Raw genomic sequence first — 123,795 nt, forward strand, 5'->3', positions numbered from 1 at the left:
ACAATAAAAATGGGTTGATAATTCTTAGTCTGACACTGAATAATTAGCAATCCATTGAAAGGATGAAAAGCAGAAAATTGGTTAATCTCTACAGATCGTAAGAAAATTCTGCGATATATGTGGAATGGATAAGTACATTTTTATCTTGAATTCACAGTACATCTTAGACTGCAATACAGAATGTTTACTAAGAAGCAAAATAGAATTTATTACCAGTTGTGGAGCATTGCTTTGACCTAATTAACTAAGACCTTTCCATGTATTTATTTTTAGGAATCCTTTTTTTAAGCCTACTATGGACAGCTGGGTCCAAACAGATACACATTACCATGTTGCCATTCGTCCTCTTGTTTTTAATAGGCATAAATGGCACCCAGTGTTTATAATCTCCATGTACAGTTCCAAGTTTGGTTAGAAACCCTGCATATAGGTAATGAAGATAATTTCACGGAAAAGCAGCAATATTTGGAGCTGGCTTGGCACTAAAAAGGAGAAAAAAAAATACCTTTAGAATTCTGTTGAGACATAATTAACCATGTATAGACCAAAAAGCAAATACACACAAGTTTTGTGCTCCTATTTCCCTTAGTCGTAGAAAGTTTTGAAGGTTTCAGTTAGCTTCCTTCCAGATGAGGGAGCATTGGTGATTATGCCTTTAGTAATACAGTACCGTACGTATTTTTCGCTCTATAAGACGCACTTTCCCCCTCCTAAAAAGTAAGGGGAAATGTGTGCGCGTCTTATGGAGCGAATGCAGGCTGTGCAGCTTTCGCTGAAGCCAGGAGAGCAAGAGGGATTGATCCCTCTTGCTCTCCTGGCTTCGCTTTGCTGGAGAGCCGCTGCACAGCACCCCTTCAGCGAAGTGGGAGGAGCAATAAAAGCATCAGAGAACAGCTTTGGTTCCTTACATCTAGTTGGTTACGCCCTATTTAAGTCAGTGGAGCTCCACTTCTGCAAATATATTCACAGTGTTCGTCTAGTGGTCTAACTTAACAATATAAGCACGACCACTGTATTTTGATTAGGTTGTTCTACTTACGATCAAATTGATGACAGCCAAAATAAACAGGAGGACTATCACACAAATGGCCAAGTTGCCTTTCCTGCCTCGCAAGCCAGTTTTGTGCAGACGATCTTCATCAATTGGAATATATCCAGCCTTGAAGTTACTGTTGTGTTCTTTGTTAATATTCCTCCGCTCCACAGCTTTCTCACGCATCGATTTCTTCACGGGACCATTAGAACTTTGCTAAAAATAATTTAAAAATAAGTTCCCCAAACAATATATTAAGTCCAACGTATCCTATTCATAACAAAATGATATGAATTTTCATTTCCGCCACAATAGTATTTTCACAGTAGGAACTGTTTAAAAGAGCCCAACTTGTAAAGAAAATATTATTTGCAAAGTCATGAGAATGTAGCTATACAGTACCGTGTTTGAATTTGCTGCAAAAGCAGTTACATTTAGCTGCAGCAGAGGCCTGCTTCAGCAATAATAATAATAATAATAATAATAATAATAATAATAATAATAGTTTATTTATATCCCGCCCTCCCCAGCAGAAGCTGGGCTCAGAGCGGCTAACAACATTAAAATGATACAACATTCTATAGTGACGTTCCTATGTTGGATGCTACTCCTATGGGGGGGGGGGAGAGAATATGAGTACACTTTTTTTGTTGCGTGTACCTGTATATGCAGTGTAGCTCTTCACCCAGTAATTTCTCTGTAATGTAGCCAGGTTGTTCATATAAAATGACTAGATAAACAGCTAAGCATAACTCCTAGCTACTACGAACATCTGCTGTGTACATAACGGCAATTCAGTTCCAAACATTCAAGCAAGTGTAAGAGGGAGTTTGAGATAGTAGCTGAGAACTGGAAGGGGCTGAGAGCCCAATTGTATGATGCCAGGAGCCTCCAGGCTGCCACTATTTTGCCAGAGGGATTCAGTCGCACACCAGAAATTTAGGTTTCTGAAATAAAAGTGGACCAAAGGGCTATGTTGCAACAAATCCACTTTCTTTTAAAAACAGCCTTTTTGCCGTTAGTAAAGTGATGCACTCACTAAAAATGTGATAACAATTTGATTGATTGATTGATTGATTGATTGGAAAGCAAATAACCTCCCTGTGAACAAATCAGGACGAATGATCAATAAAGAGCAGATACCATGCAAGCTTTGTGCAAGAAAATTGGATGAGTGCTCTATAAAGAGGTCAGCTGAAGGAGCCCTCGGTCAAACTTTTTTTTTTTTGGCAGGGAGAGGGATACACAAACCAAAAGCACAAGCAAGATTTGCACAATACTGAATTGCTCCTGGACCAGAGAGCAAAGTCTTTAAAGCAAAAAGTTGTGCGCTTTACTATGCAGTGGTACCTTGGTTTACAACCATAATCTGTTCCGGAGATCCAGTTTGTAAACCAAAACAGGTTGTAACCCAAGGCGAGCTTTTGCCAATGGGGCCTCCCCCCAAAAAATTGTTCGTAATAAAAAAAGAAAAAAGGTTGTAATCCAAAAAAAGGTTGCAAACTGGGACACGAACTTCCGGGTTTGATGTCCTTGTATGCAAACTAAGACGTATGCGAACCAAGGTACCACTGTACTTGGCTCTGTGCCATCAAAACGTTTTCAGAGAAGATTATTATTATTATTTCATTATCTATTTTATTTATATATTCCACTTTGAAAGTCTCTGATCGTATTCCCCGGACGTCTTCCTTAAATCCCTATATATGCGTTGCCCCCCTCCTAGTCCTCCAAGGCTAAGGAACTCGTGGTCCTGTCGTGGACTACAACTCCCATAATCCCTGACCTATTGCCGTGCAGGCTGGGGCAGATGGGAGGTGTAGTCCAACAGCTTCTAGGCACGCCATTGGTCGCCCGCCCTCAAGCCTCCTCCGCGTTTGCTCGAGGGTGAAGCGAGACTTCGTCGGATCCTCTGCGCGCAGACGCAAGACGCTCCCGATCTCTTTCTCCGCCCTCAGGCGGCTATTTTTGCTACGGCGCCCATTGACTTGGGAAGCAGCAGCCGCCGCCCTCCCGAGTCTGTCAAACGGGCCTCGCGAGTCGCCTCACGCGCTCTAGGGGGCTGGTTCTAATTTCAGAAAGCCGGGCGAAAGGCAGACGTGATACGTGTCCAGGCGACAAATGCCACGAATAATGAGCTATTAATAAAAATAATAAAATAAGAAAGAGCAACGAATGTCCTGAGGGGAAAAGGGAAGGGGCTGCGTAGGTTGGCGCGCCCGACTCCGCCGCTTCCCTGAGGCGGCTCGGCTACGGCAGAAGCCCGGGCGCCGCGTTCGGGTTGCCATATTTCATAATAAATATTATTATTATTATTATTATTATTATTATTATTATTATTATTATTATTATTAATAATAATAATAATAATAATAATTTTAAAAAAACAGGATAGCCCGGTTAGCAAACGCTCCGATAATTTCGGAGCTTTTACAAGGCACGGTTTAACCCCCGTCGCCGGTTTCATTGGCCCGGTTTCCGAAAAAAATAACCCGGGAGGACGCTCATTTTCGGAGGCGAATTCCGCGACGCGCCCTGAGGCGAAGGGGCCGGTTCGGCGCCGGCCTCCTCAAGCCGAAGTCGCCTCTTTCTTCCCCGCCCCGTTGATATTTGGGGACGATAAAATGAAGGAGCGCGCGCCTTTCCCTCCTTTTCCCGCCCGAAGCCGGAGCCAGGCAACGGCGCCGGGAAACTGACCTGTTCGGAGGTGATCGCTGCCGCTGAGGCGACCGCCATCTTGGGCTCTTCTCGTTCCTTCCGCGGAAGGGAGAGCGAGGCTTGGCGGGGCGCCTTTGGCGGAGGAGGAAAGGGGCGCGGGAGCCGCACCCGCCATGCCCGCTCCTTAAAAGGGACGAGGCGGCCGAGGGAGGGCAGGAGAAAGGCAGAGCCTCCGACATTTCTCTGAGGAAAAGAGGGACGTCCCGCTCCCTAAGGATAATCATATCCCACACATCTTATGGGGTTGCCTCAGCCACTCAGGGCGGCCTCCCACATGTATAAAAACATAAAACATTTAAAAAATTAAATAAACTTTGCTATACAATATTGCCTTCAGAGGGCTCGGGAGTCGCATAACTCCCAACATTTCTCCTAGGAAAATAGAGACGTCCAATTCCATAATGATAATTTTATTATTTACACCCAGAAAAGTCTCCCTGCAACTTTTGGCAGTGAAAGCACTACATTGCTCAGCACCCCAGAAAACGAGCCCTCAGCGCCGTAACCACCGGGGGTCAGGATTTCACCAAAAATCTGACTTCGTCCGATTCAGTTTAAAACCGAGCCAAACACCCAGAAAAGGCACCCTGCAATGTTTGGTGGTGAAAACATTACGTTTTACCGTTTCTCACAATTTTAGCCTCGCAGCCCTTATCTGTGGGGTCAAGATTTCGCTGAAAAGCCAACATTTCCAATTAACTCGAAAGCGGCGCTAAACACTGGCTTAAGGGCCCCTGCATAGGCGCCGACTCCATGGGGCTTGAGGGGGCCCGAGCCCCCTCAAAAATTCGTTTGGGGGGGCTCCGCCCCCCCAATAATCTCCGGCGCCCCTCCAGCAGAGCGCCATCGCCGCCCCTCCCCCAGCCCAAAATGCACAGGGAGGGGCGGGCTGCATGCCTCCTGCCCTCCCTCCCGAGCAAAAGCTCCACCCAATTTCCTTTGGAGCTGATTAATAGGCGCAGCACGCTCTCCCCTATTCGCTCACGAGGAGGCGGCGCCTCTTTATTTGCATATTCATGAGCTTATTTATTATTCATGAGCTTTCCCGGGCCCCCCCAATATTTTTTATAAGTCCGCGTCCCTGGGCCCCTGGATTGTTTAGCAGTTTAAACTCTATATTTCATGTCGCTCCACAATATTAGCCCTCTGCGCCCTAACAATAGCTGCCAACTTTCCCCGCTTTTTAAGGGAAATTCCCTTATTCCGAATAGGATTCCTCGCAAGAAAAGGGAAAAGTTGACAGCTATGGCCCTAACCTGCTGAGTCTTGGTTTCGCCAAAAATCCTTAGTCATCCAATTGCAGCACCATATGCTGCCAGCGTTTTCAGCTGCAGTCAGTTATTTCCCATATATTCAATAAACGTTTCCCAATCTTCTTTAAAGAAAACTAAAGAAAACACCTTTTTCTTTTAACCGGGCATGGGAACCTATGGCCAGCCAGAGGTTACTCTTGGTCTCTGACTCCCATCATCCCCAGTCTGCATGGGCAATGGTCAGGGATGCTGGGAATTGTAGATTGGCAAACAACACTCAAGAAAATGAAGCAGAGCTTGCTCCAGAACAGCAACAAAGGTATGCATTTGTTCATGGTAGAAAGAGCAGAAGCAATGGAAAAGGACTAATGGCTTCAGTAAAGAAGGTTGTATTATATACTTGTGTCCTTGAAATCATGTTTTAGCTTCCTAGCCAGTCGAAATTTGGTTCTCATCCAGACATATGCAACACTGGCATGAAGAAACATCATCCATCTCTCCCTTTCTGTACTTTTGACAATGGCCCTTTGTGAAATGTTGACTTTTAGGGAAGCTATTCAGTGGGGATTTTTTTGTGGGGAGGAACTTTGCGATGAAGGACAATTTAGATCATGCTGTTCTCCCTTCGTTGGGTCATATCAGGAAACATAGGTGGCGGGAGCTTATTGGAACCGTACTTTCTCTGTTTGGATCAGGCCATGTTCCTCAGAGAATCAAACTTCCATAAGTTTTTGTGCCCATTCCTCCTTTGCTGGTACATCTGCTTCTTTCCATTTTAGGGCCAGTAGCATTCTTGCTGCTGTAGTAAATAAAAGTTTCTATACAGTTTAGGTAGTTCTGTTCCTATAATTCCCAAAAGAAAAGCTTCTGGTTTTTTAAAAGGGTTATTTTGAACATGGGTTTTAGAATCTTTCAAATTCTGTGCAGAACATTTCCTGATACTCGTATTTACATGACCACCGCATACTGATCAGGGTTCCCTCCGCCTTGTGGTGCTTCCTGGAATGCCAGTTTAAAAGGCATGTTTTTCCAGCCTACAGAACTGACAAATTGGTGCAGCTGAGAGATCGGAGCTCCTTGTGGCCCGCTGCCAAGATGTCTTAACTGGAAAGTCTGACTGTAGGCCTTCTTGGCCTAAAGGAGTGGTGAAAATAAAAACAAAGCCCTGCATGGCAAATGCCTATTCTGCCTCCGAGCAAAAGCCAGAAGTGGCATTTCTGGTTTCGCTTAGAGCCTTGCTGGCGGTACTTCTTAGTAGGAAATTGATGTTGGTGGTTGCATCGTCAAATAGCAGCAACCATTGCTCACAGCCTAAATGTGGTGCACTAATGCAAGGTACGATTTATATCAGCGCATCTCCTAATGTTTGAAAAAATGTGCCAATTGTAGGGCGCTTGGCGTATTTGCTTTGCAAAGACTTCAGAGATGTGCAGGACAGACGCTTTTTGAGCACAGGGCTGGGGACATGATAGTCCCCCAGATTATGCACACCCTCCAACATTTCTCCAATGAAAAAGAGGTGCTCCAATCAATAAAAATACAGTGGTACCTCAGTTTTCGAACGTAATCCATTCCAGAAGACCATTCGTGCTCTGAAACGTTCAAAAACCAAAAACTTAACAGCTGACAGCTAGGACATTGCACTCAGTGGAAGCCATGTGGTGTGTTCAACTTCCGAGGCATGTTCGAAAACCGAAACATTTACTTCCGGGTTTATGGTGTTCGAAAACCAAAATGTTTGTCAACTGAGACATTCAAAAACCGAGATGTCACTGTAATAATAATAATATTTATAAGCCACCCATCTGATTGGGTTGCCCCAGCTATGCTGGGAAGCTTCCAACATATATAAAAATGAAATAAAACATTTTAAAACTTCCCTACATAGGGCTGCCTTCAGGTGGTACAGGGGTTGGGCAACTCCATACCTCCAACAGTTTTCTGATGAAAAGAGAGACGTCCTAAGGAGAAGCAGGAAATTCTTCGATCAAATCAGAAATGGGAACAGCTTCTGTAAATCCAGGACTGTTCCTGGAAAATCGGGAGGCTCCTTCCTCTGTTAATCTCTCCTTATTTAATGACAGGTAAAGGCAAGTTGTTGGCTCAGCGGATCCTTGGACATAAATCAAAATTGGCGTCATGTTTAGAATGTTAAGACAGCAACAGAATAAAATGCCTTCTACTGAGTTGGGCCATTGTCCAACTTCTTATTCTTTGGCGATCACTCGTAGCCAAATAAGATTGTCTTCCATAAGCACAGTTTTAAAAGTGAGTCCATAAGTGACTGTGGAGACCAATTGTGGATGCACACGTCCTTCCACAGTGGGGACATAGGCTTCCAGGCGGGAGTTGATCCTGGTGAGGGTTTGCCAAACATGCTTTCCTCTTAGCTTGTTTCTCCGTTTTGTCCTGAGATCTAGCCACCAAGCTCAGGTTAAAGAGCCTGTTTCCTTACAGCTTCTTATTTTTACAATTTACAGCTCACAAGGAGAATAATAGGGCAAGTTTTATAGGTCTTGTAATGTTTTTGTTTTATTGCATTGCATTAGAGCAACATCATAATTAGAGGCTTGTTATTGGTGTTACCAAGGTACTCTTGAATAGCTCCGCCTAATATAAGAACCGGTTTATCTCTGACATTTCTAAATGGCTCACCTGGAGCTGACATGATTACAGAGACATGCCCTCTAACTGTACCTAGAGGTTACAGTTTCATGTGGGTGGGGTAGAAAATGATGCCAAAGATTGTATTAAAACTTTGAGGACGGTCACATTCTTACAGTTTTCAAGGTGAGGCGAGGCTGCTTTACCTGTAAATATGAGGTGGCTGAGCAACCCCCTCTCTTTTATCTTTTTTTTTTACTTCCTCCTTTTAGCAAACAGTTTCCCGGAACATTCTGTCCAAGGAACTGGGCTGTTGTGAGCAGCCAACCCAGGACATGAAATGGCAGCAATGCATTTGCGCTAGCAGCCCGGAAGCGCCGTTCCAGCTATGTGATTGCACTCCAAACTTAAGCCTTAATGTTGTGCAATTTCTTTTTATGTTGCAAACTGCTGCAGGTTACGATTTTGGATTAAAGTCTCCTTTTATTCCCTGTCGTCCATTGTAAAGGCCTTGGGTGATACACAGGAAAAATCGATTGATCTGGGAAATGCTCATCTCCTTATAGGGAAGCCACAGAGAGTTGTGCTTGCCCCAAGTGCAAGGCCTGTGCCCTGTCTCATCCAAACAGGGTGACATTTAGAAAAGCAACAGCAGAGGGCTTGGGAATCTTGGACTGGTCATGTTGTTTGGATGCCTGATTATCATCTTCCAAAGCAACTACTCTATTCCGAACTTAAAAATGGAAATCATAATGCTGGTGGTCAACAAATGAAGTTTAAGGACTCCCTCAAGGCAAATCTTAAAAAATGTAACATAAGCACCGAGAACTGGGAAACGCTTGCGAGCACTCCATTTGGAGATCAGCCTTTACCAAAGGTGTCATGGGCTTTGAACACGCTAGAACTGAGGACAAAAGGGAGAAACGTGCTAAGAGGAAGACACGCTTGGCAACTCACTGTGATCAACTCCTGCCCGGAAACCTATGTCCCCACTGTGAAAGAATGGGTGGATCCAGAATTGGCCCCCACAGCCACGTACAGACTCACTCTTAAGACCGTGTTCATGGAAGACAATCTTACTCGGCTACGAGGGATCGCCAAAGAAGAAGAAGACCTGCAGCCATCATCAAGGCATAAGGTAAAGGTAAAGGTACCCCTGCCCGTACGGGCCAGTCTTGCCAGACTCTGGGGTTGTGCGCCCATCTCACTCAAGAGGCCAGGGGCCAGCGCTGTCCGGAGACACTTCCGGGTCACGTGGCCAGCGTGACAAAGCTGCATCTGGCGAGCCAGAGCCGCACACGGAAACGCCGTTTACCTTCCCGCTGGTAAGCGGTCCCTATTTATCTACTTGCACCCGGAGGTGCTTTCGAACTGCTAGGTTGGCAGGCGCTGGGACCGAGCAGCGGGAGCGCACCCCGCAGCAGGGATTCGAACCGCCGACCTTTCGATCGGCAAGTCCTAGGTGCTGAGGCTTTAACCCACAGCGCCACCTGCGTCCCATTCATCAAGGCATACCTCATAGCATTTGAATGAACAAATGGCTAAGATGAGGTCAGATGTGATCTATGATCGGAGCTTGGGAGAAGCCCAGTGTAAAAATCGGGAGGACCCAGAGCTGTAGCTAGAGAGCGGGGCTAGCTAGGATTTCTTTTGCCCCAGGCAAAGTCTCCAGAGGGGCACCACTGAGGCTCCCAGCCTACTCAGGTGTGTGCCAAACTGGGTCTTTGACCTGGGTGAAATAAAGCCTTGTTTTGCCCCTAGGAGGACCTATGCCTTGGATTCATGTTTTTGTGGCACCGTCTTTCTTCTCCACCCAAATGCTTTCTCAGAATCCCATGTGTGTTCCTCAAACTAGGACCCCTAGGCTGCCACCTAAGTCTACACTTTCCTGCTCAAATGCTTCCGTTGTACTGGGTCTCAGTTTTACTTCCCTAATGGAAGATATTACTCAGCAGGAGCTGCCAAACACAGAGGAGCACGAAATGCCCATTTCCCCTTCTGAACTGGCCAGACTTCTGAATGTGCTTCTCTGTGGATTTCATTAGCAGGCTGCTGCACACCTGAAAACGAATGCACTCAGAAGCCACCTCCTCCATAGAAGTCAATGGGTATTTCTGGCGCACAAAGATCTTCTGTATCAGTCTGAAAATGATTGCGGGAGGGACGGAGGGGTTTCCATTAGAAAAAAATTATGAACATTGCTAAAATGTAACCAGGCTGATTGCAGAATGGTTATTCCTAAATCTCAGACTGAAATGAAAACATGTTCAAAATACAATGGAGGAAACATGACTTTATATTAATTTGTACTCAAATCTGCCATCAGTTCAGAGAAACTAGATGTTAGGGAAAATCTTTGATGTCCTAGCCCAAACAATCGTTATTATTGCTAGTTGGTATTCCAACAATTTGTTATTAATCAATAAGTGGTTTCTTCAGTTTTGTACAGGAATTTTGGTTTCACTTTGGCTACCTTTCTCGTCACCGAAAATATATTAAATCCAAAGCGTTTCAATGCTATTCCAAGTCAAAAAATAGAAAAGAGTAAGGAAGGCAAGGGCTGCTTCAGACCTCTTCATTGTTGCACAAATGTGCCCTTGCTGAAAACTTAATTCTCTGATTTCTCGTCTTTCACAGAGAGAAATGTTGTAATCTGCAAACTACCAGGGGCTTATCTGCATTACAGACTTAAACTGGTTCAACAGCTATGCCTTCTTCTCAAGGAGCCGTAGCTCTGGAAAAGAGATCTCTTGAACCCCTCTTACAAACTACCAGTGGCGTAGCGTGGGTTGTCAGCACCCGGGGCAAGGCAAGTAATTTGCGCCCCCTAACCCGTGGATTTGCGCCCCCTAACCCTAACCCCCAGATGTTGCGCCCCCCCGCACCCCCCACGCTACGCCACTGCAAACTACAGTTCCCAGGATTCTTGGGGGGGGAGCCATGACAATTATCCAGGCATATGTGTATGCAAACTATAGAAATTTTGAGCACAGCACACAGGCCCCTGCGCTCATACGAACGATAAAGCAATTTTATGTAATCTCTGCTCACTCAAAAATTTGCTGCAGATTATTCCCAGGTAAATACAATCTCACAAATTTGTTGTAGGGATTACTATAGCAATATATGTGAAAGTCCTTGAATGCTCCAAAGCACCATACAGAACAATCCTATGCCACTTGGGATAGCTCACTCAGCAGAGCACAAGACCGTTATTCTCAGGGTTGTGAGTTCGAGACCCAAGTTGGGCAAAAGATTCCTGCTTTGCAGGGGGTTGGAATAGATGATCCTTACGATTCTTTCCAGCTCTACAATTCTATGATTCCTCTATATTCATGAGGAATCTGTACAGCTAACTGCGGAGTATAATAATAATAAAAGTAATAATAATTGCAGCATCATTATGGATTATGATGATATTCTTACAATTTCAGATGGGGAAAGTAGGCAGAGTGGGGGGAGACTAAGGCTCCAACTGAATGAGCTGCCTCCTCTTTCCCTTACCAGATCACATGGCAAAGTTCTCCCGAAATTTAAGGGACTTTCAAAAGCAGCTTGCTGTTCAAAGCGGGTAGGCAGAGAGTCCGAGATCCCCATAGGCACAACCAAACTTGCATGCCATGCATCTGGGTCTCCTGGACATGTCCTGGAATCAGCCAGCAAAAAACCTCAGGTGTATGGCAAGTAGGGTGAAATTTTTATTTAAAAATTCCCAAAGTCCCAAATTTTTTTTGGGGGGGGGGAAGCTGTTCCCTCAAAAAAGCTCAACAACTTTTAGACCCCCCCCAAAAAAGCATAACAATTTTGTCTGGATTTCCCCTTTGGGGAATATGGCAACCCCAGAAGACACTGAAAAGTCACCCTGTCAAGCTCCACTGATGGAACCAGCCAATGCTTTTTTTCTGAGGGTACGCAGGGGTATGCATACCCCTAAACATTTTGTGAACCTTTGTACTTTTGTCCATTTGCTGTATTTATTTCCCCCGATTTGAACTATAAAATGGTGATTTTCTTGAGTCAAAATGAGAGTAAAGGTAAAGGGACCTCTGACCATTAGGTCCAGTCGTGGCCGACTCTGGGGTTGCGGCACTCATCTCGCTTTATTGGCTGAGGGAGCCGGCGTACAGCTTCCGGGTCATGTGGCCAGCATGACTAAGCCACTTCTGGCGAACCAGAGCAGTGCACGGAAACGCCACTTACCTTCCCGCCAGAGCGGTACTTATTTATCTACTTGCACTTGGATGTGCTTTCGAACTGCTAGGTTGGCAGGACAAAATGAGAGTACTGTACCCCTAAACATTATTTTAGAAAAAAGAACCGGAACCAGTCATTCAAAAGAATGAAGTCTTAGCATTTCTCCCTCCCCCCGGCCCTGGCCTCTGTTGCGTAATAATGCAAGCAGGAATTACTGCTTTCAGAAATATTTCTGATGGTGGCCGCTTCCTCTTCTGCAGCAGCGTTGGTTTTGAGTCACGGATTCTGTTGAACAAGATGCACGGGGTGCGATGAGATTTTGTGCTTTGCAGAAACTCATCAGGTCAGATTTGCCTCGAAACAGCGGGGTGTGAGTAATGTCAGATGGATGGAGTATACCTGGATTTCTATAACCCTCGGTGTTTTGTTTGGAGGGCTCCAAGCAACTGTCAAGGGAGATCAGAAGGACTTACTTATTGTTTCTCAACTAGTTTCCCTTTTTGTTTCTTTCCCAAAAACTGGAAGTAGCTTTAGACTGAGGGGTGGGGTGCATTTTTATTTTTATTTAGCCAGATAAACGGTTGAAAGCGGACAGAAACAATCAAATTGTCACAATCTCTGCCCCAACCTCCAATGGCACCAACGACTTCAGGTGTGCTATAACACCAGGTGAGTACAACAGAATCATTCCTGCCCCCCGGGTTGGAATTCATGACATTCTAAGGGTGGGTACTCCAGATTGCATAGGTAAAAATGTGAAGGTAAAGGACCCCTGGACGGTTAAGTCCAGTCAAAGGTGACCATGGGGTTGCAGCGCTCATCTCGCTTTCAGGCTGAGGGAGCCGGCGTTTGTCCACAGACAGCTTTTCGGGTCATGTGGCCAGCATGACTAAACCAATTCTGGTGCGATGGAACACTGTGACAGAAGCCAGGGTGCATGGAAACGCCATTTACCTTCCCGCGCAGCGGTACCTATTTATCTACTTGCACTGGTATGCTTTCAAACTGCTAGGTTGGCAGGAGCTGGGAAAGAGCAACGGGAGCTCACCCTGTCATGGGGATTTGAACCATCAACCTTCTGATCAGCAAACCCAAGAGGCTTAGTGGTTTATTTAGACCACAGTGCCACTCGTGCATAAAGTGAGCTTGTCAACAATCCTAGAAACCAGGGGTGCCAACTTGAATAAAATAAAATATTCAACTCCCCTTAATAATTTTATAGGGGGAGCTGAAGACACCTCAGCCCCTAGGAGTTGGCTCCTAGGCTGGCAGCAGTTCCCATTGAACTATCTGTGGCCATATTTCAAACAGTGAAAATCTAGACGGAAAAGTTGTTGAGCTTGCTTCAGCAAAATCGCAAGGGGAAAAAATGCCGTTATGTCTGGATTTTCCCGGACATTTTTCTACACGGACTAGACTATTTAACTTTACACACATCCTCAGTGCAGACATTTAAAGCACATTCATCGCACACCCCCAATATATATATGTACACATACACACACACACACTGGGAACCATAGTGCTGGGTGCTGGGAATTATAGCTCTGGCCAGGGATCAAATGCAGTTCCCAATATTCTTCTTTGGTATAGGTGGGTGAGCTTTCAGATGACTATACAGTAACAAAAGATCTTCCTGATTGAGATTCTACACATCATTTGTTAACCCTTTCACTGCCTGCTAGAGGAGTAGAATCTCCATCCGTAACAAAGGGGTGGTAGCAGCAGCCCTTTTTTTCTGGGGTGGGGGTATGCAGGGTTACACATACCCCTAAACATTTGGTGAGTCTTTGTACTTTTGTCAATTTACTGTATTTATTTCCCCCGATTTGAATTATAAAATGGCAATTTTCTTGAGACAAAATGAGAGTACCCCTAAACATTTTTTAAGAAAAAAAGTAGTAATACTGGGATAATGATTCCTTTGCAAAACAAACAAACAAACCAGAATTGGTGGATGTTATGTGCTAGCAACTCTTTACTGTCTTGTATAGTTTTACCCTTACGTTGAATAACCTATACGCCTTTGCTACAGTCTGAGGTCAAACCTGCATTTGTGATTTTCCAGAATGTGAAAAGTGGCATGAAATTGTCGCAATCAGGGTTGCCATATTTCGAAAACCAGGACGCCCTGAAAGTTGTCAAGCTTCTTTTAGGAAGACCCCCAAAGTTGTCGAGCTTTTTTAAGGAGCAACACCTTTTGGAAATTCGCCCCTCCCCCAGATGTCAATTCCACCTTTGAAATCCCGGTAATGTCCGGACGTATGGCAGTCCTAGTAAAGACATCCTTGCCCCCTCTCTGGTGTGAAATAAAAAAAGGCAATGAGAAACAGTGAAGGGAGCAATGACCTCCCTGTGTTTTAAGCAGCTAAGGCATCAGTGGCGTAGCGTGGGTTGTCAGCACCCGGGGCAAGGCAAGTAATTTGCGCCCCCTAACCCGTGGATTTGCGCCCCCTAACCCGTGGATTTGCGCCCCCTAACCCTAACCCCCAGATGTTGCGCCCGGTGCGGCCGGCCCCCCCTGCACCCCCCACGCTACGCCACTGTAAGGCATACATAGATTTTTAACCAATTGCCGCACACCGAATTGCCCATGCAATGGTCAGGGATGATGGGAATTGTGGTCCAAAATATCTGGAGTGCACCAGGTTGGGGAAACCTCTCATGGAAGCAAAGTCATGGGGAAAAGATCCTCAGAATATGCCCTTACTATTCTGGTGTGTTCTTGTATGGTCCAAGTTTTATTTCATATATTTATTTATTTTAATTATTATTTATTTTAATTATTTAGACAACCCCCAAAGTCGTGGAGCTTTCTTTAGTACAAAGGTTTTCGAGTTACAGAGCTTTTCTTCTTCTTTTGGTCTTTTTGGCACAATTGCCGCTTTCCAAGGATGCCCGATTTGAGGGAAATTGTCCGGGATGCTGTTTTTGGGGACGTTTCCTGGAAAATAGGGATGCCCAGCAGCCCTAGTGCACAGTTATCTACCTTGCTGAAACAGCAAGGACGATAAACTGGCCTTCGGGCAGCTAGCCGAACAGGATAAAATTTCAGTTCAGATTTATGGGAAGTCGTCGTTGGGGGGGGGGGGGAATCTGGTTTGGTGAGTTTGAAGGCTGGGAGTAGACAAGAGACAACCTCGCTACTGTGAAGAAAGGGAACTGTCGGGGCAGGGAAGGCCTGAGACCGACATTTCCCACAGCTTCAGCAAAAGAGGCAGAAGACTTAAGTTCTGGAAGCGGAATAGCTTAACTTTAAGGCTTTATGCCCAGTCAGGAATTTGGTCTAACCGATTAGCGCTCCTTTTCGCCTTTCTGGAATGCGTCTTTCAGGCCCATGAGAAGGGAGGGTATTTTTTTTTCTTTTTGGGTTGGCTCATTGCAACTTTTTCGCCTTTCCAGTCTCCAGAAAATTGCCAAAGGACAAGGCGAGTGGTATCTCAACACTTCTCGTCTGAACAGGCCAACACACCTGCAAATGCAAAAAGATGCATTAACTCGCGGTCCAGATTTTCCGGATTCCTGCAAAGGCTGCTAAGCTGACTTTCCATCCAGGTAGGCAGACTTCTTGGTGCCGTTGTGTGGGCTTGGAGGCTCCTGTCTTCTCCTCAAACTACGCTTTCCATTCTTTTATTTTTAAGTTTCTAGTTTTGCATTCTTCTGCAGCTGTTCTTTGAGAGTTCCAGGACAGCCTTCCCTGATAGCTCTTTGGACATCTTGCTTAGCTGCATATACCTTAATTCCTTCCCTTTATTTCCCATGTTCCCATAAGTTTAATATTATCAGCTGCTGGTCACAAGGTATCGTCTACCTGGAATTTGTATCCGAGATCAAATTTCTGCAAGGTATTCCCTCCCCGTCAGCTTGTCAGCTTGATTTCTTATTTTTGATGCCATACTTGCAAGCTCTGCATGTTCCGTTAGTCTGCTTCATAAGCTACGTTATTGGGATGGTAAACTTCTTTTTCTTTCTTTTTTCTTGGTGTGTGTGTGTGTGTGATTGATTGAGTGAGTGAGAGAGAGAAGGTCCTGTTCTTCCTTTTGTTTTAAGAGCAGAATACACTGATCTGCTCGACTCAAGCTTTAAGAATTCCTAAGTGAATAAACCCACCTTTGTGCCCTCCTCAGGAATAAAGGGTTGCTGTAGCTCAAAAAGTAAAAACCAGGACACCCCCAAAATGGTTGAGGTTTTTATTTTTTTTGGAAACCATCAAAATTGTCAAGCTTCTTTTAGACAAACAGCAAAGTTGCTGAGATTTATTTTTTTTAACAATAATGCCCAAAGTTTGGACAAGTAGCAACCCTAAATTAGATCTGAATGACAATGTATCCATAGTATTGTATTATAAGAAGAAAAACACCCCCCCCAAATTGTTGAGATTATTATATATATTTTTAAGGAAAACTCACAATTTTCTGATTAGCTTGCCTGAGATCCAGGACAAAGCGCCGCAAAGTCACCCCGGACGTCAATTGCACCTTTGAAATCTTGGTAATGTCCGGGAAAATCCGGATGTATGGCAGCCCAAACAAACAAACAAACAAACAAACAAATCCGTTTAGATCAGTACTAAACCCTGATATTAAATCAACACTGAAAATAAAGTAATGCTTGGTATGTTAACAAGATAATGAATATCCTTTCTCAGGGTTAACAAAAGACTTAGCAGCGTGTTTCATAGAACAAAATAGCCTTGAAGCTTATCTGAGATCCTAAACCCAGCTTGGCTGCGACTATGCCCCATTGAATTCAACAGGACTGCATGTGAGTAAATGTGGTTATTAGTACTGCACTGTGATTTTAAAGGGGGGGTGGATTTTTTTTTTTTTTACCAGCAGGCTTGCTCTGACTGATCCATTTGGTTAGAAGTGACTTTGGCTGCAATCTTGCACAGCATTAGACTGTAACATTACCATATTATGCAAGCTTATTACCAAGTAAATATTCATAGGATGGTCCTATAAATTCCCAAGGACTCCAGTGTGACCAGGGTAGGAACTGGGCTATCCTTATATAGATGAATTGTATCGTTTATTTCCAGTTTCCTGAATTAAAATCCTAACAGGAGGAAGGCAAGGCAATGATAAAATCTAGATAATGAGCATTATTTCATCTCAAAACATGCCCTTAGTTCTACCCCATCTGTTAATTCAGGTCATCTAAGTGGTGTTTCTGTACAGAAATGTTGGCTCTAGGAATGTTTTGGATCTCATAGCAGAGTGAGCTTTCCTGCTTTCCCCCCTTTCTTTAAAGTTATCTTGGACAGTTGCACAGCAAGTGCCCTTTTTTTGTTTTAAGAGAAGGAGACCGACATTGAGCTTACTTGATTTCAAGGGGAAAAGAAAACTATTTGGTCTGTTGCAACAAATATGTAGCAAGTCGTTCTGCTGTTATGAGTCCTGTGATTTCCCGAGTTTTTGCAACCTTCTTTTCCCTCGGTATGCAAGTGTGGGATACAGGTGCCAGACTGCAAGGGTGGAAAGATCATGCGCAGTTTAAGCAGAAACTTAAAAACCGAATACAGCTTACACTGTGGGAGAGGAAAACAAGATAAGAGCAGAAACATGCTGTTTCTTATACTCTCCCCCCCTTTCCTGGGAGAGCTTTATGGGCAAAATGAAAACGCTGTCTAATTATAAATGGAGAAGGAAATGTTCCTGTGTCTTTGTAATTCCCCCCACACAATCGTATTTTCCATACAAGTTAACACAGAGGTAGCAGCAGCAGCCCAATCTATCATCATTCTGTGATTTCAGCCCATTGCACTTTTCACTTGTGATGAAAACATTACAAAAGTCATGCATTCGTCTCGATTTGGACAGGGTGCTGTTGACTAAGGCCGATTGGATTCTGGTTAAGTGTCAGCTTGTGAAAGCTTCTGCGTGCGATTGTTTCACCACCTCAATATGACTTTGGGACTGTCTATCTTGTGAACCAAAGAGGCTGCAGATTGAACCCATTTTGTGGAGCGTATGCTTGGCGAATTTCTTTACAAGAAGTTCTGCGGGCGTCTCCGTGACCTTCTGGTGTGAGGCTGGGTCCTTGGAAAGGAGCCCACTCACCCCAAGAGCAACGTCATGTGTTTGAAAAATGGCATGCAGAATGAGATGCCTTGATTCCTGTGTCCCATGCAAAAAGGACAGTGTGTCCTTTGGCGTTTTCTAAATTGTGTTTCACAAAGCACTGCTGTAAAAACAACTACTGCTTCTCCTCCGAAAAGTATTTTTGCTTAAAAACCCATTTTTTAGTGGCAGGACCTCTCCCCCCCCCAATACCTAATAAAGTGGTACCTTGGGTTACATATGCTTCAGGCTACAGACTCCGCTAACCCAGAAATATTACCTCGGGTTAAGAACATTGCTTCAGGATGAGAACAGAAATTGTGCTCCGGCAGCAGGAGGCCCAATAAGCTAAAGTGGTGCTTCAGGTTAAAAACAGTTTCAGGTTAAAAACGGATCGCCGGAACGAATTAAGTACTTAACCCGAGGTACCACTGTAGATAAAAATCTGATGGAATATACACTCGTTTTATGCATCTGGGCTTCTTGCAATGTTGTATTCTTGCAAATGTTTTTCCATACTCTGGCAAGCTGTAGAGACAGTACCTGTGACCCCCTCTTTCCAGGCAATGATTTCAACAGCAGATTCACCTAAGAGTTTGTTGTGCCATGACCTGAGCAATCGTAGGAAGCCACAATGTAGCTGTTAAGGTATATTCATACGAGATTATTTTATTGGCTTTGGGTTTTCCAGTATCGCATGGTCAAATGTATACCACTCTAGCAGAGTGCTGCAAACCCATTAATCATTTTCAGCTTGTCATGATAAAAGATGTGGTTTTTATCATACTATGGCTGAAATCAGTAGGCATTTCAAGTAAGACATGGTTAGGCTCACATGTTTCTGGGATAAGGCCCCAGTGAACATAGTGGAACATCTCGTGAGCATGGGCAGAATTGCACTGCATATTAAAATGAAATCAATGAGACTTAATTTGATTAAAACACGTTTTATTTGTAGGTTGTGCCTCCCCCTCTGTGCTGAAAGCTTTCATCCATTTACAGCATTATCAATATGTGATTTTTATGTATCAATAAGCCTGGAATCCTAAAGACACATATTAGGAAATAAATCCCCTATGCTCAGTGAGGCTTAAGCACCCTTCATTCAGGCTATAAGTCTGACAAGTCATTCAGGAGCTCACGAATGGCCTTTCTGACATAACTTATGCTTGCACTTTATATCATAAGGGTCTATAACTTTGTATTTAGATGCTTGCTCCGTATTTTTCCATATACAACATGGGAAGAGGGACTGTCCTTTTATTTGTTTCCAGTCAAAAGGACTCTCTTAAGAATTCCTCCCCCCCTTAGACTTTCTCCCCTCCCATAATAACATGGTTCATGGTAGACCTAGCTCTTGCCAAGATCAAACACATCTTCTCAGTATCTTTGTCAAGATAAAGTCAGCTTTGAGTAGCTGGAACCTAAAGGGGTTTGGGTGACACAACATCTTCAAACAAGCACAATAGCTTCTTATTAATTCCAAGGACATCAGACATGCTAAGTTCTGGAGGTAGTTTTTATAAGAGTACAGTACGCTCTCTCATTCAGTTTTCTTGATTATCTTAATTGATAGTGCCCTATCATGTTTATTTGTGTAACAATTCTAAGCCATTTTTCATGCTGATGGATTCCAGGGAGATATACTGCAATCATCATCATACCATATAATAAATAATCATATCACACATGCTTCATAAAAATAAAACTGAGAAGTAATAAAACTATCAGTAAGGTGGAAGCTGTTTTATCTGATAGATTGGGTTGGTTGAAAGACAGATCATTGGCCGATTCTCAGTCAATGATCAAAGATTGCTGGCATTTTTACTAACCATTTGCTAAGCAAGACCTTTCTTATTTTCTTCTGTAAGAGGGGAGACCCAGGGTCACTTAATATATGCGAGTTATGCCTTAAAACAATTTAGAGATCCTGTGGGTTTTGTTTTGGGTTTGCTTTTGTTTATGGTAAAATCAAAAAACATTGGTGGATCATGGGATACTAGAAAATAACTAGAGCCTACAAGACTGAAATCACCCCACCTGTAGTGATTAGCTATTATTCTGCAAACATTTTATCAGTCTCGTTTTGTATTTTAAACAGCTTTATTTGTATGCAATTAGTAATGGACTTGCAATGATCTATGGCTGATCTATTAAACAGAACTCCTGTTCATCCAGAATTCCAAAGAGCCAAATAATCTGTGTGTCTCCTTCTCCTGTCCATCTCCCCTTACTTCAGTCCTGTGGTCGGAAAAGGTTGTACATCTTTCATTTTACCTTTGATCTGGCTGGCTGGGTGGCATGTTCTGCTGGAATTGTTCTGCCTCTGCTGGAGGCAGGAGAAAACCGATAAATTCCTCCCGGCTGCCCTGTTCTCGAGCTACAATGCAGCCATCAGATAACAAGCCCCTTAAATCTCTCCCCTTTCAGTTGTAATTGCAAGCCGGAGGTAGGCGGGTCTAGATCCTATTTACCAAACCCGGCAGCATTCCAGCAGAAGCTCACCTTGCCAAGTCGGCTCTGAGTCCTAAGTTATAATGTAAAGAACTAACATTCCTTTAGAAACCGTAGAGGTGCATGGAGCTAAAATGGAATGTTACTGCTCTTCAACATGCACAAGCAATGCTGCTTTAAGCTTGCTTGCAAAAGGTAAAAGAAGAAGAAGAGTTTGGATTTGATATTCCACTTTATCATTACCCTAAGGAGTCTCAAAGTGGCTAACAATCTCCTTTTCCCTTCCTCCTCCACAACAAGCACTCTGTGAGGTGAGTGAGGCTGAGAGACTTCAGAGAAGTGTGACTAGCCCAAGGTCACCCAGCAGCTGCATGTGGAGGAGCAAGGAATTGAACCCAGTTCACCAGATTACAAGTCCACTACTCTTAACCACTACACCACACTGGCTAAAGGACTTGGACAGTTAAGTCCAGTCAAAGGTGACTATAGGATTGCAGCACTCATCTCGCTTTCAGGCCGAGGGAGCCGGTGTTTGTCCACAGACAGCTTTCTGGGTCATGTGGTCAGCATGACTAAACCACTTCTGGTGCAACGGGACACTGTGACGGAAGCCAGAGTGAACGGAAACACCATTTACCTTCCCGCTGCAGCGGTACCTGTTTATTTACTTGCACTGGCATGCTAAGTTGGCAGGAGCTGGGACAGAGCAACGGGAGCTCACCCCATCGTGGGAATTTCAACTGCCAACCTTCTGATCAGCAAGCCCAAGAGGCTCAGTGGTTTAGACCACAGCGCCACCCGCTTGCTTGTATTACTGTGAGCCAATAGAGGATCCTGCAAAGCAGTTGGGGAGAGCAGAGTCTGTATAAACCAGGTCTTGTTCCCTTTCACCAGGTTTTGTGTAATCTGCGCGAGCGAGACACTTTTGGCACCTTTGTAAAAAGTACGGCAAACTGACACACCGACTACAAAATATAATTTGCAATCTAATTTAAAACGACGATGATAGCACCATGGAGGAAGTGAAAACTAGGAGGGAAACTTCCATTCCCATCAGAGAAGGAGGATTGTGCAAGCAGGGTGAAAGAACGCACTTGGTTTTCAGTTTCGTGGCCTCTAAATGAACTGCCCAGGGCGCATAATGCAAAGAACAAAGCTGGAGGGCGGGGAAATGCAAAGTGAATCCCGAAGCACATGGAGATGGCACGCCTTCTTTCAGAACAGGTCTTTCTGACTCTTCTAGTGCTCCAAGCTGGGTAGGAGACACCTCCCAGTAGAGGCTAGTCTTTTGGGACAAGCAGGCCACTGCCCTCTAAGTTCAGTCTACCCTCCTACCACCTTGTCTTTTTACCTACAACCAATCCAGAACAGGGCAACCTGCCAGCTACTCCCTCCTTACGGTTGCCCTGTAGACTTCTTCTTCTCTGGCGATCACTCATAGCCCAAGAAGATTGTCTTCCATAAACACGGTCTTACCAGTGAGTTTGTAAGTGACTGTGGAGGCCAATTCTGGATCCACACATCCTTCCACAGTGGGGACATAGGTTTCTGGGTAGGAGTTGATCACGGTGAGGGTTTGCCAAAGGTGCCTTCCTCTTAGCTCATTTCTCCCTTTTGTCTTGAGTTTGAGCGTCTTCAAAGTCCATTACACCTTTGGTAAAGGCTGTTCTCCAATTGGAGCGCTCGCAGGCCAGTGTTTCTCAGTTGTCAGTGTTCATATTACATTTTTTGAGATTTGCCTTGAGAGAGTCTTTAAACCTCTTTTGTTGACCACCAACATTACGCTTTCCATTTTTAAGTTCGGAATAGAGTAGTTGCTTTGGAAGATGATCAACAGCATGACCGGTCCAACAAAGTGGATGCTGAAGAATCATTGCTTCGACACAGGTGATCTTTGCTTCTTCCAGTACACTGGCATTAGTTCACAGGTCTTCCCAAGTGATGCGTAAAATTTTCAGAGACACCGTTGATGGAAGTAGTACTCATCAGGGAAGAAGATGGGGGCAAAACTAGAATTAGCTGGCTCCTACCTATCATCAGCTCTTGGCTCCACATACCGTTGGGCTCCCTGGCTTCTGTCCCACCAGTGCCAATCGGCATCAGCCACCACTCCCATTTCTTTTCAGGTGGACATATCTGAGACTGTCCTCCATTGCAAGGGGCCCTCTTGACCCCTTCCGATTGTATGACTCTATGATTCTGTGATTCCTCACACTTTGAAATGATCTCCTTCTCCCCTCCCACAGGTCACCGGTCTGTTCTCTGGGGAGAGTAAGTAAGGTCTGAATTCAGGTTAGCACTCACTTAGAACAGCTTCTAGAGCCTTGCATGGTAGAACCCTTTGCTCTGAGTGAGTATGGAGCACGGAAATAACCCTATCAGCACATACCTGGAATTAAGACCAATTGGTCCCATAGGGTTTACTTCTTAGCAGACATGTTTGGGATTGCCCTGTAAAAGGATGCTTACTGCTGTACAATAAGATATCCCCTTCTCAAAGAACTCAGAACTGGTTGCAAGGCCAATACATACATACATACATACATACATACATACATACATACATACATACTTAATATACCGCCTAATACCCAGGGGTCTCAGGGTGGTTCACAGAATAAAATCAAGATGTAAAACCACAAAATACATAATTAAAATAAAAACAACAACCCAATAGCCCCCCCAAAAAAACACACATTTTAAAAGGGCATAGGATGTTGATCGGATCAACCAGGTTTGCCTGGTTAAAATGGAGCGTTTTGTTTCTAAAGGTGTATAATGAAGGCACCAGGCAAACTTCCCTGGGGAGAGCATTCCACAGACGGGGAGCCACTGCAGAGAAGGCCCCGTTCTCGTGTTGCCACCCTCCAGATCTCTCATGGAGGGGTACATGAAGGAGAGCCTCAGAAGACGATCTCAGGGTCTGGGTAGGTTCATATGGAAAGAGGCAGTCCTTGAGGTATTGCGGTCTTGAGCCGTTTAAGGCTTTATAGGTCAAAACCAGCACTTTGAATTGGGTCAGAAAACTAATCGGTAGCCAGTGCAGTTGGACCGGGATCGGTGTAATATGCTCAAACCATCTTGCTCCGATGAGCAGCTTGGCTGCTAAATTCTGCACTAGCTGAAGTTTCCGAACCGTCTTCAGAGGCAGCCCTACATATAACGCATTGCAGTAATCTAAACTTGAGGTTACTTTTACATGGGTTGCGGAATCTGCATTCAGAGCTGATGTAGTTTGCTTCATATCAGATGCCCATTTCTTGTGGAAGGGGCTTCTTGCCAGGTAGGGGCAGAGCCACTGTGCTAGCTCCCCAGCAAGTAGGTTGGCATAGCTTCCCAGGAGGGGGAAGATGATGAGGAAGTTGGTGTGGTGCAAACACATTGCAGAGCCAATCTGGTGCTCCCGCCGGCGCTTTTTCACCATGCTGACCTCCCTGCTCCCGGTCAGCAGCACTGACTTACCTGAAAGCTAGTGGAGCATGTACCCCTCATCCACATAAAATGCCGCTTCTGATTCTTGGGATATATTGAAATCTCTGAAGCACAACGATTTGTAGATCCTGCTCCTTCTTCTGTAGGCTTTGGTGCTTCTTCTACTTAGCTGCAATATTTTGGTACGTTCGCTATTGTAACTTGGGGACCACTTGCCACTGTAGCGTCTCACTCACAACACTTGCAGTTGGTTACCTGGTGACCCATCTACGTGTCTGCCACAAGCTGCTTTCATGGTCTACTCTGCTGTGATTGCAAAGAGCTGAGAAATTAAATGGTTCAATATGGGTAATGACATATTTTTAAGAGTTATTTTTCCAAATAATTATGGTTGTAATGGTCGGAGTGACAGCTGGTCAGAATGTGTCCCTGCTTGCCTGCTTCCCTGATTTCCAGTCTACTTTAAAAGACAGCTGAAACTTATGGCATATGTTTCTAAGGTATTTCCCCATGTAAACTCCCACCATTATTCTTTGGCAAATAAAAGGAGGTTTAAATGCTTTCAAAATGGAGAATAGGTTCCGTTTTCCTCCTGCTTAGTCAATGTGGTTGATGAGCCATTTGAGTCATGCCTGTACACATTTGAATAGTCTCTCCACAAACCCACGTTTTTATTTTTTGTTTTTAATTTCTTTTTGCTTTTAACTTATTTTCAACTTTTTATGATGTTATTGTTTGGTTTTATGTGCTTCTGCTGTTGTAAACCACTATATTTTAATGATGTTGTTGTTTAGTCGTTTAGTTGTGTCCGACTCTTTGTGACCCCAGACCAGAGCACTCCAGGCACTTCTGTCTTCCACTGCCTTCCACAGTTTGGTCAAACTCATGTTCGTAGCTTCGAGAACACTGTCCAACCATCTCGTCCTCTGTTGTCCCCTTCTCCTTGTGCCCTCCATCTTTCCCAACATCAGGGTCTTTTCCAGGGAGTCTTCTCTTCTCATGAGGTGGCCAAAGTATTGGAGCCTCAGCTTCAGGATCTTCCAGTGAGCACTCAGGGCTGATTTCCTTAAGAATGCATAAGTTTGATCTTCTTGCAGTCCATGGGACTCTCAAGAGTCTCCTCCAGCACCATAATTCAAAAGCATAAATTCTTCAGCGATCAGCCTTCTTCATGGACCAGCTCTCACCTCCATACATCACTCCCTGGAAAACCATAGTTTTAACTATACAGTAGTACCTCGGGTTACATACGCTTCAGGTTACACACTCCACTAAGCCAGAAATAGTGCTTCAGGTTAAGAACTTTGCTTCAGGATAAGAGCAGAAATCGGGCTCCAGCGGCGCGGTGGCAGCAGGAGGCCCCATTAGCTAAAGTGGTGTTTCAGATTAAGAACACTTTCAGGTTAAGTACGGACCTCCGCAACGAATTAAGTACTTAACTCGAGGTACCACTGTATGGACCTTTGTTGGCAAGGTGATGTCTCTGCTTTTTAAGATGCTGTCTAGGTTTGTCATTGCTTTTCTCCCAAGAAACAGGCGTCTTTTAATTTCGTGACTGCTGTCACCATCTGCAGTGATCATGGAGCCCAAGAAAGTAAAATCTCTCACTACCTCCAGTTCTTCCCCTTCTATTTGCCAGGAGGCGATGGGACCAGTGGCCATGATCTTCGTTTTTTTGATGTTGAGCTTCAGACCATATTTTGTGCTCTCCTCTTTCACCCTCATTAAAAGGTTATTTAATTCCTCCTCACTTTCTGCTATCAAGGTTGTGTCATCTGCATATCTGAGGTTGTTGATATTTCTTCCGGCAATCTTAATTCCGTCTTGGGATTCATCCAGCCCAGCCTTTCGCATTATGAATTCTGCATATAAGTTAAATAAACAGGGAGACAATATACAGCCTTGTTGTACTCATTTCCCAATTTTAAACCAATCAGTTGTTCCATATTCAGTTCTAACTGTAGCTTATTGTTGCACATAGAGATTTCTCAGGAGACAGATGAGGTGATCAGGCACTCCCATTTCTTTAAGAACTTGCCATAGTTTGCTGTGGTCGACACAGTCAAAGGCTTTTGCATAGTCAATGAAGCAGAAGTAGATGTTTTTCTGGAACTCTCTAGCTTTCTCCATAATCCAGTGCATGTTTGCAATTTGGTCTCTTCGAAATCCAGCTTGCATTTCCTGGAGTTCTCGGTCCATATACTGCTTAAGCCTGCCTTGTAGAATTTTAAGCATAAGCTTGCTAGCGTGTGAAATGAGTGCAATTGTGCGGTAGTTGGAGCATTCTTGAATGATACTGCAGTATATAAATATTTTTTTCTATAAATTAAAAAAAAATGGCTAAAGCTTGGAAAGCCTTTGATTTCTGCCATTGCAGAGAATCTGAAGTTTTCCTGTACAGTATTACTTAATTTGTATCTAGCTCCAACTTCCATGGGAGAGTGGATAACTTGTTTCCATAAATGTTTTGAAATGCCTGTGAAGGCTGAACAATTTGACGGAAGCAAAGCCAAACCAGCTCAAAGAGCTGAATGGTTAATGCCCATGTCCCCACTTTTCGCTTTAAGAAAGAGAAGCAAAAATTGTTTCCCACTTATATACTGGTTCCCATCCAAGAGAAGTATCAGGTCTGCAGCTGCTGAACTGTACCAATAATGTACCAATAATTCACCCAGATTGCCTACTGGCCCGAAGATAGTCTTTATTGAGCATTCGTCTTGATTGACTTTCAAGGAGATGGTTGGCTATTTAGTTCAGATTTAGATAGTGTGGCGTCAAAGCAACTGTTCTCCCACCCTTTCCAGGGCATTTCCCTATCACTCTCCTTATTGCAAAAGGTCCATTGTTTGGGGGGGGGGTTGGGGGGGTAACACATTTATTGCACAAGACTTCTAACCAACTTTATCCATGCAACCTGAATTTGTGACTGAACCCCATCTGAAAACTGAGACAGGCTAGAAGTGCCCACTTTGTCTTGCTTTGACCTCACTGCTCCGATGGCAACATAAGAGAGGAAAAATAAACAGAATCGAATGGAGTCGTTGAGCTGGGAGGGACCGCAGGGGTCATCTAGTCCAACCCCCTGCAATTCAGGAATCTTCCCCCAAATTCAGGGATCGAACTCACAGCCCTGAGATTAAGAGTCTCGTGCTCTACTGACTGAGCTATTCCCTGATGGAATGTGGAGGCATAGTTTTGCCTTTGGACTCATTTACAGTTTAAGCAACTAAAAATATTCCAACGTAATTGCCAACAAAGCAAAGGTAAGACCTTATTCTCCACAATGCTTTTGCAGTATGAAACAGAAACCCCCATAGCTTAGTCAAGAACTACTTTGAACTGAAGTACAGTATGCTTTTTCCTGAAGGGGACCTCGTTGTTTTTTCTACTGCTTGGGGTGCTGGGAATGAGACGGTGGGCCTATGCTCCAAACTGGAACAGAAGCAATTTTAAAAATAATAAGCCTTGCGCTTGATTTAGTGACTGCCTTGGCAGGGAAAGGATTGTGTCAGAACAGATAGTACTCAAAGCTGCCCTTAACTCTGTAAGATTTGCATGCTTTCTTGGTACGAATAAGACTAACAAACAGGGAAGGGGGATTGGAATTACATAAATTCAGCATAACAACCCCCCACCAGACTAAAAAAATAATTCTCCATATAATAAGAATCTTAAAAACATTCACCGAATAGGAAGCATATCATATGCACTGCCTCCTGCAGCAGCAAAATTGCAAGTTTAGACTTTGGAACCTTAGGAAACTTTGTTTTGCCTCATTAACCGTGCGACTTTGGAGTTTGCTCCTACCCTGTAGAGGAGCATATGGGTATTTGTCTGGGTCTTAACACTTGAGTACACTCGCTGCTATTTACACTAGTATTAGAGCTCACGGTGGCTTATGTCAAAGTGCAGAATAATATAGATTTTGAAAGGGCCACATTGTATTTGGACACAAGAATGGGTGGAGGGAGAAGGCAGGAGAAACCTTCCTGTATGCTGAAAATGTTGGTGTTCAAAAAGAAAGAAAGGGAAAGTTTGCCTCCTCCGAAACAGGAGTGAAATCCACAACATACATTGATGGAACATTCCGTGTGCATTCCTTCTCTTTTAAGAATCAAGGGAACTGTCGTTTGTGCTGAGCAGGATCCTAGGATTCTTTGGGGTAAACCATGACCGTAAAAGTGATATAAATGTGTTTTAAAACAGGCATCTTCAACCTTCTAAGACCCAGGACCCACTTTTAACCAAAATATATAATTGAGACCCGCTTCTTAACCTTTAACCCTACGTTTGCACAGTGGCAGAGTTCCTGCTGTCACCCAGTTTGGATCAGGCCACAACCCACTAGTAGCTTCTCCTAACCCACCAGTTTATTATAAGAAAAGCTGCTCCCTTTCCCTTATGGAGTATTCTGGAGCCCGTATAGAGTCCTTAAGTAGGTTCTCTATCAGTAGGAGAAAGTAATAGAGGCCAACCAGAGTATATTGAGAAGCAAAGCAGCTAGTAAGCCTGATCTTTATCCAAGGAACTGTGGCTACAGGGTCCCCACTCACCACGCACAGGAGGGAGGACAGAACCCTGAACAATGGTGTGCAAGCCCTTATATAGACTTTTGAAATTGCCCGCCCTGTAGCCCAAGGCTACCCCCCAAAACATCATACATACATCACAGAAGGAGGTGGCCTACAGCAGAGGAGGTGGTCTACAGCAGAAATCCTGTTTGCCAGGATGCCTGATAATGGTCACTGATTGCATTACCTAGGCAGCCTGGCCATTCTTTTGTGATGGTTATTACTTAGTTCCTGAGTCCAGGTCACAGGCTCACCCTATTCATACACAAACACGCCCTTAAGACAGGATTTGCCAGCAAAAACACAATAGGAAGGCTTTCCCCATTTGCCCCACTTACTATAGAGGAATATCTGAGGTCATTGGGAGAGTCAAAATGGCCTCAGGATTACTCTCCCATACTATTTCAGACACATGGTTCATATATTTAGCTCTATGAACATTTATTCCATATTGGAGACCTTAAAATTCTTATAACAAGTTGAAGACCAGCGCTTTAAAGGCGGTGTGCATGGGACCTTGATCCATCCATAAGCATTTTGAGGGATATGAAATGGCAGCTAAGAACAGTCCCTGCATGCAAAAAGAGCAGGGATGTGAAGCTGCGGTGAATGTGAGCATTCACTGCAGCGTCGCATGCCAGCCGCATCTCTTAAAATGCTTACAGATGGATCAAGGTAGGTTGGTAGGTCAGCAGGTTGGCTTGCAAGCAAAGGGAGTCAACTCCAGAAATCCTGACCTATGCAAATCAAGTGTTTGAGAAGCAAGCAAACAAAATGTCTTAAAGTGTGTGTGTGTGTGTGTGTGTGTGTTTAGGGGCTTAGAAAATCAGAATGCTTCGTGCCCATACTCCTGGACATGCCAAGAAGGATAAACTGAATTCGAGAGTTACAGGAATGTGGAAGGGAAGGAAAAACACGAGAAACAAAAATGCTGGAAGCAGTGTAGGAACTGGAAGTTTTTTAAAAATAAAAATATGCAAGTTGTGAAAGCTGGGGGTGCTGGTAACTATTGGGCTCAGAGCAGCTGGCATGAAGAGGAGAATTCACTATTTTCTTCCTTACTTTGATCGTGAGGAAATCCTACCCATAAAAGCTGGTTTTTGCATTGGGAAGAAATGCTGCTTTGGTTTGGCACCAAAAGAAGGGCCAAGGTTAAGGGGCAAAACACATCAGGTTCAATATTCTGATCTATATCCCCTTGAAACCTTAATGAGCCACTGCTCGGGATTGTGGGATATTCACCTAAGTCAGTCAGGGATGTGATTTGGTATAAGGCAGCTTCCTGCACTCCCGAAAGATGGAGGGAAGTGTACTAAAAAATTAGAGTGGGAATTTGAGGAGATAGAAAATTGCAACAACGTGTTCTCCACCAAGGAACAGTGCAACTCGAGAAAAATAAACACAGTAAGAATGAGTGCTGAAATACCATGGCAGTGCAACCTTGCTTATTTTGAAGTAAGTTCCACGGATAATAAACAACCAGACTTCAGCATCATTAAAATTGCAACCTGACTGTCCAGAGTTTCCATGCCATGCTGAACTGGGTGTGAGAATATTGTTAATGGCCATGTCTTTTTCTTTTTTTGGGTAAATGCATTTTATTATCTTATTATGATAGCACATACACACATGACACTTAGAAAGCAAACTACAAAAGAAAACACAAAACAAATGATAAACATATATACATAAATCTGCAAGTATCTGCACACGGACTTATGTTAATGGCAATTTCTAGGCCGCAAACTCGGTCAAAATATATCTCATTGATGCACAGGATCTCAAAAATAACCAAGCAGAATAAATCAAAGAAAGAGAAATGCTTTTTTTTTTTTAAAATGGCTCATCTAAGGAGGTTATAAAGCAATAACCTATTTCCATAAGAAGGCTTGCTGAAATAACCAAATCTTAAGTTGGTGCCTGACCTTCATTGCAGATAATGCCAATTTGGTTTCACTAAATCAAGAGATTTGGGGCCACCACACTAAATGCACAATTTCTTATTGAAGATAGTCTTAACAGTGCCAGGCTCCGTCAGACATGCCACAGTGGCGGATCACAAAGACTGGGCAGGGGTGTAAGGAGTAAGGTGATCTTTTAAGTAAATGTTAACTCTCTATGCTAACAGTAAGACCCGTGAAGACAGACCAGTAGCATACAAAGGTGCTTTGTCTTGTCAGTGGCTAATGTCTGACAACACCCACATGGAGTCCATTGCAGCCATCTGTTCTCAAGGATACTAGTAGCTGAACCCACCCTAGATGAACTACCATGATCCAAGAACCGTGCATCTGGCAAATGAGCTGCAACCGTGCTTAGCAGTGTCCGCATTATTCCGAGCATCGTCAGCAATTTTAGCAATTTTTGTGAACGTCTTTAGCCGCAGCAGATAATGTAGAATTTATGCTCTGCATCTTACATCCCAGACTCTGTCCATGTATGACTGCTTCTGTCTGTGCTTACGAAGGAAAAATTGAGCAGAACCATTTTACGGCTGTGCTTCCTTTTTTGTCTGAACTGCCTGGCCTTTTAATGAAGGCCTTCTTATAACCGTAAGCAAACCCATTGTCCCTTGCCAATTCTGAGCTGAAGGAGTTAAATGAAAACATGTCTAATCTCTTTATCCTTGTCACACCACTCTGCTATGCAGTAATACACCAAAGAATTTTTCAGAAAGCAAAGGTTGGGGACATGGAATTGCTCTCTCCGTGGCTAAGGGGAGAAAGAAAACATGGAGCAAACTCCTGTCAAATTTCAGTGTTACCCAGTGAAGTATTTTAGGCTTACAGGGTTGGGCAGGGAGGGAGGCCAGCGTCTCAAAAACATCAGCAACTGATGGCTGATTCTGTATTGTCCATTTTTAAAAGATAGAACTGCGAGACAATTTAGGAGAACTAGTAACAGCTTCTTGCAAATACTTAGCATGGTAGTAAACCTGTGCAAAAAACAAGTGAATGGCTGCAAACTTGCAGAAGGAGTTAATTGGGCAGGGCTTTTCAATTTCCTTATGCAATACCTGCAGAGACACAGTGACACGTAGCACAGAGATTTTGCTTTCAATGTATGTTTGTTCCTGCTTTCCGCAGATAAATTCTCAGGGGTGTCAATGGCACTTTGCAAATGGATGGCACTCAAATGCAGCCTGTGTTTTATTCTAGAACAAGGGTGGCTAACAGCAATTTCATGTGGGCGGCCCTGCCAAATGATAAGTCTGGGTTTGGTGGTAAAAACGCCTTATGATTTCACCTGTGGCAGAGCGCATGTGCGCGAAACCTGTGAAGCTCTTACTGCAAGGTGGAACCTGTTTGTTCTGGAGCATGATCCCTCTGGACCATGATGCGGGTGGTGCTGTGGTCTAAACCACTGAGCCTCTTGGGCTTGCTGATCAGAAGGTTGGTGGTTCGAATCCCCGCAACGGGGTGAGCTCCTGTTGCTTTGCCCCAGCTTCTGCCAACCAAGCAGTTAAAAACGCATACCAGTGCAAGTAGATAAATGGGTACCGCTGTGGCAGGAAGGTAAACAGCATTTCCGTGCGCTCTGGTTTCCGTCATGGTGTCCCGTTGCACCAGAAGCAGTTTAGTCATGCTGGCCACATGACCTGGAAAGCTGTCTGCAGACAAACGCTGGCTCCCTCGACCTGAAAAGTGAGATGAGCACTGCACCCCATGGTTACCTTTTGCTGGACTTAACCGTCCAGGCGTCCCTTTTTATCTGCTCCAAACATGTGAAACTCTTACTGCAAGGTGGCATGTTTGTTCTACAGTATGACCACTCATGCACTGATTAAAATGTGGTTTTTACTCCCTGGAGAATAGTGGTCACAGAAATTGATCACCCCTTGTCCTATAACTCAGTCCACTCTACAGCACCAATAATAGCGAAAGCAGGTAGTGAGTGTTGGCAGAAATGCAGCCAGAATGAGGCAAAGAGCATGCTCAAGACTTATCAAAGTGCAACATGTGTGGCTTACTCCACCCCAAAACTAGTCCACGCCACGCACAATAGCCACAGAATATTGAGTACCAATTACGGGGGAAATAGGGGAAGGTGCGGAAGGGTGAGTGGACAACAGAATCTCAGAGGATGGAATGGATGGCAGGAAGCCTGGACAGGACAGGATACACAGATGAATTTTGTTGCAAGCTCCATTTCCCCACTCTTAATTCAGAGTTCTAGAAACTCTGTCCCTGTAAGAGAAGTTTTTTTATTAAAGTGTGAAACAAGAGGGTGTGATGACTTATTTCCACATCTCTAGAGAGCTTCTATTTAAAGTTCCAGTTGTGGCGGATGACTAAGATTTCTCAATCTTTTCAGCTATAGCATTATTTTGCTCAAAAAGGAAACAGTTTGATTTTTCTGTGCGTTTCGGTGTCTGTCTTCGCAAGACTGCCAAAAGGCTATTGTGGCGAGCTTTCCTCTTCCCTCCTTTAGCTTAAGGAGGTATCATAGAAATTTCTGGTTGCTGAATAATACTTTTCTTTTGGATTAAATGGGAGGCAGACTTCAAGGCCCCACCCCTGAGTCACTTCGCTGGGCCCACATCTTTTGAGGGCAGGTCATCGAAGTGCATCTCTCTTTTGAGGAGTGGCCGATCCAATTGCACTTTCTGCAGGCAAGGCAGAACTATCCATTCCAGAAGATGCAGACTGGAAGGAGGCAAGATCAGAATTGTAAATCCTAGTGAGATACAGCAGGCGGCCTCCCCTGGGGTGTGTGAGTGTGCTGTGGCCACACAGAAAACAGACTTGTTAAAATCAATATATTTCGCATGGAATATTCTCTCATTGTGCACTATTGTGCCCAGAACCAAACTCCGAGAATGACTAATCTATGATTTGATGATGATGATGTTGATGACGATGATGACAATGACAACAACAACAACAACTTATTTATACCCACCCATCTGGCTGGGCTCCCAACAGAATAAAAAACACACGATAAAACATCAAACATTTAAAACTTCCCTAAACAGGGCTGCCTTCAGGTGTCTTCTAAAAGTCAGATAGTTTCTTATTTCCTTGACATCTGATGGGAGGGCGTTCCACAGGGAGGGTGCCATGACCGAAAAGGCCCTCTGCCTGGTTCCCTGTAACCTCACTTCTCGCAGTGAGGGAACACCCAAAGGCCCTCAGAACTGGACCTCAGTGTCCAGGCTGAATGATGGGGATGGAGACGCTTCTTCAAGTATACTGGGCTGAGGCTGTTTAGGGTTTTAAAGGTCAGCACCAACACTTTGAATTGTGCTTGGAAACTTACTGGGAGCCGATGTAGGTCTTTCAGGACCGGTGTTATATAGTCTCGGCGGCCACTCCCAGTCCCCAGTATAGCTGCCGCATTCTGGATTAATTGTAGTTTCCAGGTCACCTTCAAAGGTAGCCCCATGTGGAGTTCATTGCAGTAGTCCATGCGGGAGATAACTGGAGCGAGACAGTCCGTGGGCAGGGAGGGTCTCAGCCTGCGTACCAGAAGGAGCTGGTAGATAGCTGCCCTGGACACAGAATTGACCTGTGCCTCCATGGACAGCAGTGAGTCCAAAATGACTGCAAGGCTGCTCACCTGGTCCTTCAGGGGCACAGTTACCCCATCCAGGACCAGAGAGTCCCCCACAGCAGCCTTTAAAACCTTGATTGTTTCATGCTATTTCATTCAATGTGAGTGCAATTCTTATTGCAATGGCTCATGCGAACCTCTCTAAATAATTTGTCTCCAGAGTGAGACACAATCTTTCCCCCTACCTTGTACTTCTTCTGCTGTGCCACACACAAGTCCAAATTGCCAACTGGGCAATGAATGCAACCCATAGAGGTTCTCCAAGGATGCATTTCTCACTTCTGCAATCGGCAAATGCATGCCAAATATCAAGACGATGATGTTCAGTAAAGTCATAAGGATATATCTGACAATTCCCTTGCACGAGATATAAGGTAGCACACTTTTGGTTTTGTGCATCCCTCCGGTGAGATTGCATAAGGAGAAACAGGATAGTTGGCAGGCCTCCATGTTTCTTGCCTAAAGTCTTATCGAGACCCAAAACCAGTCCTGAATAAGTCTCTGCGGGGTGTGTACTACTATTTTGCCATGCTTCAGAAGTCCCAGGACGTAGCAGTGTGTACATATAATGCCGCTGATCTGCCTGGTCAAGTTGAGGAAGCTTAATTCAGTAAAAAAAATAAAATAATAATAGCACAATTTCCCAGAAACTATAGAATTCCCAGAAACAATTAGAAGAAGAGGTCCACCATCATCCATGTGGTTCATTCAGAAAAGGATTAGCTCATTTAAGAGAAGGAATGATGGGGGACATAATTCCATTTAGGTAACAGCCGCACTCCTGTTGCCTTCAAAAACTTCCTTGGATTTCTTGAGGTCTTCCCATCCCCCAGTCCTTTATCTTGCAAGGAAACAAAAGGAAGTGGAAATAACTCTGAGCAGAAATGCTGGAATGAAACATGTGGGGCATCGTGGTTTTGTTAGTCATTGCCTGTAAAAAATAATAATTAATCACCACTTCAGGTTTTATAACTGCAGAGGTACTTTTTAAATTGTCTGCTCAGCTCTTGCTCTTTGTTTGGAAGTGGGAAGGCAACCTTGTTTAGGGAAGTTTTTAATGTTTGATGTTTTATCGTGTTTTTAATATTCTGTTGCAAGCCGCCCAGAGTGACTGGGGAAACCCAGCCAGGTGGTTGGGGTATAAATAATAAATTGTTGTTGTTGTAAGGTAAAGGTAAAGGGACCCCTGACCATTAGATCCAGTCATGACCGACTCTGGGGTTGCGGCGCTCATCTCGCTTTATTGGCCGAGGGAGCCGGTGTACAGCTTCCGGGTCATGTGGCCAGCATGACTAAGCCGCTTCTGGTGAACCAGAGCAGCACACGGAAACGCCGTTTACCTTCCCACTGGAGCGGTACCTGTTTATCTACTTGCACTTCGATGTGCTTTCGAACTGCTAGGTTGGCAGGAGCAGGGACCGAACAACAGGAGCTCACCCCGTCGCAGGGATTCGAACCACCGACCTTCTGATCGGCAAGTCCTAGGCTCTGTGGTTTAACCCACAGCGCCACCTGCGTCCCTACAGTACAGTTGTTGTTGTACAGTATTATTATTATGAGATAAATTAGAAGATGATATGTCAGTTGCAGAGATGTTCATTTGCAGCACAGTCCTGTGTATGTTTACTTGGCAGCAAGTCCGACAACATTCAGTGGGACCAATTATTACCAGACAAATATGCGTAGTATCACAGCTTTCTTAGTATCTCCCAGCTGCGGTTCTTTTAAAGCACTTATTGAAAATCATCCCTCTGTGTATACAATAGTTCCTCGTGCTTTAGTGTGATCTCATAACAGAACGCAAGGCAAGGCTATGCAGATAGAAGCATCCTTGACTTTTAGGGACATCAAGGGCAGGGAGAACATTGAATTATTAGAAAAATAAAACACTGTACTTGGGGGATGTCGTTGCATTGAGAACAAACTCTCTCAGATAGTCAGTGACCCAGTAGGGAATGCAGGCCATTCCTTTCAGGGTTCCTTGCCATATACCTTCTGTAAATATATACATTTTGGGGATTGCATGCCCACAATTGGAAAACAGCCTTTACCAAAGGTGTCATGGACTTTGAAGACGCTCGAACTCAGGACAAAAGGGAGAAACGTGCTAAGAGGAAGGCATGCTTGGCAAACCCTCACCGTGATCAACTCCTGCCTGGAAGCCTATGTCCCCACTGTGGAAGGATGTGTGGATCCAGAATTGGCCTCCACAATCACATACTTACTGTTAAGACTGTGCTCACAGAAGACAATCTTACTTGGCTACGAGGGATTGACACAGAAGAAGAAGACTCCCCCCATTAACCTCCCAATTAATTTCCAAGGTGTCCCCTTTCTTCCCCATTCAACTACTAAACTCACTTTTCACCTTCCCAATCTCATTTTTAAGCCACCCCTCTCTTCTGTTTTCTCCTTCACCCCCATGTCCATCACTCTTTATCCCCCTCCTGTTGTGCAACTCCAAACTTGCAAACCCAACCCCCCTCCATGGAGACATCCTGCATCCAGTGGCGTAGCATGGGGGGTGCAGGGGGGGCCGGCCGCAACACCTGAGGGTTAGGGTTAGGGGGCGCAAATCCACGGATTAGGGGGTGCAAATTACTAGCCTTGCCCCGGGTGCTGACAACCCACGCTACGCCACTGCCTGCATCTCCTTCCTCCCGTACTGTGCAAATACTAGGCATCCTTTTCACCTTTTGACCAATGATGCCCTCCTATTCTGAAAAACCCTGGCTTTCATCTCCACTCCAATCCAGTGTTTCTTGATCCCTCCTTTTCTGAAAACCCCTTTGCACCCCCATTTTCAGCTTCACTCTGTTTTCCCCTCCCCTCACAAGCAGATCAGCCCTGTTTTCATGTCTTCATCTCTGTCCCATTCTGTGAAGACGAAGGATGCAGACCCCTCAAATATTCCATCGTACTTTACCCCAACCTTTGCCATCGTTCAAAACCTCTGTTTTCCTGCTATTGTTTTAAACCATCCCACTTTCCCCCTCTCGGTGTTTCTTTTTTCTCACTCCTACTCTCTGGTCCCTGCTATTGTGCAACCAGCCATTGCTTTTGCTTCCCTACCTTGCTCAGATTTCATGTAAATTCAGCTTTGTTGATAAGGCACTCCAGATCTTCTAATGCTGCATGGTGACGTTCTTACTTTTTTATTATATAGACAGACAGGCACCTCCCATCATCGTAACAGGAGTGCTTGTGAATTTTCAGATATTTTAGCATGTTCACAACATTCCCACCAGGGTAGAGAAATTCCTGTTTCTGGTTTGCAAAAGGGGGTGGGGAAATAAATTGGCAGGCAGCCTGCAGTCCTCTCAAACTTAAATTGCCATTAGAGTAAGTGACTAATCCAAAGTTGTTTGGACAACTCTGGAATGCTTCCCAAAGGGAACATTTTATGTTCTGCATGTAAATGTGTGATACCAGAAGTATTAAGTAAAGAGATTTGTTTTGAAAAATATACTACTTGATTTAGATATTAGCTTTGAAACAAGGGTAGCCTAGGATTCCATTGTAGGAATTCTTGCTTTGACAACTTAATTAATTTCCAGCAAAAGTATTCTCTTACCTTTCTGTTCTGGAATTGAAAACTTCCAATGCCAGCTATAACTGGTTTAATTAAACATAGAAGTCTATAATCCTGGCTACAGTTTCCCAAAGCAAGCACGGTGCTTGTATGTGTGTGTTTTGGTTTTTTTAAAGATACTGCAAGTATAGTAGACATGCATGTAAAATATTTACTTTAAAAACCTACAGAAAAACCTGTAAGACATCTTCTTCACTCATATCCATTTTATGGCACTTTCTCTTAGGATCTTCATGTCAAAGGCTGTAGAACTGGAATCATGGAGAGCTATAAACTGCTAACCCAGTTTTTCCTGAAAAGTGGGCAACAAATTGTTGCAGTGGGAGGGGGGGCGGTATTCGATGTGAACAAACCTTTAGGCATTTCTTTTTAAATTCCATTCCCCTCAGGCACCTCTCAGTAAGCAGGAATAGAGACAACTGCAGGCTAGGTTGAATCCTATTTGCTAGTACAGTGGTACTTTGGTTTGCAACTGCATTGGATTACAGCTGTTTTGGATTACAATCACGTCAAACCCGGAAGGGCGTGTCCCTTTTTTAAAAAATTACAACCAATTTTTTTGGGGGGAGGCCCCATTGGCGAAAGCGCACCTTGGGTTACAACCTGTTTTGGTTTACAACCGGACCTCTGGAACGGATTATGGTTGTAAACCAAGATACCACTGTATTGGACAAACGTGCATGCATAAATTGGTGATTTTGTGCCAGCTGCCTGTACACATCAGTTATGGGTGTTTTGTCACAGAAAAAAAAAAACCTCAACAACTTGGGAGTTTTTTTTTTTTAAAAAAAAGGTCCACAGTTTCAGTAGTTTCCTTTTTCAAATATGGGAACCCTAATAGCAGCTAATTTAACTTTTAGAAGAGCACCCCCATCACCTCACCAAAGGCAAAACAAGGAAGTGTATTATGCCCCCAGTAAATGGAAAATATTAAAATCCACCATAAAGCCTTTTAAACTTAAAATTCATTGTAGATGTGTTGACCCATAAGAAAAGTGCCAGAATCTATACCTATATAAGCCCAACATAAAGTCACAAAATAATGCTCAAGGTTTAATGTTCCCCAGAAATATGCATAAAGCTAAAGGATAAACAGAGTGGAGTGGAGACCAGGGAGAGCTAGTTTGCGGTAAAGATACACGTCTGCATCTTGCAAGAGTCTTAAGATGGTATGTGGCCAGAAGCTGCAGACATTCAAATGAGGTTTTCCCTGGTTTTTCACCTACCAAGGAATCTGCCTGTTTTGCCTGAGGGTGGAGGCAAACCAGTCTGTCTGTATATTTCCAAGGATGAGCCATTTTCTTCGCCAAAGTGTAACTCGAAACCTCAAAAGCACTTGCAGAGTTTCATTTTAATGACTGCTACCTACTCTAACGTTACATCTTAAACAACCAAGAGTTTTGTGACATCTCAGCAGATATGGGTTGCATCCAATGACTGTCCTCCTCAAAACAGATCTGTTGAAATTCATGTTAATGTCTATAAAGGTAAAGGTAAAGGACCCCTGACAGTTCAGTCCAGTCGCAGACTCTGGGGTTGCGGCACTCATCTTGCTTTACAGGCCGAGGGAGCCGGCGTTTGTCCGCAGACAGTTTTTCCGGGTCATGTGGCCAGCATGACTAAGCTGCTTCTGGCGCAACGGAACACCAAAGCCAGAACAGCGCACAGAAATGCAACTTCCCGTTGGAGTGGTACCTATTTATCTACTTGCACTGTTTGGCATGCTTTCGAACTGCTAGGTTGGCAGGAGCTGGGACCGAGCAACGCCACTAACCCTGTCACGGGAATTCGAACCACCGACCTTCTGATCAGCAAGCCCAAGAAGTTCAGTAGTTTAGACCACAGCACCACCTGCATCCCTTTGTTAATGTCTAAGTATGTCTATTAATTTCAATGGTCCATTCTGAGTATCTTAGCTGGAAAACAACCCTAAAATAAGGTTTCATGGACTACAGTCTACTTCATCTGTTTCATGGTGTATTTTAGGCAGAGTTACAGGTACATATATACAGATTTAATCAATCAATAATACAAGGGGAGGGGAGGGGAAACAGTGAGGTAAGAAGGAAATGAAAGGCAGGAAAGTTCAGCTGGTGACATAGGTAGGGATTTCAAAGACATAGGTAGGGATTTCAAAGACAGTGTGTTGTTTTTTTGGTGTTTTCCTTAAAAATGCTCAACCCTAGACATAGTTGCCAACTCTATGGGGCTGAAGACAGAGCTCAGCCCCCCAAAGTGTAAAGGGATGGGGCTGAGTTTCCTCAATCGTGAGGGGGCTGGACCTTGGTGGGCCTCCCTGTGGTGGCAGAGGACCTTGGCAGGCCTCACAGCCCCTTCCCAACACACATGACATCACACGTGTGTTGTGTCACATATATGATGTCACCTTTGCACAATGAGCCTTCCCAATGTTGGGTGGAACTCGTCGCCTCTGCCTGGTGTTAATCACCTTTATTAAACTGTGACCATTCATGCAAAGAAGTTATTGATAACACAGACATCCTGGCATGGGTAAGCCATTAACATTCACCGTTCGGATTTCAGCTCATAGCATCAAGAAGTTCAGTGCTGGACTGAATAGGCACAATGGGTTTTAATCACACTAAATGTGTTAATTGACTTACCTAAGACAAAATGCATTGTGTTACCAGGGACTTTTCTGTATTTCATTTCCTTCTCTTCACTGTTAACACCACCCATTTAGCTATCTTTCATCTGTCTGTCTGTCTGTCTGTCTGTCTATCTATCTATCTATCTATCTATCTATCGGGATGCAGGTGGCGCTGTGGTCTAAACCACTGAGTCTCTTGGGCTTGCCAAAAGGTTGGTGGTTCAAATCCCCACGATGGGGTGAGCTCCTGTTGTTCTGTCCCAGCTTCTGCCAACCTGGTAGTTTGAAAGCACACCAGTGCAAGTAGATAAATAGGTACCGCTGTGGCGGGAAGGTAAATGGCATTTCCATGCACTCTGGCACTTGTTACGGTGTCCCGTTGTACCAGAAGTGGTTTAGTCATGCTGGCCGCATGACCCAGAAAGCTGTCTGTGGACAAACACCGGCTGCCTTGGCCTGAAAGCAAGATGAGTGCTGCAACCCCATAGCTATCTTTGACTGGACTTAACCGTCCAGGGGTACTTTTATCTTTTTTTACATCTATCTATCTGTCTGTCTATATCTATCTATCATCTATCTATCTATCTATCTATCATCTATCTATCTATCTATCTATCTATCTATCTATCTATCTATCTATCTATCATCTATCTATCTATCTATCTATCTATCTATCTATCTATCTAGCTATCCATCATCATCTCACTCAGAATAACATTTCATGCATCTGATGAAGCTGTACTGTAGCCCATTATTTATACCATAATGGGTTTTCTAGCCTTGAAGGTACCTCAAGACTATTTTGTTAGTCTCCACCAGGAACAAACAAACCTGGCTACCGCTCTCAAAATCCCATCTTCAGACCCTTACAAGATGCAGACTTATCTCATCTTCCCAATCATGCGACTGTTTTGCTCTTCCCTTCCGTTACTTTGTTTGCCATCTAGCCTGATTAAGAGTTCTAGGGATCTGGAAAGCTTGCAATCTATTAAACCCATCAAATGTGATTGTTCAAATGTGAATTATCTCCAAGCAGCTGAATGTTGAACCCAATACTACGCCATGCACTTTTTTTCTCTTAAAAAGTTGTGGCGGTCCTTTCAAAGCCCAGTAGTTCTGCTTACACTCACAAAAAGCCACTTTATGAAACACAGCATTGACAACTCGCATGTTCTCAGTACTGTACAACTCTCCAGGTATCTTCCAAAAATCTGGTTTGCTTTCTTCTGACTTTGTTTTCCTACGTCTGACAACTCACGTTTGAACCAAGGTTGGGCGTCGAAATTTGCCACTGCCTGAAGCATAGGTATAACAATGAGAGGAACGTTCCTGGGAGATAATCCATTAAATTAGGGAGTACTGCAAATCCAATTTAACACTCATCGCTAGGAAGATGAAACAAATTGTGACAGCAAGGATGTGGCGCTGGAATGGATACCAAAATTAACTGGAGATCAAAAAGCAAAAACCTGAAGATAGATTGATTGCCAACTCAATCTCCACATATAACATAACATAAGCAAGTCTACCTATGAGTTAGTAAAGTAAGAATTGCTTTGCAGTTACAAAAACAGTGTACAGTGGTGATGATGAATAAATTCCTAAATGGTGAAGGGGGGTATTGAGGTGACTACTAGCCAATATGCCTATGTCCTGTGGAGGGGGGATCAATCTGACTCTTGTGTGCGTGAATTGGCTGGATACCTGGATTCAAAATGCAGGGCTTTGCACACCTTCCAGTAGGAGAGTTCCAGGAGAGTTCAAAACACCCTCCATGTTAACCAGCAACAAAGCATGGAATATAAGTTCCATTTTGCATATCCCATTTGGTCTGTCTCAAAACACTTGCCCCCCCCCCCAGTAATGAACTTACCACGCACTGTTAAGTAAGTTTAAAATGCTTTCCTTACTAAATCCAAAGGTCTGTTTCATGTGTTATTTTATGCAGCAGCAAGGAGAGCACAGGTCAATTGCTCCTGGGTGCAGAATACATCATATAGTTTCAAATATATGGTTTTCTGGTTTTATATCTTGATTTTATTCTGGGAACAGCCCTGAGACCCCCGGGTATAGGGTGGTATATAAATTCAATAAATAAATAAATAAATAAATAAATAAATAAATAAATAAAGTGTCTGAATTTTAAGCAAGTTCAGACACGTCTGTCCTGGTGCGAAGAGAGAGAAAGGAAAAGAAGGAGCTTCACTTCCTCTCTGGTGGAAGCAAGGGCGTGGCCTTGCCAAGTTTAGGAACAGAACTTGATGGTTTTAACTCTTTCACACACTAACTAGGAACAATTTCCCACATGTCCTGCCTTCCCTTGTCAGTGGCAGTATGCTTCTGTTTATCGGTTAAGTGGAGTCACCAGTGGGGAGAATAGGGGGGTCACCTATAGGGGCTTCCCATAGGCTTCTGGTAGACTACTATTGAGAACAGGATGCCAGCCTATACGGGCCATTGGTCCAATCCAGAAGGGCTTTTCTTATTGTCTTAAAGTGGTGGACAATCCACCATTTGCAACACCCCTCTGGGAACAAAGTGAAAATGGATCCAGTCGATCAGAGGCCACTTGCTGCTACAGGTGGGACTGTCACAGGTTTCTAAAGTATAGGTAAAAGGTAGAGGACCCCTGGATGGTTAGGTCCAGTCAAAGGCCACTATGGGTTTGCAGCGCTTATCTTCCTTTCAGGCCCAATGGAATGCGGGTGATGCTGTGGAATGCGGGTGATGCGGTGTTAAGTTCTATCCCAGCTGCTGCCAACCTAGCAGTTCGAAAGCACACCAGTGCAAGTAGATAAATAGGTACCACTCAGGTCGGGAGATAAATGGCATTTCCATGCACTCTGGTTTCTGTCACGGTGTTCGGTTGCGCCAGAAGCTGTTTAGTCATGCTGGCCACATGACCCAGAAAGCTGTCTGTGGACAAACATCTGCTCCCTCGGCCTAAAAAGCTAGATGAGCGCTGCAACCCCAGTCGCCTTTGACTGGACTTAACCATCCAGGGGTTCTTTACCTTTTTTCTAAAGTATAGCAGGGCTTCTATGGGAGCCAGAGGGTTTCCATGGCCTAACAAAACTCTAATCCATCAGCAGAGAGGAATTGCATTCCTAGCCACTTCCAGACAGTAGCCACTTCCAGATTTGGACCTGAGGATTTCTCAGTGTGTGTCCCTGCACCCAATATTGATCCCTTTTCTTTGTTACTAAGTGGAAGAGCTAGTTGTTAGAAGGGTTTGTTGCTCGACTCGGGATAACAGACAGGCTTCTAAAACACCTTGGGTATAGAAAAGGGTGTGTCATTGTTTTTGCATTGCAATTATCTGCGATAATTGGGAAGCTTTAGATTGCAAGAGTGATGTGATTTAGAACATGTGTTTAAATGAACTCCAAGTACTAAGCTCCGGTCCTGTTTACTCGGAGTGATTATGATTGACAGCTCAGAGCTGCTTACCTTGACAAGGTGGCAAAGGCACACCTCACGTTTTCCGACTGGAGAGACTTGTGGATGCATGAAATGGGGCTTCTGTTCCAGCCAGGTTACTTCATAGTGGAATTCACAAGACATAAAATCTATCAACCACCCCAACCACCGACAGTCACATCCTTTACTGCCAACCTGACTACTCTTAGCTGTCAATCACAATCACTCCGAGTAATGCATTATACATAGGGCTGCCTCTGAAGGCAGATCAGAAACTTCAGCTTCAGTGGCCAGGTTGCTCACCGGAGCAAGACAGTTTGAGCATATTACACCGATACTGGTCCGACTGCACTGGCTACCAGTTAGTTTCCGGGCCCAATTCAAAGTGCTGGTTTTGACCTATAAAGCCTTAAACGGCTCAGGACTGCAATACTTCAAGGACCACCTCTTTCCATATGAACCTACCCGGACCCTAAGATCATCTTCTGAGGCCCTTATTCATAAGCCGCCTCCTCAAGAGGTCCGGAGGGTGGCAACACGAGAACGGGGCCTTCTCTGCAGTGGCTCCCCGTCTGTGGAATGCTCTCCTCAGGGAAGTTTGCCTGGTGCCTTCATTATACACCTTTAGGCGCAGGCAAAAACGCTCTGTTTTAACCAGGCCTTTGTTGATCCGATTTACATCCTACGCCCTATGCGGTATATAAACAACAACAACAACAGTGTGGGAGCTTAGTACTTGGAGTTGCCAGAGGGTAGAAAGCTCAGTAGATATCTCAGGACCCAGCTTCAGCCCCCTAAAGTCTGTTGTGAAAATCCTTGAAGAACCAGTGTCAATTAGTGTAGAAAATACAGAGCTGGTGGTCCAGAAAAGTCTGTCGCTGTATTAAGGCAGCTTCTGCCCATTCTCAGACGCACTTCACCTCAGGTGTCAAAGGTTTTAAAACCCAAAGTTGTCAACCCTAGGCTCTATCCATTTCATTTCATTTTATATATTTTTAAAAAAGAACATGATATTAAATGACTCTAAGCCACGACTCATAAGTGTAACTGATACCTTGGGTTTCTTGCTATAGAATTAAGAACCGGTTTTGTGGCATATTTGATAGGCACATGTGATACACCCTCTTACCCGGTGCTTTTATTGGTCTTCAGCTTTCCCTTTTGCATGGAAAGTTTTTAATAAGGCTGCTCTGGGCAGAGCCTCTCTTAATAAACAGCAAAAAGAGTCCGCATTGTTCTCCTGGGCGGGGGGAGGAGGAAGGCTCCCTTTTATTCAGCAAAGAAGCAAACAATGTTTTGGTCTCTTCTGCAAGTCTGTCTTACGGTTGCCAGACCTCAGGCCCAGGAACCTGTCTCAGGCCATCTCAGTTCCACCGTGGCAACTCTAGCATATGCCACACCAATTCCACCCGGTCATTTTGATACATTGGCACCCTATTTGCAAAATTTAACCATTCCCAAATACTGACGCACTTTCACTTATGTGAGATTGAATATGCTGCCTTCGGGTGTACTTGAGGGTCGATTTCCAAAAATCTCACTGGGAAAATGCTTATGTCCATGTGGAGATGGCAGCATTGAATCGGTAGCTCATTTGCTTCTAGCTTGCACTTTTTATAAAGATTTGAGGAGTGAGGTTACAGTGGTACCTCGGGTTAAGGACTTAATTCGTTCCGGAGGTCCGTTCTTAACCTGAAACTGTTCTTAAGCTGAAGCACCACTTTAGCTAATGGAGCCTCCCGCTGCTGCTGCGCCTCCGGAGCACAATTTCTGTTCTCATCCTGAAGCAAAGTTCTTAACCCAAGGTACTATTTCTGGGTTAGCAGAGTCTGTAACCTGAAGCGTATGTAACCTGAAGCATATGTAACCTGAGGTACCACTGTATTATTACTTCTCTACTACTGTCCATAGGGATGCAGGTGGCACTGTGGGTTAAACCACTGAGCCTAGGACTTGCCGATCAGAAGGTCGGCAGTTCGAATCCCCGTCACGGGGTGAGCTCCGGTTGCTCGATCTCTGCTCCTGCCAACCTAGCAGTTAGAAAGCACGTCAAAGTGCAAGTAGATAAATAGGTACTGCTCCGGCGGGAAGGTAAATGGCGTTTCCGTGCGCTGCTCTGGTTTGCCAGAAGCAGCTTAGTCATGCTGGCCACATGACCCGGAAGCTGTACGCCAGCTCCCTCGGCCAATAAAGTGAGATGAGCGCCGCAACCCCAGAGTCGGTCATGAATAGTCAGGGGTCCCTTTACCCTTTACCTTTACTACTGTCCATGCCAGATCACTCAGCCATTGCTACTGTGTCCTTTCTTCTGGCAGAACCAGGCAACAGCAAAAACTGCAAAAAAATTAGTAGGGGTAACCAGAACAAGATCTAATTTTTGATTATTGATTAAACCTCCGGAGTGCATTTTCCATAGTTAAGTTTTTACCTCTATCTTCAGCACATTGTATTTTATTTTATTGCTAGGGCTAGGGACTGGTGCAAATAAAGATTCTTCCGATTCTGCCACACCCATCCCAGTCGTGCCCCCCAGCAGCTGCTATTTGCACACATATGTTTAAGACATATTCAATGTGACCACGCTTTTAACATAATGGGTAGAAGAGGCCCTTTTAGAAGGAGAGAGATGCACCAGACCTCTGCAATCCCTGGCTTTGCTAATCTCCAGCGGACCAAAACTTCTTTTTTTAAAGAGTTTTCACCTAGCAGGCAGAGTTAGGTGCATCCCCTTTGGTTCAGCTGAACCTTTCATGCATCCTTGCAAAACACACAGGCGCAAAAACTCTACCCCCTAAAGTGTTAATCTTCAAAACAGAAATATTTCTTTTCTCCCGTGGTTAAGTTATGACAACTTGCTGAGGCAGGCAACATTGTGGTACGAGAGAATTACAAATGTTGGACAAAGAACAGCTAGCATGTAACCTTTAGGTATCTAAGGAATTTGCTGTTTCCAGGTTACACTTTCTAAATCGGTGGGGTCTAGTCGCACTTTCTGCACATCGGGGTATCAAAATTAAATGAGGTTGTATTCAGACTGGTGGCAGAATCTCAACCATGTCTGCTCATCTTGGTTGCTCCCAGCACTTGCATTAGAAATTTGACATAGCTGTAGAGCATCAATTATTATTATTATTATTATTATTATTATTATTATTATTATTATTATTATTATTGATATACCACCCTATACCTGGGGGGTCTCAGGGCAGTTCACAGAATAAAATCATGATATAAAACCACAAAATACATGTGGGATGGGAGAGCCATCCTGTGGCCAGCTCATACAACATATTCCCTAAGCTCAGATCCACACCACTGTCTAAATGTCTTGCAATGTATCCTCCCTTCTGCCATATAGTGGTATCTCTGGTCTTGGAAATGGAAACTACAAGTAAGTCAACAATTCTGAAATCATAGAGTTTAATATTTCTCTTTCTGTCCAGAGGAACATTAGGTGGTTTAATATCTCTGTGAAGGATTTTCAAGTTTTCTTTTGTGTAGTGCTTTTGAAGTTGTTAAAGTGATTTTGCCAAGAATGCTAGACTGACAATTCATCCTAATACACTACACATATCTTTTCAAACTCTAGCTAACAAGGTAGCTATGAGCTCCATACACAAGAGTGCTCTATATAACTGAACGATAGACAGCCACAACTTTGCAAAACTACATCCCAATCTATTAAAACTCGTTCTATTCCTTTTTCATTGGCTGTTAATTGCATTCTTGTAAAGACTCTAATTTTGCCCACTTTGAAACTTTTACAGGACAGCCAGGAGCCTTAGTTATAAAAGGGGGTGCACTTTTTCATAACCTACGGCAACTTTTAATAGCTACGCTGGAGCATTAACAAGCAATGCACACATTAGGCATCATTCAGTCCCAAGTTAATAAAAAGAGAGTGTGGAAATAACCATGTATTCCCAAAAGGCAAGGTTGTAGATAAACCTATTGGGATGAATATTACAATTGTGGGGGAAGCAATTTTTTTCATTCTGTCTGAGCAACCTATATCATCTGGATTCGGCAAATTTTAGAAATCCATTTTTAAATTCCCAATTCTTCCTTTCTGCTTCCAGCGAAAATCCTCTTGGCAATTCATGCATGTTCCATTCTGATTGTTCTTAAAGCCGAGCCTATCCAAACACCCTTTCCTTATCTATTTAGGAATCCCTGAAAGCTTGTCATTGACACCCAAGCATGGCTTCCAGACTGTCACTATTTTGGGGTGGGATTCAATCAATCACATACCTATACCAGGAAATTCAGACTGTGCAATTACAGTTGGTTGGGACAACAAGCTCTTGCGCAACAAACTCGTTTCGCCCAGAAGATCGAACTTTTTTTGTGATAAGGAGAGAGATTGGGGAATACACTGGGAATTGTAGATAGATAGCACTTGCTTTGAGGCAATGGTGTCTAGCCTTCTTGCAAACAAGTCAGGAGGAATGCTCAATAAACATGTCTCCTGGAAGCACCCAAAATGTGTGGCAGAAGATTCTGGGGGCATGATCTGGAGTACTCACTATAAATAAAAACTTAGTAAGCTTTTGTCTGTGCCACAATGGTATTCCCAAGTGCACCTCTGGCTTTCTCCTATATATTTTAAAGGTAAAAAGGTAAAGGACCCCTGGACGGTTAAGTCCAATCAAAGGCGACTATGGGGTTGTGGTGCTCATCTTGCTTGCAGGCAGAGGGACAGCTTTCACAGACAGCTTTCTGGGTCATGTGGCCAGCATGACTAAACCGCTTCTGGTGCAAAGGGACACCGTGACAGAAACCAGAGCACACAGAAACGCCGTTTACCTTCCTGCCACAGTGGTACCTATTTATCTACTTTCACTGGCGTGCTTTTGAACTGCTAGGTTGGCAGGAGCTGGGACAGAGCAACAGGAGCTCACCCTGTCACAGGGATTTGAACCGCTGACCTTCTGATCGGCAAGTCCTAGGCTCTGTGGTTTAACCCACAGAGTCTTCTCTCTTAAGGGAATATTCCTAGCACAGTTGGTAGAGCATGAGCCTCTGAATCTCAGGGTTGTGGGTTCGAGTCCCACATTGGGCAAAGATATTCTTGCATTACAGGGGGTTGGACTAGATGACCCTTGTGGTCCCTTCCGACTTCGATGATTCAAGCTCCTGCGACGGCGAAATATTTAAAATGTGAAGTATCTGTTTGCATTCACTCCTCTAGCATATTTTAATGGTCGCGCTCAAAGGAAGTATCAGAATCTAATTCAAAAATCTAGGTTCTCTCTCGACAGTTGCTGTCCTGCAGTTTGATCTTCACATATCTGGCGGCTGCAGAAAAGTTCATTTCACAATATCTCCTTCCTTGAAGCTGTCCAACCGGTTCCGACATGTGCTGCGGTGTTGCACCATATTGCCATTGGGGGGGGGGGCACATTTAGAGCAGCAGTTCCTTATTGGAAGATTGCAACCTGGAAGTAAAGGAACTTGGGGATGGGTGAGGGGAGAACACCTTTCAGTTTTCAGGAGAGTTTATAGCTTGCCAAGCCCAGCTTGCCTGGGAGGCACAAAGGGCACAGTAACAGTGTTGTTTCTAGTTTGGGCAGTATTATGGCAACAAACTCCACTTACTCCTTTCCCCAAGGTGAACACTTTTGAGATTGTCTATTTAAACTGATACAATGGGCTTGCTGTATTTTTTGTGGTGCACACAGGCTTTTAAAAACAGGAAGAGGGGGGGTAACACATTCACAAGTACATTTTTGTGTGGTTGAATATATAAACGATGCTTAGGTAAAAAGGTAAAGGACCCCCTGGATGGTTAAGTCCAATCAAAGGTGATTATGGGGTTGTGGCGCTCATCTTGCTTTCAGGCAGAGGAACAGCATTCACAGACAGCTTTCCAGGTCAGCACCACAACCCCAGAGTCGGTCACGACTGGACCTAATGGTCAGGGGTCCCTTTACCTTTACCTTAGAGAAGGCTAACGTTTTACTTTGCTATCCAGGTTTGGATTTAATTCCCTGCTTTTGGTTTTCGCTGTGCTGGGTAGGATCTGTAAAAGGTGGAGGAAATTTAAACCAAAGTGGGGGAGAGAGAGAGTCACTGCCAAAAGCATCGTACCCAGTGGTCATAATGCTCATGGAACTTGAGAAGAGTCATCTACACCTTTTCTTACTTTTGCTGCTTTAAGCAAGCTGACTTTTGTTTTCACATTTCACTACTGGGAGCCCAGACCCAAATGTCCCAAATATGTTTGCAACCCCCTTTGCCTCCACAGCCAGATTTCAAGGTACGTCTTACCTGTAACTTCTTTTTTGGGGAGGCGGGGAAAATCTGCCGTATCTTATTCAAACCTTATCCAAGAAAAAACTGGCTATTACTGATCATTGGCTAGAGGTTTTCCTGTCAAGGACTTGGTTGACGGGGCAGAAGGAACCAATCTCCAGCAACCGGGTAGAGGCTGTCTCAGCCCTAAAACTCAGACACAACTTCTGTAATCTTATAGGCAAGAGCTGCCCTTTTATCTGCAATTGTGAAGGCCACTGACACAAAAACCATGCAGGGGAACACGAGAGCGGACAGCTTGGAGAGCTCTGAAGGCTTCAGTAGAAAAACAACAACTCAAGTCAGGGTGGAGGAGACACAAAGTCCAGGGGTAGTGTTGACCTGAGCCGACCCAGGAGCTGTTTATAGGATCGGCAGCCAGTCAAAAACTGGAAGATTGTTGCAACAGCAAAAAAAGGATCTGTTGGAACTCAAGCCCAAAGAGGTCCTGATCCTGGGACCCAGTGGGGTGTTTGGCAGGGACGGAGACCAGAGTATAGCAAAGGCACATGACATGGCAATGTTTATGGCTGTAATTTTATTTTCATTTTTGACCTCGCTTCATTATGATTACTGGAGAATCATCGCAGTCAATTCCTATTCCTTTCAGGGTGGCTTGGTTAGATGAGTTTGGTGTGAAAATCCTCTTCCAGCACCAAGACACTGGAATTCCATGTTGAATGCGTCCCGTTCGAAATGCTTTGCATTTAAACAGTAGTCACACTGAGCAAAAGTTTTTTGAGGAGGTGAAAAGCACATGTGTCCCAAGAGGTAGAAAATATACATCTGGACTCAAAAGCATGCAATTGAAGATGATCCCCAAAGAAATCAAAACAACATTAAAGTGCACATTTAACCTTATTTCTTGCTTAGTCACTTGGCTCAGCAACACAGCTGCAAATAAAACGTTTTAAGTGTGTTGCAAAGTGCAATACACAATGTGCCACTAGATGGCGACAGTGAGCTATGGTAAATCCAAAGTATTTTTCAAAACATTTTTTTAAAAGCATTTTGGCAGCGTTTTTTTATATGTGCTTCAATTCCACCACTGTTTCCTGATTTATCTGCATTTGTTTGAAAAAGCCACTTCCATTAAGTGTGGGGACTTTTCAGATTTTCATGGCTGTTTCACCACAACACCAGGGGGCACACTATTCTGGGGTTATATCAAGCTTTCAATACTGAGTTATCGCAGGATATCGGTCGTAGCCCTGTGCTGCCAGCCACAGCAGAGCTCAGTGGAGAAAGAAGCCAGCCCACCAGCCAAGTCTCAGGGGGTACTTGCTTGGAGGCAAAGTCCATATGCAAGATTCAGCACAGTCCTAAGGTCAGGAGTATCTCAGTTCATGTAGTCAGATGATCCGGGGGGTCAAGAAAGCCAAGGGTCCAAAATCATGAGAAGCAAGAAGCAGCAAGGTCTGGTCAGGACTGACGAATGTTGTTTCCAGAAATTGACTGAGACTGGAAACCCTGCTTAAGAAAGCTGGAGCTAACTGGTTCTCATCAGGAGCAAGAAGGCTGATCAGCAGCAGGTGGAGTTCCTTCACCTTCTACTCCTTCAGGCTGCTGCTCAGCAGGTGAAGCCGACTCATGGCTCATGACAATATCCCAAACACTGCAAGGCGACTCCGCATCTTTTTTCGGCAATGAATAAACATTGGCGTGCCAAGCTGCCCTTGAAATATCTACGCACTATTGACTGAGGTTGGTCTCTGAGGCTGTGTCATGGGGGTCAGAGTACTCTCTGCCATTGGCATGCAAATAACAAAAATGCTTTTTAGTTATTTGTGTCCGTATGATAATGGAGAACTTTGCAACACACTGGGCGTGTCATTTTGCCTGGACAACTGTTTTGTCTCTTTATGTATGGCAACCATATTTTTGGAGAGATGGGGAGATATAAGCTCAAAAGAAGATGGAGAGACACTTGTAACAATCTAAAGCTTTGCAATATGTCCTATTGCTTCCAAGTAAATATGGTCAAATATTGAGTTTCAAGATATATTTACCATAACATATCTTGTTGAACGTCATTCAACGTTCACACAACACACTTAAATGGGGTTGCCATGTTTTCAGAAAGCGGAAATCTGGGCACAAAAGTTGTTGAGCTTTTTTGCCAAAATTGCAAAGAGAAAAGGTTTTAAAGCTATTTTAAAGGAAAATAGGCAAAAATGGCACTGCCAACATGGTTGCCATTCGTCCGGAACTTTCCAGACATTTCCCCCATTTTCGCCCAGCACTGCTTCCGACTACAGTATTCCTGGTATGTCTGGGAAATTCTGGGTGTATGCCAACCCTAACTTAAGATGCTGCTTTAAATGGTTATGGCTTCCATCGAAGAATTCTGGGAGCCTGTCTAAATAATATATACGCTGTTGGAAAGGCCTTGCTTCCAGCCATCTTGAAAATGGGTGCAACTTGAGTTTGACTTTGAACTTGAAAATACATCATGAGTGTTCTGAAGGTATGAACCAACTGTCAAGCTTTTTTCTTTTCTTTTGCAAAAAATCTCCAAAAAAGTAGAAGTTCTAAAGCTTTTTTAAAATTATTTTTTAATATGCCCATATTTTAACCGATTTTAAAAAAATCTGCCCAGATGTCATTTTTGACAGATGAATCCCGGCTATGTCTGGGAAATTCCAAACGTATGGCAGCCATGCACACTTTCTCAAGCTTGCAAACTGGCAGTTGCTGCACTCTAGGGTGTCTTCATGCCTCATAGTAAAGATACATGAAGACTGTAAATGTGTAATGTTCCCTTGCTTTCGGGTTCCTTGCTATAAAAGCAACTATATGTATATCTGTAGTGGAGAGGGTCTGAGGCTTGGACTTAGGCTAGGGAGTTACCTGGGAATGGGTGGGTTGAAGCCGCAGAGGACTGGGAGAGTTGCAGGGAAACCAAAATGCTTGTTTACAAAGCTATTGTACTACCAACCTTACTGTACGCTTGTGAAACATGGATCACTTATAAACGCTAACTCCTCAAAAGATCCCATCAATGGTGTCTCCAAAAAATGTTACACATCACTTGGGAAGACAGGCAAACTAATGCCAGCGTACCAGAAGAAGCAAAGACCACCAGTGTCAGAGCATTAATTCTTCAACATCCACTTTGTTGGACTGGTCATGCTGTTCGGATGCCTGATTATTTGGATTAGTCCAAAGCAACTACTCTATTCCGAACTTAAAAATTGAAAGTGTAATGCTGGTGGTCAACAAAAGAGGTTTAAAGACTCTCTCAAGGCAAATCTAACAAAATGTAGCATAAACACCAACAATTGGGAAACACTGGCCTGTGAACGCTCCAATTGGAGAACACCTTTTACCAAAGGTGTCATGGGCTTTGAAGACACTTGAACTCAGGACAAAAGGGAGAAACATGCTAAGAGGAAGGCACGCTTGGCAAACCCTCACCATGATCAACTCCCACCCGGAAACCTATGTCCCCACTGTGGAAGGATGTGTGGCTCCAGAACTGTCCTTCATTGTCACTTACGGACTCACTGTTAAAACCGTGTTCATGGAAGACAATCTTACTCGGCTAGGATTGATCGCCAAAGAAGAAGAAGCTACCTGAGAGTGGGTGTGCTCAGAGCCCTAAGGCAACATGAAGCCCGGACAGTCCAGACTGACCAGTCCTGGCCTTCTGACCTTACGTGGTCAACAGAGCAGGAACGCCTACCTGCGGCATTTCCAGGCTTTCCTCTGGCTCGAGAACATAGGCTCTAGTTTGGGATTTGGGCATGTCGATCCCTGGCCTGCCTCTGGCAATGAGCTGAGATCTGCATGTTCATTTGCTGTGATTTCCTATCTGCTTTTCGGCTTGCCATGTTTCATTCCTATTCTTCACTGTTCTAACGCCAATCTCTGTGTACTCGACAATTGCAATTAATTTACGAGGGAATTATTCTCTCTCTCTCTCTCTCTCTCTCTCTCTCTCTCTCTCTCTCTCAGCCTTATTTTCAAGTCTTGCGCAATTCCCGGATTTAGAAAGGTCTGTTCGTTTTGGTAACTGCTGGGGAGTACCTTGTCCGCTCAAATGCTTTCACTGTGTTAGTGCCAGTTCCTGCTCTCATCCTTCTGTAATTGTTAACTTGAATGGAATGCAAAAACTCTGGTTTGGGGCTAGTAGAACTTTAACTTTTGGTAGATGGCGAAAAGCAGGAATGGAGGGAGGTAGACTTTTGCTGCTTGAAAGGTAAGTCCATATGTGTGTTTATATCCATTCATGTTGCATGGGACAGTTTTGTGGTTCTCTGCTTTTCCTCTTTTTCCTTTCCTTGCGTTCAACGTGCTACGTATCATCTGCTTTTCTTCTTCTTTTATAAAAAAATGCAGCTGTCAATGAGATGTCTCTGTTTCGTTCCAAAGATTTATTTTGAAATCGAATACTGTTCCTTTCCTAACTGTTCCTTGTCGGGTTTTTTCCAGTTAAACACGCCTAGGCTTGAGTACAGATCAGAAGTTAACAATAAGGGGAAAGGTTGTTGCGATTTATGCCCCACAATTACACACGAATAGTCTTGACTGATATATCCATGGAGGGTTTTTTCCCTCCCCCTGCCCCCCCGGGGATTAAATCTCGAATCTGCTGCCCTTGCTGCATCTGTGGTTACCTGAATACTACATGTAAGTGCTTTGTTACCATTGTACCCTGTTCTCAGTGGTGTTTGCATGGAGGGTGGAACTGAAGGTTGTTTAGTGTCTTGTAAAACATTTACCAAAAGCAGCCAGCCATAGATTTGAAGGGCATTCCATTGCCAGAGAGAGAGCGAAGTTGCACGAAAGAGGGCGAACGCCAGGTACTTGCCAGGTACAGTTTCATATTTTTCATCTTCTCCTTATCCAAGAGGCTTTCGGCAGAGGGGCACCGTTTGTGATGACGTGGAATGAAAATGAAACGGGTCCCAAATAGTTCTGTTAAATAGCACCCATGGAAAATTCTTTTCCATACGTGACTTGAGGGAGTTGAACATTCAGTGACTGTTTGTGGATGGATTTGGGTGGTTTTGCACTAAACAAAAAACAAAAAAACCCACCCCAATGTTAGTTACGAAATGGTTTCAATGTGACTCAGCAGCAGTCAAATCACCCATGAGTTTAGGGTTTGCAACATTAACAATGTGCAATTCAGTGATTTGCAACTTGGATGTTAGAGGCTGATTTTCTCTGCAAGGTTCTGCTCAGTGTTTTCTTTGTAAAACAGATATTAGAAAGAAGGCTAGATTACTCTTGTGGCTTTCCCCTCGAACAGTGACATGTGTGTTAACATGTTCTAGCATAAACACGGATAGTTTCGTATTTAGAGAGAGTGTTAAAAATGGAGGATTTTACTGGCAGTTAGGAGCTACACAGTATACAATTAGAGGTTAATTATATAGGGATCCCCAATCTCACTTGCACGCAAAACTTCACATTTTGTGAATATCTTGAGAAAGTCACATACCAACTTTTTGCGCATGGGGAATGCAAAGTGTATCGTTTGTTGGCAAATGGGCTATTCTGTACACTGCAAAATGTAACAATGCAAAAGGGGCTTGCTTTTCTGTGCGCTGCTGTTTCATGGCGTAAAAGTGCCAGAGTTTTGTGTCGCCTAGAAAAACCAATTGTGCCATCTTTCTCAAAGCAACGGATACTTTTTGAATCGTGGCCGCGTTTACCTGTTGGGCCTATGTGCTCTCCAATTTACTCTAAATGGATAGTGCCAGAATACAACAGTTCCTAAACAACATTAATATGAATATGAATTAAATTGTCTTGAGCCGCTCGCCATTGCTATTTGTGTATAAAGGACAAACACATTTCAACCATTCTTTTGAGGGTAGCAGTTCTCTTCCTAATCGCTGTATCCTAAAGACTAAAGAGCAGCATGACTGTAATCCAATGACTCTGTACCTGAATCGTGGTTTTTTTTTTTTTGGTTTTTTTTGAAGAAAGGCTTTACCAAAAAGAGCAGTCTCCAATTTGCAGCTTTTGTAAACGGGCCTCCCTGTAGTAGTGCTTTATCTTTCCTCATTTGCTAGGACAACTATGTGGTGGGCTTCATTTGTCTTATACACTTCGCAATACAGTACGTAGTTGTTTGTGTGCCTAAATGGTCAGTTCTCATGTTCTCGGTGGGCAGAAGACAGATCAGGATTTACTGGAAGATGTCTGGGAAATTTGCAAGTGATCTGCAACGGCAGAAGGGCTTTTCCCAACTAAATAAGGCTGCTGAAAAGTAGAAAAGAAAAGAACAGAACAGTATGCTGTCTTTTGTGGGAAAAGACCGAAAGCTCAGTTCTGGTACCAGCCAAAAACAAATTCTTTGGCTCCGAACATGCTCAGAAGCACACTTTAATCATTTAATTCTGACTGTATATATTTTACACCTGGCTGCGGTTGATCACTCTAGGGTTTCTAGTAAAAAAACAAAGAAGATCTAACAAGCCTGCCACTTGCTACCCCTGTACTAAGTTTTATAGCTTCTCTTGGGTCACAAGGGCCTCAATTTGAAGCTAAAAGAGAGGTGACAATGTTATCTATTGTCATGTGATGACATTTTTCTTTTACAAAAACCGATCACCATAAGAATTGGCAGATTAAGAGAGATGGTACACAGTGCATGTTTACTTGGAAGTAAATCCCAGTGTGGCTTATTCCCAAATCACGGTATGTAGGATTGGCAGCCTCAGACTTTAATGCTACTGTTATAGAAAAATAGGAGCGCCTACATACTCACACGTAAGTCCCATTTTCTTCCAAGTATATTCTTGTCTTGCCCTCTTGCATGTTCCCCAAGAGGCTATTTTAATCCTTGAGTGACTAGGCTTTCTTGAACTTGCTCCCAAATGAAATGGCCCCATATAGGTTGGATGGAGAGACAGATGAGGGGAATCCCAGCCCTGGAGGTAGTCACAAAAGCAAGAATCCATATGTCATGTGTAGAGTGTTGGACGAGGACCAGGAAGACACGAGTTCTACTCAGGCCATTAAGTTCAGTGGGTGACCTTGGTTGGGGGACGAGGCAGCCTCTCCCAGCCCGACCCAATTCCAGGGACTTTTGTGAGGGGGAAAATGTTGGTGGGGTGGAACATTTGAGTTCCTTGGAGAAAAAGCACAATTAACACAGTAGCAATCGGAATAAAATGGGGAAAGTGAGCTTTCCATTTTATTTTATTTTCCATTCTGCATTTGTTGACAGAGGTATTTACGTTCCAAAATGTCCATCTTTAATCATTTAATCCTCAAGCACTGTCTCAAATTTCAGGAGCACTTGCTCTGAAATACAGTGGCACCTCGGGTTACATACGCTTCAGGCTATAGACTCCGCTACCCAGAAATAGTGATTCAGGTTAAGAACTTTGCTTCAGGATGAGAACAGAAATCGTGCTCCAGCGGCACGGCAGCAGCGGGAGGCCCCATTAGCTAAAGTGGTGCTTGAGGTTAAGAACAGTTTCGTGGGGGGGGGGGGGAATGGACATCTCCCCTGACTCTCTGTGTTGCAAGGGAAACTGAATTGGGAAAATGGCCTTAGCAACTTGCTTAGATTGAGTGGGGGATAAGCTAAGGATACAAGTGAGGTGGATTTTATCCCATGTTTAGTCATCATCTGCATCCTTGTTTACTAAGTTCCAGTCAGTTACACCTGAGCAAATACAGTAAAGGTAAAGGGTCGGAACACAAGCAGAAACTTCTGTTGGAATGGGAATGCTGAGGTGGCAAGAACATCGAGTCTTCTGTATTTATTTGCAGGGCTCAGATCTTTTTATAAACTAATTTTTAATGGGCATTTTACATGGTTTCCTGATTATGTGCAAACACACACAAATGCAGCTGGAGTATTGGAAAGCCAAAAAACATTTTAAAAATAAATAGAACCGTTATTTTAAAATGATATAGAAACAATACAGAGTCAGGGCATGGGTAGTACACACTAAGGAGCTCCAGTGCCTTCCTTTCCCCCAGTTTGTAGGGGGATTTTGGTGGTCTTCATGGTCTTGGAATTTGCAGACCTGCCAAGATAGGTGGCTAGCTCCCAAATACAGTGGTACCTTGGTTCTCAAATGCCTTGGTACTCAAACAACCTGGAACCCAAGCACTGCAAACCTGGAAGTAAGCGTTCCAGTTTGTGAACTTTTTTCGGAAGCTGAACATGCTCCATTTTGAGTGTTACGCTTCCGTTTTGAGTGCGACACTTCCATTTGGAGTGTTATGCCGATGTCTGTCTGTTTTTGCTATTTATTTTGCGTTCTTGTTTTTGCGGCTCTTTTTGTGTGTGGCTGTGTGGAACCCAGTTCAGCTACTGATTGATTGATTGATTGATTGATTGATTGTGTCACTGCAGTTCATTGTTTATTTCTTTCATTTTATGGATCAATGGTCTCATTCAATAGTAAAATTCATGTTAAATTGCTGGTTTTTTAAAAATGGCGGTTGTTTTTAAGAGTCTGGAATGGATTAATCCATTTTGCATTACTTTCTAGGGGAAAGGGCGCCTTGGTTTTGGAACACTTTGGTTTTTAGAATAGACGTTTGGAATGGATTAAGTTTGAGAACCAAGGTACCACTGTACTCCCCATTGAGAGATGCCGTTCCCTGGGGACTGTGGCTGCACAGGAATTACAATTTCCGATTTCATGGAAGCCTATGGACCTGTGATTTGTGTTGCAGGTGCCCAAAGCCATCTCTGGTCTTGGGCCACCAGAAGCACCTTGCGTATTTGGTTGTCTTGACAGATCCTGTTGAGATCCCCCCCCTTTTTTTTGCAGAGCAATAAGCAATTTGGGAGGACAGCAAGCTGTTATTGTCTTCCCTTCCAGAAGCTACTTTGTCCATAACTTCCCCTTTCAAGAAAGCGACTGCTCGTAACTAGGCAGACGTGTTGGTACAGTGTTTCTGGGGTTGCCAGTTGGAGAGATGGATATTGGGCAAGCAGCGGACTCGCTTCTCGCAGAGAAAACTCCTGTGTGTGTTCTTGCCTAGACGTCTTTCATGGCTTTCTGCAAAGCTGCAAGGAGCCTTAAAACAAAATCCCTGACCTTCAGGAGTTAGTTGGTTTTCTGGTCTGTTGGGCAAAAAAATGCTCTCAGCACACACAACCATTGTCTGCTCAGCATAGCAGAGACAAATGCAGGAGGAGGGGAGTCCTGCAATGTGTAGTGCAAAAAGTTTGAACTTTGTACAGATTACCCTGATGCAAGATTGAAATACACCAGAAAAAAAGTTTTAAAATGTATGCAATATGTTGAACAATATCAAAATATGCTTACAACAGTTCTGACAGTATTAGTAGATCTATAAATGGCTATAAATTGCCACCCATAACAAAGACAAATGCATACAGTGGTACCTCGGGTTACATACGCTTCAGGTTACATATGCTTCAGGTTACAGACTCCACTAACCCAGAAATAGTAACTCAGGTTAAGAACTTTGCTTCAGGGTGAGAACAGAAATCGTGCTCCAGCGGCACGGCAGCAGCTGGAGGCCCCATTAGCTAAAGTGGTGCTTCAGGTTAAGAACAGTTTCAGATTAAGAACAGACCTCTGGAACGAATTAAGTACTTAACCCGAGGTACCACTGTATTTGCAGTGCTAATCTTCCATCTACCTAGTTAATGACTGCCTCCCCCCCATTTGCCCCTTCTTCTCCTGGAGCTACTATTTAAATGCCATGGAATAGAACCAATTAATCTCCAATTAAACACCAAAAAGAATAAAAACAAAAGCTAAAGAATTATGTTGTAATTACAAACTCATCAGAACGACCTCTATAAGGCAGCCAATGTATCCATGGCTGGAATCTGCATATCAGGATTTCTGTTTTCGAAAACCAAAAGCAAAAGCCATTCTTAAGTAACAGAAAACACTGGATGGGATTCAACTAAGTTTTACTCAGGCTAGACATGCTGGAATTAATGAACATGAGTAAGACTGCCTGCGCCTTGCTGTTTAGTCTAGTTCCAGGCTTTTGAATGCATGTGCACATGATGTTAAAGGACATGGGCGGGGGCGGTGCTGTGGTCTAAACCGCTGAGTCTCTAGGGCTTGCTGATTGGAAGGTCGGCGGTTCGAATCCACACAATGGTGGTGAGCTCCCTTTGCTCTGTCCCAGCTCCTGCCAACCTAACAGTTCAAAAGCACACCAGTGCAAGTAGATAAATAGGTACCGCTGTGGCGGGAAGGTAAATGGCGTTTCCGTTACGGTGTCCCATTGCACCAGAAGTGGTTTAGTCATGCTGGCCACATGACCCAGAAAGCTGTCAAATGGTGCTGGGGCTTCCGTTCCCTTCCCTGTGTGCCCCAAATATCTGCTCCAAGGGGGTTCCCTGGAGGACACCGGAGGGAAAAAAGAACTGCTGTGTACTCAGAAGTTCATTGTGTCGGTGGAGCTGCGACATGGGATACTGTCCTCAGCGTTCAGGTTTTGACCCTGCTTCAAGGTCTTGTGAAAGCCCATGAGGAGTCTGACAAGTGCTCTTTCACGTGGGGATGGGAAGACACCTTAACGTCCAGTCCGTCCCAGTTCTGCATTGGGCAAGGGACTAACTTAGTTCCTCATTGTCTTTTCTGTGTGAATCTGAAAGCACTGAAAAGCTTATTTCTGAGTAAACATGCCAAATGTTGACGCTGCACAATTTCACGCTCGCTACATGCGTTAGGAAGGAGTCAGAATCCTTGGGGGGAGAATTTCACTTCCTGAAAAATACATGTGAAAAATATGTAGAGCAGTATCCGTTCCGAGCTAGTTTAATGAGCTGTATGAGAACAAGCAGGGGAAACAAAATGCTTGTGTGACATACTGTGATATGTGCATTACATATATCCCTGTGATCTTGTTTTATCATGTTGGTTTGCTGCCCATAAAGTTCATTAGATGGAGTACATTTCTGGTCCCCACAGTATACTGGAAGGAAAAAATACACGTATAATTTTAAGCCAGAGTGCATTTTAAACTATTACCCTTGAGGAGTTCTGTTGAACCAAGGGCTTAATGGTTTTCAGGATGAAGTTTCAAGCCCCATGCAATCAAGTACTTGGCATCAGACTTTTAAATGGGAGATACGGTTGTGCAGAAGGTCCCAAACTTCCATAAGAACTAGAAACTTAGCTTCTCTCCCCCTTTTAAGTGAAGACAGGAAATCTCAGGATTCTTTTCAAGTTGCCTAGCAATAGTCTGCAACCTTTCTTTATCTGGGGTCCGCTTTTAACTGAAACAAGAATTAAGGTCCCGTTTCTTAATTCTTTTCACCATGTATCTTTCTGATGGTGCTGCTGTTGTGACCCATAGCTTGATCTCAACCCATCCCTCAACCCACCAGTTGAAGACCAGTGGCCTAATTTTTCAGTAACAGGAAATGCTGTCTTATGTTCTACTTTATGGTCAAGTTTGAGAATGGAGATGAGGTTCCCAGCTTGCCATCAGGAAGGTTTATTGCTTGCAATAAATTGACTGACATACAATCATCTACCCAGCAATTGACTTAAGCCCACATTCTGCTGGTAGCCATAGATATAGTTGACCAAGCACTTTAGATGGAGTTTCTCATATGCTTATGTTAAAAGAGTCACATGGGCTTAGAATGGCATCTGTTATGTAGAACATTTTAAAAGCATATAAGCAATCAGTATTAGAGTCTTCATATGCTTAGTGTGTCTATGTTTATTAGGATGTTATCTCAAGTGTAAAATAATGTTGACATTCAATGTTGGTGGTCTGCTTCTAAGATTATGATTATTATTAATATACGTTCAAGCCAAATCAGTACAATCCAGTAATAAGATGCACTGCATATTCTAGCATACCACGGATGCATTCAGTTTTCTTTTCAATATCTTGCATCAGGTTTTCTTGCTTCTCAGATATTATTGAACAGGATTACCCACACGTTTCTCTTCTCGATGAAGCAGGTAGTTAGTGTTTCATTTCAAAGTCTTCAGGCTATCAGCCGTTTCATAAATGGCATCACACCTAAAGTGGGAATACAACACACATTTCCAAACACAAAGTGCTCAACAGAGAGGCCAAATTGAGTGCAACTCTCTGTTAACTGAGTGCTTGATGGCAGATTCAGATTTCCTTGACACATGTGAAGTGGCTTTGTCATTCATCCTGGGTCAATTATACTGTACAATTGAAGTTTCACAGCCAAACAATAGGAGTTTGTTGCTCTTTTTGTTTTACCGTTACAATATTATTCTGACAGCGACAAAATAGCGAAGGATGAAAAGAGGTTTGTTTCCTTAGCTGATCAGTTCTGAGGCCAATTTTGAAAAATCTCTCTTGCTTGTTTCTGGCTTACTTGAATACTTGCAGGAGTTGGAGCATACCAACAAAGAACCTTAGTACCATAGCTGTCAAGCTTCCCTTTTTTTTGTGGGAAATTCCCTTATTCCAGCGCTGTTTCCCACTGCTATCCTGGATTGTTAGATATCCCATAGACTGTCCCCGGGACAGGTGAGGCTGCTGATCCCTTATTTTCAAATCTGAAAGTTGACAGCTATGCTGGGTACCTGGGGACAAAGGGAGCACTCACTGCATTGTAGCATTGACCTAGGGGCATTTACTCCTGACCTGGGTGCATCACCCCTATGGTTAATGCCAGGGGTCAGCAAACTTTTTCAGCAGAGGGCCGGTCCACTGTCCCTCAGACCATGTGGTGGGCCGGACTATTTTTTTGGGGGGGGGAATAAACGAATTCCTATGCCCCACAAATAACCCAGAGATGCATTTTAAATAAAAGCACATATTCTACTTATGTAAAAACACGCTGATTCCCAGACCGTCTGTGGGCCGGATTTAGAAGGCGATTGGGCCACATCTGGCCCCTGAGCCGTAGGTTGCCTACCCCTGGTTAATACCATTTCACTTCACTGAGAAGCTACATGCTGCCCTGGGATTCTGGTCAAAGTTAATTTATGCATGAGAACACTGTCAGGGCTTGGATGGATCTGCAGGGAGTCTTGAACTGGTAATCTGAGAGATCTCAAATGGAGGGTCCAGTCTCTGCATCAGCACCCACTTATATACAGAATAAAGAATTGCAAGGAGACCATCTTCCTTACAGCAATAGACCAGTCCACCCGACCAGAGAAGAATGGCAGATCAAGTGGATGGATTATGCCGAAATGGCATAATGGTCATTTTAGCCATTTTGGCATAAACCATCAACTTGATCTGCCATTCTCACTTCAGTATTTTCTGCTTCCGTTAGAGCCAATTCCTCTTAGATTTACACTGATCCTGCAGCACGGCACAAGAAACAGACTAGCAAACTTGTGAAGTAACCTCTTGGTAAAAAGTCTGACTGCATTTGGCAAAAGGCTCCCATCACTTACGGGTTAAGTCAGGGGTAAATTGGAGAAGTGAAAGACGCCATGTTTGCATGGAGATGACAATATGGCACTACAATTAGCAGGCGTGCAATTTATTGCGCTGTTCGAAATCCACCCTCCCCAGTGCCTGCAAGCAGGATGGAGAGGGGGAAAGAGAGTTTACAAACTGGGCGAGTCTCCCAGAAGCAGGGCACAGGTTTTCCATGGGCAGGGCTGGAGCTTTATCGGAAGATAGAGCAAGGGAGGGGAAGGTGGAGTACAGGTCTGGGCTCTCAGTGCTGTACATATGACTTAGCAAACAGGCTGCTGGAGACGATGGGCTGGGCAGAGGAGGAGGAAAAGTGGTGGAAACAGTCTCCCCATCCTGACCTTTCCAAGAAGGAGGATGTTAAATTGTGGGTGAACATATCAGACGACACAGCAATTTTCTAAAACTATCCAATCACTGAACGTAACTTTCGACCACTTATTTGCATAACTATCTACAATATCACCCTGCTGGCCCAGGGTGAGAACTTTAGTACATAATAGAGGAAGAAGAAGAAGATGACAACAGTACAGTGGTACCTTGATTCGCAAACGCCTTGGTACTCAAACAACTTGGAACCCAAGCACTGCAAACCCGGAAGTTAGTGCTCCGGTTTGCGAACTTTTTTTGGAAGCCGAACATGCTCCATTTTTAGTGTTACGCTTCCGTTTTGAGTGCCACAATTCCTTAGCTGCCAGGGATGATGGGAGTTGTAGTCCATCAACAGCCAGGGACCCGAGTTTAAGAAATACAGCTTTAGAGGTTGGAAGCTTTTTATCCAGATTCCTGTGTTTCCATAAATCATACCTACACCACCCAGAGTTGCTGAGTTCCAAGATTTCTTATGCTGCCATTAACTCTTTACTAGTTTGTGGAAGGTCAATTCTCAGGATAGCCAAGTAGTCAGAGAAGCATGAACAATTTTTAGAAAGTGTCATCCCGCCCCCCAGGCTGATAATAGTGCATTATTATTATTATTATTATTATTATTATTATTATTATTATTAAAAATATTTTATTTTGACAAATTAATAATCATAAATAAATAAAAATAAGAAGCCCCCCCAAATTTCAACACCTCTTGCAATGGTTTGAGCCCTTTCCGTTTTAACAATACAAATTCTACAAACACCCTTTATATCTCCTCAAAATCATTTCTCCTGCATATTCCCCATCATAGCTTAATGGCACGTTAATTTATCCCACACTTCTTTATACCATTCTTCCATTTTATATTCCACTTGCCCCTTCCTCTTCCCAGCTATAATAATGTGTGCAACTGTCAATATTTTTGTGAGCAAGTCCTTCATAGCCTGCAAACCTTCCACCCCATTGTAAATTGATAATAATGCTACCTCTGGACTTTCAGTCAGCTTTAACCCAGTGATTTCTGTTATCTCCTTAAACACCCTTTGCCCCACAAAATGTACATATTTACACCCCCACCACATGTGAACATACGTAATTCCCTGTTTTCTGGCATCCCCTGCAACATAACACCGAATATTCCTTGTTTATCTGATTTAATCTGGCTGGTGTATTTAATACCAGAAACATTGTTGAAGAACTGGTTTAACTACCAAACTGAGAGGAAGAAACCTGTTCAGCCTTTGGGGATGGACTTCTTTGCATATAAGAGAACAGTGGTACCTCAGGTTAAGTACTTAATTCGTTCCGGAGGTCTGTTCTTAATCTGAAACTGTTCTTAACCTAAAGCACCACTTTAGCTAATGGGGCCTCCAGCTGCCGCTGCGCCGCCGGAGCACAATTTCTGTTCTCATCCTGAAGCAAAGTTCTTAACCTGAGGTAATATTTCTGGGTTAGCAGAGTCTGTAACCTGAAGCGTATGTAACCTGAAGTGTATGTAACCTGAGGTACCACTGAATTTCCTTGGGATTGGTTCACCCTTGCTATTCAACGAGATTTCATTGGTGTATGAAATCTGAGCCTGGCAGTAGAAAGAGCATTTAGGTAGCTGTAGCCATTCTGCAATCACTGGGGTCCTCCAGATGTCCAATTTGCTGAGCTCTCATCCTGATTAACTTACCCAAAGCTTGCACAGAGTTTTGATTATATCCAGCCTTTACCAAGCACCTCTTCTGACTTGTTTGCAGGGCAGTTACATGACAACCAAGCATCCACCCTGATTCACTTGCTGGGTGTTTACATGTATTCCTCTTATTCATTCATCTCACACTTTTCCATGTCACTTTCCTAACTGCAGAAAGTCGTTTGTTTGCTTGTTTTAAAGGAAATGGGTGGTGGGCTCTTGTGGGCCGCAGAACTTTATCCACAAGGTAGAAAAAGGTTAAGTTGCATTGTGCACTTAAATCCCTGCCGTGAGATACTGACAGTCTGCAAGTGTCTGCTGTTAGACACTTTTCGGAGATGATACCTCGGGGCAGTAGGCGAGGGCCGGAGTCCTGGCCCTCACTGGCTTGCCTGCCCTGAGCAGAAGAACGGTAGCTGGAGGAGGCAAGGCTGCAAAGGCTGTTGCTGTGCCATTGCACAGACACTACTGTGCCCTTAAATGGATTCCCTTTGCTTACAGATAGCAGGCAAACTGTATCCTATTAACCGTATTAGATGTTTGTCTACAGCTTTTGCTACTGCTTGCTATGAGATGGTGGTGACATAACTGGAACAACCAGGTGTGTGTTTTGAGTATACCTGCATATATGTCCATTGTTATGTACTGAAGTTCTCACCCTGGGCCAGCAAGGGGATACTGTAGATAGTTTTCACTCAGGTCCACATATGCAAATAAGGGATTGAAAGTGACGTTCAGTGATTGGATAGTTACAGAAAGTGGTTACTGTTGCGTTGTAGTGGAGCTCTATATAAGCAGGCTGGCTGAACCCTTCAGTTCAGTTCTGTTCTGGCCTGTGAATAAACAAGAGCAGTTTGAAGAATTGCTGTGTCGTCTGATATGTTCACCCAGAACTTAACATCCATGTTACAGTGCAGTTTGTTTTCTGCAGGGTTCTACCTGATTTATTTATTTATTATAATAATTTTTATTAGTTTTCAGTTACAATCCAATAATAGCCTCATTATAACAATACCAATTTATAATACAATTACTAATACCAATTGTTCAAATATGAATTATATAATTTAGGTGGCCCCCCCATGTGCTGCAATTGATGGGTTGATTATTTTCTTTATTTCGTTTCAAAATCTTACTAATTTCAATTACATTCCGGTCATAATAATAATCCCTTGTACAACAACTGCCATATTAATAACTTCTATTCGTGCTGACACATTAAATGATTTATAGAACTACAAGTGAGGAACTCAAACTATATTCTTGTTCTTCCTGTGTGTGGCAATTATTCTGTCCATGGTGTTTCTTCCTGTCCTTGTAAGATGTTGTGTCTATCTTTTTTCGTTTGTTGCTGTTGTCCAATATGCCTTGGGCAGAGCTGATAGGGTTCTTCCTGATTTGGATCTTCTTCTTCTTCTTCGTCCTTAAGATTATGCATTCATCACACTAATGAGAGCAGAAGGAGCCACAGATCATTGTGGTGCTTTTAACTAAAATAAAGTTCTTTCCATTATGAAAAGCAGGACAGCGGGATAGCTCTGCTGGTAATGGCAGGAAAGCCTTCATCTCAGGGTTGTGGGTTTGAACCCCACGTTGTGCAAAAAAAGAGAGATTCCTGCATTTTATAGGGTTGGGCTAGATGACCCTTGGGGTCCTTTCCACACAGTTCTATGATTGTCTAAAAATTGAGAAAATCTAAAGCAATTAACATGTCTTCCGTCAGAGCATACAAATTAATATCAGAGTTTCTGTATCCTGACCCTCCAAGATACCTGGGGGTTGGGGGACGACTTGTTTTTACAATCATAGAGTAGGGAGGAGCCTAGCCCCCAGCTTGATATTAAAATATATATCTTCAATGCATTGTTATCAAGTCACTTACAAACTGACTTTTTTTTGACATTTGTTCTGGTATCTTCCCCGTTATCAAAGTTAGACTGAGCAGTCTGCAGTTTCCCAGATGCCCCTTTTTGAAGGACACTGAAATATACCATTGGCCACTCCTTCCCTCCAGGGATTCTCAAAGATGATAGCCAGAGGTCCTTAGATCAGCACATTCCTTTCGCTCCCTGGCATGTGATGGATCTGCTTTGAAAACTTCAACTTCTTTAATGTTGATTGGGATCTCCTAACCAAGTCCTTGCAGGACCAGGCTTCCGGCTCCCCATACCCTAACCCAGGGGTCAGCAAACTTTTTCAGCAGGGGGCCAGTCCACTGTCCCTCAGACCTTGTGGGGGGCCGGACTATATTTTGAAGGGGGGGAAATGAACAAATTCCTATGCCTCACAAATAACCCAGAGATGCATTTTAAATAAAAGGACACATTCTACTCATGTAAAAACATGCTGATTCCCGGACCGTCCGTGAGCCAGATTTCGAAGGCGATTGGGCTGGATCCAGTCCCTGGGCCTTAGTTTGCCTACCCATGCCCTAACCCATATAAATAAGAGACCAATAGGACTGGTTTTGGGTCAGAAAAGCCCACAACTTTATCGAATACAGTTGAAAGAGGTTTGGCTTGGGCATGGGGCAGTCAAAATACTTCTGACCCACCAACCGGAAGTGACGCGTGGTCAATCCAGGAGGGGGTTCCTAAGACTTACATCAAATAGGGAGACCCCCGCAGGGACCGCTGTTTGGGGGAGTGCCTTCAGCCCTGGCCCTGCCAGGGCACGCAGACATGGCCATTCCCCCCCCCAGATCCCTTTAAAAGGATACCCCAGCGTTTGGAGGGGCAAGCAGAGACTACAACCATCCAAAACAAAGGATTGCCCCAATGGCCAACCAGTTGTGATGATTGCTATGAGGCAGGCAAAACCACCGGCTGGGTGCCAATTAGCCCAGTGGGCAAATTCCTACCCAGCTCCTTAAAAGATGGTGACCACTTTAGCCACAGCAAAGTTATTGACTATCAGCTTAAACCGAGGGTGCATGAGCAGCGAAAGGAGCAAACAGGTAATGCCCAAGGTGTGGGCTGCTTAAATGGGCAAGGGGTGGATGCGAGGAAAACCTACCTGCTCTGTCAGCTCCGCCCCCTGGCACAGCCCGAGTCCCCAGCCTGCATCCCCATTTGCCAAAGCCAGGTGCAGGCTAGGATCCAGTTCCTGATAGGCAGAGGGGGCTTAAGCCCCCACCGCCTATCAGAAAGGGCACCACTGTTCCAGTTCCCTCGTCGGGGCCCCGGTGAAGCCTCTGCCATCCCTCACCACCACACCTAGAGGGGTGAGCGGACTTGTTGCGAATCCTCCGCACTCCTCGCCTTATGATGTGAGGTTGCACGCAGTTCACCTTTGGGAAGAAGGGGAGGTGAGTAAGTCCATTTTCTCTTTGTCACTTGTTAAGATTTCAGCACCCTTAGTCAGCACTGGGCATACCAGAATTCCCTTCCTCTTGCTTCCAATGTACAGTGGTACCTTGGGTTATAGACACTTCAGGTTACAGACACTTCAGGTTTCAGACTCTGCTAACCCAGAAAAAGTACCGCAGGTTAAGAACTTTGCTTCAGGATGAGAACAGAAATCGTGTGGCGGTGGTGTGGCAGCAGCGGGAGGCCCCATTAGCTAAAGTGGTACCTCAGGTTAAGAACAGTTTCAGGTTAAGAACGGACCTCCAGAACGAATTAAGTTCTTAACCCGAGGTACCACTGCACCTGAAAAGCCCCTTTTGTTGCTTTTGGTATCCCTCACCGGTCTCTGCTCATTCTGAACTTTAGCTTTCCTTACACCTGCTACTCAGTCACCTGCCCTTCCTTTGTCAGTTCATCGGTGATCACGCCTGTTGTGCCGCAACATGGACTTTAAAAGACGCCTCTCCTTTTTCATTCCCATTAGCAATGCCTGCAATTGCGCCTTTCTTTCGCAAACTCTCACTTAGCTCGAGTGCCCTTTGCCATTGGTATATCTAGCCATGAAATCTGTTTGCAATTTTCTGACCTTATCAAAATCATATTTCCTGAAATCCAAGGTCCATATTAAGTGCTCTCATCTTTAGCTTTCCGTAAGATCCCTTTTCACCAAAGGTCCTGATACTCTTGACTAAAGTTGCATTCAGATGTGGGGGTTTTGTTAGTTTTCCGAGCACTTCTGTCCCGATTTCTAATGTTCCTTTTCCACTGCCTTACCTGAATTGCTATGGACCTGAGGCGTTCTGATCAATATAATGCAATGTTGTGTCAAATTTTAAATAGCAGGAAAGAACTGTGTGTCAGGGTACTACCCCAAATTTCATTTTGTGAGTGGCAGTGGCACGATCGTGAAAACCTGTTTCTGTGAACCACCCTGAGACCTCCAGGTATAGGGCAGTATAAATGTAAAGGGACCCCTGACCATTAGGTCCAGTCATGGACGACTCTGGGGTTGCGACGCTCATCTCGTTTTATTGGCCGAGGGAGCTGGCGTACAGCTTCCGGGTCATGTGGCCAACATGACTAAGCCGCTTCTGGCGAACCAGAGCAGCGCATGGAAATGCCGTTTACCTTCCCGCCAGAGTGGTACCTATTTATCTACTTGCACTTTGACGTGCTTTCGAACTGCTAGGTTGGCAGGAGCAGGGACTGAGCAACGGGAGCTCACCCCGTTGCGGTGATTTGAACCGCTGACCTTCTGATCGGCAAGTCCTAGGCTCTGTGGTTTAACCCACAGTGCCACCTGCTTCCCTTATAGGGCAGTATATAAACTCAATAAATAATAATGATAAGAATAAGAATAAAAGATAACACCATCAAATTACCACAATTTTCTGAGTGTAAAGGTTTAAAGTAGATTCCCCCCCCCGAAAATAAACACTTAAAAAACCTAATAGATTTCCAGAAGTGGCTTTTATACTATGTGAAACTGTATCAGGTAAGGAAACGTCAGAAAAATGGAATAAAGTGCGGTCTTAGTACCGCCCAACTTTTATCCTATTGGCTGAGTTAAAAATAATAATACTGTACAGGAATTCAACTGGTGGAGCGTTTCCCCTTCACTGCACCCAGTGCAGGATTTATGTATAAGCTAAACAAGCTATAGCTTAGGGCCCCATTCTCCCCCCCCCCCCAAAAAAAAATATAAAGGGAAAAAAACCCTGGATGTACATTTCCAAAATATAAGATAAAAAAATAAAAAAACCTACCTACAGCAACAGTGTTTTGTGTTGTGTAGGTCCATAAGTTACCATATAGCATATATTCAACTCAAAAAACAGCGACAATTTGTTGTTGACAAAGGACAGCTGGACATATAAAGGGCCTCATTGCCTTCAGTAGCTTAGGGCCTCATCAAACCTAAATCCGGCCCTGACTGCACCCCTATTTGGGAGAAACTTGCACTTGCTGATTTTCTGCCGGTCATGTAGCTATTGAAAAGGCACAGAAGCCCTGCTGGAAGTGTGGCTCCTGCAACATGAACACTGGAGTAGTTGGTGGGTGGGAAAGTTAATGGGAAGAGTGCTCGAGTTGCTTGTTTCAGGCCTATAAATCAATTTAACTCCCCCCTTTTTGATGCATTCTCTCTCTCTCTCTGCACGTTGTCAGCTAAAGTTTAAGCAAGAGCTGACCTTAAAGGTCCTGAGAAGATTAGCCAGAGGTTCCCTTCCTCCCAGACCGATGTTTAGTTCCCCTGGTTTAGTAATGGATTTGTCAGCTGATTAGTCAGCTGACGAGCTGCATGATATGAGAACGTGACCTTGTAAATATCTAATATTTCATCCTGATCTCATTAGGAGGCTCTTCCAGCTCACTCCTTCCTCAGAATATAGATTGTGTTTATGCCTATTAAAAACGGAATATGTTTCTACATAAATAGTGCAAGGCGCAAGACTGGGCAAACGTTGGGCACCTTGTTACCTAAGAAAAGATGATGAAACATTTGTTAAAATTTGTGTATTTTTTAAAGAGTGTGTTTGTTGTCTTTTCATTAATTTGTGCATGTGAATGATGGCGCAGCCGAGAGAGGGAGAAAGATACTGCAAACGTTTATTCATTCTAGCAGTAGGACTTAAATTGCTTCTCTTCTTTCATTATACTTACATGTGTTCCCACTGGGAGGAGCGGTTTTTAGTGGGTACACATATCTAAACAACAACAAGATAAGTAACTGGGGGCACAGACGCAACCAGAACCATCAGCCAACCATGCAAGAAAACGTCAACGTTTGGCTGGCGCTGTTTATTAGTAAGATCCAAAGGGCAGTTTTGTGTAGCAAAATGCTGCAGGCTGTAGGATAACTTGATTTAAAAAAAGCATGATAAATACATGGTAGGTTTACCGTAAATACAGTATATTTTCTCAGCCAAAATCTGTTTGATGTTTTGTTAACACACAAGAAGGGTTCTCCATTTTAATGCAAATACTTACCTAGATAAGAAACGATGCATTGATATTTTGGGGAGCAGGAAAGCTGCTAAAGCGCACTTTCCTGAACCAAAAAGTAAGTTTCCTCCATCTTCCATACTTGCCCTGCATGTGATATTGAGCCCATGGCAGTATGGCGAAGAGGACCCAACAACATGCGCATATCGTCCCAACTTTTTTAGATTAAAAAAATTGGATTCATGTATTCTGAGACATTCTCCCGGGTGGGTCACATGACCCACACTGAGATCTAAAAGTAAAGGTACCCTTGACCATTAGGTCCAGTCGTGGCCAACTCTGGGGTTGTGGCGCTCATCTCGCTTTATTGGCCGAGGGAGCCGGCGTACATCTGGCGTACATCTGGCCATCTGGCCAGCATCTGGCCACCATCTGGCCAGCATGACTAAGCCACTTCTGGCAAACCAGAGCAGCGCATGGAAACGCCATTTACCTTCCCGCCAGAGCGGTACCTATTTATCTACTTCCACTTTGAGGTGCTTTCGAACTGCTAGGTTGGCAGGAGCAGGAACCGAGCAATGGGAGCTCACCCCGTCACGGGGATTCGAACCGCCGACCTTCTGATCGGCAAGTCCTAGGCTCTGTGGTTTAACCCACAGCGCCACCCGTGTCCCAACAGTGAGATCTACCCCCCAAAGCACATTTGGGGGGGCGTGATCTTGCACGGCATCCCAAAACCCATTTTTCTGGGTGCTGCACAAGATTGTGGCACTGGGGGGGGGGCAACACTTTTTCGGGGAGAGATTGCAGCATGCAAATGCACGAGATAGCATCGCCCAAAACGGCCAATGCAATCTCATGTAAAAAAAAGGGGTTTTTTTTCCAGGACCCTTGGTGGGTATGTGTGTACCTTTGCCCTGAAACACAGTATTTTTCTTTCACAAATAGGCAGCAGGAGGGCCTTGGAGGACCTTCACAGGGGTTGTAGGGGGGTCTTTAACATTTTACCTCCTCTTGCAGTCTTAGTCTGGTCTGGGCGCTCCATAGCTGCTATTTGCAGGGCGGGGAAGCTCCCATTAAAGGAACAAAAGGAGTAGGTAATGTACAAACTAGATAGCATACCTAACAGAGTCGGTGCAGTGTACTGTCTTCTTCCCAAGGTACTGAGATTACATCTTACCAAAAGAAGTGCTTCCCTGCTAACCTTATCAACAGTGAACCCTGCAGCTGCCGTGGAAGATTTTAATAAGGACCCTGGGAATTCCAGGGTGTCAAAAAGGGTTATATATGTAGGCCACTACTACAGCCCGTGTGTTGTTAGCCCCCAAAATGGAAAACAAGCGAGGTCCCAACCAAAGAAGAATGGCAGCTTAAGTTGTCAGAATATGCACAACTCGCAGCCTTAACATGTAGAATAAGAGAACAAGAAGAACATACGTTTAAAGAAGATTGGAAAACGTTTATTGAATATATGGGAAATAACTGTGTACATCTGAAAGCCTAGGCAGCATTAAGATGAATTCAACAGTGTAAATAAGTTTTGATGGATGCAATAATGGTATAGTTTTTGTAAAATATGCAGGGATTTATGGTATGTAAAATGACCCATGGAAGGAGAAGAAAGGAAGTCATTGATACCTTAAGGATGTAAAAGGAGTATTTTAAATTGTAAAACAAAACAAAAAATTAAAAAATTATATATAAAAATATTTTAGTAAGGAGCCTTTTACCTCTACGATAGTAGCTGCATGTGGTTCAAAAGTTCTACTTCAGACCACAGCAGAAATGAAATCATGTTTGCATTGCACTGACCTCCTGCAAAATATGTGTTTTGTGCTGTCCCCGGTTCTGTGCAATTCTACCTTGCACTCTCATTTCCACCTGGCATATCAAAAGAGGCTGCTGTTTTCTTTGGCCCTTGAAGTCTTAGGATGGCTCAGTGATCCTCTGAGTAGTTTTGAAGACGACAAGCCTCATTTGATTTCTAAGAGAACAGTCAAGAAGCAGGTGTTGTCCCACAGCACCAGTCTTCATCTGGTTGCTCTTTTAATGAGCTAACTCTAAGTGTTTTCCCCCAGATGTGAATTATTAACATTGTGGAATAAGTCCCCGTTTTTGCTTCTGTACTCTGGTTCTTTACTCTATATAGCTTAAAGTGAAAGAAGAGTTGAACACCCTCTTAAGCCTAAGGACATGATTCTCAAATACTTGAATCCATACAGCATTTTAGAAACCTCTAGGCCAGGGGTAGGGAGTCTATTGCCTTTCAGATAGGATGTCCCTATTTTAATCGGAGAGGTGCTGGAGGGTATGACATTGTTAGGGACTTCCCCACTCTCTTCTGCACCAGCCAACATTACCAATGCTTAGAGATTATTGGAGTTGTTGTCCCAAACATCAGGGCGCCTTATAGAGTCTATATAGAGTTACTCAGGAGTAAACAGTCAGAACCCTGTGTATCCTGAAACAACAAGTGTACTCAGTGTTTTCAGTTATAATTTTGGAACCAGAAGTACGTATTCTGCAATAACAAGTAAAAATAAATAGCACTGATATTGGAGAAAAAACCAAAACTTTACACTCAGTTCAGTAGGATTTGTTTCTGAAAATAAGATAAATACCTTAGCTACATAATAAAATAATACAAACCAGGGTTCAGAATTAGCAGGATGCCAGGCACATTTTGCACCTAAAGATTCTGCAATAGCGAATGCCTAAAAAGTATGGGTGCCATTTTTTGTGCCTGGTTGATGCTAAAGGATTACTGAAATGTGTGTGCTTTGAAGCCTGGAAGTACTGTATATGTTAAGGATAGCCAATATGTTAAGGAGTTTAACAATAAAGAGCAGAGTGTTTTGAATACTGAAGTTTAGTACCAGTACAGTGGTACTAAACTTAGTGGTACCTTTTCAAAGGTACAGTGGTACCTTTAATTCGTTCCGGAGGTCCGTACTTAACCTGAAACTGTTCTTAACCTGAAGCACCACTTTAGCTAATGGGGCCTCCCGCTGCTGCCGCGTCACCAGAGCATGATTTCTGTTCTCATCCTGCAGCGAAGTTCTCAACCTGAAGCACTATTTCTGGGTTAGCGGAGTCTGTAACCTGAAGCGTATGTAACCCGAAGCATATGTAACCTGAGGAACCACTGTTTTTTTATTGTAAATACCAAATCAAACATGTACTAACAATTTTTGCTTAAATTGTGATATTAACAATGTCTCACTTATGTGAATTGGATATTAGTTCATGCTTATCAAAATAATACATAAAAAGTGTGGCCGGACACCTCCCCCCCAAAAATGGCGACTAGACATTCTGTTTTGGCACCTACAACCCAGGTCCCAGGAGCCATTTGGCTCCTAGCTTTTCTATCCCAGTTTCAAATACTGATACAAGCTACGTTTAATTTTTCTGAAAAAGCAAAATAGTTTTAAACTGAATTTCTACATAAGCACATAGCTGCCATAATTTAAAAGCTTGCTAAATATGACTGCAGAATCAAGATGGCTGAATAACCTCTGTTGCGATGGTTGATGGTTGAATCTTAGAAAGAAAGAAAAAGCACCTCTTATGGCTAGAGAATTTCAGAAGGTGAAGATAAACCTTCAGATAGTCTTATCAGAATGTGTTGTATGGCTACATTTGTATGAAGGGTCATTTTGAAAGGCTGCTGCATGTTTATTTATTTAAAAGGTTGCAAAGGGAGGTACGTCTTTATGTAAAGAGATGTATTTTTTTTGTAAAAGCCTGTTTTGCAGAATCTGAAAGGAATTGTCAGTCTTCTTTTGGATTCTAAGAATAGAATCCCCAAAATGTGACATTGAGGGCGCAACTCAAAGCCTTTGGAAACAAACAAGCCTTTCCTCATTATGGCTGTGAAGACAATTTCAAATGCATAATGGATAATCTGCCGAAATCTTGGAAAGTAGAAGGAATGCCATGAGTTGCTTGGTGGAATTGCAACGTCTTGCATAGCTCCTTGTCTCCTCCCCGCAAACTATGACAAAGTATCCCACAAAAAGCATATTTGAACACGATTGAGTCATTTGACTAATTTGCGTAATGGATACAGGTTGCAGAATTCAGCTTTTCTTAAAGTAATACAGTGGCACCTCAGGTTAAGTACTTAATTCGTTCCGGAGGTCCGTTCTTAACCTGAAACTGTTCTTAACCTGAAGCACCACTTTAGCTAATGGGGCCTCCTGCTGCTGCGCCGCCGCCGGAGCACGATTTCTGTTCTCATCCTGAAGCAAAGTTCTTAATCGAAGCACTATTTCTGGGTTAGCAGAGTTTGTAACCTGAAGCGTATGTAACCTGAAGTACCACTGTATTTGGATTATTTTGGCCACACAGGTGGGCAGAACTGTTCAGGGAAGTTTTTAATGTGTGATATTTTAGTGTATTTTTGGTTTCTATGGAAGCCGCCCAGAGTGGCTGGGGAAACCCAGCCAGATGGGCGGGGTACAAATAATAAATTATTATTATTATAAAATTATTATTATTAAGTCAGTGTTCTAAAGTCCCATTGTTCTAGGCAGATTTTGTGACCGGGAATTTCATCCACTTGAGCAGTTTCTGAGCTCTGGGCGCAGTACTGCGCCTAATATTTAACTGCCACTGCTGGAATGAAAGGAAGACCTTTTTATGCCTCTCCACTTCCAGCCACTCTCTGAAGACTGGAGAAGAGAACCTCTTAAGAATATTAGTGGGGAAGGACTAGACCATCTGCAAAAATGATTTTAGCTGCAGTTCATTCATTTTCAGCTTTGTATTCTTGTTATTAAAAAAGCACACCTAGATGTTCCATTGCGGGCCCCATAACTTAGGTTTAATGTGCCATGTAGCTCCTAGCTTTCATATCACAGTTTCTAACACTGCCCTGGGTATACTATCAGTTCAGACCTATCGCGAGGGTGATCTGTCCTGCTTCTTGCATCCCACCAGGCAAAAAAGGAAAAAGAGAAGTCAGTGGGTAGCAGAGAGAGGGGGCAGAAAGAGGGAAAATGTTCCTTCGCCACTGCTGCCTTTGGCTCCTCAACCCACCACAACCACATGGCCTCCGACAAGTTACCACGAAATGAATGTAGCCCTGGACAGACAAAAAGTTGCCTGCACTTTCCATGATGGGTACAGTCTGCATACTACTGCAGACTGTTATGTACTGAGTTGAATAGGATCCAAAATGCAGCAGTCTGAATGGTCCTAGAACAATAGGCTTCAGAATGCAGCAGTCTGATTGGTCCTAGAACAATAGGCTTCAGAATGCAGCAGTCTGATTGGTCCTAGAACAATAGGATTCAGAATGCAGCAGTCTGATTGGTCCACAGGAGCCACCCAATTCAGCTCCAGGTGGAAGTGAATCCGCAACCTGATTGGCCTACAGGAGAATCTCGGAATTAGCCAATCACGTGGGGCCCATTGTGTAAATAATGAATATAAAGCAGACATTCTGGGGGAACTTCCATTCCTCCTCACCACTATGAGCTGAATAAAGAGCATGAAATCCACTTTCGCCTCTGAATATATTTCACAGACCCTCCAAGTGCCTCTGTTTTCCAGGGACATCCCAAATTTACAGAAGCCATCCCAGTTTTTGATTCAATCCCAGCAGGTTCCAATTTTCCTTTCGGATGTCCCTATTTTCATTGGAGAAATTGTGGAGGGGATGGAGTTATGTGAACCCCGGAGCCAAAGAGCTAAGTAACTAGACAACCTTTAGAAGACATCTGAAGGCAGCGCTATATAGCTTTATTATGTTTTTATATACATTGGAAGCTGCCCAGAGTATCATCATCATCATCTTCATCAACATCATCATTATTATGGAATAAGACAACCCTATTTTCACTGATAAATGTTGTTGGATTTGCTATTGAAGTCAACGGCAGACCTCTCCTGGTGACCAGAGCAAAAAGAAATTGTGTGCGGCCGAACATGAAAGAGACTTGATGCTTTTGGATTTTTGTGGAATTCAACTCCAGTGCCTTCTGGTACCTTCCGCCAGAATCTTTAAAATCTCACTGTCATTGTGTGTTCTGCAAACTGCATCACCACCTCATTGTATTACATTACTTTCTTCTTCTTTGGAGATCACTCGTAGCTGAGTAAGATTTTCTTCCATGAACGTGGTTTTAAGAGTAAGTGACAGTGGAGGTCAATTCTGGATCCACACGTTCTTCCACAGTAGGAACATAGGTTTCCAGGCGGGAGTTGATCACGGTGAGGGTTTGCCAAGCGTGCCTTCCTCTTAGCTCATTTCTCCCTTTTGTCCTGAGTTCAAGCATCTTCAAAGCCCACAACACCTTTGGTAAAGGCTGTTCTGCAACTGGAGCGCTCGCAGGCGAGTGTTTTCCCAGTTATCGGTGTTTATACTACATTTTCTAAGATTTGCCTTGAGAGAGTCTTTAAACCTCTTTTGTTGACCACCAGCATTACTCTTTCCATTTTTAAGTTCAGAATAGAGCAGTTGGTTTGGAATCAGGCTTCCGAACAACATGACCAGTCCAACAAAGTTGATGTTGAAGAATCATTGCTTTGACACTGGTGATCTTTGCTTCTTCCAGCATACTGGCATTAGTTTGCCTGTCTTCCCAAGTGATGTGTAAAAATTTCCAGAGACACTGTTGATGGAATCTTTCGAGGAGTTGGAGGCAGTGTTTATAAGTGGTCCATGTTTCACATACATACAGTAAGGTTGGCATTATGTTACAACATAGGTCTCCCCAAAGGAAGAAAAAAGCCCTTATTTTTGTCAACATATGCAATAATGAAATGCATGAGGGTGAGGGGGTTTTTTGAGGGGAGGGAGCTAACTTTGGACCACGCAGCAAAGATCCCCATTTGAGCGCAATAGCTACCATGCTGAGATCTTCCAGTAGCTGAGCTGCCATGGAAGTGACCTACGAAACCAGTTTCCTCCGATGGTTATAGCAAGAATCCTGAACGTGTTTCAAGCTAGCCTTCTGAAAAATTAGCTATTGTGAAGCAGAGGCCAAAAAATGGTAGATCGCTTTCTGGGAAGAATTGTTACTTCCTTGTACTAGAAGGGAGGTCAGATTGTAATTTCTACTGTGTTCGCTTTTAACCTTGTGTAGGAGGACACAGAATCTCTGATAATTCATCATATCCTGGAGAAAAGCCTTTTTCTCACTCCCGCTGGCTCTTTTTAGCTTGCTGAACTGGCAAATTCAGCCCCCAAAGAGCCTTTCAGTTTAACTGACTGAAAAAGGTGTGGTGTTTGCTTTCCCTAAGTGCTCGTGGGGCCGAGTGTTATGTACAGACCGTATTTATGCCGTGAATCATATTTCACCCCTCCCCCTTGCCTTGTACTATGCTATCAACGTACATTTCATAGAATCACAGAATCATAGAGTTGGAAGAGACCACAAGGGCCATCGAGTCCAACCCCCTGCCAAGCAGGAAACAATTTCTCTGATGGAAATAGGGACATCCCATTCCATAACGACAATTTTACTGTTTATACCCCATACATATGACTGGGGTGCCCCAGCCACTCTAGGCAGCTTCCAACATAATAAAACATTAAACTTCTTTTTTTAAAAAAATCCCTATACCGTACAGCATTGCCTTCAGGCAGCTTGGGGGTCGGATAACTCCATACCTTCCAAAATTTCTCCAATGACAAGAGGGACATCCTAAGGAAAAGTGGGACATTCTGGGATCAAATCAGAAACTGGGGTGGCTTCTCTAAATTAGGGATGCCCCTGGAAAATAGGGACAATTGGAGGATCTGAAAATTGATAGAGAAAGAGGAGGAAATACCTCCCTATGGTATTATAGGGAAAATAGGGACATCCTATTCCATACCCTCTAACATTTCTCCAATGACAGTAGGGACATTCTAAGGGAAAGTGGGACATTCTGGGATCAAATCAGAAACCGGGATGACTTCTCTAAGTCACAGACGTCCCTGGAAAATAGGGATACTTGGAGGGTCTGTCTGTCTATCAATCTATCTATCTTTCTATCTATCCATCTATCTCTTCTTCCTAGTCAATTACTTGTTTGCTACAGAAACAGCAAACACCTGGTAGCTAACCATGTGCAATTCTGCATTTTTGGGGGGGAATCTTTGTTTACTCTGCCTCTCTTGCATTGAAGAATTGTGGCTCTCTTTTTCTTCTTCTTCATAATTGAAGAATCCTGACAAGTAGCCTAAATTCTGATCCGTTGGCATAAAGATAGAATTCACTCCCCCCTCTCCCTCCCCAAAAAGCCCTACTGTCAAGCAAAATTTGCCCTTCCTCCTTATCTTATCTGTTTTGAGTCACACAAACTATTTGCACAACGCCTTGTGCTGGGAATAAGTTGTTTGTATATGAATCACTCCCTTTTTGCCAATTTCGGAGCCTCAGCTAAGTCTTTCTTTCTTTTCTTCTGTTTGACATTTTCCTCCAGGAGTAGGAATTTAAACTGTGCGTCTCCTATTCTTTCTCTTTAAGCTTCAGATCGGCCTCATATAAATCCATTAGCTACAGGTGGGGGTTTTCAATTAATTTTTCGAACCGCTGGCATGAGCTCCCTGCCTCCACATCTCCTTTCCTTCGGCGTCCCACCCATTCTGACTGCTTCGAGGTGCCTTTAGCAAATTACTGCCATGGAATTTAAATAGCCAAAGCTCATTGACCAATAAAACCATATGTGTACTGTATAACAGAGAGTTATGTAGACCTCGTGACTCGGAGGAAAGGTTATTCAATCAAAGGTGGAAGCAGAACTAACCTGTTGCGACTGCAAGGCTAGAAAGGTAAGAGGGAAACTGGATTTTATGCGAGATTTTGTTTGATTTTATGTCCAACAGCTAAAGTTTAAGAGTGCAGCCGGTCTCTGCTCTCTTCTGGACTGTGGGTTTTAAAAATGAAATGAAATAATTATAAACATGCAACACAGGAACACCTCGAAGACTTTTCCATTCAGGCGACGTGTACAGATTTCATAGATGTAATAAGAGTTGACATAGTCAAACGTCATATTTAAACCCAGCATTAAAAATGTGTTCCATTGTTTTAAGACTTAAAAACCGAGCAGGCAAAAAGGTTCCCATTCTTTTAAATCAACCAAGCAAAGCAAGATTAATTTATCTTTGTATTTTTCTTGGATCCGGTTCTGCCGACCTTGTGGAGTAGGTCATTCTTCAGGTAGATATGATGAATTTGGCTCTGGGATCTGAAAGAAAGAAGTTTTGGCTTCGGGGGTTTCTTAGTACAGTGAAAAGCACTAATTACTGTTCGTCTACACTAAGAAGAATTGCTGTATTATGCAAACATAATTTTAAGCAGAATGCTTGCATTTTGTGCTTATACGATGCGTGTTTCAGTGGTGTAGTTTGTGCAGCATTTTGTGTAGTATTTTCACTTTTCAAAGGGCTGAGTAATGGAAGTTTCACACAAGGAAAAGCTCGAGCTGTCAATGGAGAATTGTGCTTATTTATGTGATTGTGTTTCATTAAATAAACGGGGGGAAATTTCCCCCCAGGTTCAATCTTTATGTATTTTGTGATATGAAAATACCAAAAACGCATTCTAGGCTTGCATCGTATTCCTGAACTGCAGTCCTGAAATAGAAAAAGTGGGTTTCAGGTGTTAAAGAGAGATGGGTTAGATGCACTTCTTGTGACATTGGCATCAGTTCAAACTAGGGCTGGTTTGTTTTGTGTAGTTTTCTAACACAGTTTCACGTTTATAACAGTGGCATTTAAATCTTCAGAAAAAGCAACAGAATTCCAGTCTTACTGGGGAGAAAAGGTATAAGGAATATTTTGGAGCCAATTTAACGAGCTTTCGTGTGCTTGTTCTGATAGAAATACAGGTGTATTGAGTTTTAAATAGTTGGGGCAAATCCTCTCTAACTTCTTTCCACAGTGTAAATCTATATGAATTTACACTGTGGAAAGAGCCTACCTTTTGGCTTAGGTAGAGCAACATTGGTGGGGTGCAACAAAGGGAAGATTTCAAAGTTTGTGTCTCATTCCACTTCTTTCAGAATGGAATAAAAAAAACTCTAGGTGAACTTTCAACCAGAATTAAACTTTGAACCCGAGTTCCTGCCCCTCACTTAAATACCACAATACCCTACGAAGTCCCCCTGTCCTAGTTAAACATTTAAAACACACACAAAACCCCCCCACAAAAACAATGTTACATTAACACTGAGCAGAGGTAACTTAATCTGGCACTTGCTCAGCCAAGACTAGTTATTGTGTCTTTCCATTTCGGCAAAAGGTTCAAAGTTTTGCACGGCCTTCACAGTTCAGAGATCAGGCACAAATTGCTGCACTTTGCAGTTCAGTTCCGCAGATATGATAAATTTCCGCAGCCGTAATGATTGCTTTTCCCTCTCTCTTCCCCATCCCCCCTCCCTCTCCCCTTCCACACGGAGGTGATGCAGTTAAAGGCATGTGCAAGTTGGTCATTGGCACCTGGGTTTAATGAATAACTAAATGATACCTTAAGCTTTCATGGGCGCAAGGTGGAGATTATGAAAGAGTCCAAACTGCGAATTGGGGGTGGGGTGGGGGGTGGGATGACGCTTTGCGTGCAAGAGCAGGAAAGTTGAAACACTACCATTCCTAATGGCATTTCATTGGAAGGAAGGTCCCACTGAAATCAGTTTTTGTGCAAATCTGCCAGATCTTTTAATTTCAGATAGAAACTACTCGTGCAACATTTTCGTGGATATTGTAAGTCCTGTGAGCCTAGGATTTGCATGGTGTTTAAACTTTTACCCAGAACAAGAATGGCTGGGGAAACCCAGCTAGATGGCTTGGGCATAAATAATAAAATTCTTATTAATAATAATTCTTATTTTAGTCCAATTTGCAGGTTTGCTTTCTCCTCCACCGACCCTTATAATTTTTCAAAGGCTAGCATGATAATACAACACTGTGAGAACAACTCCTAGGGACCATGGAGGCTTCAGCTCCGCCAATAAAATATTTGAGGGGGCTGGAGGCTCACCCCCCAAGGTGATGGGCACTGCCATTCAAATGGTATGTGCGCACTGCATCATGTGATTGATTATGTGAGCAGGGCTTACCTGGGCTCCCACAATATTTTATTCAAGTTAGCACCCCTGGTTACGCAGAAATAAACATGGCACAAACTTTTATGTACCTCCAGGTATAGGGCGGTATATAAATTCAAATAATACTATCTTGCCAGAGTGGTATATGCCCTAGTTATCTCCCGCTTGGACTACTGTAATGCGCTCTATGTGGGGCTACCTTTGAAGGTGACCCGGAAACTGCAATTAATCCAGAATGCGACAGCTAGACTGGTGACTGGGAGTGGCCGCCGAGACCATATAACACCAGTTCTTAAAGATCTTCATAGGCTCCCAGTACGTTTCCGAGCACAATTCAGAGTGTTGGTGCTGACCTTTAAACCCTTAACGGCCTGAGTCCTGTGTACCTGAAGGAGCGTCTTCACCCCTGTCATCCAGCCTGGATACTGAGGTTCAACGCTGAGGTCCTTCTGGCAGTTCCCTCGCTGCGAGGTTACAGGGAACCAGGCAGAGGGCCTTCTCAGTAGTGGCGCCTGCCCTGTGGAACGCCCTCCAAGCAGATGTCAAGGCAATAAACAACTATTTTACTTTTAAAAGACAACTGAAGGTGGCCCTGTTTAGGAAAGTTTTTAATGTCTGATGCTGTATTGTTTTTAATATTCTGTTGGAAGCCTCCCAGAGTAGCTGGGGAAACCCAGCTGGATGGGCGGGGTATAAATGATAAGTTGTTGTTGTTGTTGAATAATAATAATAATAATAATACAGTAAAACAATATGTGCTTTTAAACCAATTAGGCAGCTGCATTTTGACTGTGGTGTATATGTTGCATTTAAATTGAAAACAATTCTTAGACTGCAGACTGCAGCTCAAAAAACAGCAGGAGGGAAATCTCTACATCCCAACCTTCTTAGCCCAGGATCACATTTATAAACATAAGAAACCCTGTGGGTCCCACAAAATATTCATTTCACAGTAGTAAAGCTAGAGATGCTCTGCGTTACACAGTGCAATCATTGGACCAGCTGAGTGTGTTCCACTTTGACTGGCAGCTGCTCTGTTTGGTTTCAGCCAATGGCATTTCCTTTTGCCCAGGCTTGAACTTGCGGTACCTTTTAAATACAAAAGAAGAAGATGCCTCCACATTTGTATGCATCTTTCTTTTTTGGTCATAAACCAGCAACCCAGTCTGGGAGAGGTGAGGGCGGGTGGGATGCCTTCTGCTCCATAATCATGTTACGCTTTGCTGCGAAGTAGGTGGGTATCGCATTATGATCCGACTGCCCAAATGCATGTGAAATTTCAGTGCTGATTTCTGCCCCGTGCCTATTTGCTTGTGTGCTCTAGTTGTGGAGATATGAGATGGGGACAACTATCTCAGAACCACATGCTGCTTTAAATGCACGCACTCGCAGCGGGGTCTTTATTCTGCTTTGGACAGAATATTCCGGAAGCGGTACTATTTTCCTTTGTTGAGGAAAAAGGGGTTCCTGGCCCAGAGAAGAGGGTGATGGAATCAGTATCCTATTGAGCTCAGTATCAGAATCCTAAGCACATCATCTGTGACCACAGCTCCTCTTAGCTTACTCAAAGTTTCAAGCTACCTCTCTGCTGGATTAATGCCCTCCCCCCCTCCCCACTCTATAAATACACCCAAGTCAAAGCAGAATGTTGTCCCAACATCTGTCATCTTGTGACACCTTGACATGCCAGGACCTTGTCAGCCCTTGGGACACTGAATGTCATTTTTACAACCATTGGGCTAGAACATGATTATAACTTTTTAAAGCAGGCTGAGCATCAGTTCAAAGCAGGGGGTTGGGGAGCAGGGCTAGGATAGTGGTTTGATGTTAAAACTCGTGGACTGTCACTAAATTTTCAGGTGGGATTAAAATTCAGGTTGCACCACTGAGATGGTTTGGGAGGTCTGGCACCAGGAACAGGGGAAATGCCTGGAAAGTATTGGATGATTGCTTGCTTGACACAACCTCTAGCCTCCTCACAAACAAATCAGGATGAGTATTCAATTAATAGCCAATGTTGTCTAATCTCCCTGCAAATTGAAGAATTAATGTTCAATAAACAGATATAATCTCAAAGCAACCATTGAGTGGTCTTCACCATGATATCTTCAGATGTGTCGTACTTAGCACAGATACAGCAGTATACAAACTTTTCTGTGTTGAGGGTGGTCCATCCCATCGTGGCCTTTGCACACTGTTGGTTAGTTCAAACAACCATTTCCTTCCACAACTTACTTTTCTATTGCAGGACCAGGCATTGGGCTCCCCGTACCCCAATCCATGCAAATAAGAGACCAATGAGACTGGTTTGGGGTCAAAACAGGCCACACCTTTATTGAATATAGATGAAAGAGGCTTGGCTTGGGCATGGGGCAATCAAAATACTTCCGGCCTGCCAGAATACTTCCGTGGTCAATCCAGATGGGGGTTCCTAAGACTTACATCAAACAGGGTTCCTGATGTCTGGGGGAGTGCCTTCGGCCCTGGCCTCCGCCTGGCCACGCGGACATGGCCACTCCCCCTGGATCCCTTTAATGGGATACTCCAGTGTTTGGAGGGGCAGGCGGAGACTACAACCTCCCCTCCACCCAAGACAAAGGTTTGCCCCAATGCCCAACCAGTTGTGATGATTGCTATGAGGTAGGCAAACCACCGGCTGGGTGCCAATTAGCCCGGAGGGCAAATTCCTACCCAGCCCCTTAAAAGACAGTGACCACCGTAGCCACAGCAAAGTCATTGACTATCAGCGTAAATCGAGGGTTGGCAGGCAGGGAAAGGAACAAACAAGTAATACCCCAGGTGCAGGCTGCTTAAATGGGCAAGGGGTGGATGCGAGGAAAACCTACCTGCTCTGTCAGCTCCGCCCTCCAGCTCTTGATAGGCGGAAGGGGGAAGGAGACAGGGCCTGAGGAGAGTCCTAGTTGCTGCATCAGGAGACTTGGCGGACCAGATTAGGCCCATAAACCAGAAGCTCCCCTTCCCCAAATTGTGCTATGCAGATGAGCAGATATATATATAAGGACGACATGCCAACATCAGGTTTGCATTGATGAAAACTCTCTATGTTTTGTTAGAGCAACGGAACAAAATAACCAAAAATGGTACTTGCCATTTATGCAGCTCCATCCTAATTTACTGGTGGAAGATAGGGGACTGTTTGACACAGTTCCACAAGAAAGGCTTTGTTTTCTTAATGGGTATCATTATTATTTTCCAAATTCCTTTACAATGAACCTAGTAAATTTTGCTCACTGTAGCTTTTAAAATGAAACTGTTTTGCGTTCTTAGGGCAACATTTTAGGAAATTTCTACCTACCCCTTTCAACTGCCATTTTGTTTCAACCTCATCTGCAGTTCTATAGCTAACTTAATACAGTAGGTAAAGGTAAAGGTACCCCTGCCCGTACGGGCCAGTCTTGACAGACTCTGGGGTTGTGCGCCCATCTCACTTAAGAGGCCAGGGGCCAGCGCTGTCCGGAGACACTTCCGGGTCACGTGGCCAGCGTGACATCGCTGCTCTGGCGAGCCAGAGCCGCACATGGAAACGCCGTTTACCTTCCCGCTGGTAAGCGGTCCCTATTTATCTACTTGCACCCGGAGGTGCTTTCGAACTGCTAGGTTGGCAGGCGCTGGGACCGAGCAGCGGGAGCGCACCCCGCCGCAGGGATTCGAACCGCCGACCTTTCAATCGGCAAGTCCTAGGCGCTGAGGCTTTAACCCTCAGCGCCACCTGTGTCCCAACTTAATACAGTAGGAATGCCATAAATAAATGCTCAGTGTTTAAGGAGATAACAGAAATCACTGCGTTAAAGCTGACCAAAAGTCCAGAGGTAGCATTGTTATCAATTTACGATGGGGTGGAAGCTTTGCAGCCTCTGAAAGAATTGCTCACAAATTTATTGACAGCTGCATGAATTATTATAGCTAGGAAGTGGAAGGGGTAAGGAGAATATAAAATGGAAGAATGGTAGAGTTGTGGGATATAGCTATTAACGATAAATTAACATGTGCCATCAAGGTAAGAGGGGGGATATGCAGGAGAAATGATTTTGAGGAGACATGAAAGGTGTTTGTAGAATTTGTGCTGTTAAAGAGGAAAGGGCTCAAACCATCACAAGAGGTGTTGAAATTTTAGGAGGTTGGATAGTTACAATGGAATGGTCTAAGCGGTGGGGGGCACTTTTTATTCTTATTTATTTATTATTATTACTTTGTCAAAATAAAAAATAAAATAAAGAAATGCTCCACCTTGTCAACATTATATCACCTCTTTTTTGGGGGGGGTCAGTTTATATCACCTCTTTTTTTGGGGGGGGGTCAGTTGCCTTTTATTGACACACTGTGTGTCGGAGAAAGCATCACAGCAACAGAGGAATAAAAGAGCCCCAGTGATCTTCAGGAGTATAGATTGAAGATTTTGACTTGTGTGTATGCATGTGTGAGTTGAGCTTGTGGCTAAGATTCTCATGACTGTTAAGGACAATATGCGATTATATGAACTACGTCCCAAGTTTTCATATCAAAAGTTCCCTGATCAAAATGCCCCTTGGAAAAATAATTGAAGTCTAATAAGATTCATCCTGGGGTGTTGTAGCATTTTTCTGTCAGTGCATCAGATCACTAATCCCTTTCCGTCCTCCACATCTTCGCATCATGTGTTCTAGTCATCTTGTTTTCAAATGTTAAATAGTATTTTAATATTTCTTTTTTAAGTAAGAGTTTCACTCCCCCAGGATCTGGCTGCATTAAATCATTGCGGGAGGCGGCATGCTTTCGTAAATCAGGGTGGGGCGGCTCTACACATCCTTGCTGGCTGGGGCGGCTGGGACTTGTAGTTCAAAACACCAATAATAATAATAATAATAATAATAATAATAATAATAATAATAATAATTATTTATGCATTTACTTATACCCCGCCCATCTGGCTGGGTTTCCCAAGCCACTCTGGTTGGCTCCCAAAATAATATTAAAAACACAATAAAATATCAAACATTAGAAACTTCCCTATACAGGGCTGCCTTCAGATGTCTTCTAAAAGTCTGGTAGTTGCTTATTTCCTTGACATCTTATGGGAGGGCGTTCCACAGGGCGGGTGCCACTACCGAGAAGGCCCTCTGCCTGGTTCCCTGTAACCTCACGTCTCGCAGTGAGAGAACCACCAGAAGGCCCTCAGAACTGGACCTCGGTGTCCGGGCTGACAATGAGGGTGGAGATGCTCCTTCAGGTATACTAGGCCAAGGCCGTTTAGGGCTTTAAAGGTCAGCATCAACACTTTGCATTTTGCTCAAAAATGTACTGGGAGCCAATGTAGGTCTTTCAGGACCAGTGTTATATGTTCTCAGCAGCCACTTAGACTGCATCGCATTGGGAAAGGCTGTTCTACAGAGAGGATCTAGGTTGTAAGCATTCCCGAATGTGTTCTATGTTAGTATCTTCATTGCCATGCGAAGAAACAGTATCCTTTTAAGCAGCAACTCTGCAACCTTGCAAGCCAAAGCAGTAAGCAACGTGGAAAACTGCTTTATGGCGACTTTTATAGAAATCGCATAGATAGACCAATTTTCAGACTTGTGTTATTAATGCCCAACAATTCCTAAGAATGATATTTGCAATGGGGTATAAACTGCAGGATATAATCCTGCCAACCTTCACCCCACATCTTGTTCTAAGTGGTACCTTGGTAGTTGAATGGCTTGGCTCCCTAACAAATCAGCTCCCAAATGCTGCAAACCCGGAAGTGAATGTTCCGGTTTGTGAACGTTTTTCGAAAGCCGAACATCCAATGCAGCTTCCGCTTGAGTGCAGGAAGCTCCTGCAGCCAATCAGAAGCTGTGCCTCGGTTTTCAAACCGTTTCAGGACTTAAACAGAGTCCCAGAACCAGAATTTGAGAACCAAGGTACCGCTGTACGTTGAATCGTGGTTTGGCAGTACTGCCTGGAAAAAACTGAGCAAACCCAGCCACGCATGGGGCTCGCATGAGCTCTCATCTCCTACTTCCGTGTAGATGGGAGAAGGATCTTGGCAGGGTTTTGTTTTACTTTCACATGGGCCTTGTTACAGAACCCATCTTCAGACCACGTGTCGTGCTTTGTCGAGAAGAGTTTGTTTGCATGTCAACGTTGTCATATACGAACCGAGCCAAATCTTGTTGCTAGGTGTATGTTTGCCTCTTTGTAATTGCACTTCCCTTACAAGAACTACCCAGATCTCATGCGACAGAAACATTCCCAAGTTGCTGACTGCATCTAACGTCCTCCTTTCTGACCTCTTTGTTCAGGTACTTTGAATGATCAGGACATAATGACAGCTGAAGACTCCGCTGCCAGAATGAGTAACGATGCTTCCAATATGCAGTCAAATAAGGTCCCCGAAGGTGTGGCTGGCGCACCGAACGAAGCTGCGCTTCTGCAACTAATAGAACGTACGGGTTACGCCATGGTGCAGGAGAACGGGCAACGCAAGTATGGCGGACCCCCACCGGGCTGGGAAGGCCTTCATCCTCCCCGCGGATGCGAAGTCTTTGTGGGCAAAATCCCTCGCGACGTCTACGAGGACGAGCTAGTGCCTGTCTTCGAAACCGCGGGGAGAATCTACGAAATGCGCCTGATGATGGACTTTGACGGGAAAAACCGTGGCTACGCCTTTGTGATGTACACCCAAAAATACGAAGCCAAGCGTGCCGTCAAGGAGCTGAACAACTACGAAATCCGTCCAGGGAGGCTGTTAGGGGTGTGCTGCAGCGTGGACAACTGTAGGCTGTTCATCGGAGGGATCCCCAAAATGAAAAAGAGAGAAGAAATTCTAGAAGAGATCTCCAAGGTGACGGAAGGCGTGCTCGACGTCATTGTGTACGCCAGCGCAGCGGATAAGATGAAAAACAGAGGATTTGCCTTCGTGGAGTACGAAAGCCACAGGGCAGCCGCCATGGCGAGGAGGAAACTGATGCCTGGCCGAATCCAGCTTTGGGGTCACCAGATTGCAGTTGACTGGGCCGAGCCGGAAATCGATGTCGACGAAGATGTCATGGAGACGGTCAAAATCCTGTACGTGAGGAATTTGATGATTGAAACCACCGAGGATACAATTAAGAAAGTGTTTGGGCAGTTCAACCCCGGATGTGTGGAACGGGTTAAAAAAATACGAGATTATGCCTTTGTACACTTCACGAGTCGGGAAGATGCTGTTCATGCCATGAATAATCTCAATGGGACTGAACTCGAAGGGTCGTGCCTGGAAGTTACCTTAGCCAAGCCAGTAGACAAGGAACAGTACACTCGCTATCAGAAAGCAGCGAAAGGAGGAGCAACACCTGAAGTCACTCAGCAGCCGAACTACGTTTACTCTTGTGATCCGTACACCCTGGCATATTATGGATATCCGTATAATGCTCTGATTGGCCCAAATCGAGAATATTTTGTGAAAGGTTAGTAGACAACTTTTGGCCCCCTTTGGGGTTATCTGGGCCAGCTTTCCTTAAGTACACCAGTGGCATGGAAATTCTGGTGGTTATTGATCCAGAGCAGATTCTAGCGTATAGTTAGCAGAGTAAAAACCTAAACATGTTGCATGTCAAAAATAGACCAGAGGCAATTGTATTTCATCCAGCAGAGCTTTACAGCAGGCAAATGAGCATAATGATCACAAATCCCAATACATTCAGGATTGGCACTGTCCATAAGAAATCCAGTTGCAGTGGACATGGGGCACTAGGCTAGTCCCTGAAATATTCCCAGTAAATTAGAGTATAGAAATATTAAAGCCTTGCGCCTCCTTCCCAAATCCTGGGAAGCTTCTACCCAGCTTAGGGAGGCGTGTGCGATGCTCCCAAGAGGGTCAAAGAGCCCTCCTGCCATCTTCCCAACACCTGCCCAATTTTGGGAAGGAGGCATCAGGGCTCCAGCATTCTGTCCAAGGCCAGGAGCCTACTTCCTGTATTGTTATCTTCTCGTGATACTAAACTTGTGTATCTCCATGCTTGTTGGTTCAGAAACGAAACAGGGCTTCCCAACACTATGGTAGGGGTTTTGGCAAATTTATGTGACTCTAGACATGGACGCAGGTGGCGCTGTGGGTTAAAGCCTCAGCGCCTAGGACTTGCCGATCCAAAGGTCGGCGGTTCGAATCCCTGCGGCGGGGTGCGCTCCCGCTGCTCGGTCCCAGCGCCTGCCAACCTAGCAGTTCGAAAGCATCTCCGGGTGCAAGTAGATAAATAGGGACCGCTTACCAGCGGGAAGGTAAACGGCGTTTCCGTGTGCGGCTCTGGCTCTCCAGATGCAGCTTTGTCACACTGGCCACGTGACCCGGAAGTGTCCCCGGACAGCGCTGGCCCCTGGCCTCTTAAGTGAGATGGGCGCACAACCCCAGAGTCTGTCAAGACTGGCCCGTACAGGCAGGGGTACCTTTACCTTTAGACATGGACACGGGTGGCGCTGTGGGTTAAACCACAGAGCCTAGGACTTGCCGATCAGAAGGTCGGTGGTTCGAATCCCCGCAGTGGGGTGAGTTCCTATTCCTGGTCCCTGCTCCTGCCAACCTAGCAGTTCGAACGCACATCAAAAGTGCACGTAGATAAATAGGCATCTCTCCGGCGGGGAGGTAAACGATGTTTCTGTGCACTGCTCTGGTTCGCCACATGACCCAGAAGCTGTATGCCAGCTCCCTTGGCCGTAAAGCGAGGTGAACGCCGCAACCTCAGAGTCGGTCACGACTGGACCTAATGGTCAGGGGCCCCTTTACCTTTACCTTTAGACATGGATATGCGCATACATAATTTTATGTGTCGCGGCTTATGACATGAAAAATATACCCAACTACAACTTGACAAAAGTAGTCATAAACAATAAATAAAACATTTTAAAATACGCAGCCCGACAGGCATGTCTATTAAATCAGAAATTTAAAAAGAAATGGGGGAGGGGAGGAGAGGCAAAAACAGTCTGAGGAAGACTGAGAATGCTCAAAGAGCTCCAGGAGAAAACAGACTGCTGAGCTTAGTGGTTAAGGTTTTCTTTTTTTTCAAAGGACCATGGGTGGAAGGTGAATTCACCTGTGTGAGCCCCTAAAAAGCTATAGTACCTGGAGGCAGGAATTGGAGGCAGGGTTCTATGAAGCTGAAAGGTGAATAAATAATCCCTACCTTTCAGGTAGAAGGAAAGGGAACATTTCCATTTGCTGCTTCCTTTAAGGCTTTTCAATGCCCACCCCTGCCAGTATATAGCAATAAAAACCCCTGCATTTGGACCTGCCAATTTTAGGGCTATATACTGGGACGGAGGTTTCTAGGGAATGGGAAAGCAAATAGGCACTTTTTAAAAATATCTTCTCTCCCATGTCTCACCCTCCCCCCGCCCCCAAGAACACCCAAAAGTACAGTTGATTGATTGCATTTATATCCCTTAGTTTCCCCCCACCCCTCACAACAACCCTGTAAAGCAGGTCAGTCTGAGTACTATTGATTCTTCCAGTGAGCTTCATGGCTGAGTCACGGCTATAATGATGGAATTCTATTGTGGTTTTAAATGTAGATTTCATTGCATTACGTTTATAGATTGTTAACTGCTCTGGTATCATTTAGATGAAGAGCAGTTCCGTGCCGGTTGCAGCTCTTAACTGGAGCACTCCGATGCACTGCAACATTTTGCTGTGGGCCCCTAGTTATCTTCGCCTTTAGGCCAATTTCCAGCATTCAAACTCCCTTAAACACACGGGCAATTTCCCTTGCCTGGTGTTCTGCAGGAGTGTGTAGAGCACAGAGATGAACTGCACTCTCCGGAGGTCCTTGCAGAGAAGGCCTCTGTCCACATGGACCCTGCCCATTAAGAACGAAGCACATTTTGCTAGCCTTTAGTAGAAGCTGCCATCGTTCTTTTCCCATGACCAACAGCATCTTCAAAACCATCCCATTAATTTCTTTCAACAAAGTGACACTTCAAAGATGTCAGTATACCCATGGTTACGTTTTTTCCAAATTACGTCCTTGCATAAAAATGAACGACTCCCATTGATTTCTAAAGGCATTTATCATTGTCAACTATTATCTGTTGGTTGTTTCACATAAATTGAACCCTTGATTAAAAACAAAAACAAAACCCTTGCAAAACTGAATGGCTTGTGGTCATATCATTTTATCATATATACTATTGTGCTGTGATCTAAACCACTGAGCCTCTTGGGCTGGCCAATTAGAAGGTCGGCGGTTTGAATCACCACAACAGAGTGAGCTCCCATTGTTCTGTCCCAGCTCCTGCCAACCTAGCAGTTCAAAAGCATGCCCGTGCCAGTAGATAAATAGGTACCACTGCAGCAGGAAGGTAAATGGGGTTTCCGTGCGCTCTGGTTTCCGTTACAGTGTCCTGTTGCACAAGAAGTGGCTTAGTCCTGCTGGCCACATGACCTGGAAAGCTGTCTGCGGACAAATGCCGCAGCCCCATAGTCACCTTTGATGCTCGGTCCCTGCTCCTGCCAACCTAGCAGTTCAAAAGCACGTCAAAGTGCAAGTAGATAAATAGGTACCGCTCTGGCGGGAAGGTAAATGGCGTTTCCATGTGCTGCTCTGGTTTACCAGAAGCAGCTTAGTCATGCTGGCCACATGACCCGGAAGCTGTACGCCGGCTCCCTTGGCCAATAAAGCAAGATGAGTGCTGCAACCCCAGAGTCGGTCACGACTGGACCTAATGGTCAGGGGTCCCTTTACCTTTAACCATCCAGGGATCCTTTAGCTTTTAGCTTTTACCTTACTATCATTATTGCAAGCAGTAATCAGTTTTAGCAACTGAGATCTGCAACAAAATGTTGCTGTGTAGAGTGTTCAGATCACACTCAGTACTCCTTCACCTTCCCCTCCTAGGCAGTCGACCAGCTTTAATCACAAAAATGAAATGCCTGCAGGGTTTTCCTGCTGCAGAAAACTCGTGTGAGAGCGTCCCAGAGCCCATTAAGCTCTCTACCTTGCTAGGGGATGAGGACCAAGGCCTGCTTAGGTCCAGAAAGATCGAGATGATGGCGCAGGGGCAGTTCTGGGGTTGTCCTGGTTATATGCAGTTTTGACTTTACACGCAATCCTTGGAACCGAAGTCCCCACGCAAGTTGTGAGTCACCTGTATCTCGGACATCTAAAGCAGTGTTAGAAAATGTTGCTAGGACACTCAACCGATGAGACAAGAAGATAGCAAAATACTAAAATACTCCTTAAGCTGAAATAAAAACATGTACCAATCCTAACAGCTAATTACTGGGCTTTACATTCAGTACTACAGATAAGGCAAAAGGCTCTTGCACTCTTTGTAAACCTTTCGTTCCTTCCTTCTTCCAGCATTAGATTGTAGACTTTCCAGTTGAGTGGATGCTAATGCTTCCTTGTGAGTTTAGCGGATCCATTGTATGGTGTGTGTTTTCTGTTCCCAAGCAGGCAGCGTTCGAGGCAGAGGACGAGGTGCAGCAGGGAACAGACTCCCCGGCCCGAGAGGCTCGTACCTGGGGGGCTATTCTGCAGGCCGTGGCATATATAGCCGATACCACGAAGGGAAAGGGAAACAGCAAGAAAAAGGATACGAACTTGTGCCCAATTTGGAACTGTCTGCTGTCAACCCCGTGGCCATTAAACCCGGCACTGGTCAGTATGATTTATTGAGATGGGGAGCTAAATATGTTCTCCTTTTCAGGGTGCTTTTAGATATCAGCTTTCCCTGCAAACCTATTCAGTAGCTGTCAGAGGGCTATCGGTGGCTCCCGGCTGGTTGCCCAGGGAAGTATAAATACGAGGAAAAGTTTATTACAGTCTTTTATTTCAAACTTTACAGGGAGAGGCTATAGAACCCAGCCTCATGGATAATGGTGTCTTTGATCTCTTTGCTCTCCTACAGGGGAGAGGCAAGTTCTGCCGATTAAAGTTGGACATATTCCATGAGACTTTTAATCTCAGCATCGTGGGTTTGAATCCCGCGTTGTGCAGAAGAGTCCTGCCTTGCAAGGGTCGGACCCTGGTGGTCCCTTCCAACTCTACCATTCTGTGATTCCATGGTTCTAATTTCAGTTTCTCCCTGTTTCTCCTTTTTTCCAATCTTAAATCCATTTCCACATCAGTCGGTGAAGTAAGCCCTCCTGGAAATTCATCAGGATTTAAGTGCATTTCTCCCCCTAACATTCACATGTTCATATGCAATTTCCCCTAAATATACACATTTTTGCAGAGGATTTCCCCCTAACAGAATGTGTTTTTTGTAAACTGTTTTCAAAAACATGCATTTGTTAATGCGCCCTTTACCACAGTGTTCCATTTTTGTACGCATGTCTTGGAGGGAGAACTTCACTGCGAAGAGCACATTTCAAAGGGTCACTGTGTTTCAGTTCTTGTTTCAGAAGAGGTTCAGATGTGAACGGAATTGAGTTCCTCCCACACCCCGAGTGCCAATTCTCCTTCATCCCTAGTGCCAATTCCACCTCTCCTCCACAGTCCCTGAAGATCAGCTTCTGTTTTTTTTTTAAATGATTTTTAATGATTTTCAAAACATACAACAAACAAAACAGAAAAGAAAACAAACACACTTCAAAAAACAAATACATACAAATAAAATTGACTTCCCCATACCTCCCTTTCACTGCATCCTTATTTTTCCATTTTTTTTTAGCAACCCATCAATCAATTCTAATTAACTCTCTTTAGATTTCCTTAACCTTGTCATTTACAGCTGTAATTCTCTGTTTCTTACCCCTTCACATCTTGTCAGTCCATAATTTTACAACAGTTTTTAAGATATACTTTAAATTTTCCCCAATCCTCCTCCACTGTCTCTTTCCTCTGGTCACGGATTCTGCCGGTCATCTCTGCCAGTCCCATAAATTCAGTCACCTTCGTCTGCCATTCTTCCAGAGTAGGTAGTTCTTGCATCTTCCAATACTTTGCCAACAGGATTCTTGCTGCTGTGGTTGCATACATAAAGAATGTTCTATCCTTCTTTGGTACCAACTGGCCGACCATGAAGATCAGCTTCTGAGATCTGGGGGACCCTCCAAACAAAGTGAAGGGTGGTGTGAGGGGCTTCAGGAAGCAGAGCGAATGGGCGAAACCAGCCTCCCCTCCTCCTCTCTTAGTGGAGACATCTGCCAGAGCAAAAGCCCTGTGTACACCAGAGCTTTTGCAAACTGCGTGTCGCGACACTTTAGTGTGTCAGCTGCAGTATGTTGGTGTGTCATGCAAACTCTCCCCACGTTCTTCCTGAGGTTGGAAAGCAGTTAGCCAAACTGAATTACTGCATCGTGAAATGATGCATGTCTAAAAAGTGCATCACCAACATGAAAAGTTTGGAAAGCTCTGTGCACACAAATCATCAAACTGGATTGTATCTTAAGTCCGCCTAGGTCTAACATGTTGGAAAAGGCAAGTAATGTTGTGTCCTGCTCGTGGGACACATATCAGAGAGAGAACCCGCTTTCATGTGCATCTGTCAGGGACTGGGCAGACGAGGAATGGTGGAGACCACTTTCCCAGCCTGACCCTTCCTGAGAAGAAGAAGACAGTTTAGAAATACAACAGGGGTTTGAGGAAGGTCACAGCTCAGAGGCAGATGAGGGAGAAAGCTGGGAAATAATGGGAGAGGAGGAAGAAAAGTACCAGAGGGGGGACCGCTGACGGACACAGTGTCTTTAGAAAGCATTCCAGGTCACTCCCTCTCCCAGAACCTGGCAGGCATTGAAAGCAGGAGAGCATTGAAAGCAGGAGAAGGCACAGGCCAGCCATCGTAGGGATGACGTATAATGGGAGAGGCGGGGGGGGGGGTTCCCTCGGAGCAACACCATTACTCTAAGAGGCTGCATTTCTAAGCCTCTCTCTGTGAATATTGAATATTGAATAAAAACATTGGTAAGAACTTGTCATATCCATTCCTGGCCACCTACCGTGGGGATAGGGACGCGGGCGGCGCTGTGGGTTAAACCACAGAGCCTAGGACTTGCCGATCAGAAGGTCGGCGATTCAAATCCCTGTGATGAGGTGAGTTCCCGTTCCTCGGTCCCAGCTCTTGCAAACCCAGCAGTTTGAAAGCGCACCAAAAAGTGCCAGTAGATAAATAGGTACCACTCTGGCAGGAAGGTAAACGGCGTTTCCGTGCGCTGCTCTGGTTCGCCAGAAGCAGCTTAGTCATGGTGGCTACATGACCTGGAAGCTGTACGCCGGCTCCCTCGGCCAATAAAGCATGATGCGTGCCGCAACCCAGAGTCGATCACAACTGGACCTAATGGTCGGGGTCCCTTTACCTTACTGTGGGGATTGGAACCTCTGATGCCTGACTGCATCTGAGGAAAGGAATGCATTCCATGACATTCCACAATGTGCTCCGGAACCCGTACATATCACGCTAGATTAAAAGCTACAACAACAAATGTCAAGAGTGCCAGGATTATGATTGTCTCAAGCGTAGACTGAAAATATCCCATTCTGGTCTATTTCAGTGGCTATCCCAACTATTGGTACCCAGTATTCCGTGTTTCAAGCAGCGCCAACAGCAAAGATGATCGAAGATGGGAAAATCCACGCCGTTGAGCACATCATCAGCCCCATTGCTGTCCAGCAGGATCCCGCTAGTGCGGCGGCAGCTGCAGCCGCCGCCGTATTACCTTCAGTTTCAACCCCTCCTCCTTTTCAGGTAAATTTTCATCAAGGTATAGAAAGCCTGGCTTCTTGCCATGCTGCTGTTGAGAGAGTGTCCTTGTTGAGAAAACGAGACCCCTGTCTCCCAAGTTCGTTCACTTACGCTGCATGTGGGATCTGGCGGGAGCATATTGTTATTATTTATCAAAATAAAATAAAAATACAAGGGAAAAGGACATAATAAAAATACAAACAGCACAAAACAATAATCTCCCCGCCCTGTGTGTGCAGGATAGATGTGCCAAACCAACACATTTTCAGGGCCCCAACCAAATACCTGGCATATCCAATTGTGTGAAGATAGATAATCTGAACATGAATTATTTCAAAGGTTGGGGGGGGGGGTAGGTGATGATTAGGGATGCCATGTGTCCTCTTTTCCCAGGACACATCCTCTTTTTCAGGGGTCAAATTTCCTTCTGGGTGGATTAAATTTGTCAAAATGTCTCTGGTTATACTTTCTGTTTGAGACATGTCTATAACTGGTGGTTGCTTTCCTTTTCTCTTTCTCCCCCTCCCCCCCCCAGCAATATATCACAGCTTCTATAGCCTACATATAGTAGGGGTATTTAAAATGAGAGTTCTCATAGCGTCCTCTTTTTTTGCTCTTCAAAATATGGCAACCCTAGCAATGATCATCAGAACATGTCCCTGTTTCTATAGCATCCCTCACAGTGAAGTACAAAGTCCTCTGTTAACATTCTCCAAATGTTATAAAATCTGAGGGTGTTTGAGAGATGCTGGTTTGGGGAAGGCAGAAAGAGACCAAGTTACAGACAGCAAATTCTCACTGTTGCAAGAAAAAGGATGTGGCCTGGTTTCTAAAATATGCTTAGGCATGCAGGCTATAGATCAGTCGGTAGAGCGTGAGACTCTTCCTCTCACGGTCGTGGGTTCGAGTCCCACATGGGGGTCGGACTTCATGACCCTCGTGGCTCCTTCCGACTGGACAGTTCTAAGATTCTATATTGTAGCAGACTTATTTCTTTCTTTTCTTGGGGGGCGGGAACTATTTCAGGGATTGAGATTTCACTATTGTCGTTTCCAGGGCCGGCCCTTAACTCCCGTGTACACGATGGCTCCCAACGTGCAGAGAATCCCAGCCGCGGGGATTTATGGCGCAAGTTACGTTCCCTTCGCTGCCCCAGCCACAGCGACGATAGCCACACTACAGAAGAATGCCGCTGCTGCAGCCGCTGCTGCCGCTTACGGCGGCTATGCCAGTTATATCCCTCAGGCATTCCCAGCTGCAACATTTCAGGTTCCGATCCACGATGTCTATCAAACCTATTGAAACAGCTGGTCTTTTTGGGGGGGGGAGTTGGAGGGTTTGGGGTGGGAGGGGTGGGATGGGATTGTATTGAAGGAACATTTTACTATTTATGAAGAAAGAACCTACTGCGGATGACATACCGGTACATTTAGATGCCAGAAAACTGCTGATAAAACCTGGAAGTGAAGTTCATATCAACGATATCATCGAGTTTGAAATCTTTTATACATATGAAGTTTTTACTAACTTTTTAGGCTGTTTCAAAATTTTTTAATATGCCTGTATTCCTACATTTCTAAAACGGCTTGTTTTTCCAGTGCCCATTCTTCTATGCAGGTTTATTACACAGCGGTAGGTTTTTAGCAATTATTTTCACTATGTTTGTGGTATGAAGGTTATTTTTTAGCAAGTTCTGCACTCCAGAGATTTCTATTTTGTAGTGCCTTTAATAATATATCAGCTAAATATTGAAAAAGCGCATCTGAGCAGCTAGGGAAAAGTTTTTAAACAATATATTTTGAAGAATATAGTCATATTTAAAGAATACATGCAATAGATTTTTTTTTTAAAGAAAGAAATTATATACAAACGTGTGTCTTATTTAAAAAGTTAAACTGGAAAGTGCAATTTGAAAGTGACTGAGACCTCTGTAATACGTCCTTGCATTTGTATGGTTTCTTAGTTATCTGGAGCCACAACGAAGCCCCTCTTTGTTGATATAAAGATGCTCCTATGAATTAGCTCGGTTAAATTACGCTTAATTTTCAGAATAACCTGCTCCACAGAGCCACCTTAGATATTTATCAGCATTCTTTAATATTTTCCAGGCTCCGAGCATAAGCAAGAAGCAAGTCTATTATATTTCATGGAGGGAAAATATTCTTCCAATTTGCTCATTTACTACAGAAGCAGTTGCCCTAGGATTTTTATTTTTAAGGGTTTATGGAACCCTATGGCATCGCTGCACATGTGAGTACAGTCATACCTCGGGTTACAGACGCTTCAGGTTGTGAGTTTTCAGGTTGCGCACTGCGCTGAACCCGGAAGTACCGGAACGGGTTACTTCCAGGTTTCTGCGCATGCGCAGAAATGCTAACTCACGCTTTGCACATGCGCAGAAGCACCGAATCATGACCCACGCGTGTGCAGACGCAGCGCTGCGGATTGCGAATGTGCCACCCGCACGGATCACGTTCACAGCCCAAGCATCCACTGTACTATGTAGATTGCTCCAAACTCCATCTGCGAGCTTCTGTCTTTGGTGTTGCTCCTTCATGAGAAAGTAGGCCTTCAGATGTCATGAAACCAAGCTCTCTTGTGGGAGGAACTATTTCTCAGTGGCTCTGCATGCAGGAAATCTCACGTTTAGTCCCTGGCATCTACACAAAATGGATTGGGTAGCAAGTGCCCTCTGTGCCAGTCCATAGTAGTCGATACCAGCCTGACCCAGTGCAGTTCCTGTCTTATAGCAACTGTACCTTGGTTTCATTTATACAAGCACAGAAACCATGGTTAAACTTTGTGGCAGAGTTAGTTGGCTCCCGAGAATCAGTGGTGTTGTATCCCAAGGTGCAAATGGCAGCATTTATTCGAGATACTCATATTCTGTGCCTTTAGCTTCCATTTTTAAATAGAGGTTAAGCCAAAACTTGAATCTAAGTGAGAATGAACTAAAGGGCTGTTTGTCTCATGATGTGAATACCGGCCATTTTGCCCCTGAGTCAAGAGGTTTTTAATATCTTTATCAATTCTGCACCAATGCAAGTCAACCTTTGTGACCTGCACATAAAATCTAGTCCTTAGGAAAGTTGAGGAGCTATGTAGGGCATTGAAGTGCCCCAGCTTTCATAGGCTGCTGGGAGTCTTATTCAACCACCTCTATGACACTAGATTTTCAATCTTCACGCTTTTTATGTGAACTAAAGTCCCCCTTTTTTTTTAAGGACAAAAATAAAAGGCTCCAGAACTCAGCTTCCTAAGTATACCTTAGCTACTTTCAGTTGGTGCTCCTTTTTGTGTATTTGCACGGCATCATGACATTTGCACGGAGCCTTCATTCTAAGTTTTATAACAGTTCGAGAGGAAAATCTGCAGATACTTGGGAGCTTGCTACATATACCGGTTACTCACATGTGCAGAGATTCAAAGGGGATAGTAGATTCCCTTTCCTACTTTGGGTTTTCTCATGTCCTGCTTTAGCGCTTTATACATGAATAACTTCTTTGAACTCCATAATGTGAACAAGCCCTGCATCCCAGTATAGTCTCAAACCTTCGTTCTTTTTCTAGTGTATGCTGTAGAGACGAAAGAATGTACGCTAGTGTAGTCCAGGACGAAACATGCTCTTGTTCACCATAAATATTGCTTATTAAAGTAGCTGCATCAGTTTCTTGCTGAGGTTAAGGGGCATAGTAATACAGTACTTAAGTGGGTTTTGTTCTCTCGCCTTATTCTCCTTTCCACACATGATTCCCATTACCATTTAATGGGACTTGTGCATGTACACCGGAGAAGGAAGTTATATGGACCACTTTTTGTTTTTTTTAAGCCTGTAAATATATTTGCAGTACATTTTAAGAGTCGTTCTATTTCTCTGTATTACACGGCAATGCGGTGTGCCACAAACTCATTGTTTTATTTCAACGGTTATTAGAGAAGAAGAAGGAGGTTAAGTAATATTATTGCAGTGTTTTGTGGCCTGTTTCAAGGCTTTTTTGTAGTAGTGCAGTGAATGTAAAATACAGTAAACTTTGCAATGAGTGGTTCGGTCGGCTTTAGGCGACGTGGCCCAGTACCACTTGAAACTTAGGTGCCTTAGATGAATCTACAGATGATGAGTGGATTCCAAGGGGTCGTGAAGAGAGCCCTTTCACACTCAACCACACTGCAGCTTCAGCAGACCCTCCCACCGATTTGCCCCAAAGAGATGCTCCCACAAATCTGGGAACCTGCTGGAGCTAGAAGCAACCACAGAAGCCCTAGTGATTTGAGTAGGATTCCTTGGGCCACATAGACAGCATCCTGGGATCCCAACCTGGGCATTCACTATGTACAGATGCCTAAGGCAACAGCTGAATTCAGAAGCTTGGGTAATGCTTAAAATTAAAGAAGAGCTTTGTGTGCAGTTTTCAGAATCCAGACAGCCCTCCTCGGCAAACGTTTCCAGAATTTAAATCCTAAATGAAAATATTCTCAAGGGTATCCTTCCCGCACCCTCATGTTACAGGAGAACTGGAAAGCATTTTGCTATAGAAATAAGTAGCAGTCATTATTTTTATTTTTAAAAATGGGTGGTCCTTTAAAATATCCACAACTGGAGGGCTTACTGGTGCACCCTACCTCAAAGGGCCACCGTTAACTACTGATTTTATTTATTTTTTCACAAGCTGCATTGCTTTCACATGGCTATCCAAAAAGCCCTGCCACACTTGAAATACATTTGCTTCAAAGCCTAGATCCTAAACATAGTCCAATTGCCCCATGCACGTTAAATTTGAATTTGAGCAGTACTACTACAATTCAGGCAGGGTGGTGCTGTGGGTTAAAACCACAGAGCCTAGGACTTGCCAATCAGACTGCGATGGGTGAGCTCCCATTGCTCAGTCCCTGCTCCTGCCAACCTAGCAGTTCGAAAGCATGTCAAAGTACAAGTAGATAAATAGGTACCGCTCCAGCAGGAAGGTAAACGGCGTTTCCATGCGATGCTCTGGTTTGCCGGAAGCGTTTTAGTCATGTTGGCCAAATGGCCCAGAAGCTGTACGCCGGCTTCCTCGGCCAATAAAGCGAGGTGAGCGCCACAACCCCAGAGTTGGTCACGACTGGACCTAATGGTTAGGGGTCCCTTTACCTTTACCACAATTCAGGCAGGGTGGCAAATAATTGAACAAAAAGGTAGCCTAGCCCTCATTAAAAAACCTAGCATTTTGGATGGCCAGCTGGGCTAGAATTCCCCCCCCCCCAACACCTAGTGTTTGGGGAGGTTTTGCATTTCGCTGTGTTCTTTTTGAATCGGGGAGCATTCCAGCCGTACGAATTGTTACGGTACGATGTGAAGTAGGGCAGTCAAGACACAGGTTTTTCCACTACAACAGAAACTTAAGAATGTAAGACAAGTCCGGTTAGCTCACACGAAAGCCCCATCTAGTCCACCATCCTTTTTTCACAGTGGCCAACCAGATGGGGAAACCATAAGTAGGACCTTAGGCCTCTTTCATGGGCTACAGCTATGGAGAAACTCAACACAAGTTGGGGCAACCTTTGAGTGCAACTTTCTGAATCAATCTTTATTTAACCCATGTTAGTCAAGCAGACTTTTTCTCCGCCATCTCCCATTCTGCTATCTTCTGTGAAATCTCTTGTAAAACCGGTTGCCGGTGGCAAAAGCTGCAGGTGAGCATGCTCAAACGAAGCACCACTATCTCCTTCATTTTTCATCTCCCACATGGGAGACCCAATCTTTGAAACCTTTATTCAAACAGGACTGCTTGTGCCAACCTACCCAAGTACTTGAACAGAAGGGAAGCTCTTACTGTATTTTACATATACGCATATAGCATCTGTAAGAAAGGCAGATCCCCAACAAATAACCGAGTGAATGTTCTTTGAAATGCCCATAGGAACTCCGGACAGGTGCAAAGGTGCTGGCTTGCAACACCAGGTAGCAGGGATCATCGAGGCCATTTAAGCGTCAATGAACCACCACTCAGTGGTCTGACTACACAAACCATTTCATTTATACACTACTGAGGCAAGTTTATGACTTGAAATGTGAACTTTTCTTAGGTTAAGAACAAACTATAGAAAAAGATATTATTATGTATGTTTGCCTTGTTTTCAAATGTGCTATTTACTTTAGGCGTTGTTGGTTTTTTTGCTGTATTTCCTGTCCTTTTGTGAATGTCGGTGTTGCTGCTGTTCCATGAAAAGTACTTTCCTAGGAGGTAGTAAATAAAACATTCCTTAAAAACAGATGGTTATCCATATGAGAATTGTCTTTTAACAACGGGGTCTCTCCGGCTGTTTCCTCGGCATTTCAGACAGTGGAACCATAAGGGTGGGACTCTTCTCAGAAGAATGATCGGAAGCGGTGGCAGAGCTTAGGTAAATATCACCCAAAGAGGTGGGGCACAGAGGGAGCCCACCGTGGCAGCAGCACATGGGCACACTTGCATGCCCAGGTCCAACATTGCCACACACTCTTCTCTCGCTGCCAGAGGTGCCGAACAACCTGCAAGAAAGCAGGAGCTTTCTCTAGCGCCACAGTGGTTCTCCGACTCGTGGGTCAACCTTGACCTTTCGAAGGGGGAGCCACAACTGGGTGCATCAGATGGGACATGCAGAGAGCGATCTTCACCCTCCGTGCTCTCCAGCCCCCGCTGCCGGCAGGGCATGAGGGGGATCTCAGGGTGTGTGTGTGCCTGGTTCACACCCAGATTGTGTGCCCAGGGTCACACGCTCCTAAGCTACACCACTGGTCAGGAAGTCCTCCAATTGCAGAGCGGTCTCCTCACATGTTCAAGTCAGTGAAGGCCCACATGTTACCATCCAAAGAGGGCAGGGAACTCAAGAGTCTAAAACTGCTTAACGGCACTGCTGTTTTCAGATGAGGCCAGGAATAGACCCTGTTTTGAGGCATGTAAAAGCAGGTGCCTGCTTCCTCCACTCGCTCCAGAAGGCCAAGCCAAGTTTCCCGATCGCATGGTATTATAGGCTGGCTGGTGATATTGATAGAGTGTGTGTGTGCCATATTGGACCATGCACACATTATTCCACTTTATTACTGATAGTTGTGCGATGCTTATCCCCAGGACCCAAGCACACCAAGCCCCAATAAAGATATCTAGTTCTTTATTGGAAAAACACCCAATTGCATCAGTTCCAGAGGTGCTACTCTTGGCATTGTGGTCTAAACCACTGAGCCTCTTGTGCTTGCCGATCAGAAGGTTGACGGTTTGAATCCCCGCAATGGAGTGAGCTCCCATTGCTCTGTCCCAGCTCCTGCCAAACTATCAGTTCGAAAGCATGCCAGTGCAAGTAGATAAATAGGTACCACTACGGCGGGAAGGTAAACAGCGTTTCTGTGTGCTCTGGTTTCTGCCACGGTGTCCGGTTGCACCGGGAGCGGTTTAGTCATGCTGGCCACATGAACCAGAAAGCTGTCTGTGGACAAATGCCAGCTCCCTTGGCCTGAAAGCAAGATGAGCACCACAACTGTATAGTTAAATTTGACTGGACTCAACCATCTAGGGGTCCTTTATTTTTACCTTTTTACTCTTGCTAAGAAGCTAGTTAGGTGTCTACCTCTTCAGACTTGTTCAAAGACCCGGACTCGCTGGCACAACAGCATGAACAGGCCCCTTTCGGCTCACTTGAACCTCCTTGTCCAACACAAGGCCCCGTAAGCCACCAGAGACTACTGTGCTGCAACTCCCGTAGCTCCTGTTGCTTTAAGTCCCTCCTTGTCCTCTGGCACAGGGGACAGAGGAGATTCTGATGGGGCGCAAGGAACCTGGTCTATACATTTGCAACATCCAACATGGTGTTCTCAGCTGTCATCGGACTCCAAATCCCATCCTACTTTGCCATTGGGCATGCTGGCTAGGACTGGTGGGAGCATCGATTAAAAGGATTACACACGAATGTGGGAAGATCAATGACCAGCATCTAAGCCACACTGAACGGTTAATTTATTTTGAAAAGATCGGTGGGAGTTTTAACCCTGTGCCACATACAACGAGCTCTCAACCCCAGCTTCTCTGTTTACATCTCTGAGGATCCTTTTTTGTGCTCAATGCCATTGCCTTTGTGGTTGGGATTTGCAAAAGGAACGGGAGGTTTTCTAAAGAGGATTTTATTTAACAGGAGACGACGCTGCTTTTAACTCTCTCTCCTTTCGGTCAAATCCACCTCCCAAGGAACACAAACTTCCTTGTTACGCTGTTTTGTCCTTGTAGCTAGTACACAGAGAGAAGGAGGAAACAGTCGGTAGTTGGCACTTAGTCCATCTCAAACTCGTTTTCCAACATTTCGCAAGTAGCTCGGATCATGTGGTCTGTGGGGAAAGAAACTGAGACTTATAATCACTTTTTCCCACAAAGGAAGGTGTGTTTAGAAAAAACACACCATATATGTGGCTTTTAAACTACTACGCATTTGGTGGTTTGATCCCAAACAAAGAAGTTTAAGATCATTTTGAGTTTTGTTTTTTAAACCTGCTTAGTGGGAACCTATTATTTTAAATTCCACATTTAATTTTCTAGCCCTGCCTCTGAGGCAAAATTCCTTTTTTGATACATACTAAGTTATTTGTTTTTTCCAGGTTGATGTGTCATGGGCAGTTTTCTGTAGATGGAATGGAGCCATTACATGCATGGACCACATATGACAACACCCCTGATCTCTATAAGTCAGCTGGGACGGCTCAGTTGGTAAAGCGTGAGACTCTTAGTCTGAGGGTTCTGGGTTTGAATCCCACATCGGGCAAGAGATTCTTGCATTACAGGCAGTGGAACTAGATGGCTCTTGTGGCCCCTTCTTACAAGACAATTCTATGATTCTGTCTTTAGGGCAGGAATACATGGATAGTGTGGGTGGCTCCATGTTTGTGCATGCAATGGTGGCAGAGAAGAAGGAATATGCAGGGCTGGCTTTCTCCTTCCTCTGCCCTCTCCCCATCCCTGAATCTCAGGAAAGGTGAAGGCCAATCCAGCATAATTCACCCACTCAGTATATTTTGCTGCCTGAGGCAAAGGTTGGTGCCCACCCTCCTTCTGTAGGCTGACCGGATCAAGAGTTGGGTCTTATTTCAACGCTGGAGATGCATTTTTCAAAACCTTTTTTTAAAAAATGTATTTTTGAAGCGTTTTTTTATATGTGTGTAGATTCCACCAGTGTCCGCACCATACCTTTCAAGCACGAGGCTTTCCCCCCCAAAGAGTCCTGGGAACTGTAGTTCACACCTCACAGAGCTAGAATTCCCAGCATCCTTAGAGTTCCGTTCCCAGGATTCTTTGGGGGGAAAGCCACATTCTTGAAAGGCGTGGTGTGGACTGTGGCTTACTGTGGCTTACTGGTGTGGACTGTGGGTTACACCAGCAGTTATCACACCTTATTTTGGAGAGAAGGAAGATAACCGAGAGTACAAAAGCAGGGGGAAGGGGGACGTTCGCCTCTGGGTAATTATTAAGACATAAATCGTGGTTATTTATTTATCCACTCTTGCGTATCCAGCCTTTCTTCCATTATAATGGTGCATGGTGAAAAGGAAGACTTGCTTGTGGAGTCAGAGTCTCACATGTCTCCTCGGAGGCTTAGTTACCCTGGATTCATTTCCTCCTTGGGAGTTGCATAATTGCACAATTCTCTGGAATTGCAAAGCTTAGCAAATACCACCGCAGTGTTTTGTTTTTTGGTAAAGCACAGACACCAAATTACCGGAATCCAGCTACCTTTTGTCTTGCTGGAGCGCTTGCCCTACCCCCTTCCCCAATCCCTTTGCTTTACAAGGTGTTGTTAAAAAGGCTGTGTGACAGCTAATCAAAGCCGCCCTGTTTGTCACGATAACCTGTTGTTTGCTTTACGTTTGGTCCAGGGCTGGGCCCAGGCATGGTAGAGCTTTGGACAGAGATTGCTCTGAAACGGTATGTTTTGGCCATTCATTTGATGGGTGGGACACAAAACATAAGGCCAGAATTTCCCAGATGTCACCGGGATTTCAAACGTGGAATGTGGCATGTTGTCCTGGATCTTTGGTAAGTCAATTGAAAAATTGTGGGTTTTTTGGCGTTTTTGTTATCAAACAAAACTCAACTATTTGGGAGTCTTAATACCATCATGAGCACAAATCATTATGAATGCACAATAACAAGGGTATCTGGACAGTTTTGTGGTTAATTAACGTGTGGTCCAAACACTTTTAATTCCAACCTGGATTGAGTGATGCATGTAGCAAATTGGTTGTCCAAACAGCAGATCAGAAATCCTAATTCCATTCCTTCCCACTGCTATAGATTCAGGCTGCCATACATCCTGATTGTCCATGACATGTCCTGGAATTCTCCCCCGAAAATGACATCCTGGATTATTTTTTGAACATCAGACAAATGTCCTAGAAAACCGGCAATGGGGGTTAAATCTTGCCGAAAATGCCTAAATCAGCTCCAAAACTCAAAAATTTTCTGAAGAAAGCTCAACAACTTTGAGGTTTGTCTTTAAAAAGTTCAACAATGTTTGTGGTGTCCTGGTTTTTACTTTTTGAAATATGGCAGCCCTACAAAACAAAACTCTCCTTAAAGACCACAGGAGGGGGTGGGGAGTAATTTCTTTCTGAAATTTTAAGGAGGCAGCTGCCGATTTACCTTTATGAATCTTACAAGGTAGACAAAGGTTTCCCATTTCTTCTCTGCTTATCTAACTTAACAAAAATGCTGTGTTGCTCACAGGCCTCTCAAATGCACTTCCTGGAACGTTTTGGGAGCAACGCCATCATCTCACATGGCACTGAGTCGCTCTCAAGACGTTCAAAGCAATGTGCCCACACAGAGTGGCACAGCTTCCTGTCAGCCAAACTTCCTGGTGGGACCTAGTAAGTTCAGTAACAGCCCCCTCCCAAAACTTTCAGAGATCAGGGTTTAAATCCCAGTGAGCTTGGCAGGTATTTGAACCCTGGTCTCTCAGCTTTATTAACCATGAACTCATACCCTCTAACATTTTTCAGATGAAGATAGGGACGTCCCATTCCATAATGATAATTTTACTATTTATACCCCACACATCTTATTGGGTTGCCCCAGCCACTCTGGGCAGCTTCCAAGATATATAAAAACACAGAAAAACATTGAACATTAAAAAAACCCCTTCCCTATACAGGATTGCCTTCAGACAGCTTGGGGGTCGGATAACTCTATACCCTCCAACATTTCTCCAATGACAAGAGGGACATCCTAAGGAAAAGTGGGACATTCCGGGATCAAATCAGAAACGGGATGGTTTCTCTAAATTCGGGATGTCCCTGGAAAATAGGGACAATTGGAGGGTCTGTAAACTCTGAAATTTGAGATTCCCCTCCTAACTGGTGCCAAAGGTTTGTGCTCCTTTTGTATTGATTTGTAGCACAAACTCCCCATTTTGTACTGCCACCCCACAAAACTGGGTAACTGATTTATCAAACCTGGGTTTCTAGTTAACACCCAAAAATCTCGTCCTGGTTTGATGTGTCATTTACTCAGGTTTGGGGAAGGTACAAGATTCAGGGTTCATAGCACAAAACAAGTACAAAACTTTAGCACCGGTTTGGAAGTGATCCCAAATTACAGGGTTCGTGGTTAATAAAGGGAAGCTTTTAATGTTTGATGTATTACAGTATTTTAATATTTTTTGGGAAGTCGCCCAAAGTGGCTGGGGAAGCCCAGCCAGATGGGCGGGGCATAAATAAATAAATTATTATTATTATTATTATTATTATTATTATTATTATTATTATTGCTTGATGTCTTAACATTTCTCTGAAAGGGGTTTGGGGTGGGTGGGAGGGGGGGATATTGCTATTGCTTACTAGGGTTTCATAAAGCTCACTGGGTGATCTTTGGTGAAACAGTGTCTTTCAGCCTACCCTACATTACTGGGCAATCTCACTTTAAACTTGATGGAATAAAGGAAAAAGCTAGGAAGTCCCCTTCCTCTGAGTGTGTCTTTCTGATGGCAGCTTTGTTCCAGGGTGTGCTTTTTGCCACATGATTACTCAGCAGAAATTAAAAATTCCATCTCAGCTACATTATCTTCTGAATTTCCAACTAATCTTGGGAGGGAAAATTCTAAATAAACTAATAACTTTTTCTCTCTCTTTTTGCACCAAAGAATGTCAAGCAAGGGTGGTGTTGAAGTCAAGGTGTTACTGAAAGAAGGAGGTGGCAGGTTACAGGAGAATCCTTCACTTTGTTTATATAGCACTTTTCACATGAGGTGGAATTGTCATTGTCATCCGCTTTACAGAAGAGAAAGAATAAAAGTGTTAAGACAAGATTTAGACCCATCGAACCTCCCCACAAACAAATCAGAATGAATGCCAATTAAACAGCAAATGTTGTTTAATCTTCCTGCAAGCAAATCAGGAGGGTGAATGTTCAAAAAGCAGGTCATCCTGATGTGCCCTGAGTGTAATGTCTAAGATTGTATCTAAGTGTGAATAATTGGAGCAGAAAAAAAGAGAGAGCCCAGCCTGAGGTCTTAAATGCCCCTAGAACCAGGATTTAATAATTTCCTCTACAATGGATGAAATGGTTCAGAGGGTTGAGATACTTTGTGGGGAAAACTGTAGAATGCCCCAACACGTCCCTCCAAGATAGATTTATAATTCCACAGGCCTGTTCCACAAGATTTGATCAAGTGTTCCCATATTGATTCCTGATGCTCACTAATGTCAGCCACAGTTATTCTTGTGCCTGGCTAAACAAGTCTCTTCTTCATCCATAAGTCACCAACAGTCAAGGCAGAGGAATGCAAGAGACACGGAATGAATGAACGAAATTAAAAGCACATTAAAAGGTGTTTGTATTAATGAAACCAGAAAGAAATAATATGGTGTGGAGGAAACTGGAAAAACCCGCAAGGGGACGATTTAGTAAATAAAAGTAACAAAGGGCAGCTTTGTAGAGCTAATAATTTCATTCTCAATACCCAAGGAGCGTAACATGCAACTAGCATGGAAGCCAAGTCAGCTTAACAGAAAACCAGGGAGCAGTTTAATCACATCAAAGGTCGTGATTAAAGGTAAAGGACCCCTGGATGGTTAAGTCCAGTCAAAGGCGACTCTGGGGTTGTGGCGCTCATCTTCCTTTCAGGCCGAGGGAGCTGGCATTTGTCCGCAGAAAGCTTTCCAGGTCATGTGGCCAACATGAATAAACCGCTTCTGGCACAACAGGACACTGTGACAGAAACCAGAGCGCACGAAAATGCAGTTCACCTTCCTGCCACAGCGGTACCTATTTATCTACTTGCACTGGTGTGCTTTCGAACTGCTAGGTTGGCAGGAGCTGGGACAGAGGAATGGGAGCCTACTTCGTCGTGGGGATTTGAACCACTGACCTTCCAAATAGCAAGCCCAAGAGGCTCAGTGGTTTAGACCACAGCGCCACCCGCGTCCCTAGCAAAGGCCATGCCACATACAGACTGACATAGCAATCAGACCTCTGGGAATTGTAGTTCAGAGAGGGAGACTGGGGACCTCCAACAGACATTTTCAGCAATCTCACCAAATGACAACTTCCAGTGTAGCTCCGTTGGTTAGAGCGTAGTGCTGATAGCACCAAGATTGCAGCTTTTATCCCCATATGGGATAGTTGCATATCCCTACATTGCTACATATCCCTGCATTGCAGAGGGGTGGACTTGATGATCCTCAGGGTCTCTTCCAAAGCTATGATTCTATGAAATCTCCCACCTCGCCAAGCCCATTTTCCAGGTAGGATTATCCAAATATACAAAGGCCAAATCTAAACAAAGCTAAGGGAGAACACCAGGAATTTTGGGAAGGAAATTGATATCGCTAAACTGATACAAGACAGCTACAGATTTGTACAATAGATATTCCTTCATTCAGACAGACACAAATCCACTAAGGTCAGGGTTGGCTACCCCAGGAATTGGATCGATTACCACAAATTAATCTGCTGAGGGTAATCCTAACCCTGTCTACTGAGAAGTCAATTCTATTGAATTGATGCTGCTTACTTTCAGGTAAATGGGGTGAATATGGGAGTCTGAAAAACCTATCTGGATTCAGAAAATCTAGTACAGTGGTACCTCGGGTTACAGACACTTCAGTTTACATACGCTTCAGGTTACAGACTCTGCTAACCCAGAAATATTACCTCGGGTTAAGAACTTTGCTTCAGGATGAGAACAGAAATCATGCTCCGGCGGTGCAGCAGCAGCAGGAGGCCCCATTAGCTAAAGTGGTGCTTCAGGTTAAGAACAGTTTCAGGTTAAGAACATACCTACAGAACGAATTAAGTACTTAACCCGAGGTACCACTGTACAGTGGTACCTTGGTTGTTGAACTTAATCCGTTCTGGGAGTCCATTCAACTTCTGGAATGGTTAGAAAACCAAGTCGCGGCTTCCGATTGGCTGCAGGAGCTTCCAATCGGAAGCCACGGAAGCCGCATCATACATTCGGCTTCCAAAAAATGTTCGCAAACCGGAACACTCACTTCCGGGTTTGTGGCCTTTGGGAGCCAAAATGTCTGAGTACCAAGGCATTCAACAACCAAGGTCTGACTGTATTTAACATCCTGGCTCCACCAACGCTCTCAGATTACCAGTCCCTCCACCTTCCAATCATTGGGGCTTGACATCAGCAGCAGGCAGGCTGCTATATTCCTCCTTTTCTAAAAGTGTTGATTATCAACCAAATGTTTGGAAAGCTAGTCCTTTTACTATGCTGGTACAATTCAGACTGCTCGTATTTATATCACTGAGAATTTAGTAGCTCATTGCTTCCTCATGTCTCCGTCTAAGACTCTGGAAGGGGTCTTGGTGGGGCTCAGGCCAGTTTGTCAACGTGTCCCTGAATTTGCTTTTTGAAAGGAACATCTAGTTCAGCCGCCCTGGGCCACCAGGCTATCTTCCCAGATGCGAAGCATCAGGGACCAAAGACTGATTACAAAGTACAACCTTAATAGAGGAAAGACAGATAAATTGCCCAAAGAGTCCAAAGTCTAAAGATTCCTCGGCTTGACTGCATGAGAGACCACAAATCTCTGGGTGCAACTTGGTGTAAAAGGAATGAGAAACAGCTTCCCTTTCTGTAAGAATGAGACGGAAGGTTTAAGGCCAATTCATATACTACAATCAATTGCAGAATCAATGGGCACACTGTAATACACACTTTTCTAAAGGTAAGCCCCACTGATCACCTATAAGTATGCCCTACACAGACTTAGGGCAGTGCATTTGGGGAATTTATTAACATATCTGGTTAAAGGTAAAAAGGTAAAGGTAAAGGACCCCTGGATGGTTAAGTCCGGTCAAAGGCGACTATGGGGTTGCGGCGCTCATCTCTCTTTCAGGCCAAGGGAGCCAGCGTTTGTCAACATATAACTTTCCAGGTCATGTGGTCAGCATGACTAAACCACTTCTGGCACAACATAACACCGTAAGGGAAGACAGAGCACACGGAAACACCATTTACCTTTCTGCTGCAGTGGTAGCTATTTATCTACTTGCACTGGCGGGCTTTCGAACTGCTAGGTTGGCAGGAGCTGAGGCAGAGCAACGGGTGCTCACCCAGTCATGGGGATTCGAACCGCTGACCTTCCGATTGGCAAGCCCAAGGGGCTCAGTGGTTTAGACCACAGTGCCACCTTCGTCCCATTGATCACCTAAAAGTATGTCCTACATACTTAGGGCAATGCAAGCAACACAGCCAAGCAACACAGTTGGAGCCTTCCTCCTCCCTGGCCAGCAGGGAGGGAGGGAGAGGAGCTGCTTCCTTTGAAATTTAAGGGACATCATTTAAGGGACATTTAAGGGACATCCATCAATAAGGGGCAGCAGCAGGACATGGCACTGGAATAAGAGACTGTCCCTTCAAATAAGGGACACTTGACAGCTATGTTCATGGCTGAGCTTGGATTTAAGGGAAATCTGGAAAGTCCAGCTCTCCATCACTCTTGCTTTCCATTCATTCATTCATTCATTCATTCATTCATTCATTCGTCTTCCCCGGTTTAGAGTTCTCATGATCAGCTGGAGAAGCGCCAGGTCTGGACGAATGGGCAACGATACCTCTGGCGCAAAACTTTTGAGAGCAGAAACAGTCTTGAAAGTGGGATTGTGTATAACCACCCTGATAGCATCATGAGCACAAATCATCACGACTGCATGATAATTTGGATATCTGGACAGTTTTGTGGTTAATTAACATGTGGTCCAAACGCTTTTTATTCCAACCTGGATTGAGCAATGGATGTAGCAAAGTGGTTGTCCAAGCAGCAAATCAAAAATCCTAATTCCATTCCTTCCCACTGCTACAGACTCGGGCTGTCATACGTCCTGATTGCCCAGGACATGACCTGGAATTCTCCCCCCAAAATAGCGTCCTGGATTACAGTGGTACCTCGGATTACATACGCTTCAGGTTACAGACTCCGCTAACCCAGAAATAGTGCTTCAGGTTAAGAACTTTGCTTCAGGATGAGAACAGAAATCGGGCTCCGGCGGCGCGGCAGCAGCAGGAGGCCCCATTAGCTAAAGTGGTGCTTCAGGTTAAGAACAGTTTCAGGTTAAGTTCGGACCTCTGGAATGAATTAAGTACTTAACCTGAGGTACCACTGTATTTCTCGGAAATCGGGCAAATGTCCCGGAAAACTGGCAACGGGGGTTAAATCGTGCCGAAAATGCCTAAAACAGCTCCAGAATTAAAAATTCTTGTAGCTTTTGCTCAACAACTTCTGGGGTGCCCTGGTTTTTACCTGGCACCCCTACAAAACAAAACTCTCCTGAAAGACCACATGAGGGCGTGAGGAGCAATTTCGTTCTGAAATCTTAAGGAGGCAGCTGCTGATTTACTTTTATGAATCTTACAGGTAGACAAAAGTTTCTCATTTCTTCCCTGCTTTTCTAACTTAACAAAAATGCTGTGCTGCTCAGTTGCACTTCCTGGAACGTTTTGGGACCAACGCCACCATCTCACGTGGCACTGAGTCGCTCTCAAGACATTCAAAGCAATGTGCCCATGTAGAGTGGCACAGCTTCCTGCCAGCCAAATTTCCTGGTGGAACCCAGTAAGATCAGTAACAGCCCCTTCCCAAAACTTTCAGAGATCAGACTCTCCTGGCACTAAGGAACCCTTGTTAATTCTATTTGGGAAACACGCACATTTGAGCAGGACTTCCGCAATCAAAATTTCAGGGATGGCTTCATGCTATAAAGCAGGGTTGTTTAATGCATGGCCCAAGGGCCACATGCGGCCCTCGAGGCCTTTTTTTGGCAGCCCTTGACAACATTGCACACACCCCATAGCCCTTGTGTTGCCTTCCCAAAGCCTATGCATCTGGGTGAGGAAACTTTAAAAGCAGCTTTCGATATAGCATTGCAGGGGAGGGTGTGTGGATCCAAGGGGGGAATACTGGATCCCAGCCAGTATTAAGAGAGTGAATGTTGCTTGTAGTTCTGAAAATATGAAACCTAGATTCTTTGTTGCACAACACAGAATCTGTTGAGCTTTCATGCGGCAGAGTGAAACGAAACTTCAAACTGTACTACAGATCGCCGATAAGATATTCACCTAATTTCTTTCACACACATACACACACAAAAAACCCAACCACCTACAACTTTGAACCTTGGAGCTTTGTACTTGAACTGGAATCTCTTATTTTAATAGCATGCAATTAAGTAATTTGCACACTATAGATAAAATTGCTCTTAAGGAGATGTAGCTTCGGGAGGAAAAGTCGATGTATGAAAAGCTGGAAACACTCCCAGAGCAAGCTGGTGATAAAAGTCTGACAAGGCTGTTTTTGTTAATCTCTCATGGCCACGATCCAGCGCTTAAACCCATCAAACTTAATGGGCTGGTTTGTGCTTGTACTTAACTGTGTGGTGGACTGTGGCTTTTGTATGTGAGAAAGATTTCAGGTTTCTAACTCTCACAATGGATTAGCATTCATTTTAGATGCTAGATAGATGCTAGATAGATAGATAGATAGATAGATAGATAGATAGATAGATAGAGATAGATAGATGATAGATAGATAGATAGATAGATAGATAGATAGATAGATAGATATAGATATAGATAGATAGATGATAGATAGATGATAGATAGATAGATGGATAGATGATAGATAGATAGATAGATAGATAGATAGATAGATAGATAGATAGATAGATAGATAGATGATAGATAGATAGCTGATAGATTGATAGATATGAGATTCTATTCCATCAACGGTGTCTCTGAAAAAGTTTACACATCACTTGGGAAGACAGGCCAACTAACGCCAGTGTACTGAAAGAAGCAAAGATCAAAAGTGTCAAAGCGATGATTCTTCAACATCCATTTTGTTGGATTGGTCATGTTGTGCGGATGCCTGATTATCATCTTCCAAAGCAACTACACTATTCTGAACTTAAAAATGAAAAGAGTAATGCTGGTGGTCAACAAAAGAGTTTTAAAGACTCTCTCAAGGCAAATCTTTAAAAATGTAGTATAAACACTGACAACTGGGAAACACTGGCCTGCGAGTGCTCCAACTGGAGAACAGCCTTTACCAAAGTGTCATGGACTCTGAAGACACTCGAACTCAGGACAAAAGGAAGAAACGTGCTAGGAGGAAGGCACGCTTGGCAAATCCACACCATGATCAGCTCCCGCCCGGAAACCTATGTCCCCACTGTGGAAGGACGTGTGGATCCAGAATTGGCCTCCACAGTCACTTACAGACTCACTGTTAAAACTGTGTTCATGGAAGACAATCTTACTTGGCTATGAGTGATCGCCAAAGAAGATATGAAACTGCCTTAAGTTATACCGAGACTGGTCAGTGGTTCATCTAGTTCAGTAGTGTCTACTCTGACTGGCAACAGATTACCAGTCTCTTAGGCAGCCGTCTTCACCTGTTCTCCCCCTTAGAATGCGTTTTAAGTAATATAATAATTTGGGAACTTGAGAACCAGTTTTGTGGTTCGACCCTAACGGTTAAGAGTGTCAGACTCGGACCAGAGAGTCCAGGTTTCAGATTCTCACTCAAATGCAAAGCTCATTGGGATATTCTCAGCCTAATCTCCCTCACACGGATGTTGTGAAGATAAAATGAAAGAGGGGGAACTATGTATATCACCCCGAGTCCTTGCATTAATGTGGTAGTGGATATAGTAAATAGAATCAGACTAATTCACAATCTCTGAACAACAACATCTTATGTATTGTTTTACCCAATGCATTGTGATGTATTGTTACACCTTATGTATTGTTTTACCTTTTCCCTTTTACTGTTCCAATCTGAGCATAAAAGTACCTTCGCTCTGCTTACTTATTGCAGGATAGCTCTATTAACCAGATTTTGAGATTCCCCCTCCCCGCTCTATTAAAACAGGAACATGTTCAGAAATTATAACCATATCACTTTCGTTTAAGCTTTTGATTTTACCACCACAAGATTGCATATGCACCACAGATTTAGAGCACTTTCAAAGCATGTCTCGGACACACACCACCAAATTATTGTGGGAACGATAGCTTGTTATGGGTGCCAGGAACTGTAGCTTGGTGTGTGGCAAACTACAGTTCCCAGGATTTGGAGCAGAATGTATGCTTGAAATGCGCTGCAAATGTGTGCATAAAGCCCAAGACACACAAACACACACACACACACACACACACACACAGAGAGAGAGAGAGAGAGAGAGAGAGAGAGAGAGAGAGAGAGAGTTTAAGATTAACAGAGGAAAGCAGGGCAAATAAAATTACAAGCATGCTTCATTCCCTAAGCAGAGTTCCTCATTCAACTAAACTTGTTTTTTGAGAGTGTCCCAGGGTGAAGGAGATCTGTTCCAAGAGGGAGTTTCTAGGAAGACTGATTTTTGCAAAAGAAAGAAATCAAGTGCAAGGGCACTCTGTTGTACGTTGCACAAGGCTCTGTTTGTTTTGGCAGCCTCCCCGGTGTGGGGCAGGCTTTTCACAGCCTTGATTCTAGCAACTGCAATATCAACCTGTTACCAAGTTTGCCTTTCTGCTGACGTGGTTGCTCAGCTTCCTGGCTCGGATGTGAGACTTACTCTGCCTCTCGACAAGCCCAAGAGGGGTTTCTGCTCACCTGCGGCCGGCAAGGCGGATTCTCAAATCCTCCCATCAGCTCACGTCAGCTGGAAAGAGCTAGCCAGCTCCTTGGAACCAGCCTTGCAGGGAAAAGGGAAATCACTCCATGCTTCCCCCCCCCCCATTCCTCATCTGACATATAATTCAACTTACGGGTCTCTAGAGCTGTTCGGTGCGGCAGCAAAACAAACTGGGAGCATAGACCATTTGTAGCTGTTGGATTTTAGCCAACACAGTCCTGCCTCTCCGATCCAGGATGGGGTTTTCCTCTCACATGGGATGGACAGAACAACAACAACAAAAATACAAAATAGGGCCCACCAAGGAAGTGAAGGGAGGCATGATGGAAAGCATTTTGCAGCTCCTGTTATTTATAAGATTCGAGCGGCAGAGATCAGGTTATTGGATTAATCTAGCCAAGCAGATTGGGGCTTTGATTCCACAGCATAGGGATTTCAATTGAATTTTGTCCCATTGACTTGGGGTCTACACACATACGAAAAAGGCTGCGAAAATGCTTTTTAAAAAAAAGGTTTTGAAAAATACATTGAATTTGCCATAGCTCACTGTCTCCATCTAGTGTCACATTTGTATATTGCACTTTACAGCAGACTTATAACGTTTTATTTGCAGCTGTGTAGCTGAGTTCAGAGTCAATGGGACCCAAATCACTTTGAATTAAAACCTCCCATCTAAAACGGCTTGCAGATCCAACACAGGATCCTATGGGGTCATTGGAAGGCTAGGCTCCATTAGGACCTCTGTGTTGGTCCTAACAATGATGTTTACTCAGAAGCACAGTCCACCAAGTTCAGTGGACCTTGTTCCAAGTAACGGTGCATAGTATTGTTGCAGCCTTACCCTGGCTGTGTACTCAGTATCCCTTTAAAGCACACCCAAAGCACCTCAAAGAATTGTAGACACTGCAGTTTACCTCTCACAGAGCTAAATTCCCAGCAACTCTCGAGAAACTACAGCTCCCAGAATTCTTTGAGGGAAGGAACGTGTCTCAAATGTACTTCAAAAGGTTAGTGTGTACGGCACGACAACTTCTGGACCTTTTTGTGTTTGGCTGCCATACATCACTGGACATTACGGGATTTTCAAAGGCAGAATTGACGTCCGGGGGGAATTTCTGAAAGACAGCACTTTGTCCTGCATCTTAGGTTTTTGGGTGTTTTGTTTAAAAAAAACCTAACTCAACAATTTGGGGGTTTGTCTAAAAAAAAAGCTCCTGGTTTTTACTTTTTAAAATATAGCCACCCTATTTGTGTGTGTGTGTTAGAGAAGATAAATATTTCTGAAAATAGATGGTATATTACCCCAGTGAAATTAGCAAAATTGTATAAAGTATGTAATAAATGTTGGAAATGTAAAGAAAAAGAGGGAACATTTTACCATATGTGATGGGAGTACAAAAAGGTGAGAGCCTTCTGGGAACTGATATATAATGAATTTTTAAAAATGTTGAAATATAATTTGTTAAAAAACCAGAGGCCTTTTTGTTAGGAATGGTTGGAAACGAAATAAATAGGAAAGATCATAAATTATTTTTATATGTAGTGACAGCAGCAAGGATATTACTGGCCCAAAAATGGAAGCAGGAAGAACTACCATTGATAGAAGAGTGGAGAATGAAATTAACGGACTACGCAGAATTAGACAAATTAACAGGAAAGGTCCGAAACCGACAAGATCACAAGTTTACTGAGGCCTGGAGTAAATTTGTAGATTATATGAAAAGCATATGTGAAGAACAAATAACGTTTGTGGCTTTACAGGATGTTTTGTGAAGAAATAAATATTAGAAACATTGTAAAAAAGGGAACAGAGGGAGTAGGTTATTTAAAATAAAAGGCAATGTTAAATTCAGAATTGAGGGGGAAAGATCAGAAAACGGAAGATTCGTGGATGAGCTGAAGGAGGGCAAAATTATGTATCTGTGATAATATTGAAAATGTTTGTTTTAATTTTGTATTGGAAAATTAATTTTAAAAATATTTAAAAAGGAGAAGATAAAGATTTCAAATGCCACAGTAAAGCTTCTCCAGTAGAGATCAACCTCTCTCTGGGCTGGGGTAGATTCATACTCTTCCTCTTTTCCCTGATTTTCTTTCTCTTCTTTTTTTTAAACCATTCCATTGCTCAGTGGCAGAGAACTTGCTTTGAAGGTGCAGTTCTTTTCATTTCCAGTTAAAAGGCTCATGTAGCAGATGATGCAAAAGGCCTCTGCCTCGTACCCTGTGTTGGTGCTGCCCACCAGAGCACACATTTCTGGGCTACGTGGACCAAAAAAGCAGCTGACAAGATAAAACAGCTTCGTCTCATCCTACATTCCAAATAAAGTGCTAATAAATAAATAACTGCATCTGCCTTATTTATCTGTATATTTAGAAAGACAGAGATTACCAGCGGCATCCCATTTCAAAACAAAACACTTAGGGACAATTAGTGACAGAATCCACATGTTTTCTAAACTGAGATAAGGCTTCAAAACTGTCCTATTCAATGGCGCCATCCAGCAAGTACCCAAAATTAAATCCCAAAGGAGTGCACCTTTTTAAAAATTGTTATCCGCAGGGAGAGCATAGTGCACATTCACCCTCTAGTGGCCAAATGCATTTTAGAACATGCATTGTTCTGGCTGCTCATCAACATTATGCAGCTGACGGAGGGGCAAGGATGGGACCTGTTTAGTTTTCAAAGTGAAAAAGTTTAAACTAAGGAACTAATGTGTTAATGCAACATACTTAATCCCCGCCACCCAGCAACGTAAGTTCCATTGTATGGGTAAGAAAATGGACTATGTGTGGCTTCTCCACTTCTCTTTCTGATTTTAAATGCTCAGACTTTAGGACAATGCTTCTCAATCTGTTGGACTACAACTCCCATCATCCTTGACCGTTGGTCCCGCTAGCTAGGGGCGATGGGCTTTGTAGTCCAACAACAGCAGGAGACCCAAGTTTGGGAAACACAGCTTTAGGATGAGTTTGGAACTTAAGTCCAGTCAAAGGTAACTATGGGGTTGTGGTGCTCATCTCACTTTCAGACTGAGGGAGCCGGCGTTTGTCCACAGACAGCTTTCCAGGTCATGCTTCTGGAGCAACGGAACACTGTGATGGAAACCAGAGCGCACGGAAACACCATTTACCTTCCCGCCACAGCGGTACCTATTTATCTACTTGCACTGGTGTGCTTTCGAACTGCTAGGTTGGCAGGAGCTGGGACAGAGCAATGGGAGCTCACTCCGTTGCAGGGATTCGAACTGCCGACCTTCTGATCGGCAAGCCCAAGAGGCTCAGTAGTTTAGACCACAGTGCCACCTGCATCCCACTGACAGGTCTGGATAGCTCAGCTGGTTAGAGTGTGGAGCTGATAGCGCCAAGGTTGCAGGTTCAATGCATATTCCTGCATTGCAGGGGGCTGGACTAGATGATCCTCAGGGTCCCTTCCAACTCTATAATTCCGTGATTCTGCATTGCAGAATACACCTGCAAACCACCAGCCCTGCTGTCCAAAATAACCAACAGCACTGAAAGTAAAAAGCCGGTAGCTCTATTGAGCAGCTTACCTTTCTTGGCGGCAGGGGGAGCCTTCGTTGCTCCATTGAGCCTGTCAAAGCATTGCTGGGAGCTCTTTCATTTTCAAATAGGTTAGAAGTTTGTGAGGAGATTTCACCCCTCCCATATCCAAGAATCTCCTGATGATCTCTGCTGACTCTCAAGAGAGGAGGAGCAGTGGTCTGCTCTCTACTTATTCTGCCCCAGCACCACATCAAAGAGTCAGTCAGTCAGTCAGTGTGTCGGAGAGAGAGAAACTGAGTGTTAGAGATTGTGTGTAGAGATAAGGTTGCTGCTAAGAGCAGCTGCAGACACTCAGTGTAGTGCAGCATTCATTTATGCTTAGACCTCGTTAAGCTCTGTATATAGTTGTATTATAGTTGTAGACAAAATAAAGAAGATATTCTACAGAGCTGCTCTCCGAGTCGTTTATATACTCTGCTAGACTCTGCTAGACTCTGCTGTGTGACGACTGTCTTCTTGTGGAAGTGAATCCGGTGCTCACAACTCTAAGCTGTGAGTCCACAGCACTTTGACCTGTTCCTGTCCAGAAGGTGGTCTCTGGAAGTGCTACCCAGCTCGCCTAGCCCAGTCGGGGCTGAAGTATATGAGTCCAGTTGGTGGCACTGGCTCAAGGGCAATGCTGACAGTTTGCACTGTGGAATATGCTGCTATGTCTAAACTATCAAGGGAAGGCGGAAGGGAGGAAAAAGGTCTTTCCGAAACCACTGCTCTGTATTTACGAATGACTGGCAAAATAATAACCAGCCTCCTTTTGGTATTTCCAAGATCTACTATACTGTTAAAGCTATGTGACAAAACTTGCAAAACAGAATGTTTCTCATAACTATTTACATGCAGCTATGTATATCTCTTGGGGACGCAGGTGGCGCTGTGGGTTAAAGCCTCAGCGCCTAGGACTTGCCGATCAAAAGGTCGGCGGTTCGAATCCCTGCGGCGGGGTGCGCTCCCGCTGCTCGGTCCCAGCGCCTGCCAACCTAGCAGTTCGAAAGCACCTCTGGGTGCAAGTAGATAAATAGGGACCGCTTACCAGCGGGAAGGTAAACGGCGTTTCCGTGTGCGGCTCTGGCTCGCCAGAGCAGCGATGTCACGCTGGCCACGTGACCTGGAAGTGTCTCCGGACAGCGCTGGCCCCTGGCCTCTTAAGTGAGATGGGCGCACAACCCCAGAGTCTGTCAAGACTTGCCCGTACGGGCAGGGGTACCTTTACCTTTACCTATGTATATCTCTTAATTTTCTCTCACACACACAAACAAACCTGAGTTGTATGAAACAGAAAGCTTACTGGAGCTTAAATGTGTGCTCTTTGGTATTAAGCTTGCTCTTCAATCCTTTTGGGCTGGGGGAGAGGTTATTGGGTTGTTGTTTATTATTATTATTATTATTATTATTATTATTATTATTATTATTAATTAATTTTGTGGTTTTATATCTTGATTTTATTCTGTGAACTGCCCTGAGACCCCCAGATATAGGGCGGTATATAAATTTAATAAATAAACAGAAGAAGAGTACCAGTGACATGCAGGGGGCAAGGAGACCAGGCCGCCGAGAGGCTCCAGGTGGCGTAGCCCGGGTGTCCTGTTATGGGCAGGCGTGTGTGCGGGCGGCATGTGGGGAAGCTGAGAGGAAGCACCCCCAGCTGCAAGCACCCATAGACATTTCAGCTGCCACACAACTGGGGTGTGGATAGGGCAGGACGCAATAATATTGTGCATTTCAAATGTTTGTACATAGAACTAGCAAAGGTGCAAGGGCCTGCTGGTGGGTAAATATGTACAGTGGTGCCTCAGGTTAAGTACTTAATTTGTTCCGGAGGTCCGTACTTAACCTGAAACTGTTCTTAACCTGAAGCACCACTTTAACTAATGGGGCCTCCTGCTGCTGCCGTGCTGCCAGAGCCCAATTTCTGTTCTCACCCTGAAGCAAAGTTCTTAACCTGAAGCACTATTTCTGGGTTAGCCGAGTCTGTAACCTGAAGCGTATATAACCTGAAGCAATACAAGATGTATACAAGATCTACTACAGAAGCCACAAACAGAAGATCTTGTACATAGCTCTCTCAATTTGTGGATTATGAATATCAGATTTAGAACGCAGAATGGTTTGGTAGCGTTTTGTGCGCCGCTTATGTGCTGCTTACTTTCTACTGGTCTACTACGAGAATTGGCAGCATAGTTTCATTTCTTCACCACATGGGAGCGGGGCGCACTGCGTGGAGCCTCTCCGCCACCTCCTCCCCAGCTGTAGGGCTGCTGAGGGAGAGGAGGAGGCAGTGGCATAGTGTGGGGGGTGCAGGGGGGGCCAGCCGCACCGGGCACAACATCTGGGGGGGCGCGCTCGCACTCGCAGCTCTCTGCCCCCTGCTAAAATCCACGGGTTAGGGGGCACAAATTACTTTCCTTGCCCCGGGTGCTGACAACCCACGCTACGCCACTGGGAGGAGGGCAGACGCAAGTCCCACATAGCCGTTTCAGGCAGCGTGGAGCCTGCAGGCCCCCAAGCCACCACATCACCCCAGGAGAGTCACATGGCTCGCTGCAGGCCCCATGGTAAGTGCCACCTCCTACGGTGTGGCACCCAGTGCCAGCCGCATTTCATTACATTTGTTGACTGAACTAAAAAGTTTTGTGAGCCTTTTTTAAAAAACAAAACAAAAACCTAACAACTCATATTTTTGTCGTTTTGTTTCCCCCTCAGTAATGACACTTGGGGTGGACTGCACCCCCCACACTCCTCTTCCTCTGCCACTGGCTCTTCTTGTATTCTAGCTAAGCTCTTCAAGAGTGTGGGCATATCCATAGTTGTCAACTTTTCCCTTTTCTCGTGAGGAATCCTATTCAGAATAAGGGAATTTCCCTTAAAAAAAAGGAAAACGTTGACAGCTATGGGCATATCCACACTGGTGCTTGTTTTTTGCAGTTCTACTCACACAGCACCTCAGCTTCCTGCA

General features: G+C 44.2%; 2 protein-coding genes and 2 long non-coding RNA genes across 13 annotated transcripts in view; 1 reads left to right on the plus strand and 3 right to left on the minus strand.

Moving 5' to 3' along the window:
* SGCB (sarcoglycan beta) overlaps window positions 1-3,888 on the minus strand; it is a 9,995-nt gene extending 6,107 nt beyond the window's left edge. Inside the window, exons 1-2 of the mRNA XM_081924601.1 lie at window positions 3,731-3,888; window positions 1,040-1,249 (exon numbers count right to left, since the gene is read on the minus strand). Coding sequence (XP_081780727.1) covers window positions 1,040-1,249; window positions 3,731-3,769 — 249 coding nt within the window. The 5' untranslated portion in view covers window positions 3,770-3,888. The remainder of the gene's footprint in view (window positions 1-1,039; window positions 1,250-3,730) is intronic.
* An 11,159-nt stretch (window positions 3,889-15,047) lies between these two features.
* On the minus strand, window positions 15,048-27,500 carry LOC309377442. The gene is made up of 2 exons (XR_014171575.1): window positions 27,436-27,500; window positions 15,048-15,274 (listed from the first exon to the last, which is right to left on the minus strand). It is a non-coding gene; the product is annotated as an uncharacterized lncRNA (long non-coding RNA).
* On the plus strand, window positions 15,221-98,482 carry RBM47 (RNA binding motif protein 47). 10 transcript variants are annotated; one of them, XM_081924511.1, is made up of 6 exons: window positions 15,221-15,357; window positions 16,451-16,566; window positions 88,803-89,948; window positions 93,930-94,136; window positions 96,971-97,164; window positions 98,218-98,482. In XM_081924511.1, exons 3-6 carry the CDS (start codon window positions 88,826-88,828, stop codon window positions 98,461-98,463), a joined length of 1,770 nt encoding a protein of 589 aa, XP_081780637.1. In that variant the 5' UTR covers window positions 15,221-15,357; window positions 16,451-16,566; window positions 88,803-88,825; the 3' UTR covers window positions 98,464-98,482. The 10 variants fall into 10 exon arrangements, with proteins under 10 accessions (XP_081780637.1, XP_081780643.1, XP_081780642.1 ...); XM_081924517.1 differs by having other exon boundaries at window positions 93,930-94,130; XM_081924516.1 differs by having other exon boundaries at window positions 93,933-94,136.
* Window positions 98,483-105,276: 6,794 nt separating this feature from the next.
* Window positions 105,277-120,925, minus strand: LOC309377451. The gene is made up of 2 exons (XR_014171585.1): window positions 120,833-120,925; window positions 105,277-105,493 (listed from the first exon to the last, which is right to left on the minus strand). It is a non-coding gene; the product is annotated as an uncharacterized lncRNA (long non-coding RNA).
* Window positions 120,926-123,795: the final 2,870 nt, after the last annotated feature.

Source organism: Podarcis melisellensis (assembly GCF_964234715.1).
Source record: "Podarcis melisellensis genome assembly, chromosome: 9".
Classification (NCBI taxonomy): Eukaryota; Metazoa; Chordata; class Lepidosauria; order Squamata; family Lacertidae; genus Podarcis; species Podarcis melisellensis.

Bases quoted from the DNA above. Each gene is read 5' to 3' on its own strand.
- RBM47 (XM_081924511.1), top strand. From the start codon at position 88,826: ATGACAGCTGAAGACTCCGCTGCCAGAATGAGTAACGATGCTTCCAAT. The intron at 94,137-96,970 runs GTCAGTATGATT...GGTCTATTTCAG, and splicing joins GGCCATTAAACCCGGCACTG to TGGCTATCCCAACTATTGGT. The intron at 97,165-98,217 runs GTAAATTTTCAT...TGTCGTTTCCAG, and splicing joins CAACCCCTCCTCCTTTTCAG to GGCCGGCCCTTAACTCCCGT.